Source organism: Pleurodeles waltl, chromosome 1_2 (assembly GCF_031143425.1).
Source record: "Pleurodeles waltl isolate 20211129_DDA chromosome 1_2, aPleWal1.hap1.20221129, whole genome shotgun sequence".
NCBI lineage: Eukaryota > Metazoa > Chordata > Amphibia > Caudata > Salamandridae > Pleurodeles > Pleurodeles waltl.
In genome coordinates, this window is record NC_090437.1 from 624,974,000 (window position 1) to 625,118,178 (window position 144,179).

Sequence of the window (144,179 nt, forward strand, 5' to 3'; positions counted from 1 at the left end):
AGCCCCCTTTGTGTCACTCTCTAGAGGAGAGGTGTAAACGGCCCAACTGTCAAACTGACCCAGACAGGGAATCCACAAACAGGCAGAGTCACAGAATGGATTAAGCAAGAAAATGCCTACTTTCTAAAAGTGGCATTTTCAAACTAACAATCTAAAAACCAACTTCACTAAATATGTATTTTTAAATTGTGAGCTCAGAAACCCTAAACTCCATATTTTTATCTGCTCTCAAAGAGAATCTGCGCTTTAAGGATATTTAAAGGCAGCCCCATGTTAACCTATGGGAGAGATAGGCCTTGCACAGTGAAAACCGAATTTGGCAGTATTTCACTGTTAGGACATATAAAGCACACTAGTATATGTCCTACCCTAAACATGCACTGCACCCTGCCCATAGGGATACCTAGGGTCTGACTTAGGGGTGCCTTACATGTAGTAAAAGTGAAGGTTGAGGCCTGGCAAGTGGGTACACTTGCCAAGTTGAACTGGCAGTTTAGTTTAAAACTGCACACACAGACACTGCAATGGCAGGTCTGAGTCATGTTTACAGGTGGGTGGCACAACCAGTGCTGCAGGCACTAGGGACTAATTAGTAAATCAAATATGGATAAACCAATCCAAAGTACAATTTATATGGGGAGCACTTGCACTTTAGCACTGATTAACAGTGGTAAAGTGCGCAGAGACAATAAACCAACAAAAACAGAGTCCAAAACCAGAAGGTCAGAAGGCAAAAAGACTGGGGAGACACGCTAAAAATCTGCCCGGTCTAACAATAATACATTGTAGAGCGTGTAAGTAAATTCTTCTAGGCATATGGGCATTGTGCTCCTAGCCCTTAGCCAAAATTGTCCCAGTTTGACATCTGCCACAGTGGATCATAACACCAGAAAAGGATGAGAGATTGTCAAACATTTTTTTGGCTAATTTACTTTTCAACTAAAGTTAAACGTGGAGTTGTTAACTGTGTCCTAGTACTGTGGTCTGAACTACATTATTTTGCTCCTACCAGGGGCTATAATTTTATTATTTTTATTGTTACCTGTATTTTGTAGATAGATGCTTTATTCATGTTTAACATGCCTGCACACTATATGGCTTAACTGAAATATTCTAAAACTAAATAATGGAGGATAACAGTCCTAGAGCTGACAGCTATATTACTAAAGGACACAAAAGTACATTTTATATGCGATTTCAACTTTTCAAAATTCTAGACAACAGCTTAAAAGCAGCACAAAATGAAAACATTCTTTCAAAATTCTGCATTCAAAATATTTGACTGACAAATATTATAGATGCTGACATTCATTTGAATTCATAAGCTGCGTTTGTGTAAAAGAACCTGTTAAAATTTCATGATCTGTTTGAACTACAAGTAAAACCAAATCTAGAGCTCTGCGCCAGGCTTCCTCCTTTGCTAATACATTATCATAAACGTGCCGACTACCCTTGGGATTGCAGAGATAATCCAAATCAAAAATACTGTTCTGCTCTTTAGCAATCTCTGCACATATGTATGCAAATGGGGAGCAGCAGTCAGCTAGATTATTAAGATAGTTTTGTATACAAGTCCTGCTTTCCATCGCAGATGCACCTTTGGTGGTGTTGCACATGACGGAAGACAAGTACTGGTACCAGCCTTCTGCCATAGCCCTGAGAACACATGGTTTATAAAATAAAGACGAAGTCGCCAACCAAGATGAAGCAATGTGAAACTGTCCAGTTGAGTTTTGGCCTTCCCTCTTTGAACACTGCTCTTCAAGCTTTCGGAGGTGACTTAAGCACAAAAGTTCTACAGCGCCACCACCCAAAAAAACATTTTGATCAACTATAGCATTTTGCAATCGACGAGCACAAGTCCAGAACTGATCTTCAATGGACTGCATTTTGGATACTGTAGGTGTAGTAAGTACAGCTGTTACCAGAGGAATATCACTGGTTTTAATATTGATGAGCATTCTGCGGCCCAAACCTACCGTTTTTAAGTTAACTGTTCTCAAGACACTCACACAGGCACCAGCCCCCACACAACACCTACTCATCTGTGTGAAATATGTCACAGAAACAGCTCCTGTGGCCTCACAAAAAGCTTGCAGCACATTTTGAGACACGTGACTGATAACTAGAATGTTAGCTGAAGTACAGTTCTGCATTAAATTTACAGACACAGTTCCTGTCACTAAAATTAAGTTTACATTTAATTGAGTGATTTGGTTGAATGCACTATCGGTCCACAAATCTTCAGAGCCACTTCCTAAAGTATAACTGCACTCAGTCACTGTGTTTACACAAGAAGAGTGAAATCCCAAATGACGATACGTTTCAGTCAGGTCACCTTCAACAACAAGGACCTTTAGAGGCTTATCATGAAGGTTAACAGCTACAGAAGCCTGTTCCATAGACACTACAGCCACATAGCCAGAATAAACACCAGAGTGATCCTCAGACAACCCAGGTAAGGAGCATAACACAATTTTGGATAAAGTGTATACTGAATCAGCTGAGAGGGCATCAATCACGTCGTCTGATGTATTACAAATGTGGTTAGCAGCATCCCTTACAAGTTTCATACAATGTATATAGCCGTGGCTCAGCCCCTCTGTGAGCTGCTCGAGGCCTCTCCAATCACAAGAAATGTCTGTAAATTCACTAGCACTTCCCTGAAAATTGCTCAACTTAGGTTCTTCACAAAACTGCTCTTCTTTTGTTTGAAAGTGTCTGCTGTGGGTTAATTTTACTCTGTGGCCAACAGTCTTCATGGTGAAACAATTTTTAGGGATCTGACACAAGGATTTGTCTAGTAACACTGTAGGTCCAGAGTTACCTTTAAAGTCTGAAGTGGGCGGGGGGCTTATACATTTGTTTTTACAAGAATCACATGTGACTTTCTGTTGGGAATTAACACTTTCGAACCCATTTTTTCTGGGAAAAGGCATCAGGGGTGTTTTTGAAGTACAATCGCTTGAATGCATGTTTTTAGGTCCTGGTGGTTTTAAAATATCAGCAAGCCTAATTTGCATGGATTTCACTTCCTTGATGCAAGAGGTAAGCCCTTCTGACATCACCGACACCACCACTGATACTGGAATACCCTGGGAAAGGCATTCCAATGCAGCCTTGCTCCAAGCACCAACCAGAAACATAAGGGTGCTTGTCCCAGTTCCATAGGTCTTATTCTGTATCTGCACTGTTTCGTTGAGAAGTTGTCCAACTGCACTTGTTAAATCCAAATTTTCCAGCAGCCGAAAGACCGAGGAAGTCAAAGAACATTCCAGAGTGCTTTCATCAATAATAAACTTCTGTGATTTAATTGGACCTAAAAGGGTTCGCCCTGAAGTCGCTAATGCTGAAAGCTGCTGAAGTCCAATGTGGCGTCGTGTGTTCATGACCTTCCCAACTTGACCTACAATTTATGTAAAAGAAAATGCATCATCATTCCATGAGCAATTATTGAACATTTTCTACATTAAACAAACATGTGTAGCAGACTTTACAAGTGTAAAATGAATTCTATACATATTTATATTTTTCGGTCAGCCATCTCCAAATAGGGCGTACTCTCACAATGAGATTACAGACAGGGGTTTTATACTGCTTGTTGCTCTAGGTTTTGCTATTTACCACGGTTTGTTTCCATCAACAAATTGGACTAACAGGAAACGAAGCTAAAGTTCAGAGAAATGCCAAAATGAAAAAGATCAACTACGTCAAGGAAGACCATATTGTTGTGCTGGTTAGTGCCAATACAAGGATACACATGTAATGATATTTACATCAGAGCCATGTTCAACATTTTGCATGCAGCCTGATTCGCCAGCAAGATTGCAGAGTTCAAGAGTCTTGTACATTGAACCTTTCGGGCCTCCTACAGTCCACTCTAATGGTTGTATACAGTACCATTGCCTTCTTAGCCATCTCCAGATATGAATTAAACCTTGATGTGTCAGACATCATGTCCCTCACCAAGTTGTGTACAGTTCTGCTGTAAGTGATCCCCTATCCAATATTTGGGAGTTCACTTCTCCAGACACGTTGACCCAGTGACTACCAAATCTTATCCACACTATTATTACATTTCTTGCTCCTAAGAGTATTTCCTGAGCGATAGCTAATAATCTTCCAGATTAGGCATTGGGCATACCAAATTCCAGATGTGTTTATTATAAGAAAGCAAATAATAAATGTAATATGCCCTATGACATGGAGTCACTGATGTGATAATCTAGACCGTGTCATATGATCAATTTGTTCATCCCCTTAACTAGCTAAATAGGAGCATTTTGAGCTTAATGAAGACATTAAAATAATCTCCCTTCCCTTCCTCCTCCCTTGGGGGACAACTAAAACGATGCATTTCTTCTGTCCAATTATCGGTTTTAGCTCTGCTCTAACCATGTTCCAAATGATCTTGTCGTAGTTTGACTCTTTCTCTAAGCAAGACTGCTGGTTTAAGGATGACAGTACTTACGTTTGTAGGCAACTATGCCTACAAGTCGCAATTTTCACCCCAATCCTCCAGACTCACAAGCAGCACCTTACCAAACACCCAAACAGTAAAAGGTGATTTGTGGCAGCCTTTTTACACATGGACTCAAAAGTGTGACATCTCAGGGAGTGCTGTGGTTAAACGGAGTTTACCCCTTTCTCACCTGAACAACATGTCACAATCAAACACAGGCAATGAAGGAGATGCAGTAAAGTTTTCAATGGTTTTTATTGATAAAACTGCAATCTACGATAAATTGCATAAGCTGCAATGATTAGGATAATGAATAATGAAAGGAACATAATTGTGAAAACGAGAGGCATTAATACAAATATCCCCACCATCTTGCAATAACATGAAATGATATGAGATGTGAAATATGTCCTAATACCCTAGCATGATGACACTAATCTTTAACCTAAAGAGAGCTAGGTGTGTTAAACCTAATCTGCCAATGCCATGTCCATGAAAAGAGCCCCCCAACCCTTGTTACCTTGGAATGAGGTCTCTAGCTCAGGCTCCGTAGGGACACGAAGACTAGGTCAGAGTCAAGTTGACATGCAGCATCGATAGCAGCGATGGCATCTGGTCGGAATCCCTCTGACTATCTGTCTAAGTGAGCTGCATTTATACAGATCTGCTCGGACCCCTGACGTAGGTCTGTTCCCAAACAATAGACAACAAGACATGCTTGGGACGGCAATTTATGTAAACTATTCCCTCGAAGGCGTGAAGAGGGAAAGTACCTAATGTGAACACCTACAGTTTGTTTATCTTTGTCGCTTGATATTGACGCCTTAGCGCGGTGGCACTGATAACGTGAAACTAAAACATTGGCCAACTAGAAACAATGCAGCCATCCTGGAAACATATAATTAAATAATTGTACTAAAACAGAGCAAGCTAAGCAGGGTAAAAGTCAGTAGGTGACAGGGGCACAGGTCCACAAGCCAGAAGGCTAAGCTAACTCCTGTTTCCCATTAAAACAAGATTTACTACAATCTCATACTTCTCAGCTGTTCAAGTATTGCAAATATGCAGACTGTCCTTTGGATTGCACAGAAAATTCTAATCTGCAATACAATTCTGCACTTTAACAATGTCTGCACATATGAATGCTGAGAGCAAGTTGAAGACTCATTTGATGGTACTGCATGACAGAAAACTTGCACTGGTACCATTCATTTGCAATATGGCTTGTAACAAAGAAGATGCAGTCAAAGATGACAGATTGCAAAACTGTCAAACAGAGATTCTGCATTCTGTCTTTAAAAACTGCTCTTCAAGCTTTTGCCAGTGATTTAGACACAAAAATTCTAATTCTACAGCTCCACAACCCAAAACACATTAGGTTCCATTTGATCATGGGCTCAATCCCATAGCTATACTGATAGGCCACCACTCACTACCTAGCATCACACTGAGCCATCATCTGTTTATCCTTCTCACCAAGGATTGGTCCCTATCCCATCTTTGTTGTGTTGGTCTTCTTCCTTAGTGGTTTTGCTGTATTTCTGAAAAAATGTATTTGAATATGAAACAAACAAGCAGTGGCACAGCCAATATGTCTCGCCTTTGAAAGTCATTGCCCGCGCGTGTGGCTTTGCAATGTTTGCTGCCAATGCTGAAAAGCATCTGCACAAGTACAAATATGTGTTGCCCATGCTGAACTGTATTGGCAAAAATAAAATAGACAAATTGGCAAGCCCCAGAATGATGATGTAGACGTATGCAAGCATCGCCATGCATGTATGCCATCATGACACTGCAGAGGCCTTTTCTTTTTTTACCTTTAATTTGTCATGCTTCGACGCCCATCTTGAAGCGGTGAAATAGAGATAAACGTGTGAAAAAGTGAACTAGAAAGAGAGGAGCAGCACAGCAGCAAACTGCAGGCATGCAGCTCTCCAAAAAAGAAAGAAAAACAAGGAGTTGCAATAAACAACTCCCCAGACCCATTAAAACACTTAAAATGCAGTTGGAACAAGACGTGGGAACTCTAGATGATGAGGAATGGGGAGAAGCACAGGCATCCCGAGGGAGATGGGGGGGGGGGATCTACTCCAGGTTTTGTTTGATACAACTAAAGGTCCTCCACAGGGCATACATGTCATGTACTGTCAGAGCCAAGATGGGCAAGGTGCCAGACAGCTTGTGCCTTAGGGGATGAGGACTGGAGGGCACCTATATACACATTCACTGGGAATGTCCGGAAACCAAGTACTACTGGTCCTCTGTGATTGCATGCTTAAATGTCCTCTGTGGAGAAGATTTGTATCCCTTGATTAAATGGTGTCTGCTAAATACACGGGAAGCCACAGATCTTAGGAGATCGGAGATTCTATTGATAACTTTGGGCATGGGCATGGTAGCTGCGAAGAGAAACATCGCCAGACTATGGGGGTCACCACAAGCACCACTACTAAGAGACTGAAAGCGATATATGGACTGGTGCATGGTGTCAGAGAGGGTAACTTATGAAAGCCGGGAGTGCCCACAGAAACATTAGAAAGTGTGGGGGAAATGGAACGAGAACAAGGGCAGACTATGCATGGCTCCCCCACAACATGTCCGCTCTAAGGACACTAAGCACACAGGTACTGACCTGAAAGAGCTCGAATTGGGCATGGCACTTCTACTGGGTGGTGGAGATTGTGGCTTAAGAACTTATATTTAAACCTAGACAGCATTTGAAATGTACCATGTATTCTTGCCAAGTTTCTAAAAAAAAAGAATTAAAAAAACAAAGAGTTGCTCACCACCAAGTGGAGTGGAGATGAGCAATACAATTTTGCTTGGTGCCAGAAAGCAGCGCAGCCTGATGGGTGCTGACCACACAAATCCAAGCAGGGAACGCTGAGGAAGTAACGGAGTGTAGAGAGCAAGAAAAAAAAAAAAAAAACTTATACTCCCATTGACTGCCAATAGGTTTGGCAAGGTCCACACATAACTAATTAGACTATTCCTGTTTTTATTAGAATTGTGGGGCTTGTAGCAATGGGTTGAAGTGTATTAAAATAAGAATTGGAACTGTAATGCTGCATGCAGTAGGTGCTGAGTCAGTGAGCATGGGGCTGGGGACAAAGGTGGGGTTAATTATATATATATATATATATATATATATATATATATATATATATATATATATATATATATATATATATATATATATATATATATATAGAGAGAGAGAGAGAGAGAGAGAGAGTTAGTTTTTTTTATAGCCTTTCACAGTCAGGTAGCTACATATAAAATAATGTGCAGCTACAATGAAAAATAGAATTTAAAAAGTTGTGGCTCCGTGAGAAATGCACTATAGTGCATTAAAACGCCTCTATTCACTGCAAAGGTCTTTGTGTTATCAGACAGCCACCAAATTAAATCTTGGTTGGCGCAGTGGAGAATAACGACTTGCATATTTTTAGTGCTACAAGATTGCAGCCTGTTACATTAGGCACTGAAAACATGTAAGTCATTATCTCAAACTTGCATTTCAAGCAGCACACAACAAACTGCTACAAAATGCACAAAAATATTTAAGATACAATGGTGCTTTCAAAAAATAGATTTTAGTAATACCCAGACAAAAAATTGAATGCATTTTTTTACATAACTGTCCCTTCAACACCTCGTCAGGGGTATTAAGCGCTATTCCTCCTTACCTGTCCGAATCCCCCAAAACCATCTGTGGCATCCCCCAGGGATCCTCCCTCAGCCCAACACTTTTCAACGTTTACATGGCCCCTCTCGCCAACATCGCACGATCCCACCACATCAACATAGTATCCTACACAAATGACACCCAGCTGATCATCTCCCTCACGAAAGACCCTACGACCGCAAGAAACAACCTCCACAATGGACTTCACGCCATCGCCAACTGGATGGAATCAAGCCGCCTCAAGTTAAACACAGACAAAACATCTTCGGCAGCAACCCCTCCACTTGGAACGACTCCTGGTGGCCTACCTCCCTAGAAGCCGCACCCACACCCCAAGTACGAAACCTGGGAATCATACAACACCCTTCGCATGCTCCGCAAGATTTTTAAGTGGATTCCCGTCAAAACCAGAAAGACAGTTACCCACGCCCTGGTCAGCAGTCGAAAGGACTATGACAACGCACTCTATGCAGCAGCCACGGGCAAACTACAAACGAAAATGCAACGTATACAAAACGCCTCCGCCTGACTCATCCGCGACGTCCCACGCCGCAACCACATATCTGCCCACCTCAGAGACCTACACTGGCTACCCGTATCGAAGAGGATTACCTTCGAACTACTCACCCACGCACACAAACCCCTCCACAACACAGGTCCGGCCTACCTCAACGACAGACTCACCTTTCACACTCCTGTCCGCCAGCCTCGCCTCCGTCCCCTGCATTCGCCGCCCCACCGCCGGAGGAAGATCCTTCTCGCCAAGACCTGGAACTCCCTACCGCTCCACCTACGCCAGACCCAGGACCGCCTGACTTTCATTTCAGGAAACTCCTCAAGACATGGCTTATCGACCAGTAGCTCCCCCACCCCCAGCGCCTTGAGACCCTGACGAGATTGATTGATTGATCAATTAACTCTGCATTTCCACTCAAAAAGAATAAATCTTTGTCATGACAAAGCTTTGAGTGATTCAATCAATTAAAGTTAGTACGGGCTCCCAAGCATCCTTTACATGTGCAGATTACGCTTTAGATTTGCAGATTAACTTGTTGCACACCTTTGCATTTCTTTCCTGCAAGCAGTCACCCTGGCAGGATGGCATGTCCCAACCCATCCCACGCAGATATTGGAACAAAATCCCCACGGAACAGCTTCTCTCCACTCTCAGCGACAACCAACCCACCTTCTCCACCGACCCCAACGACGCAGCCCTAAGCGTCACGCATTGGATCACCAACTGCACTGACAACCTCGCACCCCTCAGACGCCTCCCAAGACAGACCAACACCAGGAAACCTCTTTGGTTCACAGACACCCTCAAGGAATCTAAAAAAAACCTGCCGCACCCTTGAGAAAGCCTGGCGCAAGGACCACACCGCAGAAAACATGTCTGCCCTCAAAAACGCCACCCGCGACACCACCAACTGATCCGCGCCACCAAAAGTACTTCCTTCACAGACAGACTGGACAAGAACACTCAGAACAGCAAAGAACTCTTCAACATTGTTAAAGAGCTCTCCAATCCTAACGCCAACGCCATCACGCCCTCACAAGACCTCTGCAACTCCCTCGCCACCTTCTTCCATCGTAAGATCACCGACCTACATGACAGCTTCAGACACCAGACCCAGCCAACCACCACAGAACCTACAACCCCAGCCATCACCCTCAACGCCTGGACTCACATCAGCACGGAAGAGACCAAAGCTACCATGAACTCCATCCACTCCGGAGCCCCCTCGGACTCCTGCCCACACTTCATCTTCAACAAAGCCGACGACATCATCGCCCCACATCTCCAGACCATCATCAACAGCTCGTTTGCTGCTGCCACCTTCCCCGAGAGCTGGAAACAAGCAGAAGTCAACGCCCTACTGAAGAAACCTACGGTGGACCCCAGCGACCGGAAGAACTTCCGCCCCATCTCGCTCCTCCCCTTCCCTGCCAAAGTCATAGAGAAGACCGTCAACAAGCAACTTACCAACTTCCTTGAAGACAACAACCTACTCGACCCCTCTCAGTCCGGATTCCGAGCCAATCACAGCACAGAAACCGCCCTCATCTCAGTCACAGACGACATCAGAACTCTGATGGACAACGGAGAAACAGTTGCCCTCATCCTCCTCGACCTCTCGGCTGCCTTCGACACCGTCTGCCACTGAACCCTAATATCCCGCCTCCGCTCCATCGGTATCCAAGGACAGGCTCTGGACTGGATCACCTCTTTCCTCTCCAACCGCTCCCAAAGAGTCTACCTCCCACCGTTCCGCTCAGACCCCACCGAGATCATCTGCGGCGCCCCACAAGGCTCCTCGCTCAGCCCGACTCTCTTCAATGTCTACATGAGCCCCCTCGCCGACATCGTACGCAAACACAACATCAACATCACCTCCTACGCCGACGACACTCAGCTGATACTTTCCCTCACCAAGGACCCCACCAGCGCCAAGACCAACCTGCAAGATGGAATGAAAGACGTCGCAGAATGGATGAAACTCAGCCGTCTGAAAGTGAACTCAGACAAAATGGAAGTCCTCATCCTCGGAAACACCCTGTCCGCCTGGGACGACTCCTGGTGGCCCACGACCCTTGGCACCACACCAACCCCCTCAGACCACGCATGCAACCTCGGATTCATCCTGGACCCACTTCTCACCATGACCAAACAAGTTAACGCTGTATCATCTTCCTGCTTCCTCACCCTCCGCATGCTCCAAAAGTTCTTCCGTTGGATCCCCGCCAACACCAGAAAGACTGTGACCCACGCCCTCGTCACAAGCCGCCTGGACTACGGTAACACCCTATACGCAGGAACCACCGCTAAACTCCAGAAACGTCTGCAGCGAATACAAAACGCCTCCGCCCGCCTCGTCCTTGACATACCCTGCAACAGCCACATCTCTGCCCACCAGAGACACCTGAACTGGCTTCCCGTCAACAAAAAGGATCACCTTCCGGCTCCTCACCCACGCTCACAAAGCCCTCCACAACAAGGGACCCAAATACCTCAACCGTCGCCTCAGTTTCTACAAGCCCACCCGTCTACTTCGCTCCGCCAACCTCGCACTCGCCGCCGTCCCTCGCATCCGCCGCACCACGGCAGGTGGGAAATCCTTCTCCTACCTGGCGGCCAAGACATGGAATTCCCTCCTCACCAACCTCAGGACCACCCAGGACCACCTCGCATTCCGGAGGCAACTCAAGACCTGGCTCTTCGAGCAGCAGTAACCCCCTCCCCCTAGCGCCTTGAGACCCTCACGGGTGAGTAGCGCGCTTTATAAATGTTTTTGATTGGATTTGTCTGCCCAGCTTTGGTTTCACAGCACAGGAGACTCAGTGAATGACACTTCAGCTTAAGCATTGAAACTACGAGAAATAAACATCTCTGGAGGGTTGTTTTTTATGAAAAGTAGGGGAATGTTTTCATTAATCAAAAAAGTATGGCACATTGTGTTCCTCTAATCCCATCCAGAGCGACCTATGGTTTTATTTAACCCAGTATAAAACCAGGGTGAGGAGTCATTTCATTCTAAGAAAAAAACAGGACTGGATTACCAAATCACACATGGATTTAGGAAACTTGACAGGCCTGTTTTAACGTGCCAACACAACAGGTATGCAATTATACTATTTTCATTTGTTGGCATGTTGAAGCCACATCTATTGGCTTTGCCCATGCTTGTTACAACTGCGAACAAACTGATTCTCGGGCAGATCCATAGGGTGTTTTTTCCTCGTTTGCTGTTCCTGTTTTATTCACTAATTTGGAAAAAAACACAAAAATGCAAAAATCTTGCTTCCTCCATTGACATCTCAAGTGACAGTTCTTGATAAGCAGCCAATGGCTAACGTCAATGGACCATGTGGGTTGGTTTAATAATATGCCAATGGCGAAGCTTAGTCTTGAAAGTGGAGGTCTACTAAAACAAGCATTTGCAATGCACTGGGTCTCGCATTAGCTCGAGTTAGAGATATCAGCGTTGTAAATTCCTAACTGGAATTTTCTTGGCACACAAACTGAAAAAAAAGTTGACATAAGCAAGCCGATTTAAAGCGCTGCCGTGAGTGCGAAGGAGAGAGACAAAGGGGAAAGAAATTCTCTCGCAGTCAAAGTTATGCAATAAGTAAAATTATCCATGTAACAGGGCCGGCGGCCAAGGCGGTAACAAAAACCGCCCTAAAGGGGACAAAGGTAAAGCAGTTACCAAAGCAAACAGAGTTTTTTTTAAAAGGCAAGCCCACGAAGGAGTGACATAGATGGGCGTGCGGTGGGTGTGGTTAAAAGCCCAGATACCTACCAAAACGTCGGGAAAGCTGCTTTGCTCAACCTCAAAATAGGTCACCAGCAGGGGCTTACTCAGTTTCACGATTCACGCGATTTGGGATACAAATACATCCAAAACAACACAAGTGACAACGTAACGTGTAAATACAATTTTAACTACGTAACGTAAGCGTTGCTATTGGAGCTTGGATAAGTATCTATAAATCGTGAGGTCATACGTAGTCGCCACAACACAAAACATTCAGTAGCACAATGATGATGATGCACCTTGGGGTTCGGCGTGTTGATCTGAGAATAACCCTTGGGACAGGACCGCTTTATACAGACCTAATGTCTTCTGTCTTTTCTGTGTTTTCTCCGCCTAGTTTCCCAGCCGCCGTGCTCGTTCCTCCACCAACTAGGGACAACGCGCAAGCCGTAAACAGCGCGCGCCAGCTTGAGCGGGAGCGTTGCTAGGAGACTGAGAACCAGCGACAAACATGGCCTCCTGGCAGCAGTCCAAACCGCCGTTCTTTCTGGCTCCCTAGCAAGCACGGCTTTTGGTTGGGCAGTACGGAGGATGTAGGTGGGGCCAGTGACCTGCGCATGCGGTGATTGGGCGGCCTGCTACGGTTTATTGGCAACAGGAGAGGCTGGAAAGATCTTTAAGTTTTTCTATCTACTCTCGAATCCAAGCACTCAGGAGCAACTGCGTCTACACAGAGGCGTCTTAAACATCCGTTCGGAGTGACTGCATACTGCCATGGTAGGAGCGTAAAACCGCCTTTGTATGTCTGCCTTGCATGCGAGAGGTTGCGGGATATTGAAGGGGTGGGTGTTTCAAGTGAAAATATTTAAGTCCTCCTCGGCAGAAGTGTACAGTACTGTCTGTACTCCAGCAGAAGCTTTTTCTCTACCTACCGCTACATACAACTACCTATCTCGAACCTACAACAGCCCCACAGCGTAGGACACCACATTAAAATAGAAAAGAAAAACATACGTCCATTGTGAAAGGGCAACTTCGACCATGGGCGTAGGAAGTGTGGGGGATATATCCCCCCCAGATTTTGGAGGGTGGGGGACACGGGGGACGAAGGTGGGGAGGGACAAGGGGACAAAATAATTTCCCCTTTTACATCTATTATTCAGAGGGCCATTAGCGCACAAAAGCGCTACTTATAACAGCCCTGTACCGACCATCCTCCAATCTGAACAGATTGAAGGTGAGTCCGGAGGCCCCCTGCGCCCTCTGCTCTTTTGTTTGTCCTGTTCACAGCTGTGGGCATTAAGGGTGCTCATAAGGACAAAAGGCAGGAGGAGGAGAAAGGAGTTTTGGATGATTACTGTCTGCATCACCTGCTGCCGCCTTGAAGAGGAGCACTGTGGGACGCCTTCAAGAGGAGCTGCAAGACAACGAGGAAGATCTAAAGAGGAAACAGAGCCCCACTCACCCTGATGCCTGCAGGCTAGAAAGGAGACTCTGTGAAACACAATATTTGTATTTGCCTAAGATCACACCAGTTGGTGAAACAGTGAAGTTGAGATTGGGCCCAGATTTTACCTTTTCACACAACAATTTAGCTATTAGAAGGGTATATTTTTCTAACATTTATGTTTAATGTTTTGTTATCTATAGAAAAAACACCAAGGCACATCCCAAGAAGCTGTAATGTTCAGTTTTATTCCTCGTATTGTCTTTGAATAATAACAATGGCCTGTGGCCTAAACTGACATCTTGGAACCAGAATCAAAAATGGAAAAATGAATCCTTGTTCAAGTATACAAGTCCAAATAATATATAGCAGCCGTGGACAGCAGTCCAAATGGTATACAAACAGCCAAGTCCAAATAATATATAACCGCCGTGGACAGCAGTCCAAATGGTGTACAAACAGCCTAGGTATGTAGGTAATGAAGGGCTTGATTTTAGCGTGGCTAACAGGGAGAAGCCGTATTTCATTTTGGGCCGTTATGCCTAGCATTATTATTTATGTTGTTGTTATCGTTACATACTTAAGCACATTGAAGTATATTATCTTTTCTCTATCTTTTCTTCACTGTACTCTGAAACAATCTACCCTATGCCACTGCACCCTACGCCACTTTTCTCCACTCTGTGCTACTCTAAGCCACTGCAATCTATGCTTTACCACTCTACTCCACACTACTCTGCAGCACTCTACACTACACCACTGCAATCTATGCTATTCTACTCTAACCATTGTACACTACACCCCTGCACTCTTCACCACTTTACTCAAAACCAATGCACTCTATGCCAATCTACTCTGCACCACAGCACTCTATTCCACTGCTTTCAATGCCACTGTACTCTGCGCCACAGCACTCTAGGCGACTGCACTCTATGCCACTCCACAATACACCACTGTACTCTGCAACCCTCTAATCTGCAACATTGCACTCTGCCACTGAACTCCACGCCACTCTACTCTGCACCACTGCATTCAATGCCACTGTACTGTGTCCCACTCCACTCTTTTCTGCACCACTGCTCTCTAATCTACTCTACTCTACACCACTCCACTGTAGGCACTTTACTCTACTTTGAAATCATCTCCTCTATGCCACTGCAATCTACTCCACTCCACTCTGCTATGCCAGTCTAATCCACCCTGCACCACTCCAATGGACCCTGCGCCACTCCAATCTGCTCTGCATCGCACTATGCTACTGCACTCTACATCACTATGCTCCACTCTGCAACAATCTACTCTTCACCACTATACTGTACTCTGCAGCAATCTACTCTATGCCACGGCACTCTATGCAACTTTATTCTACTCTGCACCACTGTACTCTAAGCCACTCTTCTCTACTCTGTATCACTCTACATCACTGCGCTCTACACCAATGCATTTTATGCCACTCTACTCTACACCAGTGCCCTTTATGACACTCTACTCTGCAACACTGCACTCTGCCACTGAACTATACTCCTCTCTACTCTGCACCGCTCAACTATATGCCACTCTACTGCACTCTACACCAATGTACTATATGCCACTACCCTCTAAGCCACTCTACTCTGCATCACTGCACTCCGCCACTGCACTCTACACCAGTCTACTCTACCTTGCACCGCTCCACTCTACCATGCAACGCATCACTCTATGACACAGCACTCTGAACCACTTCAATCTATGCTGTGCCACTCCACTCTGCTCCCCTCTACTCTTCACCACTCTACGCTACTGCACTGTACGCTAAACCAGTGCAGTCTTCGTCAATGCACTCTACACCACTTCACTCAAAACCAATGCACTCTATACCACCACACTCTACACCAATCTTCTTTGCACCACTGTACTCTATGCCACTTCACTCTAGAACACCCAACTCCATTCTATAACACTTTACACTCTGATACTAGACTCAGACACTCTATTCCGTTAAACTCTAACACTTTCTCCACTCTGTAACTCCCTACACAACTCCCTATACGCCACTCCATTCCACTTTACTCCACTCTATGCCACTCCACACCACTCTATGCCACTTCAATCTACAATACTCTACTCAACGCCACTGCTCAACCCTCTATGCCACTCCACTATACAACAATGTACTATGCTCAACAACACTCTACCCAACTTTCTCTATGCTAGTTCATGTTACTATACTTCACTCTACTCCAGTTCACTCTTATTTATGCCTTTCCACTCTTTGACACTCTGCCACTCCACTCTCTGACACTCTATTACACTGTGACACTACTCCACTCTAGTACTACTTTATGGCATTGGTGCTTGATTAGAGATTCAGATCTCCATTGATTGCCTTGTCACTCATATGAGACGTGAGTCAGATTTATCTTTGCCGTTTTGGTTACAAGAACTCTGTAACCCTTTTAACTCAAGCTTAACGAAGGCTTAGGATGATCCTGATACTTGTCTAGGGGATCGAAATATCGTCGGCCAAAGTACCTTGACTTGAATTTGTGATGTTGTACATAAGTTGGCATAAGCATAGGTACTATGAGCTAATGACTTCTTGATTCACTATTTGAGTCATTCATGTAAAAGTGGGTGTATAAAAGCTTGTAACTCATTATTGTGGATGCTAACCTTGTAGGAAAGTAGCCTCTTTCTAGCTTGGTTACCTCCACATTTGGCCTGTTTGCCAGTATGTTTGAGTGTGTCTACTGGGATCCTACTAATCAGGACCCCAGTAGTTATGCTCTCTTCCTTAAATTATGGTTGTTGTATACTGGTAACCCAGTATTTCACCCAAGATTGGCATACTGGTGCCCCCTTATAAGTCCCTAGTATATGGTACTTACGTACCCAGGGCATTGGGGTTCCAGGAGATCCCTATGGGCTGCAGCATTTCTTTTGCCACCCATAGGGAGCCCATGCATAGGCTTCTGCAGAACTGCCATTGCAGCCTGCATGAAAAGGTGCATGCACCCTTTCACTGCCAGTTACACTGCACCAGGTCACTTATAAGTCACCCCTATAGCAGGCCCTCCAGCCCTGAGGGCAGGGTGCAGAGTACCTGTGTGTGAGGGCACCCCTGCACTAGCAGAGGTGCCCCCACGTGCTCCAGGACCATTTTCCCAGACTTCAGGAGTGTGGGGATGACATTTTACACGTGTACTGGAAATAGGTCACTACCTATTCCCAGCTACATAATGGTAACTCCAAACATAGGTATGTTTGGTATCAAACATGTTGGTACCATACCCCAAGGCTTTTGCAAGCATTGGTTGTATGATTTCATACACTCTGGGGGCTCCTTAGAGGACCCCCAGTATTGCCATTCCAGCCTTCTGAGGTTTTCCAGGCAGCCCCAGCTGCTGCCACCTCTCAGTCAGGTTTCTGCCCTCCTGTTGCTTGAGAAGCTCAAGCCCAGGAAGGCAGAACAAAGGATTTCCTTTGGGAGAGGGGAGTTACACCCTTTCCCTTTGGAAATAGGTTTGGAAGGGGTAGCTTCCTTCCCCAGGCCACTGGAAATTCTTTGAAGGGCACATTTGGTGTCCTCCTTACATAATCCAGTCTACACCGGTTCAGGTACCCCAGTCCCTGCTCTGGCACGAAACTGGACCACCACCCCAGGTGTGCTGCTCAGAGCTCCTCCAGAGGGTCCCTGGGTTTTGCCATCTTGGTTTCCAAGTTGGCAGCGAACTCTGGGAGCATCTGAGTGGCCAGTGCCAACAGGTGGTGTCAGAGCCGTCCCCTGATAGGTGCTTACCTGTTTAGCTGACCAATCCCCCTTTCAGGGCTATTTAGGGTCTCTCCTTTGGGAGGTTCTTCAGATTCAGATTGCAAGACTCCAGCAGGAATCCTATGCATCCTTTACTTCACTTTCTCACAGAATAAACTGCATCTGGACCATCCAGGAACTCCACAAACTGCAACAACGAAGCAAAGACGACTTCTGCAACATTGTATCTCTAGCTCTTGCCAGCAAATGCAACTGTTTCCCGGTCGTGCATCCTCAGAGGACAGCCTGTCTTCAGTCTGCACCAGAAGAATGAACAAATCTCCCTTGGAGTGAAGGAGTCACTCCCCTGCTTCAGCAGGCACCTCTCTGCAACGATGACCATCTGCATGGGTCCCCTCTCCTTCCGAGCTGCATGGATCCTGCATCACATGTGGTGGACTGAAGTGGTCCTGATGGTCCTGGCGTCCTACTGTCCAGCTTTGGTGGAGGTAAGAGCTTGCCTTCCCACGCAAGACAGTACCCCTGTGCACCACATGTTTTTCAGTTGCCAAGGCTTGTTGGCATCCTTCTATGAATTTTTTTTGTGCACAGTGTAGCTTGGGCCCCCAGCACTCCTTCCTGAGATGTACAGCTTCCTGAGTGGTTCTCTGGCGGCGTGGGATCCTTTCTTTTTGTGCTGCGTGGGCCTCCTTTTGCAACTCCTTTGTCCCCATGCTGGGGGACTCCTGTGTGCGCTGGCTGGTATTCTGTGGGCTCTCTGAGTTGCTGAGAGCCCCCTCTGACTCCTCCTCCTGGGTAGAGTCCACCAGGTCCCTCCTGGTCCCGGGCAGTGCCATTTTCCACCAACCATGAGCTCTGCCTGTGCCAAGGCTTGTTGGTGGAATCCAGCGATGCAAACCAGACTGCAATCATCCATCCTGTGTGAGATATCATCTGCACCAATCACGAACTCGCATCCATCTTCTTGGGTGCAGTACTGACTGTTGTTCTTCACCAGTGGTTTTTCTTTTGCACCTTAATTCGGGTTAGCAGGGGATCCTGTCCTCCCTGGACTCTTCTGTGCTTCTTGGACTTAGTCCCATTCTTCCACAGGTCTTTAGGTCCAGGAATCCACCCATTGTGTCTTGAAGTATCTTCTGGTTCTTGCATTATCTTCTTTCTAGTGTTCTTGTGTGTTCTAGGAAAGTTACTGTGATTTACTCCTGCTTTCCTGGGCTCTGAGGTGGGTTATATTACTTACCTTTGGTGTTTTCTAATACTCCCAGCACCCCTCTACACACCACACTTGCCTAGGTGGGAAACCGACATTCGCATTCCACTTTCTTAGTATATGGTTTGTGTTTCCCCTAGGTCCATTTCTAACCATTGTGATTTTCACTAATTGCACTGTTTTCTAACTGTTTTTATTGCTATTGGTGCATACTAGTGTATATAATTGGTGTATTACTTAGCTCCTAAGGGATTATAGTCTCTATGGTATTTTTGGCATTTGGGTCACTAAAATAAAGTATCTTTATTTTTGTAACACTGAGTATTTTCTTTCATGTGTGTGAGTACTGTGTGACTACAGTGGCATTGCATGAGCGTTGCATGTCTCCTAGATAAGCCTTGGCTACAGCTACCCCTAGAGAGCCTGGCGTCTAGACACTGCCTACATTTCACTAATAAGGGATAAATGGACGTGGTATAAGGTGTAAGTACCATAGGTACCCACTACAAACCAGGCCAGCCTCCTCCAAACCACTGTACTATATAGGTTACTTTTTACATTTTTCTTGTAATTGGTGACATTAGGTCATCCAGATAACTTGTGTAATGCCCGAATACCAGTCTTTCTCGATTTCCCCTGTTGATGTTTTCCCACTACATTTGATCTTTTATATTTTGATTGAATAAATGCATAAAACATTCCATTTGAATACTACTTTAATATCATTGTTTATGGGAGTGGTGTTGCATTTTATTCAAGGGACCCCTGTTCCTTTGAAGTTAGTTTACTGCTCCATTCTAGGACACTCTACTTACTTCATGATACTACGCCACACCAGTCGATGACACATCATTCTCCTTTATGCCATTAACTTTGAGCCATGCTGAATAGTAGTCGTGCTAGTGTACAGCATGGCTAAAACACATTGGCAAAGGCAATAGAACTTGCATAGGCGAGACCTATTGGCTATGCCAATGCTTGTTTATAAGGTATGAACTTTAAGGCGACTTGCAATATCCTTATGTACACAGGGGGTATTTTACCCCATATAATACATGGTCACACCACCAACTTTCCCACAAACCACTTAAAACCCTAGTGCATAGTTTGTCATTCCAAGCTATTAAAGTACAGCAGACGAAAGAAAAGCAACATTCCATTTTGTGCTTTAAACAGCTGCATTAATTATGCTCGGTGACCTGATCTGCCTTTTACCTTGGCTGCTAGCTCTGGCAGAAGGCATTGTAATGTCAGAATTCAACTGTAATAACCCTATCATAGTCATTTTCTGATGTCTTTTCTTTATAATCAGTGACTGTCTTTTCTGTACACGTAGTGACTTGGTGCATCACAAACAGCCATTTCTAAAGAAATTAGTGACTGCAGTTTATACAGAGATTAGAGAATCCATGTTTATGTAACCTGTAACTGCAAGAGCTTCTTCAGTGGAAATGCTTCTAGTTATGACTGATGTGGAGCTGAGCTTCCCAAGATCACACAAAGTAGTAGAAGTGTTATTAGAACTATGGTTTCAGAGCACAGTTTACAACTGTTGTACCTAATCGCTTTTGATCTCTCCAGTGCGGTTCCAATTGGCATGAGGCGAATGGCATGATGGGTGTGGGGAGCAAAGGGTATGTGCTTCCTTTTTACCCTCCTACTTTGATTTGCTTAGTGCATGAAGATGCAAGGTTAATCAACATGTTATTTTCACATTTGAGCTAATTACTTTCTGAATGTAAATAACAATAAAAGATACTTTTAGACTGTGAAAACATGCCTTCCTTTCTCCCTATTTCACTTCCAATATATATGATTGTGTATACTTATCGGAGCCTGCAGTTTGTAAACAACGAGTGATTTGTATAGGGTTGATTGAAAGTCCCCAAGGCTGTCCCTGTCCCCCCCAGAAATGTATTGTCTCCTACACCCCTGTGACCCACACGCCACCCCACCCCCCGTCACAAGCAAAATTTTGAGAATACTTTTTTTTTTTTTAAATATATTTTTATTAACATTTTGTTTTTACACAGTTACATATTTGTTCATTTTACATGCATTTTTCGCTTATATTGTTATATTCATTTTTGTGCTCATTGTTTGCACTCTTTATTATCGTTGGTCTTAATGATTTCTATTCCATAAAGTGTGCACATTTACTTTGTTAATGTATATTTCCTTTCTGTAATTCGCTGTGCTGTGTATTCAACAATCAACCAACAAACTTGGACCCCTTCTTCCTTGTAACTTGGGGGAGTGGTGCTCGGGGCTAGATACAGGAAGGTAAGGGTGGTGGGAGGAGAAGCGGAAGGTGAGGGGGAGGGAAACCCGAGATGTGCGATGTACAATTTCTGTTGACCCTCGTATTTAGCTAGTTGGAGGTAGGTAAAGGAGGAAGGGGAGAAAAAAGATAATCAAAGGACCACAAACGGTCAACTTTACGGCTACGTGCGAATGGCTTTTGTGGTTGCTAGCTTGAAGGTACTGTAATGTGCTCATTTTTGGGTGTGGGAAGATGGCAATCCAGTGCGCACCGGCGCACCGTGGAGGTGGCGGGTCACTCACGTTGCTTACTATTATTGTCAGTGGTTCAGGGATCCAACTATCCTCCCACCTTTACTCTTGGTGCGATCTATGTGTGGTTTGGGTCTGATTTTGGGTGCCTGTCTATGTGCTTCCATCATTTGGTTCCATCCTCGGTGTGGATTGAGTTGCACTGGTTTCTCCTACTGGGCTTGCCAGCCTCCTATTTATACTCTCCCAGTTCGTCATTAAATCCTCCCACCCGGGGGCTATAGGAACCTGGCGAATATTTCTGGCTTCTTCTGCTTTTAGGACCTGCAGTTCAGCTCTAGACCATGTTGATATATCCCTTTTCCAGTCAGACAGTGGAGGGTGATCCGTGGCCTTCCAGCCCCTCGAGATTAGTCTCTTATAAAGGGCCAAGGAAAGGTCCAAAAAGCGCCCCTCCACTTTTCCGCAGAGCGCAGCTGGTCTGAGGCCCAGCAGGCACAGTTCAGGGGTGGGTCTCAACTCAGTTTCAAACAATTCAGACAGGGTGGGCAATATTTCCCTCCAGCCCGTCTGGATCGCTGGGCAAGTCCAAACCATGTGGTCAAAATCTGCCCCTCCTCCTCCACATCTCGGGCAAAGCCCCTCCATATATACGGAACAGTCTGTGAGGCGTGAGGTAGGTTCTGTGCAAATAATTATACTGAATGTATCTTAGCCGTGTTTTACGTGATATTTTCCGGGGGTAGGCCAGTGTTCTCCTCCATTCTGAGTCAGTTAGTTCCCGCCCAATTGTGCCCTCCCACCTTCCTCTCAGCGACCGTAATGGGTCCAATGCTGCCTCAACTTGGGCCCGATATATTTTAGTGATCAGATGTGATTCCTCCCCTAGTGTCAACAGCAAGTGCAGGACCTCGTGTATGCTAGGCTCCGCGTTCACTGTGCCCCAGTGGGTCTTAAGAGTATGTATTAGCCTCCCATAAAGCAGGAACTGCCCCCCGGGAACCCCCTCTTCCGTTAATTCAGCAAATCCCCTCAGCACTCCCTCCTTGAAGAGTCCTCCCACTACTTCTATTCCAGTTGACAACCAGGGGCCAAGTCCGGTGTTTCCCGGCCCTCTCCCCCTGGGTTCTATGGCAAGCACCGCCAGTGGCAAAGCTGGGGAATACGGGGGGCCCACTCCCGCCCTCTTCATGCATCTTTTCCAGCATGCCAGCGCCACTTTTATCATTATATTGTTCCCAGGGGGGGGGGTTATCTTTCTGTTTGTCATGCATGTCACAATCCATGCCGTGTCTATTGCTCCTTGGGCTGTATATAAATCCAGTTGGCCCTGGCCCGCAAGCCAGCCGGGTATCCACTGTAATTGGGATGCCAAATAGTATGCCTCAAAGTCGGGGGCTCCCAGGCCACCCGCGTTGGGTGGTCTGCAGATAGTTGTAAGTGTAGTTCGCCTGCGCCCATTGTCCCATATTAGTTCTCTGAATATTGCGTTCAGGTCGCGGAACCATGTTCGGGGTATTGGCAGTGGCAAGTTGGCAAAGTAGTAGAGAAGTCGGGGGAGCATGATCATCTTGGAGAGCGCCACCCTGGCCATCACCGACAGCTTCAGAGAGCGCCAAAATTCTACCGAGGGTCTCAGGGATCAGAGCGCATTACCAAGGTTGTCCTCTCTTAAGTCTCCCACGTCATGATAGATCTGGATCCCCAGGTATCTAAATGTCCGTGGGGCCCATTTCAGGTCTGTTGGGCATGTTGCAGGACAACTATATCCAGGCACCAGGGGGAACACATATGTTTTATTACGGTTAAGTCGTAATCCTGACACTTCTCCAAACTCCTCCAGGGCGTTCAGGGCCCAGGGGAGACCACTCGCCCCATCTCTAAGATAGATCAAGATGTCATCTGCATATAGCAATATAATGTGATCGGTTGGTCCCCACTGAATCCCTCTGTCAGCTCCCTCCCATCGTACCCAGGCCACCAGGGGCTCCATCGCCAGAGCGAACAACAATGGGGATAGGGGGCATCCCTGTCTGGTTCCTCGGTGCACTGGGTAGGCACCAGAGATTGTCCTACCTGTCTTGACCCTTGCCAGCGGGGATGAGTATAACCGGTCCACCCATTCGACCCAGCCCTCACCCAGACCCATCTTTAACATTGTCGCCCTCAGGTAGTCCCACCTAATTGAGTCTAAGGCCTTTTCAAAGTCCACTGCTAGCAGGGTCCCGGTTGGCGGCTTCGAAAGCAGAACACTTGGAAAAGGCTTAAATAGTTGACAACTAACTTGTCCGACAGCCTGGACGGCAAAGGCACTGATCAGAGAGAGTATGTCTTTATTTGGATATTCTTGTCGCTGTTTTACCTTTAAAAAAAAAAACAAAAAAAAAATTGGTATTATTAGCCATGTACATTACAAGCTACAAAGTGTAAACACTCAAACCTTTTGGTCGGTGTCTATAAATATAAACCCACCACAGCCACTGTGTCATATTTACAGATGTATTGGTTTTGTGGCTGCCACCCATCACCTATCTTGGCAACTTCTTTCAGCAAAGTAACCTTGCTGAAGACCACCATCTGCTTATTTTCAAAATCACTGCCACTTCCAGGTAAATCAAAGAAAGGAATGCAAAGTGAGCACAGTCTTGTTCTCCTACCTTGTTACCTAATGCATTATATCTAGAACCTATCTGTAACTATGCATCACCCACATCGGTCCATTTTAAGTATATATGCTATTACTGCTCTACGGGTGATTTGTGTTCACATATGTAAGTTTGATCTTTTCCCCAGTTAGATTGTCAGGAAGAAAGATCTTTACCATTTATTTCCATGTCCCACCTCCTTCATCACTACATCTTCACTCTTATTATGGTTGTTGTAGCTCGGTCGTTGTTCTTTCGTGCTTCAATATCTAAAATCAAATTCCACCCGCCAATGCTGTTGTGCCACTTATAACCTTAAACATCTTTCTAAGTATAGGATAAACCTTGTTGAGTGGAGTGTTTACTGAATGCTACAATTTTGTTGAGGAATTGAAGTTTGTTGTGCTTGTGTTCCGCTCAAATGGTTAGCAATGTTTAGAGGGGCACACAACTTCAGCCAGGTGTATATACTTCTGCAATACATACCCCAGGGATCGTGCACATTCTACAGGACTTGCTTCAACAAACACTTGGAGCTTTTTACCATCCGTATTTTACCAGTGTCTTTTTTGCTTTGCTTACATATTTGTTCCCGTAGGGGTACCTTGACTTGTTTTCTACTCTAGAGCTATCTTCCCATTTCCCCCGTAGTAGATGAGTTAATGAGTCACATTCAGTGGTATTTCCAGTTATGAATGACCCAGTGCCCCATTAGCCATGTTGTCTTCACTTGCCGTTAGAGGAGTATGTCTACGACAGAGCTGGAGTAGGCCCCACTGTCGACATGATGCCGGTCTCCCCACCTCTAAAAGGGATGTGAGGACCATGATTTTGCTGTTGCAAGAGTACTGTCTCTGCCCAAACAGTAAATAGGCCCCAAATTCACCATACTTCTTTCTTCCTTTTTTAAAAATTTTATTTTTTCTTTCTCGTCGGAGAATATATAAATTGCCTACTGACAGTCGCCAGCAGGTAGCTATAGTTAGGACCTAGTTTCCATAGAAAAAAGCAGATTATTAATAATAATAATAATAATAATAATACGTATATCTTTGGCACCGTTTGACAAATCTTCATGAAATTTTCCTAAAAAAGTATGCCCAGGAATCTTGTTGTGCAGAGGACACTTCACACCAGGAAGTGTTGGCAGCCATTTTGAGCAAACGCAGGTTTCCTTACCCGTGCCACACCAGGAAAGGGAACCGCAATCGAGTGGGCTCCCCATGACATAACTTGTAAGCCGGTCCCAAAGGCCAAAAGTGGCATGGGGAGGGAGGTAGTGTGCCCTTTCCCCATCCAAAACACGCCAGGATCTAAAAGATGTGTTCCCCGGTGGCCGAAAACGGCCTTGGGAGGGTGGTGGCATGCCTCTCTCCCCACTCAAAAATACATCAGGCCCCGGGCGATGGGGTCCAAGGGACAAAAGTTGTCCAGAGAGGTGGGCAGCGTGCCCTCCTCTCCCTCCAAAACGTGTCTGGTGCTGGGGGGTGGGTTCCATGGAGCAGAAAACAGCCCAGTGAGGGGGTAGTCCTGTGCTCCCTCCCCTTGAAGAATGCGCTGAGGGATCTGGTCCCTGGGGCCAAAATCGGCCCTGGCAAAAGGGGCAACCATGGCTCACCCCAAGGTTTTTTTTTTTCTTCTTCTTTTTTTTTTTTGTAATTTTGCTGCGGACCCTCCTCAAATTTGCAGGAGAAAAAAAAACATTTTTGGCCTGAGTCGGGATCTGGGACTCCACCACCTGGCCTAGGTTCAGGGTATTCCTATCCTGCCACCTTGTGCCTTTTTTTGTGTTTGTTTTTTTGTTTTAGGACTCTGGATAGAGTCAGTCCCAAGTCCTAAGATGGGTGCCACCTCTTCCTTGTTGAGGTGTTGGCAGCCAGTGAGATCTCCACTTGAGATATGTCTGGATCTGCGAAGGCCTCTACGTCCCTAGATATACAACCTTATTTAGGATTCATTGCTCAAAAACTATTTAATGGATTTACACCAAACTACTAAAAGCTCTCTTTCTGGACCTAGATCTGGCTTTCTGCCAAATTTGGTGTAAACCTGTTCAGTAGTTCAGGCTGTGGCTGTCTAAAGTTCCTATGGGAAAATGAACAGAGAAATTGGGGACCCCCTCCCATTTTTTCTCAGACTCACTTAATGAATCACTCTGAAGCGCAACCTAGTCTAACAGTAGCACTTGTTTTAAAAGTTTCATTGAGATTCTTCAAATGGCACCAAAGTTTTATATTTGAAGAATTTGTGGCCATGTGCAAGAAGTTGGGAGGGATTCAATGTGACCATATTGCCTAGGTGCTATGAATTGCTAGAGCCACAATGTGATCAAGCAAAATGAATTGTTTGTAATTGCATGTGGAAAAGATTGGGTAGAAGTAGTGCTTTGATACATTACAAGGGTATGATTAGACAGCCATGTCTTCCATCCATTTCTTGTGTGTTTGCTGCTCTCGGAAAAGGTGTTGCAAGTCCATGGTTGTGATGTAGCTTTTGGGTTTCAAGTCTCTATTTCTTATGTAGCATATACATAAATAAATGCTGTTTTTATAAGGGCAATTTCAAAAACAACAAAATGGTGGAAGGAATACTTGAATTAATCTCAACCACTGCCAATCACTTGGGTTGCGTACTTGACCTTTATTTTTCACCATTGTGCCATTGTAGAGAAAGACCTACCTTATGCACATCAATTTCGGTCCTGCTCCAAAAGGAAGAGTGCAGGTGGGAACACAAGCCCATCCAGACAGGTTTTATCCCATTTAGGTCTTGTCAGTGAGGTTTAGCTTGAGTCCTATGGTGCAATCAGCATGGGACCAACATCATGGCACACCCGTCACAATTGGGGCATTTACTGCTAAAACAACAAGGTGATGGTAGTGGGTTCCTATTCAGAGAGGACCCGGCTTGGTAGTTTCTTTGCTGGACTGTTCTGACTGGAGCACAATCCGTGTTGATTTGCAAGCTGCTTGGCCTAATCTGAGGAGATATGGTGGGCAAATAAAATGATGAACTGGAGTGCGGTCCGAGTAATTACAAGACTGAGATTAATTGAAGCATTCCATCCATCACTTTTTATTTTGTATTTTCATTTTATAAAAGCAAAGCTCTTGCTAGCCTTGAAATGTACCTCTCAATGTTTTCTTTTTTACACTCAAGGCTACCGGCTTTCGAAAAGGTGGTGGTCTAGGTGCAGCTCAGCGCAAAAAAACTGGAGCAAAACCAGAACTAACTGAAGAGCAGAAGCAAGAGATCCGGGAAGCTTTCGATTTGTTTGATACTGATGGTTCCGGAAACATTGATGTGAAAGAACTGAAGGTTAGCAACAAGTTTTCATGATCCTATTTTTTTAATGATATATAATTTTTCTTAGGCTTTTAATTGATCATCTTAAATTTGCAATCCGGATTTTAATTGTTTTGCTTTGTTTTAAATAGTGGAGGGGTAGTTAGTATGCCGGATGATTTTTGTCTATTTCACAAAAGCACAATTGGATTTGGAGAACGTGAAGTAGAGGCTAAGAACAGTCATGATTAGTATTCTGCTGAGCCAGAGCTGTGTGTGTGGTGCGGGTCCCTCCAGGTGCAAGACACAACAGTAGTTAAAAGCTGATGCTGAAACTGATTTATAGGGGCCCTATTTTCTGCCATTAGCTATACATTGAACACTTTCTGAATGCCTATACAAACTGTTAAGAAATACATGGCAGCAAAGTAGCTCCTCTTTACTTTTCACATGTTTAACTTGCTTTAATTTCCCAAAAGTATTTGCTTTTTCCAGGATGTTGTTTTTCTTTAGTTTTATTTCTCAAGCAGCATATTAGTCTTTAATAGCGTATCCTGTGAACTGGAACACCTGTAGGTGCCTGTTCGAGGATGATTGTGGGTGAGTGCTTATAATGCTGTTTTATTTGTAAAATTTCCTGATACTATAGTGTTTTGAAGACGTCTGTCTTCCATTAAGATTGTACTCCATTCTATAACGGTTAGAGTTTTCTATAAACCCTAATCGTTTTCGGTGAATGGTTAGATCATTGCCATGAATTTAACAAAAACGGTGAAATATTTTTCTGCCATAGCTACATACTCCGATACAGTGACAGGAGAGACTTTCCTGGTCATGTTTGAGAGCAGTGGAGTTGAGGCTCAAGTCACTGCAAATTTCTTACAGTGCCCGTCCGTGAGGGCACAGAGGTGTCCAGAATACATGCTTAACCAATTCTTGGTCTCTCTGCAGAGCGCATAGTCATTACAGAGCTGTAGTCACAAATGCCAACTGTGACTCAAGGCAAAAGTGTGTGAAGGATGTAAATAGCTGTCGAATTCTTTATAGTGTGAAAGCAAATTAAAATGCAGTGCTTACAGGTGAGCAGTAAGTGGGGGATGGTGAAGTAAAAGATGCAAGGAAGTGCATGCAGGGGGGAGAGTGAAAGAGGGTGCTGAAGTAGATGAAGTTTGAAATATGCAGATGGAGGATTTCAGAAAGATGTGGGGAGGACAGCGTGTATCTCACAGACCGAATACATCGGAAGTTGATTTGAAGGTAAGAACTGGAGTGATGCCAAAAATCTGAAGGCCAGTACCTTTTCCACAGACCTCGGTAACCTTTAACTCATAGCCCCATATTTTCAGAAGTGAAACATTTTCAATTCTAAATATTCACCACAATATCAATGTTGTTACTCATTTAGCTGGCTTATTTTAGGTACATGCATGTTATTGTACTAGATGGATGGATGCAATTACAGACAGCAAATAGAGGGGAACTAAAATACTGGTCACATGATAACTATGCAAAGCGAATTATTTTATTTACAAGATTTAATGCTACGCTGATAACTATATAGGTCATGTCTCTTAGAAAGTATTTCTAACTATGCTTTGTAGGCCACTCCCTTTTTAGAGACTCGCCCGTGACAGTTTCCCACTCTCTCGCTTGCTCTCTGTCTCTTTCATCCTACTTTAGGTCGTGATTGTGCCACCTTTTCCTCCATATTATCCTCCAACATAATTTAATTTGCCTGACTTGATTTCGAGCTGTTTAGTGACTAATTGATCCCATGGCCTGTCGCCATGGAGAGTGTGCATGTGAACTTTTAAATCAATCTTCTTAATAGCCTTTTTTTAGCATGCTGTTTTCTCTCTGTGGACTCGCTATCCGTTTTTGACTGGTAATAACAGCCCTATTTACCAATGATGGTGCGGTCAACTCCAACTCCTGTTGCGACTGATCAAGCACCAAAGTATTACTAAATTGATTTTCAGTGGAAACCGGAAAACTCTAAATTGTACTGCACTTATACTGTTTTAACACTAGATGGCAACAAAGTAGCATAAGTCTGCAGCCCCTACCGCAAAGCGCTCGAGTGATAGATGATCTATTATACCCCACTTGGTAAGCCACTTAATATGTCCTTTCGACCACCTGCAGAGTGCCTGGATCCGCAGGACTTAGTTTATTATTTTTTTTTTTTTTTACGGAGAATGGCTCACCTTTTGGCACCTGCTCAATACTCTGCACATTGCTGACATGGTGGCCAGCAAGTCTGCAGTTAAACTCTGATCCGAGTACCAGCCCTGAGCAAGTAGCACCACCATTATCTTATCCTGTTATATTGACTTCAGGCCGGAGCTTCGCCTTCTGATACCTCCGGTATCAGGATTGTTGCAACAGAGATCACCGTGCATAACAATGCTTCCAGAAGTCATGCCCTCCCTTAAAAAGCTGCACTCAACACTCCTGTTCTTACCTTTAAATCATGAGGACCTGAAAAGCATATCCTCAACATAATAAGCGCCCATTGCAGATTTTGCTGGGAGTGTGCTTCACACAGTGCATACTTTAACTCAAAATCTGCAAGTTGATGTATGAGCTGTACACAGAAGAGCTCAGGATGATGAAGAGGCTTCCACTACTTTGTTGCCAAGTTGTGCTACCTGTAGTTTATGTACTAACATTTTCATATACCACGCTGATGTATGTATCAGTTAAATTTTATCAAAAAGATTGTATGAGGCCCTTCAGAGCGTATGCATTAGCGCAGAATGCATTTAAGCTCACCAAAATAAACTTTCATTCCTACTGCTTCCTGCATCAAAATGAAGCTTGGAACTTATGGTCCAAGAGCAAAGCTTGACCCTTGGCACTATCACCTGTACAAAACAATACACAACATTTAATGAAAGCTTATTGAGCTGTGCTCGTTCTTTTCCACAATACAGAAAACGCACAAGAAAAGTGAAGTGGAACCGTAGCTCAGAACAGAAAGGTAAAGTGCACTGCGCATCTCTCACACGTGCCTATCTGGAGCCCAGTTCCTGCTCTTCTTCTAAAATATAAGTCCACATGCTTGGCAGAAATCATATTTTAGTAGTCTCAGGTTTAGACTGATTTCTGAATAAACAGAAAAGTATGGAGACATCGCTCAATAACTTAAAATAATGAGCCCCTAGCTCATCTCTAACCATGCCCAGTAGCCTCATCTCCCTTTTTCTATTGCTGGGAAGTGCAGCCAAGCTCCTCCCAGTCCCTACCACCCTCAACAGAAGAAATGAACCAGGGGGTGGGGATTGGAATGGGATACATTAGGATTGGTCCCAGTTTATCCCCTTCCGCTCTTACCAATTCAATTTAACACAGCTCCTTAGTTTCAGAAGGTATTTCTGTCCAAGAAAAGCATTGTGAAGTAAAAGAGCTGGGTGTCAGTGCCCCAGCAAAGTGTTTGAATTTTTTCGTAGCCTGAGGAAGAACCTAAACAGCCTTTGGCTCGTTGATAAGCAGTTTAACGTTTTTTAATTTGGCTAATAAAAAGAACTGTGTGTCTGTGCCCCTGAAAAGATACATAATCAGGCTGTGTTTGTGGCCCAGCAAGGAACCAGAAGCGGTTTAGATTTTTTTTTCTTGACCTAATCAGAATTTGTTCTTCTCTTTATTAAGTTTTGTGACTACATACAACAGAAAATATTTTGTATCCTTCGAAATTTCGGTGACTACACCAGAAGTCTCCCATCACAGTCAGTGATCTTGTGATATACAATAAATGTGATAGTACTCCACTGCAAGTAGGGACGTAACATATACAAGTTGTTCATGCAGGTATGCAGTATTTATGATGACTTTGGAAAGGTATCGCCACCATTCTCTTTGCAGTCTATAGGAACATTGCCATCAGGCAATGGTTGCCGGCTGAAATATCCTTAACGTATCCTAGTAAGGCCATGAGCGGTTTCTGGGACGCAGGATTCGCTTTCATCATATCTTTGCAATTAAGAACCGCACCCAACACTCAGCTATTCTAGTGCATCCCCATGCAAGGCACAGACTCAGCTGCCGCAGCGTGAGCATCACACTTCTGAGGGCAAGACCCATTTTCTGTAGGCCTGTGGATGTGCGATAAATACGGTGCAGGAATTTAATGCGTTTTAGCCTCAGCCTGTAGTTTGGCAACAGCATGCTAGTTTGGGAGCAGGAATACCTAATTTTTCTCTTTTAAGTCATTGCCCATTTGGATCTGCCATCTCAGCAGCCCTTTGTGCGTGAGCACAGGGGCCTTGACTTGCATGGTGGTGGACAGGCGGCTAATCAGTTGTCTGGGAGGAGAGTTGCTCAGCACGCTGTCCAAAGCCTGCAGGCATGTGGGTTTGGTGGGAAATGTGCTGTCTGCTGCCATGCAGGTGCTGCACAATTTATAATATAGGAGTATTTGCAGCGGGTGAGCGCCAGCAGGTCCTGCATGGATGTAAATTGGCCTGCTGGATAAAGGCTGCTCAAAGTCTCCAGGCCCAGCTTGCGCAGCTGACGTTTAGCAGAGCATCCCTAGTATGGGACAGTGCCCGGTTATTGGCGGGTGGCAGGCTTGCTGAATTACTGCAGTGCATGCACACACAGTACAACGGACTGTGGTGACTTCCTCGAGCAGTTGCTGAACAGGGATGCATGTGTCAGTGTTGTTGGCCCCTACAGCAGTACGAGGCAGAAATTGGCCCAGATATATCCAGTAGAATGCATAGTGTCATGGTCAGTGTCACCGGCATATAGACCAAAAGCGTGCAGGCTATCTGATGTTTGTGATGCATCCACAAATGTCTCTGGTAGTGAGCCAATACTTTAATATGAACTAAGCTCCTCAGGCAGTGGTCATGCAGGTACCCTCATTCGCTCAACGATGTCTTGCAAGCTAGATGTCTGTCAAGCCATGATCAGCCATGATTGAGTGTATCTGAGCTGGAGTGTGGGGGATGTGGGTGCGAGCCGGAGTGTGATCTGTCTATCTGAAGGTCAAGGATAACATTGAAGTCTCCTCCCCTTATCACTGTCAAGTGACCAAGAGCAACTATCTTGTCCCACATGCCCGGGGAGTCAACATTAGGGTCATATATGCAGGCAATCTTGATGCGCTGTCCCAAGAGGGCTCCATATGGTATTGTACATCTGCCCTGTGCATCAATCAAGGCCTCCATCATCTTTCACTAGAGTCCCTTCCAAACAATCATAGCCACCCTATGTGCATATGCTAAGTATGTGGAAATGTGTGCCTCCCCAATCCACCGGAGCGCAACCACTCTAGTATATTTTGTAAGATGAACCTCTTGTATTGTAATGTCTGCTCTGTGCCGCGGGAGGATTGCAGTTGTCTACCTCACCTTCGAAAATTCCATGTCAGCAGCATGACTTTAGTCATGATGTCCAGAGAGTCAATGAGGCAACCCTGACTAGCCCAGGCAACTGCATTTCTATTATTGTGTCCCTGGGATGAATCTGAGCGCCTATGAGAAGTGTACATGTGATGCGGATGATACCAGATGGGGAAGCATTGGAATTTCTAAGAGGTCCATATCCCAACATTGCTAATGCCACCTACTTTAACATCCACAGTGTCTCTATGAGGAACAGGCTCCTAGAGGCACCCTACTCCATGTCTTTCGGTGTGCGCTGCTTGTCAAAGAGCAGCTTGGCCTGATGCTTGTCTGGCTTCCCCATCATTAGGCCCATTGAGAGCACGGAGGTTGTTGAAATTTATATAAGCATGGGAATGAATATAGAACAGTGCCAGACCTCATGATTGTGTGCCGCTGATCGCTGCTCTCTAGCAGTGCTTAACCGTGCTTCTGGAGTTATGTAGGAGAGGGCAGCTCGTAGAAGAGGAGCAGCTCTGCATCACAGGTTTAGGTGAGCTACAGTTGAGGCCCTATTTCTTCCTGGGTGACGCAGGAAGCACAAGCGTGGCTTGCTGTATCAACCAGCAAGGAAGGCCCCTTCTCCCGGCAATCCCAACGCGACCCAGGATATTCTTGGTGCCTGATGTAGGGCAATCAGAACCTTGTTTCGTCCTCAGTCCTCCGGGGGAACAAGAAGGCCACAAAGCAGTGAGGCAGTGGCAGGCTCTGGCTCACTCTCCTCCCCTGTGTTACAGTAGGGACGGTAGGGGGGATGTAGCTCTCCTCGCCCAGAAGTCCAGCCGTGGGGGGTTGTGAGAAGGTAGCCTCTTTCTAGCCTTGTTACCCCCACTTTTGGCCTGTTTGTGAGTGTATGTCAGGGTGTTTGTCACTGTTTTCACTGTCTCACTGGGATCCTGATAGCCAGGCCTCAGTGCTCATAGTGAAAACACTATGGTTTCAGTATGTTTGTTATGTGTCACTGGGATCCTGCTGGTCAGGACCCCAGTGCTCATAGGTTTGTGGCCTATATGTATGTGTCACTGGGACCCTGTCACACAGGGCCCCAGTGCTCATAGGTGTGCATGTATATGTTCCCTGTGTGGTGCCTAACTGTCTCACTGAGGCTCTGCTAACCAGAACCTCAGTGGTTATGCTCTCTCATTACTTTCAAATTGTCACTAACAGGCTAGTGACCAATTTTACCAATTTACATTGGCTTACTGGAACACCCTTATAATTCCCTAGTATATGGTACTGAGGTACCCAGGGTATTGGGGTTCCAGGAGATCCCTATGGGCTGCAGCATTTCTTTTGCCACCCATAGGGAGCTCTGACAATTCTTACACAGGCCTGCCACTGTAGCCTGAGTGAAATAACGTCCACGTTATTTCACAGCCATTTTACACTGCACTTAAGTAACTTATAAGTCACCTATATGTCTAACCTTTACCTGGTAAAGGTTAGGTGCAAAGTTACTTAGTGTGAGGGCACCCTGGCACTAGCCAAGGTGCCCCCACATTGTTCAGAGCCAATTCCCTGAACTTTGTGAGTGCGGGGACACCATTACACGCGTGCACTACATATAGGTCACTACCTATATGTAGCTTCACAATGGTAACTCCGAATATGGCCATGTAACATGTCTATGATCATGGAATTGCCCCCTCTATGCCATCCTGGCATAGTTGGCACAATCCCATGATCCCAGTGGTCTGTAGCACAGACCCTGGTACTGCCAAACTGCCCTTCCTGGGGTTTCACTGCAGCTGCTGCTGCTGCCAACCCCTCAGACAGGCATCTGCCCTCCTGGGGTCCAGCCAGGCCTGGCCCAGGATGGCAGAACAAAGAACTTCCTCTGAGAGAGGGTGCGACACCCTCTCCCTTTGGAAAATGGTGTGAAGGCAGGGGAGGAGTAGCCTCCCCCAGCCTCTGGAAATGCTTTGTTGGGCACAGATGTGCCCAATTCTGCATAAGCCAGTCTACACCGGTTCAGGGACCCCTTAGCCCCTGCTCTGGTGCGAAACTGGACAAAGGAAAGGGGAGTGACCACTCCCCTGACCTGCACCTCCCCTGGGAGGTGTCCAGAGCTCCTCCAGTGTGCTCCAGACCTCTGCCATCTTGGAAACAGAGGTGCTGCTGGCACACTGGACTGCTCTGAGTGGCCAGTGCCACCAGGTGACGTCAGAGACTCCTGCTGATAGGCTCCTTCAGGTGTTAGTAGCCTTTCCTCTCTCCTAGGTAGCCAAACCCTCTTTTCTGGCTATTTAGGGTCTCTGTCTCTGGGGAAACTTTAGATAACGAATGCATGAGCTCAGCCGAGTTCCTCTGCATCTCCCTCTTCACCTTCTGATAAGGAATCGACCGCTGACCGCGCTGGAAGCCTGCAAACCTGCAACATAGTAGCAAAGACGACTACTGCAACTCTGTAACGCTGATCCTGCCGCCTTCTCGACTGTTTTCCTGCTTGTGCATGCTGTGGGGGTAGTCTGCCTCCTCTCTGCACCAGAAGCTCCGAAGAAATCTCCCGTGGGTCGACGGAATCTTCCCCCTGCAACCGCAGGCACCAAAAAGCTGCATTACCGGTCCCTTGGGTCTCCTCTCAGCACGACGAGCGAGGTCCCTCGAATCCAGCGACGCTGTCCAAGTGACCCCCACAGTCCAGTGACTCTTCAGCCCAAGTTTGGTGGAGGTAAGTCCTTGCCTCACCTCGCTGGGCTGCATTGCTGGGAACCGCGACTTTGCAGCTACTCCGGCCCCTGTGCACTTCCGGCGGAAATCCTTTGTGCACAGCCAAGCCTGGGTCCACGGCACTCTAACCTGCATTGCACGACTTTCTAAGTTGGTCTCCGGCGACGTGGGACTCCTTTGTGCAACTTCGGCGAGCACCGTTTCACGCATCCTCGTAGTGCCTGTTTCTGGCACTTCTCCGGGTGCTACCTGCTTCAGTGAGGGCTCTTTGTCTTGCTCGACGTCCCCTCTCTCTGCAGGTCCAATTTGCGACCTCCTGGTCCCTCCTGGGCCCCAGCAGCGTCCAAAAACGCCAAACACACGATTTGCGTGTAGCAAGGCTTGTTGGCGTCCTTCCGGCGGGAAAACACTTCTGCACGACTCTCCAAGGCGAGAGGGATCCGTCCACCAAAGGGGAAGTCTCTAGCCCTTTTCGTTCCTGCAGAAACCTCAGCTTCTTCTGTCCAGTCGAAGCTTCTTTGCACCCGCAGCTGGCATTTCCTGGGCATCTGCCCATCTCCGACTTACTTGTGACTTTTGGACTTGGTCCCCTTGTTCCACAGGTACCCTAGATTGGAAATCCACAGTTGTTGCATTGCTGGTTTGTGTCTTTCCTGCATTATTCCTCTAACACGACTCTTTTGTCCTTAGGGGAACTTTAGTGCACTTTGCACTCACTTTTCAGGGTCTTGGGGAGGGTTATTTTCCTAACTCTCACTATTTTCTAATAGTCCCAGCGACCCTCTACAAGGTCACATAGGTTTGGGGTCCATTCGTGGTTCGCATTCCACTTCTGGAGTATATGGTTTGTGTTGCCCCTATCCCTATGTTTCCCCATTGCATCCTATTGTAACTATACATTGTTTGCACTGTTTTCTAAGACTATACTGCATATTTTTGCTATTGTGTATATATATCTTGTGTATATTTCCTATTCTCTCACTGAGGGTACACTCTAAGATACTTTGGCATATTGTCATAAAAATAAAGTACCTTTATTTTTAGTATAACTGTGTATTGTGTTTTCTTATGATATTGTGCATATGACACTAAGTGGTACTGTAGTAGCTTCACACGTCTCCTAGTTCAGCCTAAGCTGCTCTGCTAAGCTACCATTATCTATCAGCCTAAGCTGCTAGACACCCTATACACTAATAAGGGATACCTGGGCCTGGTGCAAGGTGCAAGTACCCCTTGGTACCCACTACAAGCCAGTCCAGCCTCCTACATTGGTTGTGCAGTGGTGGGATAAGTGCTTGAGACTACTTACCACTCTTGTCATTGTACTTTTCATAAGAGAAAAATATACAAAACAAGGTCAGTGTATATACACATAGCCAAAAGGTTTTGCAGTTCCTCTTTTCACTCTTTTCTAAGTGCTGAAAAGTACTTCTAAAACTTTCAAAAAGTTCTTAAAAGTTTAAAAAGTTTTTTTCTGTCTTTCCAAAAAGTTCTGAAAACTTTTTTCTCTTTTTCTATCACTTTAACTCTCTCTAAAAATGTCTGGCACAGGCTAAAATGTTGAACTGTCCAAACTTGCATATGATCACCTTAGCTGGAAAGGAGCAAGGAGTCTCTGCATAGAGAGAGGTTTGAGTGTAGGGAAGAATCCTTCCTTAGAACTGTTAATTAACATGCTTAGAGTACAGGATAAGGCCATAAGTGCCCAATCTGGTGAAAAAGTAGCTAATGGTTCTCAATCTGATCCAGGGACTCCCCCAGGAAAAGATTCAGGAAAGAAACTTCTCAGCCTGCCCATTACTAGACAGTCTAGCATAGTTGGTACAGAGGTTGAATCACACCATACTGATGGTGTGCTCTCGCATTATACTGTTAGCCAAGCTGTTAGGGTGCCCTCTGTAAGGGACAGGTCTCCTTCTGTTCATTCCCATCATACCTCTGTATCTAGAAATGTCCCTCCCACCCACCCTGATGACAGATTGTTAGAAAGGGAGCTCAATAGATTGAGAGTGGAACAAACCAGACTGAAGCTCAAGAAGCAACAGCTGGATTTGGATAGACAGTCTTTAGAATTAGAGAAGGAAAGACAGAAGTTGGGTTTAGATACCCATGGTGGCAGCAGCAGTATTCCCCATAGTCATCCTGCAAAAGAGCATGATTCCAGGAATCTGCACAAGATAGTTCCCCCTTATAAGGAGGGGGATGACATTAACAAGTGGTTTGCTGCACTTGAGAGGGCCTGTGCTGTACAGGATGTCCCTCAAAGGCAGTGGGCTGCTATCCTATGGCTATCATTTAGTGGAAAAGGTAGGGATAGGCTCCTTACTGTGAAAGAAAATGATGCCAATAATTTTACAGTTCTTAAGAATGCACTCCTGGATGGTTATGGCTTAACCACTGAACAGTACAGGATAAAGTTCAGAGAGACCAAAAAGGAGTCTTCACAAGACAGGGTTGATTTTATTGACCATTCAGTGAAGGCCTTGGAGGGGTGGTTACATGGCAGTAAAGTTACTGATTATGAAAGCCTGTATAACACAATCCTGAGAGAGCATATACTTAATAATTGTGTGTCTGATTTGTTGCACCAGTACCTGGTAGACTCTGATCTGACCTCTCCCCAAGAATTGGGAAAGAAGGCAGAAAAATGGGTCAGAACAAGGGTGAACAGACAAGTTCATACAGGGGGTGACAAAGATGGCAATAAGAAGAAAGATGGTGAAAAATCTCAAGATAAGCATGGGGATAAGGGTAAAACCAAAGATCCCACTTCAAATCTTAAACACTCTTCAGAGGGTGGGGATAAAACAAATTCTTCCTCTTCTTCCCAACCTGCACACATTAAAAAGCCTTGGTGCTTTGTGTGTAAAAACAGAGGCCATAGGCCAGGGGATAAGTCCTGTCCAGGTAAACCCCCTGAGCCTACCACCACTAATACATCAAGCTCTAGTGCCCCTAGCAGTAGTGGTACTAGTGGTGGGACTGCTGGCAACAGTCAAGCAAAGGGTGTAGTTGGGTTCACTTATGGGTCCATAGTGGAAACTGATGTAATCAGTCCCAAGACAGTTTCTGTCACACCTAGTGGCATTGGCCTTGCCACACTGGCTGCTTGTCCCCTTACAATGGATAAGTACAGGCAGACAGTTTCAATAAATGGTGTTGAGGCCTTGGCCTACAGGGACACAGGTGCCAGTTTCACTTTGGTGACTGAAAACCTAGTGCCTCCTGAACAACACATCATTGGACAACAGTATAAGATTATTGATGTCCATAACTCCACTAAGTTTCTTCCCTTAGCTATAATTCAGTTTAGTTGGGGTGGAGTTACTGGCCCTAAGCAGGTGGTGGTATCACCTAGCTTACCTGTAGACTGTCTCTTAGGTAATGACCTAGAGGCCTCAGGTTGGGCTGATGTAGAGTTTTATGCCCATGCAGCCATGCTGGGCATCCCTGAGGAATTGTTACCTCTCATTTCAAGTGAAATGAAAAAGCAAAGGAGAGAAGGCCTGAAAACTCAGGATCCCTCTCCATCAACAGGTAAAAAGGGTATCACAGTATCCCCTAACCACCCTACCATTCAGGATACTATTCCTGTGGTGGGAGAAACCTCTCCTGGGGTGGCACCTGTTCCAAGGGAATCATCAGTTGGCAAAACTGTACTCCCTGGGGTGGAAGTACCTCTCTGTGGGATAACTAACATTGGTGAGAAAAAGAGCACCATTTTAGTTAACATGGAGCATCCCTCCAACCCTCCCAGAGAAACTTTAGTGCAGAAACCCTGCACTGCCTCACAACACTTAGGACAGCATCCCTGCCCTAGTGTGGAGCTGATAGGACAGCATCCCTGCCCTGCTCCAACCCAAGAGAAACAGCATCCCTGTTCTCTCTTCCAGCCATATGGACAAAGTTTTTGCCCAGCTATGGCTTTACTGAGACAGCATCCCTGTCTGGCATTTCCATCACTACAAATAGGTTCAGTGGACAATTCCCACTGCTCTAAACTAAAACTTACTGATAGAAACTCTGAAAATACATCTTCACATTGTTGCCTAGCTAAAAAACTTCAAACAGGGTGGTTTACATCCCCACAGGGAAGTAACCATATAGTGGATGATAAAGGGAGTAACCAGTCTATTGCAGAGCTACTCTCTACTTATCACCACTTAGACAATAAAGTCTCAACTGGCCAAGGTTAGCCTTATTGTCCTTCGTTTGGGGGGGGGGTTGTGTGAGAAGGTAGCCTCTTTCTAGCCTTGTTACCCCCACTTTTGGCCTGTTTGTGAGTGTATGTCAGGGTGTTTGTCACTGTTTTCACTGTCTCACTGGGATCCTGATAGCCAGGCCTCAGTGCTCATAGTGAAAACACTATGGTTTCAGTATGTTTGTTATGTGTCACTGGGATCCTGCCGGTCAGGACCCCAGTGCTCATAGGTTTGTGGCCTATATGTATGTGTCACTGGGACCCTGTCACACAGGGCCCCAGTGCTCATAGGTGTGCATGTATATGTTCCCTGTGTGGTGCCTAACTGTCTCACTGAGGCTCTGCTAACCAGAACCTCAGTGGTTATGCTCTCTCATTACTTTCAAATTGTCACTAACAGGCTAGTGACCAATTTTACCAATTTACATTGGCTTACTGGAACACCCTTATAATTCCCTAGTATATGGTACTGAGGTACCCAGGGTATTGGGGTTCCAGGAGATCCCTATGGGCTGCAGCATTTCTTTTGCCACCCATAGGGAGCTCTGACAATTCTTACACAGGCCTGCCACTGTAGCCTGAGTGAAATAACGTCCACGTTATTTCACAGCCATTTTACACTGCACTTAAGTAACTTATAAGTCACCTATATGTCTAACCTTTACCTGGTAAAGGTTAGGTGCAAAGTTACTTAGTGTGAGGGCACCCTGGCACTAGCCAAGGTGCCCCCACATTGTTCAGAGCCAATTCCCTGAACTTTGTGAGTGCGGGGACACCATTACACGCGTGCACTACATATAGGTCACTACCTATATGTAGCTTCACAATGGTAACTCCGAATATGGCCATGTAACATGTCTATGATCATGGAATTGCCCCCTCTATGCCATCCTGGCATAGTTGGCACAATCCCATGATCCCAGTGGTCTGTAGCACAGACCCTGGTACTGCCAAACTGCCCTTCCTGGGGTTTCACTGCAGCTGCTGCTGCTGCCAACCCCTCAGACAGGCATCTGCCCTCCTGGGGTCCAGCCAGGCCTGGCCCAGGATGGCAGAACAAAGAACTTCCTCTGAGAGAGGGTGTGACACCCTCTCCCTTTGGAAAATGGTGTGAAGGCAGGGGAGGAGTAGCCTCCCCCAGCCTCTGGAAATGCTTTGTTGGGCACAGATGTGCCCAATTCTGCATAAGCCAGTCTACACTGGTTCAGGGACCCCTTAGCCCCTGCTCTGGCGCGAAACTGGACAAAGGAAAGGGGAGTGACCACTCCCCTGACCTGCACCTCCCCTGGGAGGTGTCCAGAGCTCCTCCAGTGTGCTCCAGACCTCTGCCATCTTGGAAACAGAGGTGCTGCTGGCACACTGGACTGCTCGGAGTGGCCAGTGCCACCAGGTGACGTCGGAGACTCCTGCTGATAGGCTCCTTCAGGTGTTAGTAGCCTTTCCTCTCTCCTAGGTAGCCAAACCCTCTTTTCTGGCTATTTAGGGTCTCTGTCTCTGGGGAAACTTTAGATAACGAATGCATGAGCTCAGCCGAGTTCCTCTGCATCTCCCTCTTCACCTTCTGATAAGGAATCGACCGCTGACCGCGCTGGAAGCATGCAAACCTGCAACATAGTAGCAAAGACGACTACTGCAACTCTGTAACGCTGATCCTGCCGCCTTCTCGACTGTTTTCCTGCTTGTGCATGCTGTGGGGGTAGTCTGCCTCCTCTCTGCACCAGAAGCTCCGAAGAAATCTCCCGTGGGTCGACGGAATCTTCCCCCTGCAACCGCAGGCACCAAAAAGCTGCATTACCGGTCCCTTGGGTCTCCTCTCAGCACGACGAGCGAGGTCCCTCGAATCCAGCGACGCTGTCCAAGTGACCCCCACAGTCCAGTGACTCTTCAGCCCAAGTTTGGTGGAGGTAAGTCCTTGCCTCACCTCGCTGGGCTGCATTGCTGGGAACCGCGACTTTGCAGCTACTCCGGCCCCTGTGCACTTCCGGCGGAAATCCTTTGTGCACAGCCAAGCCTGGGTCCACGGCACTCTAACCTGCATTGCACGACTTTCTAAGTTGGTCTCCGGCGACGTGGGACTCCTTTGTGCAACTTCGGCGAGCACCGTTTCACGCATCCTCGTAGTGCCTGTTTCTGGCACTTCTCCGGGTGCTACCTGCTTCAGTGAGGGCTCTTTGTCTTGCTCGACGTCCCCTCTCTCTGCAGGTCCAATTTGCGACCTCCTGGTCCCTCCTGGGCCCCAGCAGCGTCCAAAAACGCCAAACGCACGATTTGCGTGTAGCAAGGCTTGTTGGCGTCCTTCCGGCGGGAAAACACTTCTGCACGACTCTCCAAGGCGAGAGGGATCCGTCCACCAAAGGGGAAGTCTCTAGCCCTTTTCGTTCCTGCAGAAACCTCAGCTTCTTCTGTCCAGTCGAAGCTTCTTTGCACCCGCAGCTGGCATTTCCTGGGCATCTGCCCATCTCCGACTTACTTGTGACTTTTGGACTTGGTCCCCTTGTTCCACAGGTACCCTAGATTGGAAATCCACAGTTGTTGCATTGCTGGTTTGTGTCTTTCCTGCATTATTCCTCTAACACGACTCTTTTGTCCTTAGGGGAACTTTAGTGCACTTTGCACTCACTTTTCAGGGTCTTGGGGAGGGTTGTTTTCCTAACTCTCACTATTTTCTAATAGTCCCAGCGACCCTCTACAAGGTCACATAGGTTTGGGGTCCATTCGTGGTTCGCATTCCACTTCTGGAGTATATGGTTTGTGTTGCCCCTATCCCTATGTTTCCCCATTGCATCCTATTGTAACTATACATTGTTTGTACTGTTTTCTAAGACTATACTGCATATTTTTGCTATTGTGTATATATATCTTGTGTATATTTCCTATTCTCTCACTGAGGGTACACTCTAAGATACTTTGGCATATTGTCATAAAAATAAAGTACCTTTATTTTTAGTATAACTGTGTATTGTGTTTTCTTATGATATTGTGCATATGACACTAAGTGGTACTGTAGTAGCTTCACACGTCTCCTAGTTCAGCCTAAGCTGCTCTGCTAAGCTACCATTATCTATCGGCCTAAGCTGCTAGACACCCTATACACTAATAAGGGATACCTGGGCCTGGTGCAAGGTGCAAGTACCCCTTGGTACCCACTACAAGCCAGTCCAGCCTCCTACAGGGGTCCGCACACTTCTCTCCGTGTCTTTCCCCTGCCCTTGCAAAGATGGTGGGGAAGTAGGAGCTATTTCGGGAGCTCCCAGGGCCTTCCCTTGCGTCACCGAAGTCGCCTCTGCCATTATGGCCAAAGAGAAGAGAGTCCCGCAGTACGAGCCTTCCGAGAGCCTGCGCTTGGCCGCTCAGCTGTCTCCAACGTGGGCCAGGGAGCACAACCGCAGGCCTCAGCAGTGATGTCCATGGCACCAGGCCTCTCGCCCAGCGCCGTACTGCAGAACTGACTCTGGCGGCTCAACTGACACAGGTCAACATGGAGAGCTCTTTGGCCTGCAGACCATATCCTGTTGTCAGCTGAGGCAGTTTCTCAGCTTGAGGCCCCCAAAAATGTCAACTGTCAAGCAGCCAGTCTGGCTGTGTGAGGAAGAAAACTCTGCAAGACATCTACCCTTGACCAGGGGCTAGTGGCCAAGGCCTGCCAGTCTCCCAGCTGGGTAACGGAACATCATCCAGGAACGCCAAGACCATGTGCCTCTACAGCCTGGAGCATCAGCCTGGGAAGCCTGTTTCTTTGCCAAGATAATGGTGTTCTGTGAGAAAAAGGAGAGCTAGAGGGAGAGAGGTCCAGCGAGGGATCCTGGTAACTGGATCCCTGTAGCAAGGCATAGAGAGGTGGTTGCTGCACCTATGGTGTCATCGTCCGTGTGCAGGTTGGAAGTTGACGACCCTGTATGCCAGGTGGGGCCGCCGGGACGATTGCTGCTATGTCGAGTGGACCATAGCCTGTGTATAGAGTGAGGACAGTCAGTGACCCTGTATCAGGGTGGCACCAGGACAAGGCAAGGAGTGTGGTCTAGTTGACTGTCCCCTTCCTCTCCACCCCTTGCCTGTGGGGAGGATCTGAAGAAACATACCAGCATCATAGGACCATTGATGCTGGCAGTGAGTTAAGCTTTTACCCTCTTCAATCAAGTCTTTATGCAGTACAGACCTCTATCTATCCATGTACATCCTGAACATGGGGTGGCAGTGGACTGCTGCAGTTTAAATAACGGGAAATCAGGCAGACAAGGACATGAGAGGAATAATGAGAAGTTACTTGAGCACACATTTAAGGAAAGAGTGGACTGAAGGGAGTGGGGAGCAGGAAGAAAGAATTGACAATAGGTACTAACAAATGGAGGTCAGAAATAAAAGTAGTTTAGAAACACTGCAAAAATACTGCTAAGAATTGAATGTTACTGTCTTTTTTTTTAATACTGAAAAGCATTGAATTAGCAATGAAATAAACTGAAAACTAGAAAGTCTTGTCATGATCTATAAGAGCCACGCCGGACGGGTGATCACAACAAAAGCTTTAAAATGAGATTTTGGGGGTCCAAGTCATTGAGTATAGATAAAGTCTTCCGATAACAGGTTTTTGTAAGATCAGTAATTGTATGTTATCATTCGAGATGAAGGCATTGATGACGCACCAGGGAAATCCCACAGTACAAATAAGTCTATCACAGTTTCTCATGGCAGTCAGAACTCTGAATATCCCGTCCTCTCACCGAGATCCTTCTTTGGGTAAACTCGCATTTGGACAAAAGTCTGCCCACAAGAACCTGAAATGGAAAAATGCCAAGGAATTTCTGAATGTTACACTTCAGCAACGTAAGAATGAATGAGTTCACTGTAGTAGCTGTGTGCGGTGTCAGAGATGCAGGGTGTTATCACTGATCTTCACAAACTGGTTATGAAAATAAATCTATTTATGTTGTTTTATTTTGCATATAAATGTGTGTTTTTTTTTTTTTTTTGGTGAAGCCACGTGATATTTACTTATTCACGCAAAGTAGTAATTCAGCCCTGCCAAGTTTTCCAGGGCCAGGCGGAATGCGGTGCTCCGGTCCAGATTTTTTCTTTGAATTCTGGGACATGTAGGCCCGCTTGCCCAATATAAAAGTGGTCTACCAGTCCTAGAATTCAAAGGGGAAAAACCCGGGACTGGAGCAGCACATCACTCATGAACCCGGGAAACCTGGCAGCTAAGAAATAGTGTTGACATATTTCAACAAAACTTTAAATGAGTATTTTCAGTGTTAGGTTAAGGGCAACTCTTAAGGTGCACTGACGTTTGTATTATCATGCATTCTCAGTAAAGGGTGATGTCTAAATGCTAATGTTGAAATGGTTTAATCTAATTTGTTTATCGTTCAGATTCTTTCATAAGTTAGTTATATTGAATTTTGCAGAATTATATTGCTTGCAATTGTAGTAAATTATCAGTGTGAATATAATGGCATGCAGCACCACCTCTAACTGTCCTAAAATAACACACAAGGAAATGTAACTGTCCTATAATAGGAAATGGGAAATATTTAATGCTACTTTTTATAGATAAAAATGTTCCAGCCAGGGCTATGACCAGGTATGTTAATGTGACAGTTTTTTTTTTTTTTTTTTTTTACATTAGTTGTTTTCAGTTTTGCCTGAACATCTGGTCACATGCTAGATTTATTTTTTAACCCTCTGTGTCCAAAATATGTTACTTATCCAGAAGGCCATACCTACTGCCATAAACTCCTTTTAGGCGTTTTGCCCCTTAATATTCTGTCAACTGACCACTGGTTAACCTGTCTTGTAATGTTGTATAGCAGCTCCTGCAATCTCACCACCTTCACACCATTTAATCTGTTAGCGCGTCGGTCCTTAATAAGTAAACTTATAAGGGGACGAGTGTAGGTCGATGAACCTTTTGACTCGTTTAGGATGTTCTTACCATGGTTCCAGAGCAGAAACACAATGATCAATGCACAGTAATCAATAATCATTATTCAGATCAATAATTAATAGTCATTAAATTCCACACACTACGACTTTACAGCCATGAATAACCACAGTTTTAATTAAAAGTTTAGTAAGTTTATTTCCCTATTATTACAATGCTAAAGTCATGTAGTTTAATCTCTAATTCAGATCAATCGCAATTAATAATAATTGTTAACCAAAAGACGCAAGGAGTATGATCTAATTATAGCTTGAATCGCAATGCATTTTAAAGCATCGGCACAAATCATTAGTAAAAATCAATTTCAACAAGACTATAATATTCATAAAGTTCAGCAAAATAGGTCGTCAACCATTTGTCCCTGCAAATTGTCAGTCGGCATGTGAATAGCCTTAACTAACTCAGATTAGCATCAGCATGTGGGGCTTCATGCAAAACAATTTAGAATACAAATTTAGAAAACATCTAGCTAAAGGAAAATATTGAGACAGCACAGTTGGTACCTAGAAAGGAAAGGGATAAACATGCAATTCAGTCACATTGTCATATCTACCTATCCACGGTATGGGTCAGCAAGCAGAATCTGTCTTCGTCATCAGTCAATCAGCAAAGCATCAGGCTCTCAGTCAGAGAATATGAGCCCAGTGACAGACTCTCAAATCTCTCCTTCTTTCAAATTTCGCCTCACAAAATCAAAATAAAGTCTTGCTCTTTTCCCTCTGTCAAGATTTTATATCAAAGTCACCCAAACTATCCCCCAGTTTCCAATTGGTCAATTAATCGTACGTTATTACTCTGTCCAATGATTTTCATTTACCAAATCCATGACTTTTAATATTTCACACTTCACATGTCGTTGATTGGTCCGTTTTACAATGTTCTCATCATCCGGCTCGTCAGGTATCGAATTTATTGCATCTTCGTTTCCAGTCAGTATCTTCATTGTTCGCGTCCTTGGAAAGAACCTCTTGCACATTTTACACACGTTTTGTTACTTTACTAGAGACATCATCTCCTGTCCGTCGGTTGCCATAGAAAGTTTCTGCTAAGCATTTTAACAGGACAATGAGCATTTCAGTTAGTTCACTCTGTCAGCATTTTTTCATTAATCACTAAGAAATACAGCTTCTGCATGAGTCCTGGCAAACTAGGCCAGGACACTCGCTAAGGTAAGGCCTACAATTAATAAGCAATAACATAATTAATAACCCTTAATATGACATATTACTACATTAATCTAATGCATTTTCAGTATTCCATGTGGATTAATAATTATTTAGTACATTCGTGAACACTGGTGGCCATTCTTCGAGGTCACATTTTCAAACGTGCACATTATTTTTCTACTTTATTCTACATAAGTCATTATTCAAAATACGTAAACATTCATTAATAATTTCTAATTAAGACATCTGCTTCAGCAAATCCATCCTCGTTCCTAACTCTTACATAAAACAATTACTGTCATCTCAGCACTCTGTAGGAGTGAGAGCATTGTTTGTCATTTTACTTTTCTGCCTTACAAAAGTGCTGGCTTTAATTGCACTTTCCAAGTACCTTTTAAAGCTCTGTAGTACATCTTGGGTTGGGGCAGACTTTCTTTGAGCCAAATTACTTGGTAGCTGTGTTCTCACCAAAGGCAATGCACATCAGTCCCACCTCCCTGGCTAATTCTTGTACTGCCTTGGCTTGGTAGAGATCTTCCTTTCAGTTGTTCCGCCTCATTCAGCAACTCGGACGCAAGATATTGAGGTTCTGGTATCCCATGAGAATGCTCCGCTGCTGCAGGCACCTCACAGGACGCTTTTTCTCCCCGCCGCCTTTGCAGTAGAATTCTCTCCGGTCATTTGAAGCACTTTGTGGTCGTCTTTGTCAGCCAGCACCCCCGCAGTGAGCACTGGATGTTCTGGAGTCAGAGGTGGTCACCATAACTGCTGCTCAAGGTTTCAACCTACATTAACATTGTATTTTGCATTAAAATACACTGGGAAGCGCAACCTACTTTAAGGCAACATGCAAAGTGTAAAAAAATAAAAAATAAAATAATAACTTTTGATCTTGAAGTGGGGCTATAAAAGTGAGGGACTCAAAGCAGTTCAAATGTAGCAGAAATATTTTTATTTTAATTGGTTAAAAGCACTGATTTTTTTTAATAGTTAAAACCACAATCTGAGAACTCTACTTCTAGGATATTTCAGTCCAATAACTTTTCCAAGTACATTCTGTCCTGGAGTTTACACAAGTACTTCCAGTGAATGTTTTCAAACACTGTTCTGTCATTAAGGCTGAGTATAGAGTCTGAGAAAATGGACTAGTTGATTAGTATTGTCCCCATGTGTCATCCTAAGGAACCCCATGTTTCATCCTGAGGAACCCTATGTGTTTTTTCCACACTAAAGATGTAGTTCCTTATCTCTGAATCATGATCAAATCTTTTTTTTTTTTTTTTTTAATTGAGTTCCTGGGGTGTGGTGGCAAATCATTGCTTCTGAGTGCATGATACTTAACTTGAAGGGGTGGGGGGGCTGAGTGGGGAGGGGTAAATTGCTCATGTAAATGGGCCTTCTGTTTTGAATAGGGTGGCAGGACGGATATGGAAATGGGGATGGCCGGGCAACATCTACCTCAAAGTGTATTCCACTTTTTCTGAGGGTTGATCTCTTAAAAAGAATGATGTGAGGGAAGGGGAAGGTATATGCATATGAAGATGGGCAGGTTGGGGATACGCCTGTTGTGGGTTGGGGGGGGAGGCGAGGCATGTTCAGCAAGTTTCCAGTTGGGCTTGTTTGGTTTCTGCGGAAGCGGTTGATACACTGTAGGAACAAAATGGTTGCAGACTATTGTGCACTATATGACACATAACCGACCACACACCGAGACCATTAGTCTGGCAGGTGCCATTACTCTGAAGGTGACATGGAACGTTAGAGGATTGAATGATTACAGGAAAGTGCGGAAGGTAGTGGCCTACGTTTAGTGCCACAATGTCAACATGGCTATACTTCAAGAAACACACCTGGCCCCTTACACCGCTGTTCTTACCTCCGGGAGATTGCAGGGTTAGTTTTTAGCAGCTGGGTTTACCTTTCTTGCCCGGGTAATCATGAAATGGGCAGCTTAACATTCAGGCGTATACCTACAAGAACTTGCGAAAGATCTGATTGGTAGATATATCATAGACTGCTGCAGCAGAGGTGATCATGCTTTTCTGGTAGTGGGGCTTTATGGCCCCAAATATGATGATCTCTAGTTCTACCTGGACTTATCCGCGAGAGTGGCAGTGTGGGATAACCCTCCTCAAATTTGGGGAGGCGACTTAAATTATGCACTAGATCCAGTGATTGATCGATCAGGGGGCCCACACAGACGGCCAGCTGCTGTGGCAAGGGCGTTGACTGCTATTGCAACAGTCGCTGGTATAGTGGTCATTTGGAGACACAGACATACTGATAGAGGGAGTACACTTACTGTTGAACAGTGCACGATCTGCATACACGTATTGCCTACTGGGGGGTGTCCAGGAGCCTCATCCCTAGGACACATACGCAAGACCTCTGGCCCAGAACGTAATCCGATAACTCGCTGGGCCCCCTGACTCTAGAGTTCAGGCCGTACCTCATCACCCCATTCATGTGGCAGTTTCCACCATATTTCTTACTAGATGCGGCATTCAGTGATGACCTGGCCAAGGCCATCAAATAATTCTTCCATGAGAATATTGGTTCGGTCTCTAGCTTTAGCACGGTGTGGGAAACATTCAAAGTTCACATCTGCAGGATTACAGTTGCTAAGCAGGCAGGTGTCCTGAAATCCCTGCGCGGTCGTTCGGCTCTGTTAGAAAAAGAGAGAGCGCAGCTGGAGAGGGAATACTTGATAATGGCAGAAAAACAACTGTTGGGCTGCATTCATGAGAAGTTAGCGGAATTACAACAAACAGCGCATTATGAGGTCCAACACATAGGGAAGTATGTGGCAGCCCGGGCATACAGAGAGGGGGAATGCCCTGGGGTGACACTGGCAGGCATGATGTGCCACAATAGGGAGAGGGACACAATCCTAGTGGGACAGGGCGAGAATGGTCGTCTGATCAATGATGCGGTAGAGATCGTGAACCGGTTCCGCTACTATTATGCTGCACTCTAAGCAACTAAAATCACCCCCTATGTAGATGCAATATCTGGCTACTTGACACACATTGCCTTGCCGTGTTTGATGAATACTGACAGAGAATATCTAATGACACCACTGCAACCAGTGGAGATACGTCGGGCCCTCAAAAATATGGCTGAAGGCAAGGCCCCGGGCCTGGATGGGTTCACAGTGACTTTCTACAAAACTGATATGCTAATCCCACACCTGATGACCCTCTATGAGGAAATGGCGGGAGCCAAGGAGATGCCGCTCTCCTTGAGAGAAGCACTAATTATCACATTGCTTAAACCAGGTAAATCCCCATTACTGTGTTCCTCCTATAGGCCATTATCCCTAATCAACCTGGATACAAAAATGTATGCCAAAATCCTCGCTGATAGATTAGCTGTGTTGCTCCAGAGCGTGGTAGCAATCGGGATTTGTCCCGGGTTGTAGCCTAACGGCAAACCTTAGAATGGTGTTGTTTGGTGCCATACAACACATAAAACCCGGGGCGCGTGCTGTTGCAGTTGTTCACGATGCCAAAAAGGCATTCGATCCCGTGGAATGGCCTTTCATGTTGGCAGTGTTACGCTGCACAGGGGTGGGCATAGTTTTTTTTTTTCTACAATTAGGGCAAACTCTTTACACAGCACCCTTGGCACAAGTTAGAATTAATGGAATTGTGTCTGAATTGATATATACCGCTAAAGGCACTTGGCAGGGATGTCCACTATTGCCCTTGATATATATGATGGTTGCGGAGCCGCTGGCGTGTGCCCTGCATGAATATCATGGACACAGAGGCATCCGTTTCTCGGAATATAACTTAATAGTCTCTGCAAATACAGATGATACTTTTATTTTTACTTTGTGACCCAATGCACAATCTTGCGCCTGCGCTCCGGGAGATCGTGAGATTTGGTGCTCTCTCTGGCTTGCTGATTAATTGGTATAAATCTATAGTGTTCCCCCCCCTAACACCAATCACGACTCTAATAGAAATGGATTTCCCTCTTAAGTGGGAAACAGGCTTGGTTCGCTACCTAGGAGTCCAAATTCACACGGACCCTAAGATAGTCATATCAGATAATTATAGTAAAGCCATACAAAAGATGACAGAAAAATGTGGAGAGGTGGATTAGGCTGCCATTGTCACCAATAGGACACACAGATCTCATGAAAATGGTGATACTCCCGTGGTTTCTATTCCTTTTTCGGAATATCCCTACCCTGCTGCCGAAATCATTCTTCTCCACTTTGAGGTCTCTTCTAATCAGGCTTGCATGGACAGGAAAACAGCCAAGAGTGCAGTGGCGGGTTCTAACTGCCATACAATATGGGTGGACTCCACATCCCGACTTGGAGACATATTACAGAGCGACACAATCCATGTCCGCACACTTGTGGATTCGCGGTCCCCCCTGACTTGCCTCACCTGTATATAGAGCGGGACATGTCAGCACCCCACTCCCTGCATATCGGATATTTCAGCCTCCCGCCCGATATCACGGGCTCTTTATTCTCTAAATACGACCACTCACACGTAGCACAGCCTTATGACCGGGCAGGCACTCTCCCACCTATATTCTCCTCATATACTGATTAAATGGTGTGCTTGGTTCCCGTTGGGGCGGGATGAGACTGCGGTTGCTACACTTTGAAAACTGGGCATTAAGACAATGGGAGACTTCTTTTTCGAAGGTGCAATGCGCCCCTGGTAATAAATCATTGAACAGGTGCACACATCGACCCCACTCATGCAATACCAGTATTCTAGGGCCTCTCGCACTATGCATGCCCTCCTGGGGGATGACCTATTAGAACCTCCTGAAATGGAGGCCCTCTCCATGGTTATTGAGGATGCCCACCCTCAAAAATTGGTGACCAGACTTTACACCCATACTCAGGAGACACATGGGAAAGGGCTGATGAAAACCAGGGTTGAATGGCAAAGGGACTTAGGTCTACTCATAACAGATACACAATGGAGATATTGCTGCTCCTTGACTAGTCACATATCTCTTAACGGAAGACATCGCCTGATTCACTTTAAGTACATCAATAGGATTTATTACACAACCCTTAGTCTATTAAAATATGGGTTGAGCGACACAGCAGACTGTCCTAGATGTGGGGAGGGAGAGGTGGGCTTTCTCCACATGACATGGACTTGCCTGGGCATACAGTGTTTCTGGGGAAGTGTGCTTGCCAAGTTGGAAGGCATTGTGGTGAGCCGGCTAGAGAGCACGCCTCTTTTGGCTCTTCTGGGCTATGACAGAAATGTGGCAAAGGGAGTTCAGCGCCTGGTGGCTATGGGTGTGCTACTAGCAAAACGCAGTGTAGCTACGAGATGAGATTGAGGCCCTAGAGAATGGCACTCAGATATGATATATGGTAATACTCAGGCAGATACATATAGTGATTTTAATTCCTCAGAAAAATTGACCCAAGAATTACTGGGGACCCTATCAAACATTTAATTGTAAAGGAGACGGGAGAGCCTGAGGGCGAATAAGTGAGTGGCATTGCTGTGAGTATCTTGTACAGGTCAACTGCGTGTTCTCTAATGTGTTACAGGTCTTATAGCAATGTGATCAAGTGACACACAATATTGTACTGGTGTGATTGGGATGCAATCCAGATGCCAACATTGTACCGTATTGACATATCTAAGCCAGCTGATGGAATATGGACTACCTTTATGGGACTGATCTAAAGCCATGTGTGTACTTTAAACCTGTAATAATTAGATGTGTAACTGTCACACGTTTGTGTTGTTATAATTGCAAAAAGCATAAATAAATAAAAATCAAGTTCCTGAGTAATCTTGTAGCTGGTACTGAGACGCCTTCTTTTCTACCTTTTGAATCTTGTTTATGTGTGAGTGATTAAAGACAGAGGGTAAAAAGCCGGGGTGAATATTTTGATTAGACATACTACAATAGTAACATGTATGTAGCAAATTGTCTGTCAGTAGAGTTCATTTAGAAAATCCATGAAGCTCAAGAGCCTTGCTTGAGCATAAAGACATAATATGTAGAGCTAAATCTGTAACCTATTTTTCGAGGTCCTGTTTGCAGTATTAACCTCTTAAAGATGCTAAAACGGAACATCGTGCAGTGCAAGTGGAACATACCGATTTTTTTATTTTAGGACAAGATAATCTCCATGAAAATAGTAATTTTACGAAGGTTTCTGCATGTGTTGGACAACGTGCCTCTCAAATGGTCCAGTTCTTGTTATGTGAAAGAGGACTTGCTTTACAAAGTCTTGGTTACTCTTGGTTGGCGCTTTTTTGCCAATTAGACACTCAATCGGGTGGAAAATGAGCAAGCATTTTGTGATGCATTTCCATTGCAACTAGAAATATGTTTTTGCAAACTGTGAAATGGAAATTCAGTCTTTGAAATTATGAATACAGCCGATATTCATTGGGAAGATAGTGAGAGAAAAGGTATGCTTGTGTTCAGCAAATCCTGGTCATTTCGACCCATCCCTAGGAGATACTGAACAATAAGCATCCATTATGGAAGGTCCGAAATGGCATTGGAGTATGCCCTTGGTTGGAGTGTGAAAAGCGAAAATGATTTAGGATAATGTACTTCTTAAATAAAGGATTTCTTCTTGTTGATAAGCTCTTGAGTGCATATGGGTTAACTCAAATGCTTGATTCTTCTAATGATGTAAAATACATCTGACAAGAAAATTACAATGCACAATCACTATAAAAGGAGACTGCAAAAATACCCGACACCTATGTTCACGTCTATACAGGGCAAGTGTATTGGACTCTTGTTAGAATGTACAGGCTAAGCATGAATACAATCAATACCACTGGAATTATGAATAAGTGTTGTACCAAAGTGAGGCAGGATTAACTACATTATTTTGAACATTCTGTCGGCATATCTCACTAATATATCCTTTTAACATATTTTGATTTTGACTAAACTTTGTAGGACTGTTAATTTTGCACATTCTTGTCCAGTCCTAGGCCTCTTCCCTACAGCTTTTCCCACCTATCCCTATGCACCCCACCCCTTACCTAAAACACGTTTATACCTTTGCAGTTCATGTTTAGCCTACTGTTCAGACGTGACTGTTGGACGAGTGATTAACAATATAAGGGTGTATGCTTATTGCTCTAAAAAATAAAAAATACTTTTCACCAACATAACGGATAGAACTCCTTCGTACAAACAAAACATTTTTTGGACGACTAATGACACAAATAAGTCTTCCAAATGTACTATGCATGGAGAACAGCAGAGATACACGGCAAAATAAGAACCCTTGTAAGTTTAACCCCTTATTGAGTGGAAGAGTTTGCTCATTTATGTGAGTTATGTAATACAGAGTTGTTCTCCATTGCAAGTAATCTGATCTGTGTTTGCACACTGATCTTTCTTTTCAATAAAATTCAACCTCCAAACACTGCAAAAATACAAAGGTTTTTTTATTTTTATTATTTTTTTATTGTCTTCTATTGATGCTCAGAAACACCATCTTAAACGGGTGTATAACCATCCGTTCTAAATCAGAGGGACATGGTGTGTGTTAAAAGTGAATGCATGTAGTGTTAGATGTAGTATTTACTAGTTGCAAAATACTGTTCACAATTTGCAACTAGTCTTTTTTGCAGCCAGGGAAGAGTTTTAAGAACCAGCATATGCTCTTATAGGTCGGTTCTTAAAATTCCAAGCTGTAGTGGGTTGAAATCTGACCTACCATCATCCATATTGATGAGGTAGGTCGTAAATTCTATTTTTCTAGGATTGGAGGCCATCACAGTGATGGAGGCCTGCTGGGTTCAGCAGACCACCATGTCTGTAATTGCATTTTTTTTTTACCATTCACTCTTTTGTGACTGGGTCACCGCCTTTTTTTGAGCTGACAGTAAAAAAGAAAGTTTTGTGACTGGATTTTGGTTGGAAAACATTGATACATTAGATACTGATTTGATATTTGGAAGGGATGTCTACAACCTGCCTTTTTTCAGACACTGAATCCATATCCGCTCAGAATCACATTATAGGCATCTGAAAATGTTTTCCGACTTCTAAAATTGGATTACTGAGTAAGAAAAAGCATTTAACGGCAGCAAACGCTGAATAAGTTAAAATGCTTATTATATCTGACCCTTAGTTTTGTTTTATTCTGAATGCAACATTGTTGAAACACTCAGCAAAACACATACACTATATGTTCAAAAGCTATTCCTTTTTTATTTGCTCAGTCCCAGTTATTATTTGGAACCGGTCCTTAGTTTGTGAATACTCTGTGTCCACACTCTATACCTCTAGAAGCACCTCTTTCCATCAGTGAAGAGCCTTTCAAAACCGTATTATACTTTGTATGCTTAATATATGTATCTCTTTAGAAGACAACTAAATTCGAGACATCGGACCAAACAAAGAGAAGTCAACTGTTGGAGCTTTTTCTGTAAACTGAGTGCCCCGTGAAATAATTCCTCCTTTGAGAAGTGTATGTGTGGTATATTGTGTTCTATTTTCTGAATTATGAAACAAATAATTTTAATTACAAAGGAGAGGTTATCATTTCCAGTCTGTTTTAATTACATTTAAATGTGTAGGACATTTTCAATTCTGGAGACAAAACCTTTTTCCTAGTCAATCGACTTTGTTCGGTAATTTTGCCTGGGTAACAGTTTCACTATATTAATACCCATTTGACACATAAATACTAGAAGTTGAAAGCTGGACAATTCATTTTAAGTATCTGCCAATACATTGCAGCACTAGTGACTAGTTTCATTTAGTAACATTTGATCCTTTTAATCTAGAAACAGGTGTTTTTGTTGTAATATAGTAATACATATGTATATTTAGAATGGTAAATTCGGCTCAGGACACTTCAGCTTCATTATCTCATACTTTTAGTGGCCCTGTATAAAATCACAGCTGCTAGAGGTGCCGTGATCTGACTGGGAACTACAGGCATACAGATTGGGCATTTCTTACTGTGGTAGCTAGTTCCCTATCTTTACATGGAATCTGTCATGATGGAATATGACAAAAGGTCTCATTGCTGTTGAAGGGAAATGTGGTTTTAATAATTTGTTGCTGTAATTTAAACTTCAGTTTATTGTGTACATAAAAAGAAGGCAAAAATGTATAACACTTAATAAATAACATTTTACGCAGAGGTTTAAAACTGCTGCTGCTAAGTGCCGCCTTTGCTTTGATAAGCAATGAAAGGATATTATTTGATACTGAATAATTACTTAAATATTGTTCATAGATAACTGGCCCAATAATCTCAGAAGTTAAGAGTGTTAGTCCCTGCAACTCCGTGAAGGTGAATAGTCCTGAAAAGCATATTTTAGTGTTTAGTTGACAGGTCTTGAAAAAACATAAAAATGTTACTGGACCTGCAGGTCGAGTAGATTGAATAATATGCTTGACCTAACTGTAATGTACTTGACCCAGAAATGGGTCTCAAATTGTGTGATCCTGGGCAAATATTGTATTTTACAGTCACTTTCTTCATTCTCACATATGAGTGCACCTTCAAATATGGGAGTTCAGCATTTCTGCTGTAAAACAAAAAAAATACTATTTTGTTTGATTAAATACACTAAACATTTGCTCCATGTATAATAAATCTAGCCCACATATAGGGTACACATGATCCATGCATGACTTGCCTCTTAGTTTACTAATAGCTTTGCCATCAGGGCAGGAGTGTTTCTCAGTTTTATGTTTAAACACTCACTTTTAAGCATGATGTGGTAGCGCACTGTCATTCACAGACACCACATTTCAAAGAAATGTCCAAAAACTTCTCACCAACTTGCAGCTTTACTGATACAACTATATAGTGTATTAACAATAATCTGTGAAAATTGGGTTTCAGAAAACATTTATCATTTGCACATCACCAAGTAAAGCGTTCGGACTTTTTTTTTTTTATCCTATTAAAACATTTTATTTTCATCACGCAGAAGTACAAAAACTGGTCTTTCACAGCTGCTGAAATATATTTTGAATTTTTTGTAAAGTTGACTTGGTTATTTAAATGTTGTGTGTTAGGAAAAACCTAATACCAAAAGCCTTTCATTTCATATAGGTCAAACAGTTCACATTACAACATCATGGAACTCTGCAGTCACAAGGAAAAGTATTTGCATTGCAAGAAGACAAACTGATTTTTGACCTCTGTCTCCAAACAAGAAGGAAATGTGACAAGAATAAGATTTAAAGGCATCTTAATTGATGATTCAGTTTCTGACTGAACAGAACACCTGTTCTTTGTCCACTCACCAGAAGGGGCGAGTAGGATCTAAAAATAGCTCGACCTCATAAAATAAAACTTGCCATAGTGAGTGGTCGAGTAGATTTTTCGAGCCCTGGTTGAGTAGGTGAAACTCTGTCAATTTGCATTTTGGGCAAATGCCTTTATCTGCAATAAAATATTAAAATTTTAAGCTGTCCATTTTATACTCTACAGTAAATGTCCCAGCTGTAGATTATTTGGGTTGTATTATCTGCAAGCAAAGAGAAGTAGCTTTGAAGGGACAGGAAAGAGATTTTATGGAGTTTTTAAACACACACTTCACTCTGCTGTTATTCCTCTGGTATAACAGTTGTATTGTATGGTAGCAATTTTTTTCTCCCGGTGAATGATTCACTTTATAAATTCCAAAAATGAATAAAAAATGTTATTTGCAAAGAAGCAGCCCTGAGGTCACAATGGTGACCAGTGCAACTTTCCTCTTATAGTGCACTGACTGCAGAGTTCTACTTTGTTGATATGAAGCTGAGACTAGAACTCTAGGTAGTCAATTGTGCTCTTTAGTGTCTCCTACAACGTTTTTAAAAAATCGTGAGTACTGTGAATAAAATATATAAAAACTTACCTGCACTTATGTGTTTCATCAGGTGCTTCTGCTCTTCTATGTAAAAGGATGCCTGAGTGTTCTCCTTAATGCCCATCATTAATCTGTATAGTCTGGGATAGTGAGAACAACAACAGTTATTTACTGTTCAAACCACTGTAAACCTGGGTATGGGTGTTTCAGAACATCAAAATCTTGCTTGGTAGATTAATTCCCTGTTGTGCACCAACATTCACCTCTATTGTCCTCAAGTCCCTGTTTTCTTTAAAATTCTATGTAAAGAAATGGGTAGCTCATGACCTGAAGTATCACGATTGCTAAAGATTAAATATTTACTCTATTGGCTCTAACATCTACTCCAATTTCAATTATTGTTTGCCAGGGTGTAGGGATATGGAGGCGTTAAGGGTGGTGGGGCATAGAGGTGTGTCAGTTCACTCACGTAGGCAAAAAAATAAAATTGATCATCTTATGTGATACAGAAAAAATAGATATCCCTTCATTTCGGATCCCTGACCATTCAAGGCAAATAATGAGATTGACATAGTTTTCTATATTTGGAACTTTGTTACAAATATGTTTGCTGTAAATTCAGATTTTTTTAATTGCAGGTCGCTATGCGTGCTCTTGGCTTTGAGCCAAAAAAGGAGGAATTGAAGAAAATGATAGCCGATATTGACAAGGAGGGATCAGGCACAATTGACTTTGAGGATTTCCTGGCGATGATGTCTCTTAAAATGGTAATTTGTAACCTTTTCTTGTATTATTATAAATGTTTTAATGGGCCAAGTATTTTAATAAAGCGATTTCTGATAGAACAAAGATTTTCAATAAGTTGAATGGGGTTGCTTTTACAGAGTGAAAAGGATTCAAAAGAAGAAATTATGAAAGCTTTTCGGCTGTTTGATGATGACGGGACTGGAAAGATTTCCTTCAAAAATCTAAAGCGGGTTGCGAAAGAGCTTGGAGAAAATCTGACAGATGAAGAACTCCAGGTATTTAAAAAAAAAACGTTGCATCGTTTGCCTGTTGCATGAGGTATTTAGCAACTAGTTCTGTATAGTGCAAAAACTGAGGGGTTTTTATATTTCGGTATCTTTGCAAGGTAACTGCAACCGAAAAGCAAGTTTAAAATACAAACACTACTCTCTCCTTTTGTAAACTAAACTTCAGTTACAAACACCCCATATACTTAAAGTGTGGATATCCAATAATTTAAGAGGCTTCCCTTTATTTTTTTTAATAATGATAATGGCATGGTAGGATTTGGGACTCCATTCAGATGGTGCCTTTGGGGTTGAGCTCGAGAAGGGGTTGTCAGGATTTGTAAAAAAGTATAACTGATGCTCAAAATGGATCTCACTGCCTGCCCTTAATTTCTGCATATAGCTCAAAGTCTCAAAACACAGATAGTGTTAATGGTTAAGACACACGACTTTTCAGTTGAAAACCAAATCCTGTAATTTTCATAAATGGGTCCACAAAGGTGCAGAGTGTGAAAGACTGGGTTTATGCTCAGAGTAACAAAAACTGGAAAGAAGGTGTTTGGTAATGGGAACCTTTATACAGTTGATGGCCAAATTGGGCATTCCAGTGCCTAAGCATGTCATCTAGGTTGCCACACTTGCTCAGGTAAGTCATATCAGCATTGAGGCTGAAGTACTCTGTTTGAAGACATTATGCACTTGTGTAAGTCGTTTGTTGTTCCATTAAGCTTGTGTTTGCTGCAGCTGATTACCACCATAATCCCTGCTCTAAAGTCAGATGCCATAGCCCACATCTAAAAATCGAAGTAGATTGGTGTGGTGTCTTATGAAATTGGGGACTTGGCAGCCAAGCCCTCATTTCAGACTAATCTATTTTTCTTACTAGTATTTATCAAGCAAGAGTTCACTAGTGTTGTATTTGTTTTCTCTAAGCCCCAGGAGAAGATGGGGACACCCCTCCACCCCCCATCTCTGGGCATCAGGCCACCCGCCCACAACTTCAAAAATGTATTACTCCTAGATTAATGGCCCTATTATCTCAAAAGTAAAAAGTGCATTACTCCCTGCAGCCCCTTTCCTGCGAAGATGGGGGTTGCAATCCTGATGTCTTACCATAGTAAGCCTTCACAGCAAAATTATATGTTTGCCCATCCTTCAAACTGTTAGCACATCTTTTCTTTCTTTTCATAGAATCTTATCAAAAAGTACAAAGAATCAGGGAGTAACATTCTTTTGTGCCCAAAAGGAACTGAGGCATTTGGCCCCTCTCAAAGGCTTTGTAGACTTTTTCTATAATAAGGGCTACTGCTTATGTTCAATGAAAACCATCCTGAGAAACTCGTATTATGAAAATTGGTTGAGTGACAATATCAGACAAGATTACGCTATTTGCCCCCTTATAGAAGGTACCAGTAGTTGTGACTTAAGTGCATACGGCACGGTTCCCAACAGACATGTGAAAAATGAGTTGTGGAATGTCTGTGCATGGGTAATACATAAAAGCCACAGCTGCACTGCCCTGGCACCGATTCAATCATAAATCATGAAGTGTTGGAGAGGCTTATGACTCCAATATCCGCTTTAAATGCATTTTGGAAAATCGACCATTTTCACACATTTTCATCTTGAATACAGTTTTTCAGCATACTTGTAAACACAGTTTTAAATGGGAATATAGAAGTGCTGGTACTTCTGACACAGAGCACCTGTTTGCTAGTGAGAAGTGCTTGTACTCTCCTATTAAATGTATTGCAGCAAAGGTGAAAAGTGCAAGTACTCTCACTTTCAAAGTATTGCTTATAGATATATTCATTCAACCTAACAAAAGCTTATAATTAGCGATCCTGGTTTTATAGTTTTTATTTTTGACATTCCTGGCTCTAATCATGTTTATTTTGTGCACATTTTATACATATTTATCTGTATTTATTTTGTGTTTGGAGTATACATCACGCTGCAATGGGTATATTGCCACATTTATTTAACAAGTAAAAGTATACTCCGGTTTGAATGTCCAACGTGTTCTAGAAATTGAGTGCAATGCAATGCTCTGAAAACACTTATATTGTAGAAACGGATAAAAAATTTGTATATCTACAATTATTCAAACTGCATTAGGAAATCTTTTTTTTTTAATTTTTATTAAGTCCCCTCCCTGTCAATCTGTATAGCTATTGACCTGCCACTCATGATTAACAGTATTGAGAATCGTTTAAAAGAAGCCTTTTTTTCATATTTAAAAATAAATACAGACAGGGAAATAAATGTTTTCTTTCTGTATTTATCTGTAAAAATGGAAAGCTAGGAGCCCTACTTATACTTTAGTGCGCTGGGATGCACACACGAGGGCTACTTACAGGCAGGTGAAGCGCTGCAAGTAACTCGCGAGCTACTCTATATAAAAGGAGCAAATGCAGAACGGACCATAAAAGCCAGACAAAATCTATGTTTTGTATTGTAAGTAGACATCTGACTATACTGCCACAGCACCATACCCAAAGTATTCTCTACATAAAGAAAAATTACAATAGGAGTAAAACTTACGTTCATGTAATCCTAATTTTCATGATAGGTGTTAGATCTGATTTCATAAATTGTAGACTAACTTCACATATGCAAGTACATGGGACACATTTTTGAAACATGTTTGTGAATACTCTGGCCAATCCTCACTGCTCATGGCCTATGGCTGCGAGCAGCAGTAGTAGGCCGCCTGATGCAGCCAACCCACACTGCAGCTGCAGTTATTATAAGGTTATGGAAGTGAAGTTTAGAAGCCTGCCGGTCCTAGAAATGACTAAAGGAAACACTTTTATTTATTTATTTGTAAGACTTATTGATTTTCTCAAACCAAAATACACAGAATTACACCATTCATATCTGCACAGCACATGAAAAATCCACATAACTCATTTTCACTGAGATAATAGATAAGGCATCAAATAGTGCAAATAGTGCTAGACTGGTATTGTTAAGAGCATGGCAGACACTAGAAGTAGAATTTGGCTGTGCTTTGGGCACAGCTTTTTAGCTCGAATGGCATTATTTCAGTTCCTTCAGGATTAAATTAGGGGTGGTTTGCTGTCATCCAGTATTTTGTGCTGCTTTTTGAACTTTGCCAAGTACAACATTTTATAAGGCTAATGGGTTGGCCAGATGTAGGTGAATCTGCACTCAGAGACCTGATTTTTGGCCAGCAGTCGAAAGCACATGTTGAAAAGGGGGTGATACTGTAGGTGTTCATTGAGGCAGTTGCTATGTAGTGGACCATTTTGACTGCCTAGAAGGATAGTCATGATGTAAGGGTGCTGTGGCTTTTGTTCAAGTGACATGTTACATTGCAGCTAAGTACATTTGCTGCTTTAGTAACAAAGGGTGCTAACCGATTTATAAGTATGCTGACTTTCGGCGTGATTATGAGTTTGGCAATCTAACCGTCTGACCGCCAGTATGGTGGTCTGGAGGCTGCCTCCAAGCCACCGGCCGCCAGATCACCATATTATGATGTTCCCCCGGGGCTGGCGGGACAGTCAGTGCGGCGCCATTGGCTTCAGCTCTGAAATGGAACTGAGGCCAATGCCAGCTGCAATAACTGTGCTGACAGGAGGGCCTCTGCACTGCCCACGACATCGGTCATCGTGCTTGAGCACGGCTTTCACCACTGCTAACACATCAGTATCCACAATCCTGGCAGTGGTGGCGGTCTTGTGGTGGTCGGACTGCCAGCATCGTAATCTGGTGGTCGGAAAGTCACAGTGGGTACGGCGGTCTTAGGACCGCTGTACTCTTATTCAGGCCCTTAGTCTTTGCTAGGTTCTTTAGAGTGCACTTTTACAGCTTATGTAGTCCACCTAGTTGCTATTCAGTATATCTTGGGGCCCAGATTATGCTAAATGGGGACTTGATTCTCCATTGCGGTAATAAATGTTATGTTTAATATCTTTCTTAACCTTTGAGTGCACTGTGTGTTGATTAACCCGTTCTTGAGGGGGTCCAATGTTAAAAAAAATTGAGAGGAGAGGTACTGTTCTTTGTCTGAGGTTGGTGGTACGATGGTGTTATAGTGACTTCTAGATGTCATTGTTGCGTTAGGTCAGCTAGGCACTGGTTCAGTTACAAGTTGGAGGTTTTGATGGCCATATCATTGGCTTTGAGACTGACACCCTAAATGCATTGCATATGGTCGGAGACAGTGGCTACTATTTTGTAGATGTGAAGTGTGTTTTAGAGTGTGTCTACTGGCACTAACACCTGTGCTGTTCGACTGTGATGAAGGACCCTAGCATTATATAGGTCACAGTTGAATAATTAAGTTGCACTGCTGTGAAACATTCAACAAAATCTAAGATGCATTCAACAAAATAGTTAAACTGTACTGATTCACGTGGGTATCGAATCTCCTGATTCAAAATAATCTAGAGCAGCGATTTCCATTTTACGATCTTTTCACTGTACTATTTTACTTCTGAATGTTGCAGCAATAAAACCTTGCTTTCCAGATAACTTTATTTATGTTTTTTAGGAAATGATTGATGAAGCTGATCGTGATGGTGATGGAGAGATCAATGAACAAGAGTTTTTGCGAATCATGAAAAAGACTAGTCTGTACTAGCATTCTCAAAGAGTCACCCAACTTGTCGTTTATTTTAGCTCCCCCTCCTTTGTTTACTAGCCCTTGCTCACCCATGTCTCCAATTTTGTAATGTTTTATATGTATATGTAAAATTATTTTGTAATAAAATAAACTTTATTCTTCTTAAACTTCCTGCACTAAACGTGTCTTTAGTTTAAATCTTTATTTGCCTAATTCTCCTAGTACTAGAATTGTGACCAATCATCCTAAAAGCGGAATGTCTTCCATTTATTTTTATTTTCAATTGAACTAACAATGCTAGACAGTAAAACAATAAAATTCCCTAATATGTTGCAGGCGAGTTCTTTGCTTGAGTGGCCCAACAAGGTAATTTTCGCTGCTAATTTGCTTCTAAATGAGTACCTGATCTGTAAAGTTGTTGTCTCCGTTAAGATTCCCTTCACTTAATGTTCAGTAAACAAAAATATAGGAGGTAAATTAAACTATACTTATTTTTACACTTGTAAATATAAGGTATAGGTTCTCTGTGTAAGTAAATATTGAGACCCTGCTATATAATTTAAATATCTTGGAGTATAGTTCACCAGGATTCGGTTTGCCACACATGTATACATGGGTAGTTTGGTGAATCCTGGCCCTGGATTTCATAATTTAACAGGGTTTAGATAAGAAGATGTACTTCAGAGGTGCATCATGAGTATCCTTAGACCACTTACAGGATCAGAATCTCAAAATGGCCTGTTTGAAGAAATCTGTCTGCTTGGCACTTCAGGGCTCTTGCTTCAGTTGCCATCGTGTATTCCATCATAACTTTCTGGTGTTCTGTTGTTGGTAACAAGGCATAACAAAACGGATCACAGATAATAATGAGAACTATAAGAGAGTACAATAGGAACAACCCACAAAATATTTCATGAAAGAATCTGTGAAGCTACAAAGTTGCCATACCCTCCTGCCCCTATTTTAGAGTGTTGCAGCGATTTCTATTGTTCTGGGGTGTTCAGTACTTGGTGTGAAATGTTTAGGGTGTTGTGAAAGAAGTGCTGTAAGTAAGAGAATTCCTTCAAAACGATTCACTGCTCCTGTAAATTGTACTGTGGCCTTTGTGTTGGTTTGTTTAACTTAAATTGGCACACAGTCTACGTAATATTTTTAGGTAATGTACACATTATTTTTCACTTGTTTTTCAATATTAACCTCGTTCTGAGTGCCATGTTAAATCTGAATTTGGTAGGAAAATGTGTCTGTGGCTGATTTCATATTATAAATCTGGCTCGTGTTTTGCTCAATCCAGGTTTTGTCTACAAAGGTTCTTCCAGGATTTTCACAGAGCAATCCGCACAGCCATAACTTGCTCAAAGTGTAATGCTATGTGTTAACATTCGGAAAGATCAGTGCTACACATTATATTGCATTCTTGTCTATTTAAATGCAGAATTAAGTGCAGAAAACTACTGAAAAATATTGTTACCATAAGGTAACAGTCCTATACCCCAGGTTGGTTTTGCTCCACATTTTAAAGGGGCACATTGTTTCACTTGTTAAGTGTGTGTTTTTTTTTTTTTTTTTTTTTTTTTTTCGTCAAATCTGTTTTTATTATTTGCTAATACAACATAACCAACAATTACATAACACTGGGTGTGAATGCCACATTTGAAGTCAAAGAAGAAGAAAAGCAAGGAATAAGGCTGTGGGAGGGAGTCCTAGGACCCAAGGAACATGAAGGCAGTGTTTGGCAATAAACAATGTCATTAACATGGACAGGTACATGTGGTCATACTTTCTACCAGGTCAGCTTCATAATTAGAAGGGATGTGTATAGTGCCACAAGAGGTCTGCAATAGTATAAAATGGAAGTACAATGATGTGTTACCATCCCGGAATTACCTTTGTGTCCGGGTGTAGGGGTACTAGCTATTCGGAGAATCCAACCCTAGGGAAACCGCCATGGCATAAGGTGGCAGGTCATGCCACAATGCAAGGTAGGGGGCTCCTGCGGGGAGGCCACAAGTGTGAGGCTTTACAGTAATATGTGTGATCTACTGCACAGTGCTCACGGGCTATGCACTGCTGAAGCACCAAGGACTGCTTGTGCTAACGCTTATTGTCATTGTTCATGGAGGTCGGGTGTCATTTTTGGCTTCGGCCCTGACTATGAAGGCGTCCCAGATCCCTTATCCCGCCAAAGCTAGACCCCTGTCACTCATGGAGCGGAGTGCCTGTGTCTCTGCCCTAGCACACTGCAGTAGCTCACCTAGCCACTTGTTGCCATCCGGTATAGAAGGTGCCTTCGTTTGCATTGCTATGTGGCGTTTGAATAAGACAAAGGCCTGATTTGTGAACCTCTGTTGTTGTTTGTCCCCTTTAGCCTTAACACCGATGCTAAGTAGGCAGGACTCGGAGTAGGGGAGAGCACATGGTCGGGCAATTCCCCTGTCATTGTAATGATTTTGTGCCAATTACGTTGTATGGACAGAAAGGTCCACACTATATGGTAGAAAGTGGTTTCCCTCTCTCCACAGTGTGGGCATTCATGTGTTGTGTGGGGGAACCTACGCAGGAGTCGGTGGGGGTGGATAGATATGTCTTGTGGAGATAAACTGAGCAAAGCGGAATCATGGGTTGTGGGAGACACACTTTACCAGTTGGAGCACCTTGATCCGGGCAATTGGGGATAATGGAGTAGGGAGAACCGCATCCCATCTAGTCTGTGCTCCCGTCTGTACTGTGTCTGCATTTAAGAAAGGTACTGTACAGCAGAGATATACCTTTTATAGGACCCGGGACTGATAATTTGTGAAGAATAGGCAATGTTGAAGGTTCCGTATCTCCCTCCTGCCAGGTATTATGTATGAGCTGTTTCATGGCGCAGTATGTTTAGAACCATCCAGGGCCAATGTTGTAAGTATCCTCTATACCAGTGTATGTCATGAGAGAGCCGTCCCTGAAGAGATCCCCGACCGTAGTTAGTCTCGCTGCCAACCACGGTGTTGGAGTATGGTATGTGTTCAATTTCCTTCTGCCCTGCATACTGATCAATGGGATCCTGGGAGAGTAGGGTAGTGTTGGTCCCCTGTTCCGTACGAATCTGCGCCAACCAATTCGGGCTGTGTCTGTCAAGTTATTGACATGTAGGGGAGGACATGTGTGGTCTGTTAACCATGTCAACACGTCTAACTGACCCAGTCTGTCAAGTACCATTGCCCTCTCCGCTGTGAGGGAGGGCAGGAGCCAGCAAAGCAGCCATTGTAATTGTGTTGCCACATAATATAACTCGAAGTTGGGCATATCCATTCTCCCTTCCTCGAGTGGATGATATGTGGTAGCTAAGGCAACCCGGCGCCGAGTGTTCCCCCACAGTAGTTCTAACATTAGGCCATGTAGTGAGCAAAGAATGATAGGGGAAGCGCCAGCGGTAGCACAGTGAAATAATATAGCAGTCTGGGGAGTATTAACTTTCTTTGCAATCGCCACACGTCCCAGGGGCGACAGAGGTAAGGACCTCCAGAAGGGCAGTGATCCACGAATCGAGGGAATTGCTCAACCCAGATTGCCGTCCCTGAGGTCTATAATGGTGTGGTAAATTTGTATGCCAATATATTTGAAGGTAACAGGACACCATGGCAAGGGATGTACCGGGAGAGGGGGCCAGAAAGGCTCTGGAATAGAGGTCAACAGAAATAAGCAGGACTTTGTCCAGTTCACGCGTAAGCCAGATAAGTCCCTGAAAACATCCAATAACTGCATGACCTCCCGACAAAGAATACATCTTATCAAAACGTGAGCTATTCTGGATAGAGAAATGTGTCACTATCAGAGAGGGATTAAACACTATTGAAGATTGGCGCCACTCTTCTCTTTGAGATATATGAGTAATGGATAAACATACACAAGGCATGTGTGTAGTGACAACCTTTTGCCTTCAGGACAATCAGGGCCCTTCTCGCTCCTTCCACTTTTTCATCCTGTCATTACCAGAGTCCTACACTAAGAGCCCGGACACTTAGGATACAGGTCTTTCTACTGCATTGTCACCTCATAACTGCCAGGTGGAAACATCGCACACTAGACGCAGACATTTGTATGCCTTACTATGACCCTTATTTTCAGACCATCCTCTGGCCGCTCCGTGGGTTGATACGCAACTATATTAAGCATACCCACATCACATTCTGCGTGACTGCACTGTGCCAATATGACCACTTTTGGCCCACATTTTTGTAAATCGCACACACCACACACGGTGCGATCCCCTCATTCATATATGAATAACTTGAATTGTACAGACACATACTGAACACATAGTGTCCTGTGCGATGGCCGCCACTTATGATAACATACATCAATATATACATGTATATTGATACATGCATTCCCATACTACATTATGTGCATCCGCAATTGACTGTTACGACCACCTGTGGTCTGTTCCATTAATTTTAAACTTTTAAATCGCATATTATATACTGTGCGATTTCCTCAATAATCTATTCATGCTAAATTGAACGAACACATAATGCTTTGCGCGTTTTGGACACTTATGAAGCGCACCCACGCTACATTCATTGGGACCACACTTGACCGACATGATCATCAGTGGGCTAGAATTAGCACACATCTCTTCATTAGTGGTACAGATAGACACTGAATAGACTGTGTTTCCCCTTTCCATGCATAGTCTACACGGCCCATAAGCATATATGCATACGCGCATAGCGGACCGGAAAGGGAAGCTTCCCTTCTGGGTCCGCCGCCTGGCGGCCGTGCGATTCCATAGCCGCTTGACATCCTAAGCCCCAGCACGCTGATTGGTCAAATCCTAGACCAAACCCTAGCGCGAATGCTCTCTCCAAGATGGTAGTGAAGCATTCTTAAGCCAGCACGTCGCTATTACGTGCGGCTTGCTTCTGAATAACACACGATCCATCGTGCACAGCCAGGAGTTCCATGACGGTTTGCCCTGGCCCGTTGAAAGTATATCATCAGATTCAATCTGACTAGTAAGTGTTCAATACCCATATATAATAATATATTTATAATTCTTCTTTCTTTGATTAGTACACCCTTAAAACACTGGCTAGTTCACACATCCTTTATTAATTTTAGATAACGTGAGCCCTGGATTTCATCGATGCACGGCGCTCTAAAGGTATTTGACCTGGAATACAAATACCTACCACTGGATAATTACTTGACCACCAGACCTCGGGACACAGTGAAGCAATTACATGTAAGTGTTCATTAGCTAATAGATGAGTACACTCCATACACTTATCATATAAATAGAATACCACATCTATTGCCATTTCCCTACCAGGAAGATGTCCCTGACAACCAGATTGTATTCCCACACTGGATTTTAGGTGAGTGCTTAATCCCTGCCCTTAAATAATCTTTGACTCAGAGTACTTAGACCTTTAGTAACCTAGATATTTATACTACCCGTAGGTGCTACCGACTTGAATTTCCCTGTCCTAATGATGACCCAAATTTGATTTGTTTCTGCAACTGAGTCGACACATCTTTGAGTGTGGAATATAGAAATATAAAGGACTTTTATGTGTCTTCAGGGCTTCCTGGACTGACGGAGCCACTAGAAGTCCATAATATTCTTAAAACCACCCTTTGTACATACTGTGCATAGATCACCTTCACTTCTTTGCACTTTTTTTCACCTTCACTGCTTTGACTAGGAGCACCTATTCAGACAAATGCTAACTTTATGTCTAGAATAACATGTTAAAAGAAATATACACCTTAAGTCTGGAATAACATGTCTAAAGAAATACACAATGTAATACATTTCTATTCATGTCACATTGTTTGTAAGCATAGAATTACTTTAGTCATAGGATTACTGTGAAAGTCTAGGTTACTTTCCCCTTGCATTGACCATTATTCTATTTGCATTTACTACCCTGGTCATAAGGGTTAGAGGGTTTTTGCCTCATTGTTTGTTATGTAGTTTAGAGAATGGATTGAAATTCATCCACCCCCTGCCACTGGCGGCTGCTGACATTTGAAAGTGGTGGGGCGTAAAAGTTGGGTATGACTTTTATGTAGCGAGTGAAGCGTGCAAGCTTAATGGACTAACGCGGTGTCCAAGGTGGGTCCTCCTCCCCCTGCAAAAAAAAAAAAATAATGAAAAAATATTGACAAATGGTGCATTTGAAAGCAAATGAATTTAGTAAGGTAGCAAAGTTTTGTACAGCAGTGGAAACGTATAGTCTGCCCCATATCTTACTGCATTAATATGTTCAACAGTTACTGTAATGTGCAAATTGTACAGCTCAACAACTTCAAGCCATTTAATGTGTGTTCTTGCCCAGTGTCTTGCACTCATGCCGCATCAACTTTGGAAGAAAATGCTCTAACCAGGCATCCGGAAGCACCCACAGCTGCTGGCTGCAATCAATCATACAGAAATATGTGCAGACAGGTCTTAAAGTGGGGGCTCTCTAAAAGGGAACATGTAAAATAAATTTATGTGATTCCCATAGTGCGCCACCTGGCCTGTATTATGGTTTCTCTCTGAGATGTTATTGCATCCAGAAATATAACACTACAACTGACATACACCTAAAACCTGTCTGTACTATTGGCTTTGTCGATGGTTGTTAGCTTTTATGATAAATGAGTAGCAACAATGATTAGTTATAAGTAATTAGCATTGGAAATGTTTCAATTGTGAGACTGAATTAAATATTATTGAGGCCTCTGGAAGGAGTATGGCCTTCAGATATGTCTGCTTTACGTTGGATATGTTTTCCCTTTTTCTCTTCACATCTCATCCATCTGCACATTTTCAACCTCCTCTCTTTCCTCTTCAGCACCCTCTTTTCACTCTCTTGAATGCACTCCCTTGCAGCTCCTTCGTTTTACCACCCCAAACATACACTGCACTTATTCACATTTGAGCACTTCATTTAATTTTGCTTTAGCCTTCTAAATATTTTGACCCCTGCGCACCCCTTCACATATTTACAATAAATGTCATTTGCATCTGCAATACATGACCATTGTTGTGTGTGCTCTGCAGAGAGGCTGACCGACTGACAGGCAGTTTACTTTACCTTCAACCTCGGCACCAGCGTTCTTAATCAAAGTCCCTTATAAACACCTGGCACGAGTCAAAGTATGCACTGTGCAAGAGTAATACAATGCACAAAAGCACAGCATGATGAAACAGCTAACTCTTGGGGAATGCAACATTAAGTAAAACATGTCAAATAAGAGGAACTAAAATCCCTGACACACATTGTAAGAAGCTGGCCTGGTATGTGGTGACCACCTATGGTGTTATCACCTTATACCAGGTCAAGGTATCCCCTATTAGTGAAGTGTAGGCAGTGTCTATGAAGCTAGGGCTCTCTAGAGGTAGCTGTGGATGAGCAGCCAAGACTTATCTAGGAGACATGCAAAGCTTATGCAATACCACTATAGTCACACAGCACTTACACACATGAAAGAACTACTCAGTATAATAAAGTACCTTTATTTTTGTAACACTAACACAAATACTAAAATACTGTATAGGCAATACCCCAACTGCAGGTAAGTAAACACACTATTATTGCATAGAAAGCAAACAGCATTGGTAAAAGCAATAGCAAATAGTGAGGGCCCTAGGCGAGGGCCAAACCATATGCTAAAAAAGTTGAATGTGAAAGGCAGTCCCCCACCCAAGGATGTGGAATCGGGAGAAGGGAGCTGGAGGAACTAGGAACCCCCAGAGATGAGTACCAGAGTGACCCTTGCGACCAGGAGAGCAGAGGTAAGTACCTGGTTTTCCCCAAACCCAACAGGAGGACTTTGGAAAAGGATTGTGCAAGACCCAGATCAGACTGGAGGACCCCAAAGGTGGATCCTGACAGAAGAGGACCTACAAAGAAAGGGGACCAAGTCCAGTTCGTTATGGAGTGTCCGGCTGTGGCTGGAGCCACTACCACCTTTGGACCAGGTTGACGGTGGAAGAAGAAAGCCGTGCAGCGCAGCACAGCACAGCACAGGAAAAGAAGAGTAGTTCCATAAGTGATGCCCCATGTCAGTGGGCATGATGCAGTTAGTCAGTGGTGCTGGAAAACCACCAACAAGCCTTGGCAAATGTAACAGTTGAAGGTGGTTTTGCAACGCTAAAGAGGACCAGCAAGGTCCAGGAGATGTGACCCAGGGAGGGGAGTCTAGGGTGACCCTCAGCAGCTGGGAGAATCTCAAGAAGAGAAGGCAGCCCCATGGGCAGCAGGCACGGGAGTCACAGTGAAGCCCACTCAGCAGACCTGAAGAGGAGTCCCACGTTGCTGGAGCAGTGGGCAGGACTTTTCTTTGCAGGAAAGAGTCCTGGGGGCCAGGGGATACCCACAGCCTTAAGATCCCTTGGAGGAGGAACAAACAAGCCTTGGTAGCTGCAAGAGTCGTGGAGCATAGGGGTACTGCCCTGCAAGGAGAGGCGCGGGCTTACTGCCTCTCAAGTTGGACAGCTGTTAGAGAGGACCAAGGGGACCACTCCATACCCACCACCATCTGTGATGCAGGATCCACACAGTTCCAGAGCAGATGAGATCCACGCCACCGGTCGACGTTGCAGTTGGTGCCTGCGGATGCGGGGGAGTGACTCCTTCACTCCAAGGGAGATTCATTCTTACTTCTTGTGCAGGCTGAAGACTCTGCGCCCTCGGAGGATGCAGAGCCAGGGGAATGTTGCAGTTGGTGGAAGGAGCCGGAGAAACAATGTTGCAGAGCAGAGTTGTCACTGAAGTTGCAGATTGTCAGTTCCTGGAGGGTCCATTTGCAGTCCAGGTGGCCGGAAGATGAAGTAAACGATGCAGAGGAGTCCTGCTGGAATCTTGCACGTCAAATCTGAGGATCCACCCAAGAGGGAGGCCCTAAATAGCCCTGGAAGGGTGAATGGTCATGTAGCAGGGTGACCACCTATCGGGGTGGGGTGGCCACGTGCATGGCCTGGTCACTCAGATGCTCCCAGGGTCCCCTGCCCACCTTAGATTCAAGATGGCAGAATCAAGTGGCCACCTGAAAGAGAGGCTGCTCCCTTTTCCATTATCCAGTTTCGTGGCAGAGCAGGGACCGGGGGTCCCTGGACTGGTGCAAACCGGTTTATGCAAGGAGGACACCAAATGTGCCCTTCAAAGCTTACCGGTGGCTTGGGGAGGCTACCCCTCCCAAGCCATGCAGCACCTATTTCCAAGGGTGAAGTTGTAACCACCCTCTCCCAGAGGAACTCCTTTGCTCTGCCTTCCTCTGCCTGAGCTGGTCAAGCAGCAGGAGGGCAGAAACCTGTCTGAGGGGTGGAAGCAGCCCGGGCTGCCCGGAAAACCCCAGAAGACTAGTAACTCTAAGGAGCTCCCAGAGTGCCTAGAATCATACAACCAATACTGGCAACAGTATTGGGGTATGATTCCGACATGTTGGATACCAAACATGCCCAGGTTCAGAGTTACCGTTATGTAGCTGGACGCAGGTAGTGGTTACCTGTGTCCAGTACACTGGTAAAATGGCTTTCCCACACTTACAAAGTCCAGTGCAATGGAGCTGGAGTTCGTAGGGGCACCTCTGCTCATGAAGGGGTGCCCTCACACACTGGTACCTGCACCCTGCCCTCTGGACTAGGAGGGCCTACCATCGGGTTGACTTACACTGATCTTGTGCAGTGACCTGTAGCGGAAAGGGTGTATGCACCTTTTCGTGCAGGCTGCAATGGCAGGCCTGCAGACAAATTTTGCATGGGCCCCCATGGGTGGCACAATACATGCTGCAGCCCATGGGGAACCCTTCGTGCCCTAATGCCCTGGGTACCTAAGTACCATATACTGGGAACTTATATGGGAGCACCAGTATGCCAATTGTGGGGTGAAAAGTGCTAAGCAACCAAATTTAGAAGGAGAGAGCACAATCACTGGGGTCCTGGTTAGCAGGACCCAGTAAAACAGTCAAAACACACTGACAGCAGGCAAAAAGTGGGGATAACCATACCAAAATGAGGGTACTTTCCTATACACATTTTAACATTCATTTTTCGCATATTAATCCATGTTTTTGGCATTAATGTTAAGGGTATGAAGATGGGGGCAGTTTTAGCACTATACAGCAGATAACTGCCTTTTCTGTAAGTACGTATTTCTCCCCTTGCTTGCACTTGACTCAGATATTTGGATCAATTTTGCAAGGGAACAACAAGAACCATACTCCTCTTTTGGAACAATTTTGTGATGAACAGAAACAGCAGTTTCACTTCTGAAGGGGCCAGCGATCTGCAGCCAGGGCCTGAGGTGTCACATGGGGGAGGTTAGCGTGACAAGGGGTCTCAGTACAATTTAAAAAACAAAACAAAAAAAACACAAGATTATCATTATAACACTTACCGAAGACAAGGAACTAAATCACACTCCACTCCTCCTACGTGACGAGTAGGCAAAGGGTGGGATCTATGTTTGTGAATAACAGATGGCTGCCCTCACGCAGGAATGAAGACTCCAACGCCCAAAATCATGACGCTAAAAGTGTCACTGGCCTATAGTGTATACTGCCCTAGACCACAATGGAAATGAAGGACTTAAGACCAGTGGTTCCCAACCTGTGGTCCGCGTACCCCAGGGGTCCGTGACACATTCCCAGGGGGTCTGCAGGGCTGGGCTGGGAGGAAGGCACTTCTCCAGCTGGGGCCTCTGACAAACAGTTGCGTGCGTGTTTTCATATTTATTACTTCCTTTGTTGAGCAGATTTTAATGCATGGCAAAGCTCCTTGTACTGCAAAATTAAAAGCCTCTAGCTAACTCAAGTGATTAATGTATCTGCTGGAGAGAGATGGGAGTTTAGTGCAGTGGCAGTTTTGACTCAGAGGTAGCACAGATGGTTAATATTCCTGCTGCAAAGAACGTGTATCATGCAAAGAACAGTATTTTATGTGCATGGCACAGTGGGTTACTGCTTTGTCACAGAGATTCTTTTGTTACTGTGCAGTCATGTACAGTGAGCTGTGAACTGCCATTAAAGAGCTGCATGCAAACTGCATGGCACGAATTAGAAAGTTGTTTTTTCCTAGACTTTCATTTTCCTTATGCCGCTAAAAAAGGTTTGCTTGTGTAGAAACACATTCTTATTGCTAACATCATCGCTAATCACTGTGCTGTGTTCTGAATCCTAAGTTTGTGCTTTTCCGGACCAAGCACTCTTAGAAAATGCCTACCAGTGTGGATGACATGTGAATACTACACCTTATAGTCCCCTGTAAAGTGCCCTGACACCCTACAGTGGTATATGAGGTGCTATAAAACAAATTAAGTACATGTGACAGAGAGGCTAGGGAGAGGCCCTTATGGTTTACTTCCTTTCCCCTTCACTTATTTATGTGAAAAAGCTTTCTCCGATCTTGCATACCTAAAAGATAAAAACAGAAATCATTCCAGAAATGTAGAATCTGACCTAAGGATTCACCTTTCCTAAATAAAACCAAACATTGAAAAGGTAGTTGCCGAGATGCAGCACCAACCTTCCCAATAAAATGTTTTGATTTTTGCATATTTTTTCAATATAAACGAATTTTATCTTTAGTAATCTGAATATTTGTTTGGTGTGCACTTATTATATTTTTTGCGAATTACTGTTTTAATATTTGAAAATTAAATCGTACATATTGATGGGGGTCCCCGGCTTCCAGTAATGATTCATTGGGGGGTCCTCAGGAGTCAAAAGGTTGGGAGCCACTGCTTTAGACCTGTCAGCCCTGCCTGTGTCACAGTGTAGAAAGTTGATTTACTGCCTGGCTTCTGTCTTGTGCTTCAAAGCGAGGCAGGGCAGGCAGCCTGGGACAGACAGTCCAAACTTAAATGCATCGATTTTGTTTAGAGATACGATTGTATCTCTAAACAAATCGATGTATTTAATATTTTCATATAAATTTGGAGGAACTACGCAGGGGCACAGCCCTAAAAGAGAAACCACCCTGCCCCCTGCTCCATCTTCTTTTCCAAGCAGCACCTCAATGTGTCAAAATCTAAAGTGAAGAACCTTACACGCTTCATAAGAATGTACCTCTGATGGTGCGGAGAGTTTAATATAGAGGTTTAAACTGGGACCGGATACTGCCCCACCTTTGCTCACTGTCTGCTGCTCTTCCACGTGGACAGCTCGCATTAAGCTGTCTGGAGTTTTTTTTTTAAATCGCAGCGTGAAACAAGTATATAATATATGGGTTTACAATTTTTCGACCCTGGATGATCGATATCCAGCGCTGTCGGTGGCGCACCTCTACGAACCCAAGGCACAGTAAGGGCCGTATTTATACTCTGGTTGCGCCGAATTTGCGTCGTTTTTTTCGACGCAAATTCGACGCTAAACTAACGCCAACTAACGCCATATTTATACTATGGCGTTAGACGCTTCGGGCGCCAAAGTGCCCGGAGTGTGCGTCATTTTTTAGCGTGAACCCCTTCCTTGCGTTAATGATATGCAAGGGAGGCGTTCCCGTCTTAAAAAATGACTCCCAGGCCTTTACGTGGTATTTATACTCCCGGGCAAAAATGACGCCCGGGAGTGGGCGTGGCCAAAAACGGCGCATTTGCGCCGCTTTTTAACGCCTGGGTCAGGCATGGCGTTAAGGGACAAGTGGGCTCAAAATGAGCCCAGAGTGCCCTCCCCTGCCCCCAGGGAACCCCCCCTGACACCCTTGCCCACCCCAGGAGGACACCCAAGGACGGAGGGACCCATCCCATGGACATTAAGGTAAGTTCAGGTAAGTTTTTTTTTTTTTTTGTGGCATAGGGGGGCCTGATTTGTGCCCCCCTACATGCCACTATGCCCAATGACCATGCCCAGGGGACAGAAGTCCCCTGGGCATGGCCATTGGGCAAGGGGGCATGACTCCTATCTTTACAATGATAGGAGTCATGTTGATGGGGGATGGGCGTCGTTAAAAAATGGCGCAAGTCGGGTTAAGACGATTTTTTTCGACGCAACCTGACTTGCCCCATTTTAAGACGCCCATACGCCATTTTCCCCCTACGCCGGCGCTGTCTGGTGTACGTGGTTTTTTTCCACGCACACCAGGCAGCGCCGGCTAACGCCATTCAATAAATACGGCGCCCGCATGGCGCTTCAGAATGGCGTTAGACGGCGCTAAATTTTTTGACGCTAAACTGCGTTAGCGCAGTTTTGCGTCAAAAAGTATAAATATGGCCCCCATTGTACTACATACAGAGTCAACAAGGGAAGCACTCAAAACACTGAAACATCTAATTCCAATCATGAATATCTCCCATCTCCATGTCAGCGCAGCAGGATTGGTAAAAAGACAGTCACTTATTTTGCAGGAACCAACAACTTTTTCAAAGTCGAAAATAGTAAGAAATTAACAGCGAACTCTCACAGATAAAGCACATTTCTAAAACAAATCTGGAAAACATTACATATAATTAATAAATATATGATTCGCAATAAAGTATGTACATTCAACAACAGTGACTACTCACTACAATATGTTAATTGAAGGAAATCTAAGAGTGCAATATAACCTCAATTCAGAGTATGAGAGTAAAAAAATCTAGCTAAATTTGTGTTTCATATAGTCACTTGGTGGATGTCTGTACAATGATTTTTCATACATTGAGTGTGAAGTTTTAGTTCTCCTTATGAGAACTTGAGATTGGTGTTACTTGTTTGGTAGTGTTGTATAGTTAGTCATTTTGTCACGTATTTTCACAGACCATATGAATGTATATTTTTCTATTTGGCAATAATAGTTGAGGCGGGTAGCTGCTGGTACTGAGTGACAGTAATTGTAAATGAGGATTGTTGTTAAATAGCTTACTGTTTTCCTTTCTCTTTGCGAACCTTCCTGGATGTTTTTCTATGTGCATGGATGCTTATTTCTATGGTATCTCTGTACGTCAGTGTGTTTGGTAGACTGTGTGGCTATCTATGGTTGCCTGTGTGCATGAGTGTCTACTTGCACGTGAATGAAGAACTAGACGTGTTGTGAATATCTGCATGTCTGTGCACGTGTGCTTCGTTTTGTTTTTCTATATGCACTACACACAACTCTATAAGAGAAACCACTGCCGCATCCACGTATAATCAATGCCAAAGCAACTTGAAATCGCTGTATTAAAACTGTACTATTGGCATGCACAACGAACGCCTCAATTCAAAATGGAAGCTTAGCATTGTCCTGTTTATGTGGACATGTAACTTAACAGATGCAGGGGTGGTAATAGATAATAATGTTCATGGTGGTCTCTTTCATCCTGCCAGAATGTCAGTGGTGGTGGTGGAATTAGAGGGAAGAAATCTACCGCATAGTCTCAACCACATAGGTGCAGCCCTTGAGGAATATCCTTCACTCTTCATTGCGTGAGAATTAGTGAGACATCACTGACCGGGGCAAAGGTCAAACTTCCTGGTAACAGTCCAGGTGTTCAGAAGGCTGTTATTTGTATATGTATGCTCTTATAGGGCGTTAGTGCGACCGGAAGAAACTACAGAGCGCCTGCATTAAACGTGATGGCGGCAAGTTGTAGTTTGAGTATTTGTTAGGATGTCACCACTTGTCAGAAGAGGTGGGATTTTAGGTGACTGCTAAATGGTAAAATGGGTTCCTGGCGCAGGGTGGGAGTTCGAGGGAGGAGCCTTGTTGGTGCACAGACCTCACTCTACACCATTTTAATTTTTAAATGGAATCAGACACTACTGGGAGGCCAGAGATGGGCTTTCTAATCAGACTGTTTGGAGTCAGAAATTTGAGATAATCCCTGGTTAGGCCTGCAGGGCTTTAAATACTATGAAAATACTTTTACAATAAACTCTTTGTTATATAGAAAGCCAGTGATGTGATTTTTAAAACTGGTGTAATCCGACCATGACTGTTTTATACAGAGTGAGGCAACCAGTATACTTTTGTGTTGTGTGCAATTTGATCAAGGTTCGGATAGTCCTAGATCCCTCACATCTCTGCCGAGCGGCGTCAGTTACAAAAGTGAAATTCCAGTTGTATGGGGGAGGCAACAGCCTTTCTTTAGATTTGGCCTAAATGATGCGTTGTTTGTGGTAGAGGTGAATAGTTGATAGGGTTGGGATATTTATTTTGTGAAAAACAGCAATCCGATCCGAAACCGTGATTATAGAGAGATTGGAAATCTGCCACTGGTGAGGTTTCATATCTAAAAATAACAAAACAGACCAGAGGTGGCAGACTGTGAGAAAGTGAATATGTACACTACACTTTCTACTCGCATGGGAACATTTCAGGTTCCTACCAGTGTCCGAGGGGAATCCCAACCCCTGCAACAGCATTATTTATAGATTTTTAAAATTTGCTACAGGAAAATGCTGATGACGTCTGTTTACCTGTAGCAATCTGTATCATTTCCCATAATGGCCACATTACTCATAACCAAGCAGACTCGATTAGGGTTGGAAAAACACACCGCTCTACCGAATAGAGCGGTTACGATAGACCTAATGCGGTAGGCTGCGCTTGAACGAGAAAGGGATTAATTTCTGTTTGCACTTTGAGTGATAAAACTCAAGTACCGAACGCTTGCTTAATGGGGAAGCCTCGATTTATTTCCAGATGTATGTACTAACCTGTTTTTTTATTTTCGATGTTTTAGTCTTCGCTTTAAAAGTTGCCTTCCCCTTTATAGCTACACATTCCTAGAGCCCAGACCACAGATAGTCATAAAGACATCACACCGCTTTGCAGCTGCACGACGTACAGACCTCCTAATGTACCGCTTCACAACAATTAGGTCTTGTTCGGAGATACATCGTTCCTGTACGTCGTTTTCAATGCGGGCTCGGTATTGACTCGTCCCTATTCCTTGGGCCAACGCTAGATGGGGCCTTTTGTTCAATCCTGGATTTAAAGGGAGTTAGTCACATTATGTCACGTTCTTTTTAACCTCTTAGCTGCTGGGCCTCCCCCCCCCCGTGCTGAGCCATTTTTTGGCTATTTGGGGTAGTTCGCGCTTAGGCCTTCATAACTTTTTGTCCACTTAAGCTATCCACGCCAAATTTGCGTCCTTTTTTTCCAACATCCTAGGGATTCTAAAGGTACCCAGAGTTTCTGGGTTCCCCTGGAGGAGACCATGAAATTAGCCAAAATACACCTAAAATGTTGTTGTTTTTTCAAAAAAATGGGAAAAAAGGGCTGCAGAAGAAGGCTTGTGGTTTTTACCCTGAAAATGGCATCAACAAAGGGTTTGCGGTGCTAAAATCACCATCTTCCCAGCTTTCAGGAACAGGCAGAGTTGAATCAGAAAACCATATTTTTCAACACAATTTTGGCATTTTACTGGGACATACTTCATTTTTTACTATTTTTGGTGTTTTCATCCTCCTTCCAGTTAGTGACAGGAATGGTTGTGAAAACAACACTGGATCCCGGAAAGCTACCTATTTCTGAAAAGTAGACAAAATTCTGAATTCAGCAAGGGGTCATTTGTGTACATCCTACAAGGTTTTCCTATAGAAAATAACAGCTGAAAATTAAATAAATATTGAAATTGAGCTTAAAAACAACCATTTTTCTCAGCGTTTTATTCTGTAACTTTTTCCTTCAATGTCAGATTTTTTAAAGCAATATACCGTTACGTGTGCTGGACTCTCCTGGTTGCAGGGATATGTAGGGCTTGTAGGTTCATCAAGATCCCTAGGTACCCAGAGCCAATAAATGAGCTGCACCTTGCAATGGGTTTTCATTCTGTACCGGGTATACAGCAATTCATTTGCTGAAATATAAAGAGTGAAAAATAGGTATCAAGAACACCTTTGTATTTCCAAAATGGGCATAAGATAAGGTATTGAGAAGCAGTGGTTTTTTGCCCATCTCTGAATTCCGGGGGTGTCCATACTAGCATGTGAATTACAGGCCATTTCTCAAATAGATGTCTTTTTTACACACTCTTACATTTGGAAGGAAAAAATGTAGAGAAAGACAAGGGGCAATAACACTTTTTTTTTTTAAAAGTATTTTTATTAACAATTTGCTGTTCTACAAATACAGAATAATTTGGCGTGGCAGTTGAGTTTATACATGTAGTTCAAGGTATTACATATTTGGTCAAATATCATGTATTTTCTTTTACACCACTTTGAATAGCTAATTGTCTAATTCTGAAGCCTCATACATTTGCCTGTGCACCACCTGAGAGTTATGCCATCGATTTGATTGTAATACATCTAGAACAGTCTTTAACTAAAGTTAAACAGGTTAATGGTGTGATGGACCTCGTGTGGGCAGGTGGTTCCATTGTCCGGATTCAACCTCCTCTCCATTACCCTGGAGCGGGGTTGGCACCTTTCATGCTGTTCATCCCTATTTTAATCCCAAGACGGTAACTCCCTCAAATAATGCCCGTCTCCTCTAACCCCACTCGGTCATTTCTGTGCCCTCGGCCGTACATTCCATGTCTGTTTTTGTTTCTCTTCTAGTGTCTTCTAGGTTCTGAACCCTGGATTTATCCTTCCCTACCCCATGAGTTGTGTCATTGCCGGTCTCTATCGTGGGTCTTCATTTTAATCTTTATGTCAGTCCCTCTGTGGCTGTGTCCGTACCCCTCAGCATCCCTTCCCACTTTGTCAGTATCTCCTCCCATTCTGGGGCGACAGGGGTCTGGCGGAGTCCACGCTCCACCTCTCTCTTCAGTATCTGCAGTTCTGCCCTGGCCCACTTCACTACTTCCCGTCTCCATTCCATCAGTGATGGGCATCTGGGGGATTTCCACCCCAAGGTGATCAGTCTCCGCTATAAAACCAGAGCGAGGTTCAGAAAACAACCCCTCACTTTCCCACGTGGGAGTCCGGTTCCAAGACCCACTAGGCACACACTGGGTGATAGGGCCAAGTGCCTTTCAAGCAGTCTAGAGAGGTCCGTCAACACCCTGCCCCAGCCCTGACGCAGGTCTGGACAGCTCCACACCATGTGGTCAAAGTCTGCATTCACATCACCGCACCTGGGGCATGCCCTGGGAACCCCCCGTACATTAAGGATAGATGGTGTGGGGTGAGGTATGTGTAATTATATTGAGTATATCTCAGTCTTGTGTTTCTCGATACTTCCTTTGGGTACGCTAGTACTCTACTCCACTTTGAGTCTGTTATTTCATTCTCCAAGGATCTCTCCCACCTGTCCCATAAGGATTGCATTGGGTCAAGGGCTCCTTCCTGTTGAGCTCGATACAGTCTTGTGATGCGGTGTGCATCATCCCCGAATGTTAGGAGGAGGTGTAATATCTGATGGGTGGTGGGCTCTGCGTTCACTGTTTCCCAGTGTTCCCGTAGATTATGCATTAACTTTTGAAATTGAAGGAATTGTCCCGGATGGATTCCTCTGTCATTCACTAAATCAGTAAAGGGCCTCAACACCCGTCCCAGAATAAGTCCCCTACTGTCTCTACTCCCGCCCTTTTCCAAATCCCGAGCCCTGTACCCATCAAGCCCTCCTCCCCTTGATCTAGTATTAATGCGGTCAGTGGCAGGGCCGGAGAATAAGGGGATCCCACCCCCACTCGTCTTGCGCACCTCTTCCAGCAAAGAATGGCTACTTTCGTCATCAGACTGTCCACTTGGCGTGTCACCTTATTAATCAATTGCGCTATGACTCGGTCCGTACCTCTATCTCCCACTGTAATCCATCTGTCCAGGCATCCCTTTCCAGCGAACCAACTGGCGATCCATTGCAGTTGGCATGACAGATAGTAGGCCTCAAAATCTGGAACCACTAGGCCCCCTGCTAAACTTGGTCTACACAGAGTCGGGAGTGCTGTACGTCTGTGGCCATCATCCCAGATAAGCTCCCTAAGTAGGGTATTTAACTCTCAAAACCACGCTGAGGGAATCAATAATGGTAGGTTGGCAAAATAATAGAGGAGGTGGGGAAGCATGATCATTTTAGATAAAGAAATTCTGGCCATGATGGATAGTTTTAATGAGCGCCAGAAACCTACTGAGACTCTCAGGGTGCGAAGTGCCCTTCCAATGTTTCCATCTCTCAGATCCCCAGTCTCGTGGTATACCTGTATACCCAAATACTTAAAAGTGCGTGGATCCCAAACTATATCCCCAGGGCAGGAGGAGGGTCGCCCATAAGATTGTGTTAGGGGAAAAACAAATGTCTTGCTCCTGTTGAGGCAGAGACCTGAGAGTGCACCGAAATGGTCCAGCGTCTGCAAGGCCCAAGGTAGACCCAACTCTCCATCATTGAAGTATATGAGTATATCATCAGCATATAGTGAAATGATATGTTCCGATTGACCCCATCTTAATCCCTTGCCAGTGCCCTTGCTACGCATTGCAACCGCCAGTGGCTCTATGGCCAGAGCAAATAAAAGCGGCGGTAGCGGGCACCCCTGTCGCGTCCCCCGATATATAGGGTAAGTATCCGATATCGTTCTGCCCGTTCTCACCCTCGCCAACGGTGACATATACAGTAAATCCACCCATTTTATACAGCCTTCTCCCATTCCCATCTGCCGCATCACTGTTCTCAAATAGTCCCATCTAACCGAGTCAAATGCTTTCTCAAAATCTACTGCAAGCAGCACTCCCGCCCCGGACATCTCGACTTCGTTTTGGGCAGAGGGACCACCAGTGCCTCCCTAAGTGAGTCCGGTAGCATTCCGCGTTGCAGTGCCTTCGTGTACAACTCCACCAACTGGGGGGCTAACAGTGCAGTATATTTTTTGTAAAAGTCCATGGGAAGTCCATCCGTCCCTGGGGTCTTACTGGAGGCCAGCTGTGCAATAGACTCCTGTACCTCGTCTACCGTCAGCGGGCCTCCTAAACTATCCTGTTCCTCAGGTGCTAGCGTGGTCAGAGGGAGTGGGCGCAAAAAATCATTGAGATCATCCACTCTAAGCTCTCCCGGGGCCCCATAGAGGTGGGAGTAGTACTCTTTGAAGGCGTCATTTATGGGTCCCGGCATACACTGACGTTTCCCCTCTTTGTCATAGACACTGGTGATGGGTCCACTGTCCCCTTCAGCCCCCACTAACCACGCCAGCATTCTACCTGATCGTCCCTCCTCAACCTGGAGTGATGCCAGATATTCCCGGAGACTGTGACAGCAAAGCTGCTCTTCCACCTGGGCATATGACTTCCGTGCCTGGACATATCTTTGCTGTGCTATATCCCCGTTCTCACCACCTCGTTCCCCTTCGTGTATTATCCTCTCTAAACTTTTCAGTTCGCATTCTAGAGTGCGTCTCACTCCAACCGTCTGACCAAGGCAAAAACCTCTAGTTGTCACCTTGAGAGCCTCCCATTCCAAGGATCTTGAAGAGGCCGATCCCTTATTGGTTTTAATATTGTCTGAGAGGTGTAGGTGAAGGGATTCTCTGTATGCCTGGTCCTCTAACGAGCCAGGGGTCAGTCTCCATGTCGGGACAGGAGGCCTATCCACTGTCGCTTTCCAAGTGACCAGTAGGGGGTTATGGTCCGATAATGTGCGAGCAAGGTATTCTGCGCGGGTCATTCCCTGTGCAATATCTGCTGTACACACCACCCTATCTATTCTGGTATGTACTTGGTGAAGTCCCGAATAGAATGAATAATCCCTTTCAGTGGGGTGTTGGACCCGTCATACATCCACTAGGCCCCACGCATTCATCCATTCTCTCAATTTTTTTGCCACTCTGTGTCGCTGCCCCTGTAACCGGTGGAGAGGATCAGTCCACGTCTAATATTCCGTTAAAGTCTCCCCCGATTAAGATACCCCCGGTTTGTTGGCGTGTGAGATGACTCGACAATTGTGTTATAAAGGGGACCTGATCTTGATTATGGGCGTAGACACTGCCCAGGACAATTGGAGTTCCATGAAGTCTCCCCTCCACTATCACAAACCTACCCTCACGGTCTATGTCCTTAGATATGACTTCAAAGGGAACCCCCGCTGGTATCCAAATCAAGGCGCCCCTCGCATACGCTGAATAGCCAGTGGCAAACACCTGTCCTCTCCATCTACACCTCAATCTGTCCACATCTCCTGCGGTTAAGTGGGTCTCCTGCAGCATTGCCACCTGCACACCCCTTCTTTTAAAAAAGGACAGTATTGTGTGACGTTTGGATGGGGACCCCATACCGCGTACATTCCATGTTAGTATATTATATTCCGCCATAGGGTTATCTTATTAGCATTCCAGGTTGCCCACCCCTGCCCTGGGTACAGTCTCCCAGTGTTACAGAATGTATACATAAGTATTTCTCTCCACCCTGCCCATCGCACCTGCAAAAGTTGTAACTGTAAAACCCAACTCCCTAACCCCAGGGCGCCTTGCAAACAGTAAGTTGCCCAATAAACTGTGCAACAGAGCAACATGTTCAACAGAGTATCTGAAATTCTCGCCAGTCTGATTGGTTGGACGAGAACTCGTGTGGAGGGGAATAGTACGGAGGGGTCACGTGTGCATACTATTCACTTTGCCCCAGGGTCGTGGTATCACATCCGTTACACAAGTTTGTCTGATGTCTGGGGAGTCACCTTCGGAGCCCGTGGCGAGGACTCCGAGCATCCTATGGAGGACCCGTCCGTGCCATCTGAGTCTACCCGGGAGCCTCCAGGGGGGATTCCTCTCGGGTCAAGGACGCCACCGCCTCAAGGGCCGCTCGCTTTCCAAGTTCCTTCTGTGTCTGCGTTGGCATCCCACGTGAGCGGTCCCTGTTCCTCCGCCTTCCTAGGACTCTGCGCTTTCCAGTCTCTTTTACGTTAACTTTTGCACTCTGGGCCGACTGGCCTCCGTAGGCTTAAAACCATTCCCAGGCTTTCTCAGGGTTCTGGAAAAACAAAGATTTACCCTTGTGTGTCACTCTCAAGCGAGCCGGGAAGAGGAGTGAATACTGGATTCCTTCCGCTCTTAGGGCCTTTTTGACTGCCATGTACGAGTTTCTCCTGATCTGGACCTCAAAGGTGAAATCTGGGAATAACGTCACCTCTCCGTTCTCAACTCTGAAGGGGCCTGCCTCCCTGGCCCTCTGGATTAGGGCATCCCTGTCTCTGTACTGCAGGACTCTGGCTATCACCGCTCTGGGTGGTCTGCCCGGGGGAAGGGGTCTTGAGGGCACTCGGTGTGCTCGTTCAAGCGTAAAAAACGGAGTCAGGTTGTCTGCTGCTACAGCCGTGCGCAACCAATTTTCCAGAAATGCCACCATATTCGTCCCTTCTGCTCCATCCGGCAGGCCTACCACTCGTATATTATTCCTTCGGTTCCTCCCTTCTGCGTCCTCAGCTCTCTGTTCCAGCCGCTTCACTCTGTCGTTGAGATTCTCCACCATAATTGTTGTGTCTCTTTGTTTAGGAGTGATATCCGCCAATGCAGTCTCAGCCTCTTTAACTCTGTCAGTTAATTTTTGATGGTCTGCCCTCAGAAGCCCCACCTCTACAGCCACTTGATTGATATTGTGCTGTAGCGTAGCTTTGGTGTCTTCGATCGCCCCCAGGATATTGTCCAGGGTATCCTGCACTCTAGCTTGCGAGACGTTCCGAGACTCCCCCTCTTTAGGATCAGTGTGTGTTGGACGGTCCATAGCTTTGGTCCTGTGCCGACTTTTGGATGACATTGAGCTTGCAGTGCTTCACTTCAGTGTTAACGGGAAGGTAAGCTGGACTGTTATATTGCACTCATTCACATAAGCTCAAAGGCTTATATTGTGCCAATCAGTTGCATCCAGTAGCCCAATTCAGCTCTTCCACACAGTAGTATTGTGGTTCTCTTAGGGTGTTCCCCCTCTTTCACCTGGTTCTCTCATTCCTAGGGGCCTAGCAGCCCCTTCTTATTATTGCCCTAAGCACCGGGTCCAGGTCTCTGCTGCTCTCCACTTCCAGGGTTTCCTTTATCGGGGCAGCAGCGATTATTGCAGGCCTCGGTAGGACTCACCCCCTCACTTCTGCTTTACATCCTTATGGGAAGCTGGGCTCACTCCTGGTGTCCAAGGTTCGTGCGTAGTGTGAGATTGTTCTACTCACCAAGGCATTTCACTTACTTTCGGTTCTCGTTCCCCAGCGTCCCTTCCCTGTTGTGGGCGCTAAGTTCTCACCGACACGGCCGGCTGACCACGTGCTCCATCACACCCTCAGTGTTTACGGGTGCTTTATCCAATGTATTGCAACATATTCTCTGCTGGGCAAATGCGGGACCGCCCCCCTCGTCCACTTTCAGTCCCGTGGGGTTATGCTCAGCACCTCTGTCCTTGTTGTCCAGCGTTACTTCCTCACCATGGGTGTCAGGCCTGCACCAACACCGCCGATGGCCCGCACACTCCGTCGCGCCCTCGAGCGACCCATCCGGCGCCCCGCAGCGTACCCTCCGTTAGACTGGGGCGAAACCACCCTTCAACGTCCTCTGCAAGTCTCCAGGGGGCGCATTTCCTGCTTCGCTCCTTGTTCCCCAGTGGTACATCCTCATTGTGGGTGACGGGCCCGCATCGACCCCACCAGCGGATTGTGCTCTCTTCCGCGTCCTCAGCGCACTTGGGCGCTTTTATCCGATGCACTGCAGGGTGTTCTCCGCCAAGCCGATGGGAGGCCGCCCTTCCACGTCCTCTACAATTCCCCTAGGGCCCTGCTGCGTACCTCGTTCCTCATTCCCCAGCGTTACTTCCTCGATGTGGATGCCGGTCCTTTCGGCACCGCCAGAGTCCCGCTCACTCCATCGCGCCCGTAGCACGCACAGGTGTACTGTTGTGTGTTCTCTATTAGGCCAAGTCAAGGCCACTCCTCGGTGTCCTGTACAAGTCCCCTGGGGCTATGCTCCGTACCTCAGTCCTTGCTTGCCAGCGTTGCTTCCTCACCGTGGGTGCCAGGCCCGCGTCAACACCGCCGGCGGACATCGTACTCCGCCGCGCCCCCAGTGCACACGGGCGCTTTATCCAATGCACTGCAGCGTGTTCTCTGCCCGTCCGGGGGAGACCACCCCTCAACGACCTCTACAATTCCCCTGGTAGTGCGCTCCATACCTCGATCCTCATTGTAGGCAGTAGGCCGGCACCGACACTGCCTGCGGATCGCGCACTCCGTCGCACCTTCAGTGCACTTGGGCGCCTTGTCCAATGTGCTGTAGTGTGTCTTCTGCCAGGCCGAGTGGGGATCGCTCTTCAACGTCCCCTACAAGCCCCCTGGGGGTCTGTTCCATGCCTCGTTCCTCACTCCTCGGTGTTACTTCCTCGTTATGGGTGCCTGGCCCTCACCGTCACCGCGGGCAGACCGTGCCCCCAGCGCACACGGGCGCTTTATCCAATGCACTGCAGCGTGTTCTCTGCTAAGTCGGGATGAGTCCGCCCTTCAATGTGCTCCTCTGGCAAGCGCCGAAGCCGCCGGGGGGACCGCGTCACTACGGGAGTCCCCAGTCTCGGTCACAAGCCCGGCGGCCTGGCTTCAGTGGGGACCCCAATGTTCCAGGATCAGACTCCCCCTTGTTCCTCTGGACCCCCGGTACCTCCGGGTACCGACTCTACAAGTCGATGGTCCCCGAGAGTGGGCTATTTTCAAGGATTAATAGTAGGCCCCTCCGGAGCCACGTTCTCAAGCGTGCGCCATCTTGGCTGTTTGGCCATGCCCCGGGCAATAACACTTGTTGTGCTATTCTGTGTTCCCCCAAGTCTCCTGATAAAAAATTGTACCTCACTTGCGTGTGTAGGCCTAATGCTCGTGACAGGAAAGGCAACATGGACACATAAAATTTTTACATTGAAATCTGATGTGTTTTTTGCAAAGTGCCTAGCTGTGGATTTTGGCCTCTAGCTCAGGCTGCACCTAGGGAAACCTACCAAACTGCACATTTTTGAAAACTATACACCTAGGGGAATCCAGGATGGGCTGACTTGAGGGGCTCTGATCAGGTTCTGTTACCCAGAATCCTTTGCAAACCTCAAACTGTGGCCAAAAAAAACACTTTTTCCTCACATTTCGGTGACAAAGTTCTGGAATCTGAGAGGAGCCACACATTTCCTTCGACCCAGCGTTCCCCCAAGCCTCCCGATAAAAATTATACCTCACTTGTATGGGTAGGCCTAGTGCCCGCGACAGGAAATACCGCAAAACACAACGTGGACACATCACATTTTGACAAAGAAAACAGAGCTGTTTTTTGCAAAGTGCCTAGCTGTGGAGTTTGGCCTCTACCTCAGCCGGCAACTAGGGAAACCTAGCAAACCTGCACAGTTTTGAAAACTAGACACCTAGGGGAATCCAAGATGTGGTGACTTGTAGGGCTCTGATCAGGTTCTGTTACCCAGAATCCTTTGCTAACATCAATATTTGAAAAAAACAAACTTTTTCCTCACATTTCGATGATAGAAAGTTCTGGAATCTGCGAGGAGCCACAAATGTCCTTCCACCCAGCATTCCCCCAAGTCTCCCGATAAAAATGTTACCTCACTTGTGTGGGTAGGCCTAGTTCCCGCGACAGGAATAGATCACACAACGGTCAATGTTGGTACTTACATAAGGTAACTGTTCACCCTGGGGTGATCCATTCCTTATGCAGGCACTAGGTATAGTCACTCAAGTGGGGTAGTGTTTTTATCAGGACAGGTGAGGAATCGCTGGGTGGTAGGAATTTTGTGGATCGCATATTCCTGTAGTTTGTGTGACAGAAATTCAAGAAAAATAGAGTTTTTATTCAACATTTCAGCTTTGCAGGGTATTCTGGGTAAGAAAACTTTGAGGAATCCACACAAGTCACACCTCTGTGGACTCCCCCGGATGTCTAGTTTCCAGAAATGTTTGGGTTTAGTATGTTTCCCTAAATAGCCGCCGAACCCAGGACCAAAAACACAGGTGCCTGCCTTACAAAACCAGTTTGTTTTGTGATAGATAATTTTGATGTCTCCACAATACAATTTGTGCAGTGGAATTTGGGGCTGAACTAAATTGGGGAGCTCCCAAGAGAGCACCTTCTCTGTGCTTGCCCCCAAATTCACCTGCTCTCTGGGTTGGGGTAACCCACTATGACCCTGTTGCACAGACTGTGCTTGCGAAGGGACAACAGGACTGCCCTCATTACCGCCCTCACAATTTACTGGACGGAGTTATCCAATGGGACTCCTCCAACTGAAAAATCACTACCAGAGTCTGCACCATTGTCCTATCCCTCAGATGCTGTCTCAGTATCTGCTGTCTCAATCTCTGATCCTATGCCAGAGCTATCCTCTATAACCTCAGTGACGTCAGCAGCAGTCATCCATCAAGATGCCATCTCTGCTATTGGCTAAACTGTTGCTCTAAAACACTAGCCTACATAGACAGTCACAAAATTGCTGGTCTGTGATACGTGCAACAGTAGAGGCCACCTTACCTGCGCTTCTTCCCTCAATCAGCACGTTCTTTCAAGACACTCAAACACCTTGTCACATACCATTCATCACAGTCTTTAGCACCCCCTGCGCCCATTCCAACAATCATTATTGATGCTCCCACTCCCATGTCCTCCTCCTCGGATTCCCTCATTACCACCCAGCAAACGTGCTCTTCATCTCTCCATAGCCACCCAGCACATACATTTCATTTGTATTATAGTGCAGGTAGTGGCTGACTTTATTAATGTACTCAGCTATTTACATAAAATACAGATTTGCTCTTTGCAGTAGTCATATAAACCTTCTGTGCTTCTTTATGGCACTAAAACTGCCACTAGACAAAAGTCTGATACTTTTGTAGCAGAAACATAATCACAAGACTTATTTGACTTTTTTATTGCTGTCTAAAAGCTACAGTTGAAATGCGTCAGTTGGAGTATGTGCACTGCTTTGAAGGCGCAAGCTGCAACTGCAAGACAACTGGTGGCAAATATATATATATGCTTCATGATTTTTTTTTGAATAAATGAAGACCATCATATTTTTGTAAGGAGTGCCAGACTTTGATTTTTATATATTGTGTTTTTTGGAGAAATTTAAAATGGGTCCTGTGCCCATTAACTGAGCACCAACCTCGACAGGCGAGCCCTGGAAGGAACACAGGATTACCTTTGGCTGATATATATATATATATATATATGTATATATATATATATATATTTGTTTTGGTAGTTCTAGGGTTTCCTTGGAAATGGCCCCCAGGGAAACCCTACAACTACTAAAAAAAAAATAGTATTCTCCCACAGTGGGTCGCCCTGCCCACGGGCGATCCCCTGTCAATTTCTTTATTTAAAAAAAAATAATAAAATTGCCCCTGGGGGTGGCGCAATCGCACCCCTCCCCCCCCACCCCCCCAGGGGGCCCCAACCTTGAAATTAAAAAATATGGCCCGGGGGGGGGGGGGGGCATGGGTGGGGGGGGACAGCCTGTTTTCCAAGTAGGGCCGAAATCCCTGGTGTCTAGTGGCATTTCCTGGCCCTCGATCGCAGCTGTGCTGCGATCGAGGGCCAGGAAACATGTTCAGGAAGGCCTCGTATGAAAGGGGAGAGTCTCCCCTTTCATATGAGGCCTTCCTGAACGTGGGGAAGGCTGTTTGGGGCCGTTTTCCCCATCGGAGAAGGAAGCGGCCCTATGTCTGCTTCCTGCTCCGATGGGGAAAACAACACTGTGAGGTTAGCACGCGTCACAAATGGGTGGGTGGGGGGATACACAGAAGCCCTTCTGTGTCTCCCAGGGCTTTAAAAAAAAAAAGAAAATTCTCGGGTGCAATGCACCCGAGGATTTTCGAACCCCGTCCCTGGTGTCGGCCACTGGTCGTGACGCGCCAGGGAGGTAGTGCGTGTGCCTGTGGCCGACGCCCACACTAAAGGGGCTAAGGTTGTATCCCTTCAGTCATTTATCCTCTGTTGTCGCTAGGAGACTTCCTGCTGACACTGGATCTAAGATGCCTATTTCCACATTTCAACCATTAGTAGGTCTTAATTCTTTCCTTAGCCCTCTCAGCTATTCCATGGGTGTTGTTAAAGGTACTTTTTCAAGCTGCTCTTTAATTGGTGCCTGTTCTGATTCTCCCTATGTGACCTAGTGGTTAATGTGTGCTCCTTTTTTTTAAAATGAAATATTCAAAAAAGTGATGAGTGGAATTCCTAGATTAATCTCACTCACTGGTAATTACTCTGGCCACACTCAAGTCGATCATTATTTTGCACATAATTCCGCTTCAGTTTGTACCCACCTATATGCAAATCAATCTTGACCCTGCTCCAATAGAAACAGTCCAGCCTGAACTGCAAGGCAGGATCAAGGATAATTGGCTTATGGCTGGGTCAAATCTGCGGTGGCAATGTGAGGAAAAACACGATGGGCTTGGAGGTGGCCCTGAGTAATTACCAGTGGCTGAGATTAATTCAAGAATTCTAGCCATCCTTTTTATTTTTTGTGTACTTCAGGATGCCCGCTTAAGTGTAACAGGTATGCCTAAACATGGGTACTTTGCTCACTTTGCCTCTTGAATCAAGATTTATCCAACTGACAAGCCCCTAATAGGAATAAAGGTCTTGGGTTACATGTGTTCCGGTTCAGAGAGGACCTGGGTTACCATTTTGGGTGGACTGTGCCTATTGGAGCAGGATCATGGCTAATTTGCATATAGCTAGGTATAATCTGAGGTGGCATGGTGAGCAAAAAGACGATTGGCTGGGATACAGCCCAAGTAATTACAGTGAGTGAGATTAATTCATGCATCCCACCCTTCAAGTTTGTGCATACGTCAGTTTCCTTCTCCTTCCAAGCCAGGGTCTCCATTTGTCTGGTGGAGCTAGACTTTCTCCTGACTGTAGCAAAGTCCCTCATGGCGTTGGCTCAAACACTTTTTTAGGGCTTGTTAGACCTGGCATCCCTGGCATGGTTTCACCTAACTTTTTGCCCTCTGACCTCCTGTTTTGCTGACTTCATTCTTGTTAGTTTTAGGATTCTGTGCACTTTACCACTGCTGACCATTGCTAAAAGTACGGTTACTCTAAACATAGTAACATTGATCTACAATTGGCATATTTAATTTATTTGTAAGTCCCTAGTAATGTGCAGTAGCTGTGCTCAGGGCCTGTAAATTAAATGAATGCTACCAGTGGGCCTGCAGCACTGATTGTGCCACCCACTACAGTAGCCCTTGAAACATCACTCAGGCCTGCCACTGCAGACCCGGTGTGTGCAGTTTTAAACTGCTGTTTCGACCTGGTAAGTGTACCCACTTGCCAGGCCCCAAACTTCCTTTTTATTACACATAAGTCATCCCCAAGGTCGGCCTGGGCTAGCCCCAAGGGCGCATCTTGCAGTGTATTTACAAAGTTGGGCATCCACTTCTAAGTTTAACATGTCCTGGTAGTGAAAAACTGCTAAAGTCGTTACCAATGCAAGGCCTATCTCTACCATGGGTTAACATCAGAGTTACCTTGGAGCACCCTTTAAGTGTAACTACCAATTGGGAAAAAGTTAGAAATTTTGAGTTTTGTGTCCATGGACCCACAATTTAAAACCACAAATTTTGGTGCAGTCAGATTTTAAATTGTAAGTCTGAAAATGCCACTTCTAAACAGTTGGCATTTTCTTACTTTAACCATTCTGTCTACCTGCCTCTGAATACACATCTGAGGTAGATAACAGCGGGGCTTTGTGTACACCCTCTAGGCAGATACACACAAAGGAAGCTTGGGAGTGACTTTTGCATACTGATGGGTCCTCCTGGGCTAGATAGAAGGGAGGAGCAGAACTTGCACCTGAATAGAACTGTGCCTCTCCCCACACAACGGGCTGCATAACACCCTGTAGAGGTTCTGGAGCCAGGGAAGACAGGACAAGGAGGTTGTGCACTTCAAAGGCCTCTCTTTGAAGGGTCTCCCACTTCAAAGGCTCAACTTTGTATAAGTACAGGACGTAAAGCCTACCAAATCAGGACTCTACTGGAACCAAGGACATTCTGCCCAGAAGTAAAACTGCTATGTACCAGGATGGACTGGAGAGTTCCAACTGAACTGCAGTGTTGAACTAGTGCTTGCTGTGTGCTGTAGGAGGGACTGCCACTTTGCTATGTGGTTTGCTATGTTGTCCTGCTGCTTCTTGCTTGGAATGAGAGGAACTGGACCTGCTATCTACATCCTTGAACCCAAGATTCTCCAAAGGCTTGTTGGCTTGCCCTCTGTTTTTGCAGTCTCGGGGACATCAAAGACTGTCTGCAACTTTCCTGATGCTGCTGGACTCTGTCATTTGTGAGTCCTAACCTTTCCTGAGGTGCCCCCTCTCGAGTCCTGGGCCTCAGAAATGGGCTCTGCAGCTGATTTCTGCAAAAACTCGTTGCCTCAAGTGTGTGAGAAATTTGGCTGCATTGCTCATTTGATGCAGAGGCTGTTTGACAGCGGATTCACAGCCTGCACGGCCTGACGATAATGCATCGCAGTCACATTGGTGGAGCCCGACGCGACGCAGTAACCCGACTGCGTGGGAAATACCACCTCATCGAGCTCTCTGCAGACTGCCCCATCAAAGGTACTGTTTCAGCAGAACCTGCGTGGGTTCTGTAGCCGGCCTACCCTCCAACACAATCAGCCTGAATTTTGGATTTGCACTAGTCCCTTGCAACTTCAAGTAACCTTTTGACCTCCAGTGACTTCTAAGCACTGTTTTCACATTTAATCTTTAAAAATACTTTTCTTGACTTCTACTAATTGGATTTTTGTCGGCTTGGTCTTGTTTTACTCCGATAAATATCTATTTTTCAAAACTGGTGTGGAATCCTTTTGTGGTGTATTTCACTAGGTTACTGTAATTTGTGTTGCACAAATTCTTTGCACAGTGCCTCTTAAACCTGACTGCTCAATGCCAAGCTACCAGATGGTGAGCACAGATTAATTTAGGGAGTGTAAATGACTTACCCTGACTAGAATTGTGGTGCCTACTCGGACAGGGTGCATACCTCTGCCATCTAGAGACCGAAATTCTAACATGGCTTTTCAGGGTAGATCTTGGATCTGTTTTCTGGAAGACTGTAAACTGTTGTGTCTCGTTCTGTGTTTTGCTCTTTGTTTTGATTTGATACAAGACTATCTCAAACCACTCACCTATATAACTCTCCTTTCAAATGCCTATATTTTCAAATTGGGCTGAAAGATGTCTGACCAGCATTAAAACTCATTTATTTGAAGCTGAATGTAATTAAGTGCTGTGTTTGCAAGTTGAGATTGTTGTTGAGTCATCCGGTGGTGTCAGCATGCCAGTGATTGTAGGTACAGGAATTTATGACAGGCTGATGGCTGTAGTTTGATGGATATGATTTTGCATCAACCTCTTAGTGGCAAATCTTCTCATTTGTTTTAAGTGCTTAATTTGAGCCGGTGGTTGCCGGTGAGGGGCAACAGAACTTATTTTTGGGGGCCGGAACTTTTTTTTTCTGCATCAGCCAATTACTGCGAGCAGAAGACACATGCGAAAGATGGAAAGGTGTAACAAAGGCAGAAAGCACAAGAGTGAGCTGAAGGGGCAGGGAATGACTTAAATGGATTAAAGCGGCGAAGATGATTTTAGGATTATGCTGCCCTGGTATTCCGTGCTCGCACATTTAATTGGAGCAGCTGCACATTTCAGAGGAGAGCTTTGGGTACCAGCACATTTTTATTGACAAATTAAGCACTGAGTGCAACAGTACCGTTGCAGTTTCTTCAGTAGGTACTGAGGCACGGCAGCATCTGCAGAGGGGTTCCTTGGTCTCCTCCAACCCCTTTTGTTCTTATCATAGACCGCAAGCTTTAAAGTTAGGGTGCCGCGGAGGTGGGCCAGTTGTTGTGGCAGTGGTCATCGGTCGAGGAGACTGTAGTATTCGAGGGTGCACTCAACAGTTCTGTGGGCAATTTAAAGGTTGGCTTCTCACCTCCTGGGGAAGCCAGCAGTGATTTGTACAGACAGCCAATTGGCAAAGGCATATGCCAATAGCTGGGGTTGGCAGCGGAGAGGTAACGCAGTGGCCTGCTGTGGTTCAGGAGATCTTTTCTAGGCACATTCCTATCTTCCAAAGAAGGAGAAATTGGCAGAGGACTGACTCAGCAGAGCAGTGCTTAATTTGCGCTTGTCATTTCCGGTGCTGAGCACCGGCACTTATTTTTGAGGGCCGGGGCTTATTCTTCAGCCTCAAGCATTTGCTGAGAGCAAAAGCCATGTGGGAAAGACGGAGGAAGGGAAAACCGAAAAAGCGTCACAAAAGGAGAAAGTAGAAAGCTGCAAGAGTGAGCTGAAGGGGCAGGGAGTGGCTTTATATGGATTGAAGAGGCCCGAGATGTCTTCAGAATTACGCCACTCAGTATTCCCTGTTTCCACATTTAATTGCAGCAGCCGCGTGTTTAAGAGGAGGGCTTTGGGCACTGGCACCTTTTTGTTTACAAATTAAGCACTGCAGCAGAGTTTTACGTTCCTCAGTGTCTCACAAGTGTTTCAGATAGTAACACCTCAGTTAGGTCTCCCCTTGTATTTTTTGGCTCTCCAAAAACTACGCTGCTTCTTTAGAGATGTGAAAATTGCAGTCTAGCTACAGCCAGGTGATCAGCGAGACATCATCATGTGCACTTAACCTCCTCGCCCCATTCCTGATTCTTTGATTCAGGAATGGACCTTCATCCTCATAGATGTTTTTTGCACATTACATTTGGAGCAAGAGCTATCAGAATCGACCCCTAAATAGTTTGCTTTCATTTTTTTAATTGTGCTTTTTAAACTTATTTTCAGAAACACCTACTTCCGCTCCAGTAACGTTTTTAGTTCTTCGAAGTTTCCGTTTCAGTCAGGTTTTTTTTATTTTTTTTATGAATTTCTTTTGGTACTAAGAAGATAAACAATTATGCATTTTAAATGATGTTTTATAACAATCTTTAGAAATGACAACTCATGCGTCATGTTTTCCCCTTAATTACATTCGGCTTCAAACAAATGAGTTTTAATGCTGGTCAGACATCTTTCATCCCAATTTGAAAATATGGGCGTTTTAAAGGAGAGTTATATGGGTGAGTGGTTTGAGACAGCCTTGTATTGTCATAACAAAAAGCAAAACAGAACGAGACACAACCGTTTCCAGGCGGGGTCATTCTTTGTGTTTCGATTTGTGTAAACAGCATAGTGTGCTACAAATTCCTGTTCTGCTAACAAGAAAACAAATGGGCGTATGAAGAAGTTAACGTGTTGATGGCACATGTATTTACTTGTTAGCAGAAAATGGTGGCACTACAGTGACTGTGAATAAAGAATATATCTGTTTGGAGTATAAAGAAGAGGAATACGAGCCCACCGCAGTGATTAAGCTAACGAAAGAGATACTCCGCCCTGACCCACTCATAACCAGGGCGATAAATACATAATACACCTGTCACAATATAAGGAGAATATACCAGTGCCGTTAAATCGCTGTAGACACCCTTCGTGTATAAAACACGTGGACAATTGCCTCTTATCTCGTTCTTTTTTTCAAGGAAGGCATTTCCATTGAATCCAGTATTTAAAATAATTTCCATCAGCCCAAGGTTTAAACAGCAACGTTAAAAGAGATGTCTTTGCGTATGCAACATGGACAGTAATGTGGACATGTGTTTGGTCGGTTTTCTAAACGCAGTTGCCTGCATGCATCTTTTGCCAGGCAAACGCAGGTCTGCATTTGTCAGGCTGCTTCTGAGAGACAGCGATGGACTCTCCCGTGGAACCCTCGCTCCGCATTAGCATAATGTTTTCATACACCACGCGCCATTTAATCGGCATTCGTTTGAAGTAAGCATTCAAAAGGAATCTAATGAGCCTGATTCATAAAGAAATACTGCAGATTTACGTTTTTGAGTCTGACACATTATGGTTACTTCAAAACGTAAATTGCTTTCTTCAAATTAATTCGGATCCAAGGTATCCGTTTGCAGATGAGGTTTCACCACATGGCAACACTGTCTCCTGGCCCAAGCACAGAACAGACCCAGCAAGAATAAATGAAACAGTTTGTCGCTACACATAAACACATATATGCGAGCCACGCAAGGTTAGGCTCATAACGTGGAATGTCAGAATCCTTACTGCTCCAGTAAATGCTATAAAATATGGGATGAATTACTAACCAATTGCTCCAAACATAATCTTTCTTTAGAAGACCCATCTCCTTAATAATGACTCATAAGTATTGACCAATGAGAATTATTCGATACAGACACACACTTCCTACACCTGTGGCGTAGTAAAAGTCCATGCTGGAATTAGAGAAAAAATGACTTCCAGAACCCACAAATTGGTCGGTGAAAGGGGGTGGAATCACAAGGGGCGGAGCTTGAAAAACGGAGTTTGATATCTCATATATTTATTTAAAAAAATCTGCTGGACAAACGTTACAGTAAATCTGATCTAGATTACTTAATTGGTCATAAAGGCTGCAATTTAAACAAGCATTTGCAACGTAATGGGTCTCGCATTTGCTTCTGTTAGAGCTATTATCGCTGTAAACTCCTTACCGGACTTTTCTTGCCACATAAACTGAAAATTAAAAGTAAAACAGTTTCACATAAGCGAGCCTACTGCTTTTGACGGTGTGATCATTTTTTTTTTAGATTGCACAGTGATCTGTTTATCAGCATTTCGGACTGCAGGCAAACTAAGTAATTGGTTTATATTCTTATCGTTTTTTTTCTCAATCTGTTGTTATCCTAAGAGTACAAAGAAGGGTTACTTTGGGAAGTTATAAAGTCTTGTTTGTACAGACAACCACAATCACTGTATTACGTTTTACACTCTGACTCTGTATCTCCTGAACATTCACTTTTAACATATAGGCCCTCATTATAACTTTGTCGGTCTCTGAGCGAGACTGCCAAAACCACTATGCCAGAAGACCACCAGTATGGGTGGTCTCCCGCCCGCCATATAATGGGTACTACCAGATATCCGGCAGTAGCCATGCTGGTGGGCGGAGGCGCACTAGTGTTGCTACCACCTGCACCGCCCTGCCAGAAGGACGCCGCCAGCCGTATTCAGACCATTAATACGGCCTGGCAGTGTACTGCTGTTGTGGCAGCGCACCTTCCCTGCTAGACGACCTCCTAGACAAGGTAAGTCGGGCGTCCGACAGGGGAGGGAGGTGGGATTGTGGGGGGTGGCATGTGTGCGTGTCTGAGTGTGTGTATGCATGTGTGGGTGTGAATGAGACTGTGAGTGTTGTGGTGTATGCATGGTTGAATTGCGTGTATGAATGTTGAAGTGAATACGCCTGCATGTCAGTGAGTATGCATTTGAGGATGCGTTTGGATGTTTGTGTGTATGCGTGCCTGAATGTGTGTGAGCATGTGTACGTAAATGCGTGGATGGATGCGTTTGGATGCGTGTCTGGAAGTGTAGGTGGGTGTGTTGCGTGTGGGTGTCTGTGTGCATGTATGAGGGGACGGGGTGGGGGGTGCAATGCGAGTAGGGTGGTGGGGGGTGCTGTTACTGTAGTCAGGTGCTTGCTGGGGGCGGGGCTGAGCCGTCTACCGGTGACAGGGAAGGAATTCCTTGTCGCCGGTAGCCTTACCGCCATGGAAACCATGTCGGTGGGCCAGCTCCTAATACCCCCAGCGGTCTTCTGTGGACCGCCGGGTCGGAGATGAACATCTCTGGCCCGGCAGTTCATACCGCCATGGCGGTATGGGTGGAGATGTGGCGGGTCGGCTGCGGCCAACCCGCCACACACATAACGTGGCAGTCCTCACCGCTAGCCTGTTGGCAGTGATACTGCCACATTCACCCTTGTGGTCGTAAGACTGCCAGGGTCATAATTACCACCATAATGTCTACAAGTATGAATAATACTTGATTTCTACACCTTATAACCCTCATTCTCTTATGCAACATTTCCTATATATTGATTTACACACTTGTATGATTTATGGTGCCTCAGTGTGTGATGTAAAGCATTCTGACTCCCTACACTGGGATGAATAGCGCTATAAAGAAATAAAAAAAGTTGGTGCCATTTAAATCCGTATTTGTGTAATTACTTATACAGATGGATACATCATGCATTCTTACAGCACAAGCTCATCTTTTCCAGGAGTTGAACAAAGTTGAAGACTTGCACCTGATAGTTTCTCTTAAGAACTTGAGAAGTGATAACAAGCTATGCACCTTTATTTCCCTCCATTGCATTGACGTCTAGGTGTTCGGCTCCAGACAGCTCCCAGCCAGTATGAAATGACAGCAGAAGAAGGGCAGATGGCCCTTTAAACCAGGCCTTTGTTTTAGACCTAGCTGAAATCTAAAATCTGAAAGCATCCTCGACCCCTACACGTTGCTGCTCTGAACGGAATTTAGCCAATGTGCAGGCGCTACTGAATGTGTCAAGGTGTTGGAATAATGACACCAGGGCAAATTCAGCATGTTTCTCTTTGTCGGCCTGATCCAGATCTATATCAGAAATAGCTGCCAGAACCGGGATCCAGCGCGACCCCCCTACTTTCCTGCACTGGTAATAGTGATGCATAAAGAGCTTTAGATGGATTTCAGACACCTATTAGAGACAAAGAGAATGGGAAATACAACTGATATGTAAAATAAGAAACAAAGATATTATATTGGTAGTCTTATGCAGTCCAAAGTCAAACAAAGATACATTTCACCATAGACTTCAGTAATTAGTGAGGGACCAACAGCCGGGCGAAAGAGCATGGATCAGAGACTTAAACCAGATACAAACTAGAACTCTTTAGGTATCCACATATCTGATACTTAAGTTGAGGGGTGGGTGTCCAAAAATACACTGAAATTGCTTGCCGAAACCGGACTGCTGGATACACAGTAACAAACTGATTCCAAAGTCAGAATTGATTATTTTCAAATGTGCATGGATCCTACTGCTTCTGTGTTACATGAAAGACAATTCTCCTGCGCCCCAAACTGAAGTTTTCTCAGTTTGCTTACTTAACATCAAGACACACTGCAATGCAGTCCAAATGAGAAAAACGTTTGAGTGGTCCTGCGAGAATCAGGGAAGTACTGGGCTCTTCCGGGCCATGCATCAAAGGTTGTAGCCTCTGCACTAGGATTTTAGCAAAGATTTTATTTTCAATTTTTAATAGCAAAGGAGGCTTGTATGAACAGAATTGAATGTGATCTTGACCTGGTTTTAGAAATGTAGTGATTATGGTCTTCAGCAGCGGTGGAGACAATTTACCTTTAGCAACAGCTGTACTATCAATGGTATGCAGTCCTTACCCCCAGGTTCTTCACCACATAGGACATTACTATGCAGGTATGTACTATGCAGGCCCTTTTTTGGTACTTTACCCCACAGTGTTTTACCTCACATGTAAGTATTTTTTTTTAATGATGACTTGGGTATTATGTTATTTAAGAAAAAAGGAAAGGGAATCGTTGCAGAAGGGGTTCCGCCCATTTAATGTGCCAGGACTTTTTTGCTTTTTGGTTACCCTGGAGTTGGACTTTTACTGTGGGTGAGTCGCACTAGGTAAGCACACATGGTAAACAGACAGTGTGTGTTTACCACCAGTGTCCGACTTGTAAGGTAAGGCGCCTGCAACATAGCAAGTGTAACGGGCACTTGTCGGGTTACACTTGAACATGTGTGCGGGCTGTGGGTGACACTGCTGTTGTGCGCAGCCCAGTAACTGCACACAGGTAGTCTGGCGCAGAGCGGACTCTGCAAGGTTAGATACTGACCTGGGTAGCCCTTATTATATTAGTGGGCACTGGAGAGTCAGTATGATTTACTGTTTTGCTTGCAGTGACACTTAATTATAAAAATAGGGGGAAATCTGCCTCAGAGTGGAGTTTTGCTTTCCTTTGGCCTGCAAAGACGATGAAGATATCTAAATGAGGTTAAACGTGCACCAAGATGGATTATGCAAGTCCCAAGAAGCTCTGTGTACATCTTATGGGTCATCCAGAATTGCCATATTTCTCTGGCTCACATCAGAGCCCAGGCATTTAGTCACTCTGCTGGGCCAAGTTAATTACATTTCTCTCCAGCAGAGCGGACAAAGGCCACCACACACAAAAGGAGTAATGAACAGAGAAAAGCGTTGTTGGCCCCCATGCTGGCAGCAAACGAGGCTGCTTGCCAAGTGCGGTAGCTGGGTGTGGGTTTCCCACCTGCTACAACAAATGTGGGCATGCGCAGTGCCCAGGTGGGACCGGGCACACCACAAGCACAGAAACATAAAACAAGAAATAGGAAAGCCACGTGGTGCGCCAAAGAATAGCGACCAGAGCCACTTATTTAGTATTTATGCTCCTATGAGGGAGCGCTCCATAATGCCCTGCAGAGAGTGTGAGGGAGCTGCAGGAGTGCAGTAGTTATATCCCCTCCCACCCCTACCCCTGACCCCCAACAATGAAATGTAACAGATTTCAAATAGCTGACCCGAAGTTGACCGGGTCAAAGAAATGGTGTCCACCCTAAGCTTCAACCTCTGTTTCAAGCACTCCCAAGGGTGGAGCTTTTGCTCTACAGCTAGAAGTGCAGTGCATGCTGGAAGCTAGTTCAGCGGCTGCATTTTTTGTGGCCTGAAAGTGTATAAAGAAGACAGACACGGGTTATATTTAACCCCTTCGCTGCCAGGCCTTTTCCCCCTCCTGTGCCGGGCCTTTTTTTGCCTATTTGGGGCAGTTCGCGCTTAGGCCCTCATAACTTTTTGTCCACATAAGCTAACCAAGCCAAATTTGCGTCCTTTTTTTCCAACATCCTAGGGATTCTAGAGGTACCCAGACTTTGTGGGTTCCCTTGAAGGAGGCCAAGAAATTGGCCAAAATACAGTGAAAATTTCGTTTTTTTCAAAAAAATTGGAAAAAGTGGCTGCCGAAGAAGGCTTGTGGTTTTTCCCCTGAAAATGGCATCAACAAAGGGTTTGCGGTGCTAAACTCAGCAGCTTCCCAGCTTTCAGGAACAGGCAGACTTGAATCAGAAAACCCAATTTTTCAACACAATTTTGGCATTTTACTGGGGCATACCCCATTTGTGCAATTTTTTGTGCTTTCAGCCTCCTTCCAGTCAGTGACAGGAATGGTCATGAAACCAATGCTGGATCCCAGAAACCTAAACATTTCTGAAAAGTAGACAAAATTCTGAATTCAGCAAGGGGTCATTTGTGTAGATCCTACAAGGGTTTCCTACAGAAAATAACAGCTGAAAAAGAAAAATATTGAAATTGAGGTGAAAAAACCATCAATTTTTCTCTACGTTTTACTCAGTAACTTTTCCCTGCAATGTCAGATTATCGAAAGCAATATACCGTTACGTCTGCTGGACTCCTCTAGTTGCGAGGATATATAGGGTTTGTAGGTTCATCAAGAACCCGAGGAACCCAGAGCCAATAAATGAGCTGCACCCTGCAGTGCGTTTTCATTCTATACCGGGTATACAGCAATTCATTTGCTGAAATATAAGGAGTAAAAAATTGCTATCAAGAAAACCTTTGCATTTCCAAAAAGGGCACAAGATAAGGTGTTGAGGAGCAGTGGTTATTTGCACATCTCTGAATTCCGGGGTGACCATAGTAGCACGTGAATTACAGGGAATTTCTCAAATAGATGTCTTTTTTACACACACTCCTATATTTGGAAGGAAAAAATGTAGAGAAAGACAAGGGGCAATAGTACTTGTTTTGCTAATCTATGTTCCCCCAAGTCTCCCGATAAAAATGGTACCTCACTTGTGTGGGTAGGCCTAGCACCCGCGACAGGATATTCCCCAAAACACAACGTGGACACATCACAGAAAACAGAGCTGTTTTTAGCAAAGTGACTACCTGTAGATTTTGGCCTCTAGCTCAGCCGCCACCTAGGGAAACCTACCAAACCTGTGCATTTCTGAAAACTAGAGACCTAGGGGAATCCAAGGAGGGGTGACTTGTGTGGCTCGGACCAGGTTCTGTTACCCAGAATCCTTTGCAAACCTCAAAATTTGGCTAAAAAAACACATGTTCCTCACATTTCTGTGGCAGAAAGTTCTGGAATCTGAGAGGAGCCACAAATTTCCTTCCACCCAGCGTTCCCCTACGTCTCCCGATAAAAATTATACCTCACTTGTGTGGGTAGGCCTAGCACCCGCGACAGGATATGCCCCAAAACACAACGTGGACACATCACAGAAAACAGAGCTGTTTTTAGCAAAGTGACTACCTGTAGATTTTGGCCTCTAGCTCAGCCGCCACCTAGGGAAACCTACCAAACCTGTGCATTTCTGAAAACTAGAGACCTAGGGGAATCCAAGGAGGGGTGACTTGTGTGGCTCGGACCAGGTTCTGTTACCCAGAATCCTTTGCAAACCTCAAAATTTGGCTAAAAAAACACATGTTCCTCACATTTCTGTGGCAGAAAGTTCTGGAATCTGAGAGGAGCCACAAATTTCCTTCCACCCAGCGTTCCCCCACGTCTCCCGATAAAAATGATACCTCACTTGTGTGGGTAGGCCTAGCGCCCGCGACAGGATATGCCCCAAAACACAACGTGGACATATCACAGAAAACAGAGCTGTTTTTAGCAAAGTGACTACCTGTAGATTTTGGCCTCTAGCTCAGCCGCCACCTAGGGAAACCTACCAAACCTGTGCATTTCTGAAAACTAGAGACCTAGGGGAATCCAAGGAGGGGTGACTTGCGGGGCTCGGACCAGGTTCTGTTACCCAGAATCCTTTGCAAACCTCAAAATTTGGCTAAAAAAACACATGTTCCTCACATTTCTGTGGCAGAAAGTTCTGGAATCTGAGAGGAGCCACAAATTTCCTTCCACCCAGCGTTCCCCCACGTCTCCCGATAAAAATGATACCTCACTTGTGTGGGTAGGCCTAGCGCCCGCGACAGGATATGCCCCAAAACACAACGTGGACATATCACAGAAAACAGAGCTGTTTTTAGCAAAGTGACTACCTGTAGATTTTGGCCTCTAGCTCAGCCGCCACCTAGGGAAACCTACCAAACCTGTGCATTTCTGAAAACTAGAGACCTTTGGGAATCCAAGGAGGGGTGACTTGCGGGGCTCGGACCAGGTTCTGTTACCCAGAATCCTTTGCAAATCTCACAATTTGGCTAAAAAAACACATGTTCCTCACATTTCTGTGGCAGAAAGTTCTGGAATCTGAGAGGAGCCACAAATTTCCTTCCACCCAGCGTTCCCCCACGTCTCCCGATAAAAATGATACCTCACTTGTGTGGGTAGGCCTAGCGCCCGCGACAGGATATGCCCCAAAACACAACGTGGACATATCACAGAAAACAGAGCTGTTTTTAGCAAAGTGACTACCTGTAGATTTTGGCCTCTAGCTCAGCCGGCACCTAGGGAAACCTACCAAACCTGTGCATTTCTGAAAACTAGAGACCTAGGGGAATCCAAGGAGGGGTGACTTGTGTGGCTCGGACCAGGTTCTGTTACCCAGAATCCTTTGCAAACCTCAAAATTTGGCTAAAAAAACACATGTTCCTCACATTTCTGTGGCAGAAAGTTCTGGAATCTGAGAGGAGCCACAAATTTCCTTCCACCCAGCGTTCCCCCACGTCTCCCGATAAAAATGATACCTCACTTGTGTGGGTAGGCCTAGCGCCCGCGACAGGATATGCCCCAAAACACAACGTGGACATATCACAGAAAACAGAGCTGTTTTTAGCAAAGTGACTACCTGTAGATTTTGGCCTCTAGCTCAGCCGGCACCTAGGGAAACCTACCAAACCTGTGCATTTCTGAAAACTAGAGACCTAGGGGAATCCAAGGAGGGGTGACTTGCGGGGCTCGGACCAGGTTCTGTTACCCAGAATCCTTTGCAAACCTCAAAATTTGGCTAAAAATACACATGTTACTCACATTTCTGTGGCAGAAAGTTCTGGAATCTGAGAGGAGCCACAAATGTCCTTCTACCCAGCGTTCCCCCAAGTCTCCCGATAAAAATGATACCTCACTTGTGTGGGTAGGACTAGCGCCCACGAAAGGAAAGGGCCCAAAACACAACGTGGACACATCACATTTTTTTATAAAAAGCAGTGCCTACCTGTGGATTTTGGCCTGTAGCTCAGCCGACACCTGAGGAAACCTAGCAAACCAGTGCATTTTTGAAAACTAGAAACCCAGGGGAATCCAAGATGGGGTGACTTGCGGGGCTCTGACCAGGTTATGTTACCCAGAATCCTTTGCAAACATCAAAATTTGGCCCAAAAAACACTTTTTCCTCTCATTTCGGTGACAGAAAGTTCTGGAATCTGAGAGGAGCCACAAATTTCCTTCCACCCAGCGTTCCCCTAAGTCTCTCGATAAAAATGGTACATCACTTCTGTGGGTAGGCCTAGCGCCCACAAAAGGAAATGGCCCAAAACACAACGTGGACACAACATATTTTTTCACAGAAAACAGAGGTGTTTTTTGCAAGGTGCCTACCTGTGGTGTTTGGCCTGTAGCTCAGCCGGCCCCAGGGGGGGGGGGGCAGAAATGCCCTAAAATAAATTTGCCCCCCCAACCCCCACCCTCCCCCGCAGGGAGCGACCCTTGCCTACGGGGTCGCTCCCCCTGCGTGACATTGGCACCAAAAAACAAATCCCCGGTGCCTGGTGGTTTCTGCCCCCTTGGGGGCAGGTTGATCTAAACTCAGCCAATCTGCCCCCAAGGGGGGCAGAAATGGCCTAAATACAATTTGTCCCCCAGGGGAGCGACTTTTGCCTGATGGGTCGGTCCCCATCTCTAAAAAAAAAAAAACAAAGAAAAAAAAAAAGAAAAATTCCCCTGGCGCCTAGAGGTTTCTGCCCCCCCCCCCGGGGGCAGAAATGGCCTAAAATAAATTTGCCCCCCCAACACCCACCCACCCCCGGGAGCGACCCTTGCCTACGGGGTCGCTCCCCCTGCGTGACATTGGCGCCAAAAAACAAATCCCCGGTGCCTAGTGGTTTCTGCCCCCTTGGGGGCAGGTTGACCTAAACTCAGCCAATCTGCCCCCAAGGGGGGCAGAAATGGCCTAAATACAATTTGTCCCCCAGGGGAGCGACTTTTGCCTGATGGGTCGCTCCCCATCTCTAAAAAAAAAAAAAAAAAGAAAAAAAAGAAAAATTCCCCTGGCGCCTAGAGGTTTCTGCCCCCCAGGGGGGCAGAAATGGCCTAAAATAAATTTGCCCCCCCAACACCCACCCCCCCCGGGAGCGACCCTTGCCTACGGGGTCGCTCCCCCTGCATGACATTGGCGCCAAAAAACAAATCCCCGGTGCCTAGTGGTTTCTGCCCCCTTGGGGGCAGATTGACCTAAAATTGGCCAATCTGCCCCCAGGGGGGCAGAAATGGTCTAAATACAATTTGCCCCCCCAGGGGAGCGACCCTTGCCTGATGGGTCGCTCCCCATCTCTAAAAAAAGAAACAACAAAAAAAAAAACAGAAAAAAAAAATTGCCCTGGTGCCTAGAGTGTTCTGCCCCCCCCCCCCCGGGGGCAGTTCGGCCTAATAATAGGCCGATCTGTCCCCCGGGGGGGCAGAAATGGCCTAAAATAAATTTGCCCCCCCAACCCCCACCCCCCCCCGGGAGCGACCCTTGCCTACGGGGTCGCTCCCCCTGCGTGACATTGGCGCCAAAAAACAAATCCCCGGTGCCTAGTGGTTTCTGCCCCCTTGGGGGCAGATTGACCTAAAATTGGCCAATCTGCCCCCAGGGGGGCAGAAATGGTCTAAATACAATTTGCCCCCCCAGGGGAGCGACCCTTGCCTGATGGGTCGCTCCCCATCTCTAAAAAAAGAAACAACAAAAAAAAAAAACACAAAAAAAAAAATTGCCCTGGCGCCTAGAGTGTTCTGCCCCACCCCCGGGGGCAGTTCGGCCTAATAATAGGCCGATCTGTCCCCCGGGGGGGCAGAAATGGCCTAAAATAAATTTGCCCCCCCAACCCCCACCCCCCCCCCCGGGAGCGACCCTTGCCTACGGGGTCGCTCCCCCTGCGTGACATTGGCGCCAAAAAACAAATCCCCGGTGCCTAGTGGTTTCTGCCCCCTTGGGGGCAGATTGACCTAAAATTGGCCAATCTGCCCCCAGGGGGGCAGAAATGGTCTAAATACAATTTTCCCCCCCAGGGGAGCGACCCTTGCCTGATGGGTCGCTCCCCATCTCTAAAAAAAGAAACAACAACAAAAAAAAAAAAAAAAAAAAAATTGCCCTGGCGCCTAGAGTGTTCTGCCCCCCCCCCCCGGGGGCAGTTCGGCCTAATAATAGGCCGATCTGTCCCCCGGGGGGCAGAAATGGCCTAAAATAAATTTGCCCCCCCAACCCCCACCCCCTCCCCCCCCGGGAGCGACCCTTGCCTACGGGGTCGCTCCCCCTGCGTGACATTGGCGCCAAAAAACAAATCCCCGGTGCCTAGTGGTTTCTGCCCCCTTGGGGGCAGATTGACCTAAAATTGGCCAATCTGCCCCCAGGGGGGCAGAAATGGTCTAAATACAATTTGCCCCCCCAGGGGAGCGACCCTTGCCTGATGGGTCGCTCCCCATCTCTAAAAAAAGAAACAACAAAAAAAAAAACCACAAAAAAAAAAGTGCCCTGGCGCCTAGAGTGTTCTGCCCCCCCCCCCGGGGGCAGTTCGGCCTAATAATAGGCCGATCTGTCCCCCGGGGGGGCAGAAATGGCCTAAAATAAATTTGCCCCCCCAACCCCCACCACCCCCCCCCCCCCGGGAGCGACCCTTGCCTACGGGGTCGCTCCCCCTGCGTGACATTGGCGCCAAAAAACAAATCCCCGGTGCCTAGTGGTTTCTGCCCCCTTGGGGGCAGATTGACCTAAAATCGGCCAATCTGCCCCCAGGGGGGCAGAAATGGTCTAAATACAATTTATCCCCCAGGGGAGCGACCCTTGCCTGATGGGTCGCTCCCGATCTCTAAAAAAAAAAAAAGAAAAAAAAAAAAAAAACACAAAAAAAAAATTTGCCCTGGCGCCTAGAGGTTTCTTCCCCCCCTGGGGGCAGATCGGCCTAATAATAGGCCGATCTGCCCCCAGGGGGGGCAGAAAAGGCCTTCCCAAAAAATTGCCCCCCCTGGGAGCGACCCTTGCCAAAGGGGTCGCTTTGTTGCGTGACATTCGCGCGCAAAAACAAACTCCCTGGTGTCTAATGGTTTTTGCCCCCCTTGGGGGCAGATTGGCCTTATCAAAATAGGCCAATCTGCCCCCAAGGGGGGCAGAAATGGCCTAAATATATATTGCCCCGTAGGGGAGCGACCCTTGCCTAAGGGATCGCTCCCCACCTAAAAAAAAAGAATTCATCAAAAAAAAAAAAAAATGGTCCCTGGTGCCTAGAGGTTTCTCCCCCCCTGGGGGCAGATCGGCCTAATAATAGGCCAATCTGCCCCCAGGGGGGGCAGAAAAGGCCTTCCTAAAAAAATGCCCCCCTGGGAGCGACCCTTGCCCAAGGGGTCGCTCCCTTTTGCCAATTTCAAGAAAGAAAAAAAAATCCCTGGTGTCTAGTGGGGTTTCAAAAGCCGGATTGCAAGCAATACGGCTTTTGAAACCTGTGAGAGACTTCAAAGGGAAGGAAATACATTTCCTTCCCTTTGAAGCCTCTCGGGGCCTCCCCCATGGGATTGAAAAAGAAATGCAAAAGCATTTCTTTTTCAATGGGGGAGACCCTGTGACTAATCAGCGCGCGCTCGCGCGCTGACGTCACAGGGGGGGTCGGGGGGGTCGGGGGTGGGAGGGGAAGGGCTTCCCCTTCCATCCCTGACTTGGGGGGGAACCCCACAGAGGGAGCGAGAGCGCTCCCTCTGGGCTCTGTGCACAGGACGTAATGGTTACGTCCTGGGCACAGCAGCACTGTGCCTCAGGACGTAACCATTACGTCCTGGGCACAGAAGGGGTTAATGTCAATGCTTTATTTACGGTTTATGTTGATAGTCATTGTTCAGCAGAATTGAAAAGCCTTATTAACAATAATTACTGCATTTACACATGATCATTATTGATTACCTAGAATGATGGTGGTTTTAACATGTGGATTTGATTTTCTGTCTTTTAAGGTGAGGACCCTTGACAAAATTAATAGGCCTGGTTTATTTAAAGTGATAGCCCCTTTACTAGGATGTATTATTTGGTATAGGTAGTGGGGATACTATGATGTTGGGGGTCATGTCCCTTAGGGGTCAAATATGATTTCATGACATCATCTAAAGTATCTTCTATGTTCCTTATGTTTATATTTGTACAGTTATGCGTAGTATTTAGTGGTGTGTGGTTGTGTAATAAATGTACTTTCCTTTTCCTAAAGAAACAGTACAGACTGGCCAATCATTTATTGAGTGTTATTATTGTGTGCCTGTGAATGGTAATTACTAGCCAACATAACCTCCCTTGAGTAGGCCTTGGACTGCTCTACTTCACACCCTGAGAGAGTCAAGCGCTACAAAGAGATGCTTGGTTCCTAGCCAGGGGAATTTGTGGACTCATTACTTGCACAGGCCTCACATCCTATACAATTAACAGCCCAATTTCCTACTGGAAGTTAAGGGTTAAGAGTTATGGGATGGATAAGGGAAATATAGGTTAAAGGTAAAGGAAGGTAAGGTGTTAGGGTCTTGTGGGCAATAAAGGGAGGCAAGGATTTTTTAGGGTTCAGGTGTGAATAGCTGTATAGGGAGTTTTTTTTTTTTTTGTTTTTTTTTTAGGGTTCCAGGGCTGGTGAAGGTAAAGGGAGATAAATGTTTTTGGGGGATTTAGGGGTAGGTGGAGGGAGTTGATGGAATTTTAGGGTCAGGGGAGAGTAGAAGTAAAGGGGGGTAAGGGTGTTCTATGGTTCATGGGTACATAGAGGTGAAGGGAGATAAGGGGTTTTGCAGGGTTCAGGGAAGGGTACAGGTAAATGGAAGTTAGAGGATTAAGGGATATAGGGGTTACAAAGAAAAAAGAAAAACATATATATACACACATACAGCTATTTATATATATATATATATATATATATATATACATATATATATATATATATATATAAAAAACCTACTGGCAGATCGCCAGTAGATAGTTCTAGTTATGACCTAGTTTCCGTAGGAAAAGTGTTTTTTGACTTGGCTATATCTTTGGCACCGTTTGACAAATCTTCATGACATTTTACCAAACAAAGTATCAAGTTGGGTCTGGTTATATATGGAAAGTTTCGAGTGATCCGTGAAGCAGGTCAACAAAAGTCTGTTTCCCATGTTAATTCCCACAGGAATTTTGAACAGGACTATGACCCGAATCGCTGGACGGAATTACGCAAATTTGGCAGAAAGGTAGCTCTTGGTCCAGAAAGTGCAATTTTTGTTATTTGGCGTAAATTCGTTCAGTATTTTTGGAGCTATTAAAGGAAAACACATTTTTATATGTAGGTGCGTGAATACTTCGCGATTTCTCCTGGGAATCCCCACCTCTCCAGGGCTTACATTAGGAAAAAGGGGTGGCCATGCGGACCCCCCTCCTGGGGCTTAAATATACCCTGGGGACTACCATCTCCCCGGGGCTAACTAAATAATTATACCGGGGCTGCACGGACCAACACCTACTTGGGGCAAATAATTAAGATAGGAGTGGGGGTTTGCCTGGCCCCCCTCCTGGGCCACATATGACCAAGAGAACACCACCTCCCCAGGTTTGGCCCGTAGTCAAGAAAGGAGGGGGACTGCCATTGATGGCCCTGGGGACCGCCACTCCCCAAGGCTGCCTTCTGCTGTTTCCCGAAGTGCCCACCCTCAGGAGACAGCTGTTTACTTTCGCTTGACGGGAGCTGACAGCTCCCGCCAAGCAAGGGCAAACAGTAACTCTGCTTCCAGGAAGCGGGAGCTGTCAAACTGCTCGCACTTGCCGGAAGAAGAGTTTTCCTTTGTTTCCCTGCCCACTGCCATGCCTCGCCACAAGGGTTTGGGTGTTTTATAAGGGGTAAGACGCAGAGCCTGGGGCCTGCGTGGCTCGGAGTTTGGTGCTTATAGGAGATTGGCCAAACCCTGCTCGCGCCCTGTCCCTGCACTCACGCCCTCACCATGCACTACTAATTACCCCACATATTACATTACTCAAGATCTTTGATAACATCATTCATAATATCAATGTAACATTTGCAGTAAAATTATTGAAAACTGTGCAAAGCGGGGCACACTAGAGTTATAGTTACCTTAGAGTACAAGTAATAGTTACTTTAAATAACCCTAACTTCAAATGCTGAATTTCTGTGGTTTTGTGTGAGAAACGTCAGAACGTAACTATAACGTCCCTGTAACCTTTGGGTTTTTTAAGTGAATTTCTCTTTTTTTTATTCTGTTTCCTAACTGAAATCCATGTAACCTCTGTTTTTTCCATTGAATTTCTATGTTTTTTTAACATAAAGTAATTGAAACCCCCCCTATAAACACCAAATCCTGTGCCACGTATGTCCTTCAGCCCTGCGTCGTGGAGGTTGGCCGAAGGGCCTGGGTTGGGGGCCAGGCCCTATGTGCGACCACCTAAAAGCACCAAACCTCAGCAATTCTGTTGTTAAGTGTGTGTGTGTGTGTGTGTGTGTGTATATACACACACACATACTTGGTTGGCTCAAGTGACTCGCGCACTAAGGTAACTATAACTCGCACTGCTAATTACCCCACATATTACATCACTCATGAGATCTTTGATAAAATCATTCATAATAGCAATGTAACATTTGCAGTAAAATTATTGAAGAGAAAACTGTGCATGGTGGTGGCACAAGTTACAGTTACCTTAGGGTGCGAGTTATAACTACTTAAAATAACTAACTATAACTGCTGAATTTCTATGGTTTTTTGAGTAAAATATGAACTTAACTATAATGTCCCTGTAACCTTTGTTTTTTCAAGTGAAAATATATACGTATATATAAACCAGATTTAATTTTTTTTTTTGTGTGTCCTCATTCACCCTAGGCCTTATGTAAACCTCCTTTTCTTTTCAACCAAAACGAAAGAAGTTTTCCTCGGCCAGGGGTTGCCTATTCCTCTCAAACAATCCTCAGACTGTCCCAGTTCTATGAGGATTTCAGAGCAAGGTGTAAAATCATTGGACAGATATCAATACTTTTCCATTCCAGCATTACTTACACAAAACATCTATACATCAATATCCTGATTTCCAGTTCATTAATGACACCCAAAAATTCCCCCGCATCCTATCCTTTCCCCCCATCCTTTGATCCAATTCTGCTGTACAGAAAACATCCCTAAGCCATTCTGAGTGGCTTGGAGGGGTCTTTAAAGTCCATTTTCTGCATATTTCTCGCCTCCCCAACAATATTGCATAAAATACAAACTTCTTATCTGCAGTAGTATCCCGACCAGGCCGCCCCTGCTGATCTTGAAATTGCCCAAAAATTATTAACTGGAGAGAAGGTTCAATTCCCCGATTTAATATACTTGAGATTGTTTCACATACTCCTTCCCCAAAATGTTGAATATCAGGACATTCCCAAAACATGTGGATATCCGTTGCTTGAGTTAAAACACACTTTAGACATCTCATCTCCTGCCCTCCTTTCATTTTAGATAGCTTCTCAGGGGAAATATAAACTCTATGTATCGTAAAATAATGTTTTTTCCTAAGAGGGGCTGGTTTCACAATACAAAAAAGCATTTTTAATGACTCTTCCCACCACCTTTTAACTACCTCTTCTGGAAAAATTTCCTCCCACAAATCGCTGGGTAGTACGAACTTGCCATCCACCCCTTCCAGGATCCCCCAATACCAAGCAGACACTCCATGGGAACCTCCTAGTGGGCTCGGGGTGATCTTACTCAATGGGTTGAACATGCCAACACCTTCCTTAATCCCCTGAGCCCATTTTTTTATTTGTAAAAATTTCCACCTAGACAGAGAACCACCCATCTTCGACTGCAATTCCTCCCAAGAGAGAAAAATTCCTTCCGAAAACAAGTCTCCCCAATGATCTAATCCTGCTTGTCTTATCGGTAACGCCAAAACATCTCGAAAACATTCTGGGGTTCCCAGGGAGTCCCAGATAGGTGCTTCAAAGTTGTAATAGGTGAGATTTGCAGATTGCCTGATATGATACCAACTTTCTGCCAGCCCTCGCATAATTTTCAACCTTATCTTTCTGAAAAATTTAGGGTCCCCAAATTTAAACATAAAGTTAGTTGAAGCACCTTTGATACTAGAAGCCATTATCTTAAGCATTAAACCCGTTGTTGTGGAGTCTGAGGCAAGAGACAAGAGTCTAAAGTTTTTCAGAAGAAAGGCCCATGCATAATATTGCAGCTCTGGAAGTGCCAAACCGCCCTGAACCTTACGCCGACGTAACTTCTTCTGAGAAATTCTAACACCTTTAGATCTCCAGATAAAATCGCTTATAAGGCGCTGCATTTTTTCTCTATATATTTTCTGCATAGGGAGTGGGGAAGTAGAGAACAAAAAGTTCCACTTCGGAAGGATAGCCATTTTTACCAGATTTACTCTGCCAATTATCGTTAAGGGAAGATGGATCCAACCTTGTAGTAAACTCTTACATTCCGACAACAATTTTAACTGGTTCCTCTCCGCTAGCTGATTGATATTTTGAGGTATCAAAATTCCCAAATATCTAATTTCCTTTTTACAATAAACAGATTTATACTCCATATTCCAAGTCGTGATCTCTATTTTTTCCACATTCACTTGGTAGCTAGACACCTTACCAAACTCCTCGGCCAGTTTAAGAATCTCGGGAAATGCAGTTACTAAATTATCTGTATATAGCAAAAGATCATCAGCATACAGAGCAAGTTTCCTCTCCCAGCCCTGACAACTAAAAGGAGAGATCATCATATTCCGCTGAATTTTCCTCGCAAATGGTTCCATGTATAAGTTGAATAATAAAGGGGGTTAGCGGACAACCCTCTCTAGTGCCCCTAGCTATAGCTATCGGCCCAGTAAGGTTCCCAACACTGGAGAGAATCTTCTTTGGCGTTTTGGAGATGCTCCGAGGGGACATGGCAGGCTGCGTAGCGGGCGCAGCTCGCTAGACGCACCTCCCGCCGTTCCTGGGGGCGTGGCACGCGTATGCATCGTGATCGGCTGAATTTGCCTCTCGAACGCATGAATTTCGGAGACCCGGCTGTTCCAGGCTCCAGGTGAGGCATCCGGCGGGAGGCTCCGGCACTGGGGGCGTGCCGCGCTGGAGCTCTGCCGGGTGCAAAGAGGCTCAGCGAGGATCCCCCTCCGGGGGAATCCGGGCAGAGTCAGCACCCGCAAGGCTCCTGGGAAGGTGTCCCGGGAGCCTGACAGCGCGACAACGCGCCTCTCTCCATCTTCCCTGAACACAGGAAAAACAAGTAAGGTGGTGGGTGTTGCGGGGGCCAGGGGCACTGCCAGAGTCAGCACCGGCAAGGCTCCTGGGAAGGTGTCCCGGGACCCGGACAGTGCGATAACGCGCCTTTCTCCATTTTTGCTGAACACAGAAAAAATAAGTAAGGTGGTGGGTGTTGTGGGGGCCAGGGGCACTACCAGAGAAGAAGATAAGAGTTCTCCCTCACCTCTGCCCTCCGTTAATACCCTGCAGGTGGGGGGGCTGGGACTAGGGGAGGAAAAAAGAGATAACTGGCAGACAGGGTAAGACTAAAGGCAAAACGTCGGACCTAGCGAACTGTTTACTCAAAATAAAGAAAGAAGGAAGTGAGGGGAGACCAAAAAAAAATAAGCACAGATTTGCACCTTCATTAAGAGCCTATTTTAAGGCTAGGCCGGAAGACATTGTGCTGGTACCAGGACAAGGAAAAATGGATATCTACATGACTAAATACACCAGAAATAGTGCAGACTCCGGTGAGGGGAGTGTAAGTAACCCTCCCCCTTTAACTAACCATTTGGCTCATCAGGAGAATATACAAGCCGGTTTTGAGGCTTTTTTGAGTCAAGGTGGTAATTTACAGGAGGAAGGAGTTGCAGCAGAAGTAGTCACCAGCCCTCCCCTTCCATATAGGCCCTGGCCCCCGACCAAAGACATAGCCTTTCCATGGAAGAGATGATTCTCGCCATTTCAGAGGACATAAAAAAAGGCTTTGCAAGCTCGGAGAGCAATCAAGGGGAAATCAGAGAGGCCTGTGAGGTACTGGAAAGAAAGTTTGATAATTTAATGGAGAGGATCCAGTCATTGGAGGAGACGGTAGGAAGGATGAAGGAGGAGTTAAAACATCAGAAGGATGAGATTCGAGACTTAAACGAAAAAAAACAAGGATTACAAGTAAAAATTGAGCAATTGGAGAATTATTCGCGTAGAAATAACATAAAGCTGTTAAAGGTTCCAGAAGGAGCAAACCTGAAGTCATATGTGGTTTCTCTTATCAAATCTGTGTGTGAATTGGAAGAGAGTAGAGAAGAGATTGAAAAGGATATTAAGAGAGTCCACCGCAACCCTTTCATGAGGCGGCCAAACTGCACCAGACCAAGGAAAATCTTGGTTAATTTCCTAACTTATCATTTCAAGGAAATAAAATTGAGTAGTGCATTGAAACAGAAATCATTAAGAGTTGAAAATGTGACATTCGAGATTAGATCCGATTTATCTAAGATTACAATGGATAGGCAGTGGGAATTGGGGAAAAGGTTGGATGAATTAAAAAAGTTAGGAATTACGGCACAGTTGAAGTTTCCGGCATTTTTGCCGGTAATGTATAACAACAAAAGGTATAATATAAGGGAAACAGTCAGGGCGGATGAGTTGTTAGAACTTATAAAAAAAAGAACAGACCGATCATGCAAAATAAGTTTTCTTGAAATCTTAAAAAGCTCCCAGGTAGGCGGGGTACTCTAAAACAAGGCCCATGGTGGCCGATATAGTGGGGGGGGTCCCCCATGGGAGGGTGTTGGGAGGGGAAGATATTAGGTGGGGGGGGGGTTTCTTTGGGTTTTTTGATTTTGAGTTTTGCATGGAAATAATTCCTCATTCACCGAGGCAGAGGGAAGGCGGGTTTGGAATGGTCAGACTGGATAAAGGTCAGGGGGAGGGGAAGTCCACGATTAAATTACTTTCCTGGAATATTAACGGTTTAAGGATTAAATCAAGACAGAATAAAATCGTACAATACTTAAAAGATTCTCCGGCACAAATTTTTATTTTACAGGAAACACATTTGGCTGTAGATGAGTGTAAGGAGCTATTTAAGGCCCAAAAATGGGTGCAAATGTGTTTTTGCACCACCAACAATTTTCACACAAGGGGAGTAGTTATTTTGGTTAAACAGGGACTACAAGCTAGAGCGGAAATTTTAGAAATAAGGGCGGATCAAGCTAGTCGCTGGGTCATAGTAAGAATTCAGATTGGTGAGGTAACTCTGGTACTGGTTGGATTCTATGGCCCGAATTGTGATGATATTGAACCTCTTAAAAGGGTTTTTTCTCAGCTAATCGAATCCTCAGATTCGGTTATTATGACGGGGGATTTTAACGTGGTGCTGGATAATAGATTGGATAGAACGGATACTTGCAGATCCTTAGGCACGCCAAAATCACAACATTATTTAAGGAGAATGATGAAGGATTACGGCTTGTGTGATATTTGGCGGAAGAGGGAAGGGGGGGCTAGAGTCTTCTCCTTTTTTAACAAGAAACATAGCCATGCTTCACGGATTGATTATTTTTTAGTGGATGATAGGTTGTTGGAAAATGTTGATAGGATTGAATATTTACCCCCGCATTTATCAGATCATGCAGCGGTAATGTTGCATCTGATGCTCTCACAGAGAAGAATGTTTAAGAAGTGGACATTGGAGCGCGCACTATTGTTGGATGAGGATGTTTTGGTGCAACTACGCAGAGAGACGTAAGGTTTTTTCAAGGTCAATATAGGCTCAGCATCATTCTCAACGGTTTGGGACTCCTTTAAGGCTGTAATACGAGGGGAAATCAAGAGTATCTCATGTCATAAAGCGTAAAGTATCTAGAGATGAAATAAACATGTTAGAGCAGGAAATGTTAATAAAAAGCGAGAAGCTGGTTGGTAAAGGGGAAGGGGCCCAGGAGGAAGCAGGAAAAGCGGAACTGGCTGAGCTAAGAATACAAATAGCAAATATTTTACAGGCGCGAATGGTTAAGAGATGGGAGGTTAGCAAACTAAAACATTTTGAATATGGGGAGAGCTCAGGGAAATTGCTCACCTCGAAAGCTAAAACAGATCAAGTTAGGGGCCATATTAAGGAAATAGCGGCTGAAGATACTGGTGTTAAATTGTTCCGTAAGGAAGATATTGAACGGGGGTTTCAAGACTTTTTCACATCTTTGTATACGGAGCATGTAGAGGTACGAGAAGAAATGGTGGAGGATTAGCTAGCCCAGGATGTGTTACCAGAAATCTCGCAGCAGAATCAGGAATTTCTTAATGGCCATATTACGGTTGATGAAGTGCGGGCGGCCTTAGCTGGGGGTAAGGAAGGGAAAGCCCCGGGCCCTGATGGCATTTCGGTGGAGCTGTATAAAGCATTAGGTGATGTAATTACCCCGATTTTGGTCAAGTTATTTGGCAAGGTTTTTTTCAATGAGATAAGTGTGCCTGCTTCGTGGAATGATGCAGTCATTACACTGATTCTGAAACCCGGGAAAAATCCAACTTTTTGCTCTTCTTATAGACCTATCTCATTACTGAACAGTGATTATAAGCTGTTTACTGAAATAGTGGCGGATAGATTAAATAAGGTAGCACATAGTTTAATTCACCCAGACCAGAAGGGCTTTTCGAAGGGGAGGTATCTGCATGAGTTGACATACAAATTAATCGGGGCTATAGATATGGCAGTATCGTTTGATTCCCCTTTGGGGGTTATTACGGTCGATGCTGCAAAAGCCTTTGACCAGGTAAACTGGGTTTACTTGAAACTCTTGCTAAAAAAAGCTAAACTGGGAAACAACCTCTGTGGGGTAGTGAATCAGATATATAGGGCTCCTATAGCTAGAATATTAGTAAACAGATTTTACATTATTATTGCAGAGTAAAAGCATCCCTTGTAACACCCTGCTTTGTAATGTCTGTAGAGTAGAGGCATGTGGGCTAAACACCTATTGTGTAAAGTCTGACATTCTGGATCTTGGCCTGGCTTCAGAAGCATAATGATTATGGCTTCCAGCATCATTGGAGGTAGTCTACCTAACAACAGATGCACAATAGACATCCAGCAGTATGAGGGCCAGGACATCAGAGAACTCTGTAAAATTCCCCCAGCAGGCCATCACCACTAAAGGTTTTACTGTTAGCAAGGCTGGCTATTACACTTTTGACATATTCAATCGTTAGAGGAGAGTTGAGGATTTCCTGCATCTGTTCCTCAGTCCAAGGGAGAGAAACATTATTTACATAACCTTCTACTTCACATAAGGAGTGGCTCGAGCGGGAAACATAAATTGCTAATTTTATTGCTAAAGATGTGTAAAATATCAGGTGGTGGTGGTGTAATTGAGCCACCATCTGTGAAAACGCTCCATACCCGAGTAGTATCATTAAAGGCTTTCAATTCCTATGCAAATTTTTTGCCTGGATGATCGCCTATCCCCAATGCTCTGGCATGGGCATTGTTACCTAAATACACATTGGCTCTGATGCCTTCCGGAATTTTTATGGAGTGGATTATAATTTGTATAGTACAACTTTATCCTTACTTAATTCATAGTAATTCTCGAGGCATTTAAACTCCCTATCCCATAATCCCAACTGCATAGGCAGTGGTGCCAACCCCTTTGTGGATGTGCATGCCCTGAGTGAATGCTTTGAATACTTCTGACAGGGTCGACAGATCAGAGGCTGTGGCCTCAATAAGTGGAAAGTATTCCAGTATACCCGATCTAACCATATGCAGTAAGTCTCACATTTTCTTGAGTTAGAGTTATTGGCACTGTAAATTCATATCTGAACTTTCCTTGCACATAAATTGGTCATCCCTGCCTCATCTTTTCTTGCTATATAATTTCAGTGGGTCCTGAGTATAACTAAAACACTTCCATTTACCTTCTTCCTCTATCTGCAGCAAAAAATGAAAATGTTTCTTACCCATTTCTACCAGGTGAATTTGCACTTTTCTGCATAGGGGTTAGCATCCCCGAGGAATATGTTGAGTATGAAGAAAAATAACCGCGCTGGCCTCATGTGGAAGCAAATGCAGATTGTGTTAATGGTAATATGCGCGTCACTTGAAGTACAGCCATATTAATTTTATGATGATCAAGATAAGTAAGTACTTGTCAGGCCTTGCAAGGGAGGTTATCCCCAGGTATGTTCCACTAATTCTTATTTGTGTGGTGCCCATGCAGAATTGTATTCCATGCACCTGTGTAACCTAGAAGAATCCAGAAAAGGTGTGCGGGTGCATGCGTCATTCCCTATGTCATGCCAGTGTCAACTAAGTCTATGTTAAACAATTTAGAAAACCCTGCACCAGCTCCGAAAGCACACCTTATCCAAGCCAAGTCCAGTCCTTAGCGATCATCTTCTACAACTAAAGAAAAATAAATAACCATCACAGCGACCCACATCGTCGCTTGAGATATACTCCTCGCATGCGGGTGCCTAAGTACGAACATCTGGCCCAGGGCATTTGGTATTACCCATGACTGTAATATAGATAGACTTGCTAATCCATCCATTCAACATACAACTATAGCACTGAATAAAACATCAAAAAGTCTCTCACGAGAAGGTGAGAAACCTCTATCCAAGTTAAAAAAAATATATATATATGTATTTATAGCTTTCAACTTTAAAACTTCAAGTGAAGGGTGCAACAAGTAACTCTCCAAACACAACATACATATCAGTTTTAGGTACATTGGTTACATTACATATGGTACAGCGTCGCATTCAGGGTGTTCAGATAAAATACAACAGGGGTACAAACTATAGCAAGACATACCCTCGACCTCAATTCCACAAGCCACGATGTTTCCCCATTGGTCGACAAACACGGTTTGTGTCCACAGCACTCCAGCCACCCTCCAGGCAACCGCCCTATGAATCAGTAATAACAGGAGAAGCCGCTGACACTGGCAATCTCAGACCTTCTCACTCTGCCTCCCCAGTGTCCTTACCAATCAGATAAGTCTGGTACTGGCACCAGTAGTTCCCTGGACGGATTTGCAGAGGGGTCAGCTCACTGTATGTATCGGTCTGGGTGTTGCAATAAATCATGCCAGTGTGGCATTCTCTTAATGTAAACAAACACAAATGATGGACGGAATGCGGAACCAATCAAACACTCACCCCCAGTCATAGATCTGGATTTAATCCATCAATTCTTTTGCTCACCATGCCACCCCAGTTTGGTCCCAGCCGTATGCAAATCAGTCTTGACTGTGTTCACCATGGGAACAGTCCAGCCCAAACTGCCAGGCCAGGTCCTCCCTGGACCAGAAACAAGCATCTTGGGACCGGTTTCAGGGCATCACCTTTCATCAGCCAGGCTAGCTTTAATCCCATGGCACAGTGAGCCCAGGACCCACGTCTTGGCATTCCCGGCGCACTTATGGCGACAAAAGCAAACAAACATAAATGATGGACGGAATGCGGAACCAATCAAACATTCACCCCTAGATACAGATCTGGGTTTAATCCATCAGTTAATTTGTTCACCATGCCACCCCAGTTAGGACCCAGCCACTGGCAGTTCGGGCTGGGCTGCTCCTATTGGGAGCAGGGTTAAGACTGATTTGTATATAGCTGGGTCCGAACTGGGGTGACGTGGCAAGCAAAATAACAATGGATTAAACCTAGATTTGTGACTGGGGGGGAGGGTTTGAAAAGTTTCAACACTCCATCCATCATTTTATTTTGTGATATTCTCTTAATGTAGACAGTGGACCCCTCTCCCATCTTATCGCCACCTGATGCTTAGCCAACAACAGACCTATGGCCACCAGCTTCCCAGCTCCCTTCCCCAAGTGTTTCTCATAACCCAATACTGCTAACAATGGTGTGGCCTTGAGCGCAATACCCACTAGTTGCTCCAACTCTGTAAATATCGCCAACCAGAACTAATTGACTCCCAGATAGGTCCATGCCATGTAGAGGAAGTTGGCCTCCTCTGCCCCACATCTCTGGCAATTGCTGAGGCACGAAGCCCATGTTTCTGAAACCTACCAGGGGTGTAATAAACTCTACTGAGATATTGAAAGTGGATCCGCCTGTGTCTCCCATTTGATATGGATTGTTTCGTTGAGCAGTAGTATGCCAATCGGGTGTCCGTTAGTACAGTTCCAAAGTCCCTCTGCCAATCAAGTCTGGCATTTAGTAACCCAGGCCTATGTGCCTCCTGTGCAAATGCATATAATCTAGTAACCAATTTCTCCTACGCTGTTTCTTGAATCAATCATAAGAGGGCTTGCAGTTCAGATGGCTCAAGGAGATCATCACCGACCATCTCATGGAAATTATTCTGGGCTCTATTATATTGATATTTCATGAGTGGGAATCTAAAAGATCTCTAAGTCAGGGATGCCTAATCCTACCATTTCATATGGCAATGTGAGTACGTTCCATGGGACCCTTGGCTGTTTCCCTCCCAGGCAACCCTAACTAGCAGGGATTTCAATGTCCTAAATGTGCCATGGGAGTAATATGGGGACATTTTGGAATAAAAATAGGAATCTCTTAAGGACCACCATTTTCATGTGGGCAATATGCCCCATCAGAAAGAGGGGGAGCCTGATCCATCTATCCACCACTTCCAGTAATTTTTCTATTGCTCTGCCATAATTATCAAATGGGACAAATGTTTGGTCAGTATGTATCTGAAACCCCAAGTAGCGGACAGAGTCTGTTGTCCAAGTGAGGGGAAAGTCCAATGGCACCGGGGTTATGGCTGGAGTGAGGAGAAATATAATAGATTTGTTCCAGTTAATCTTTAAGCCAGAGTAGCGGCCAAATTGCATCACCTTGTGGAGCAATGGCGAAGGTTACGATCTGGGTCACAAACATACAACAAAGTGTCGCCAACATAGGTGGATATCGTCAAAGTGTACCCTGGGAAGTGGTTACCTCTATGCCTGTGGTATTCCCATCCCTGCGGCCCCACCCCCCAGCCTTCCCATTCGCCCAGCCCTCCCTCATCCCAGCTGCCACTCCCTCCCTCCTCCCCATTTATGGCAGCCACATCACTGTAACAAGGAGCAACCCTTGACTCTGCTTCCAGCAGGCAGTTCGCTCCTCGCGTGGCTGCCCCGCGCCACCTCCACTTGGCCGGCTGTATCCTCCCCAGCCTCCATCCGTTCTCCTCTCTAAAACTCCCGCCTCTGCGTCCCCACAGCCACTCCTGCCTGCCCCCTCCTCCTCACCGTCCGTTTTCCTTTTCTTAGTAAAGCCCCGCCGCTGCGTCTCCGCAGCCCCTCCCGCCTCCCACCTCCTCCTCACCGTCCGTTTTCCTTTTTTTAGTAAAGCTCCGCCTCTGCTACTCCGCAGCCCCTCCCGCCGCCCCCCTCCATCCTCACCATCCGTTTTCCTTTTTGTTTTTCCCGCCGCTGCTAATCCCTGCGGCCCCAGCCTTCCCATTCACCCAGCCCTCCCTCTTCCCAGCTGCCACTCCCTCCCTTCTCCCCATTTATGGCAGCTGCTCAACGGATGCATGACAAAGGCAAGCCCATCTGCACCCGTCTGAGCCAAGACCGCGCCCAACGCTAGTCCCCCTGGCCCCCTCAGACAAATCTACTCCCCCCTCACCCTCCACTCACTCAACCCAGACCCTCGCCCCACCTGCACACTTCTAAGCCCCACACACACCCATGGCCCCTTCACTTGCTACACCTGTCATTTCTCCTGCTCCTCATCCCACACACCAACCATAGCGACCCCCCAACAACAAACACAACACCCCCACCGCAATACTCACCTGCTCTGCCCCCACCCCCACCAACCAGCCCCACCGCACTCCACCCCACAACCAGAACACACCCCGCAACAACACCCTCATGCACCACACCAACACCACCCAGCACAACCACCTCAACTGCCTGCTCCTCAACACCCGCTCCCTTCACAAACATGCCATAGAACTCTGGGACCTCATCACATTACACTCACCAGACATTGCCTTCCTCACGGAAACCTGGACCAACCCCTCCTCGGAACCCGACATAGCCATCACCACCCCCCAGGGATACAAACTCCAACGCAAAGACCGCCTCAACAGGCCAGGAGGTGGCATCGCCATCCTACACAGGGACACCATCAAAGTCACCACCAGCTCCCAAGACACTATTGGCAACACAGAACACATGCACTTTCTAATCCACATTAACAACAACTCCACCCTCAGAGGTACACTAACCTACAGACCACCAGAACCACACCCCGCCTTCTGCGACACCATCGCCGACACCATCAGCTCGCACGCCCTCACCTCCACAGACTACATCCTCCTCAGTGATTTCAACTTTCACTTGGAGAACCTTCAAGACCACAACTCAACTTCCCTCATAGACAACCTCACCAACCTCGGCCTCAAACAACTGGTCACCGTACCCACGCACTCAGCAGGATACACGCTTGATGCAATTTTCACCTCAAGCCAACACATAGCCTACTCCCACACCACCAAACTCCACTGGACTGACCACCACTGCGTCCACTTCTCCTTCACCAAACCCCCCCACACAGCACTATCAACACACCACACCCTACCGCATGTGGGACAAGATCCCCACAGAACGCCTGAACTCCCAACTGGCTCACAACTTCCCCCCGCCCACCAACGACACCAATGCAGGAGCACACAACCTCTCTAAATGGATCACTACCTGCGCAGACACACTAGCACCCCTCAGAAAACACATCGCCACCCGCAACATCAAGAACGCCCCATGGTTCACCACCAAACTCCAAGACTCCAAGCGCAAATGCCGCCAAGCGGAGAAAAATATGGCGACAAGAACCCTCTACAACCAACTTCTCCACCCTCAAAACTACCATTCGCAACCATCACCAACTCATACGAACCACCAAAAGAGATCACTACAAGACACGCCTTGACAACAACTCCCAAAACAGCAAAGAACTCTTCACCATCATTAAAGAGCTAGCCAAACCCAGCAACATAGACCCCACACACGCCCCTATATGACGCCCTCTCCAACCACTTCCACCACAAAATCCTGGACATCCACAACAGCTTCATACCACACACACCCACCACGCACACCCTGCATTCACCCAACTCAACCCCCACTCATGACCCCCCACCACACTCACCACCTGGGCCCCCACCACGCACGAAGAAACCGAAAAAAACATGAATTCCATCCACTACGGATCCCCCTCTGACCCCTGTCCTCATTGCATCTAGAACAAAGCCAGCCCAACCATCGCCCCCATACTCCGCAACATAATCAACTCCTCTTTTGACCTCGCCACCTACCCAGACCCCTGGAAGCATGCAAGAATCACCGCTCCCCTAAAAAAAAGCCGACCCGGAGGCCCTCTCCAACTATCGCCCCATCTCTCTTTCCCCGCCAAAGTTGCCGAGAAACTAGTCAACGCCCGCCTATCCCACTTTCTCGAAGAAAACAACACTCTTGACCCCTGACAATCCGGGTTCCGCAAGAACCACAGCACGGAAACCGCCCTCATCGCATGCACTGACGACATCAGGACCAAAGTCGACAAAGGCGAGACCATCACACTCATCCTCCTAGACCTCTCCGCAGCCTTTGACACTGTCTGCCACCACACACTCTGCACACGCCTCCACAACACAGGAATTCGCCACAAAGCCTTAGACTGGCTCACCTCCTTCCTCACCGACCGGACCCAAAGAGTCCACCTTCCACCTTTCCACTCCACCGCTACCAAGATCATCTGCGGAGTCCCCCAAGGGTCCTCCCTCAGCCCTACACTCTTCAACATTTACATGATCCCCCTAGCCAACATCCTCCGACCACACGGAATCACTATCCTCTCCTACGCAGACGACACCCAAATCATCCTCTCCCTCACCCGCAAACCCACCACCTCCAAAACCAACCTACACGCTGCTCTCCTCGACACCGCCAACTGGATGACAACTAACCACCTCAAGCTTAACTCCAACAAAACCGAGATCATCATCTTCGGCCCCAACAAAACCATATGGGACGACTCCTGGTGGCCCACCGCCCTAGGCCCGCACCCACCCCCGCAAACCACGCACACAACCTTGGCATCACACTGGACCCCTCCCTCTCCATGACACAGCAAATCAATGTACTAACATCCTCCTTCTTCCACACACTCCACACTCTAAAAAAATCCTTCAAATGGATTCCCACAGAGACCAGGAAGACAGTCACCCATGCACTCATCAGCAGCAGACTAGACTACGGTAACGCCCTTTACGCCGGCACCACACTCAAACTCAAACGCAAACTCCTGAGAATCCAGAACACAGCCGCACGCCTAGTCCTTGGCCTCCCCGCCACGAACGAATCTCACCACACCTCAAATCCCTTCACTGGCTCCCCATAGACAAGAGAATCACTGTCAAGATCCTCATCCACGCACACAAATCTCTCCACAACACCGGCCCGACCTACCTCAACGAAAAAGTGAACTTCCACACTCCCACCCGCAACCTCCGATCAGCCGACCTCGCACTAGCTACAGTCCCCTGCATCCAACGAACCACCACAGGAGGCATGGCCTTCTCTTACCTCGCCCCCACAACCTGGAACTCCCTCCCTACCAACCTCCGCAAAACCAAAGACCTCCTACTCTTCAGAAAAAAAACCTCAAGACATGGCTGTTCGAACAGTAACCCCTCCCTCACCCCCCCCCCATAAGCGCCTTGAGACCCTCACGGGTGAGTAGCGCGCTCTACACATTTTTTTGATTGATTGATTGATTGAACCCCAGACGAAGCTGCCACTTCACCAGCGACCTTCGCCACGCCACCCCCCCCAGCTGACCCCTACCTGGAGCAACTAAGCTGCATACTGATCGACTCCAGATCACCCTGCAAACACGCCATGGAATTCTGGGACACCATCTCCACTCTTGCACCTGACGTAGCCTTCATAACTGAGACCTGGCTAACCCTCGCCTCCTCCCCGAATATTGCCACCATCACACCCAGTGGCTACAAGATGAAGCACCACAACCACACCAACAAACACGGAGGCGGCATAACTATCATTCATAAAGAATCTATCATCTGCACCTACACAGAAGACAAGATCACGATATTCATGGAACAAATAAACTTCCAGCTCTGCCAGATGACAAAACAACTATCAAAGGCATACTTGCCTACGGACCCCCAGGACACTCATCTGGCATCAGCGATCCCACAGCTGAATTAATCATCCCACTCGCCATCGAATGTGAACACTACCTCTTCCTTGGAGATCTCAAGTTCCACCTCAACGACCCCACTGACAACTCTATAGACCTCCTCGAATGAATGAACAACTCAGGCCTCAAACAACTGGTCACAGAGCCCAAGCACAAAGCAGGGCACACTTTGGACCCCATTTTCACATCCAGCAACAGAATAAACTATAGCCACACCACAAAGCTCCCCTGGTCAGGCCACTCCATGTGCATTTCACCATTGCCAGACCTCACCATACAACCCCGATTAACCACAGCGCCCCCCACCACAGCTGGACTAAGTTCACCCAACACAAATGGGAGCACTCCCTCTGCACCACCCTACCCAACAACACTGCAGACTTGAACCTAGCAGTAGAGAAATTCAACACCTAGAACACCTGCGTTGCAGACCAAGTGGCACCCACCAAACAGGCTAGACCGCAAAGACCCAATAGAGAGGACAGTTGGTACACCCCAGAACTCAGCGCAGCAAAACAGTATGCAAACAACTGGAAAGAAAGTGGTGGACTACCAGAAACAACCTAGAGCAGGCCACCTTCAAAACAGCCCTCTACAACTATCCCCACCAGCTCAGTGGCTACAAGATGAAGCACCACAACCGCACCAACAAACACGGAAGCGGCATAACTATCATTCATAAAGAATCCATCATCTGCACCTACACAGAAGACAAGATCACGATATTCATGGAACAAATAAACTTCCAGCTCTGCCAGATGACAAAACAACCATCAAAAGGCACACTCGCCTACGGACCCCCAGGACACTCATCTGGCATCAGCGATGCCACAGCTGAATTCATCACCCCACTCGCCATCAAATGTGAACACTTCCTCTTCCTTGGAGATCTCAAGTTCCACCTCAACGACCCCACTGACAACTCTATAGACCTCCTCGATTGAATGGACAACTCAGGCCTCAAACAACTGGTCACAGAGCCCAAGCACAAAGCAGGGCACATGTTGGACCCCATTTTCATATCCAGCAACAGAATAAGCTATAGCCACACCACAAAGCTCCCCTGGTCAGGCCACTCCATGTGCATTTCACCATTGCCAAACCTCACCATACAACCCCCAATAACCACAGCGCCCCCCACCATAGCTGGACTAAGTTCACCCAACACAAATGGGAGCACTCCCTCTGCAAAACCCTACCCAACAACACTGCAGACTTGAACCTAGCAGTAGAGAAATTCAACACCTAGAACACCTGTGTTGCAGACCAAGTGGCACCCACCAAACTGGCTAGACCGCAAAGACCCAATAGAGAGGACAGTTGGTACACCCCAGAACTCAGCGCAGCAAAACAGTATGCAAACAACTGGAAAGAAAGTGGTGGACTACCAGAAACAACCTAGAGCAGGTCACCTTCAAAACAGCCCTCTACAACTACCCCCACCAGCTCAAGGCCCCGCAAGAAAGAGGCCCTTCCACATAGGATCGAGACCAGCTCCAACCACACCAAAGAACTCTTTTCTATAGTCAACGAGTTCACCCGCCAGTCCCAGAAAACGCCACCCTCTCCTCTGAGGAACTTTGTGATGCCCCCACTAATCCCTTCCACAACACGATTGAGACCATTTTCAGAAACTTGGATCCCCTTCCTGATGACCGCCCAAAACCACACCACCATGGCTGCCGTCCACCCACTCACCGCATGGGAACTGCGCACCACACCGAACACAAACAGCCTCATGAACTCCATCCATTCAGGGCACCCACCGACCCTCCCCTCACCGACTCTTCAACCTAGCAAGCAACATGATCAGCCTCAAGCTTACCGCCATCCTCAACACCTCCATCACCATAGCCACCTTCCCAGAGGCCTGGAAACATGCAAATGTAAGAGCTCTCCTCAAGAAACCATCAGTAGATCCCAGCGAACTCCAGAACTACACTCCCATCACTCTGATCCCATTCCCAGCCAAAGTCCTGGAGAAGGCCATCAACCTCCAACACATGCAGCACCGGATTCAGAGCCAACCACAGCATGGAGAGAGTCCCCATCACTGCTACAGACGACTTCCGCACCCTGCTCAACAAAGGAGAACCAGCCGCCCTAATCCTGCTGGACCACTCTGCAGCCTTTGACACCATCTCCCACTACACACTCATCCATCGACTGAGTCAGATCACAGATGACGCACTTAAATGGATTGCATCCTTTCTCTCAGTACACACCCAGAGAGCCTGGCTCTCTCCATTCACTTCGCAACCGAAGCACACCATCTGTGGTGTCTCTCAGGGCTCCTCCCTCAGTCCCACTCTATTCAACATCTACATGACTCCTCTCGCAGACATTGTCAGAACCCACAACATTCACATAGTCTCCTATGCCGACAACACATAGCTCATCCTCTCGCTCTCAGCAGACACCACCACTACAAAAACTAACTTCCACATCTGCATGAAGAGGGTCTCCATCTGGATGAAGAACCACTGCCTGAAGCTCAACATGGACAAAGCAGAAGTTCTGATCTTTGGAAGACACACCTCCACCTGAGATGACTCCTGGTGGCCAGCAGAACCTGGCACCACCCCTTCTCCCAAAGATCATACCCGCAACCTCGGTATCATTGTGGACAGTGAACTTTCTATGAAATGTCAGATCAACACAGTCGCCACATCCCGTTTCCACACCCTCTGCAAGCTCCGCAAAGTCTTCAAGTGGCTCCCAGTCAGCACAAGAAAAACAGTGACGCAAGCTCTCATCACAAGCATTTTGGACTACGGCAACACACTCTATGTGGGTACCAACACTGCACTCATGAAAAGACTCTAGACAGTCCAGAACTCAGCAGCAAGGCTGATCCTCAGCCTGCCCAAAAGGCCCCACATCCATTGCAGCAACTGAGAGACCTCCACTGGCTCCCCACCCAGGCAAGATGTCAATTCAAATTCCTTACCCATGCCTACAAGTCCCTCCACGACCTAGGATCTGCCTACCTGAACCACCGCCTGAGCTTCCAAAGACCGCCCAGAAACCTCCACTCACCGAGCCCTTAGGTGGGTACTACATACCAGACAATGCCACACCGGAAGTCGCTCCTTCTCCTACTTAGCCGCCAAGACCTGAAACGACCTTGCCCCTCCCCCTGCGCACCTTTCCCTCCCTAACCCACTTCAGGAAGGGGCTCAAAACCTGGCTTTTTGACCAACGCAGCAGCAAGGCGCCTGGATACCCGCCCGTGTGACAAGCAGCGCTCTAGAAATGCAGATTGATTGACTGAACAATAGCTTTTCAATTTCACATCTTGACTCAACTTGGTATGTTAAATTACAAAACAGAGTGAAGAGGGCAGAACATTGTAAAAGATTGAACCAATTAATGCAAATAAAAGATGGTACTCTAGAGTTACCACACAGGTAGAATTGTTTTTCAGAAAATTAAAGCCAATTAAAATGGACACTGATTTTAGATTGCTTTTGTTTTTAATGTAAAGTAGACATTTGTTTAAAGTGGGATTGCTTGCTAAATAGTCTAAACCTTTAATTCCACATCTAACAGGCTGTGATTTATTGTTAAATTGGAAACTTTTAGAATGAAGGGGTTGTTTGTTTGCTGGGGGTTTTGGGTCCAATGGTGTTTTTATGCTGGTGTGTGCTCGAGATGTAGTAGTAGTTATGAGGGGAAGCGCTTTTAGTATATAGTTAGAATGGCTAGCCTAAGTTTCAAAATTGTTCAATAAAGTTGTTACCTGCTTTGCACCAGCAACGGAAGTTATGTTATGCCATAATATGTTGTAAGCATTTGTATGGCCTTCTTGTAATGTCTTGTTCCACTTTGTGAGATTTCGCACTTACAGGAGTCATAGTAACTTGGCGTCTTTGTGTTTTAGTCAGTGAGGAGTTACTTGTTCATTCATTGTTTAGTAATGGTATGTTTGTCAGAGACATCAGTACATTTTGTTCAACACTATCATGAATCATTTTATATAATTTGTGTTGGGGTGCACATAACCTTTGCACTTTATTGCTTGTTCATTCCACAACAGTAAACTGTATAGAATGGAGTGCCTGAGCTTTGGACATCATCATTTGCCAATTATATTGCTTCAGAGCCTTCTTCAACATGTGGTGGTATAGTGAGGGATAATCAATATGTTCTGCAAGGTATGTTTATGTGGAGACTTTCTGTTTGGATGGTAACATGTATGTAATGATTTCACTTTGGTGCAGGGTTGTATGCACGAATCCTAATTGCACAGATTATATTGCAGCTTGCTGTAACTCTTTCCTCTCTGGTTATGTACTTTGACAGAGATTCAGTAAAGACCAACAAAAACAATGGAGAGAGAGGGCGCCCTGTCTACTGTCCTATTCATTCTTAATTTTACCTTGGCAGGCGCCCTCTTGAATAAGAACAGCCTGAGAGCTTTGATACAAGGAACACAATAACCTGATAAACTGGTTTGGGTGGCTCATCCCTTCTTAAACCATCCCCAGTTATTCAGAGTTCTACAAGTCTTCTAATCTCAGTATTAACAGCAATTTATCTTGCAATGTAGTTATCTTCTTCAAAGGTTTTTGAAATACCGTTTAGTCATTTGCTAATTTTTAGTTCAAACTTTCAATATTTCTTCTCTCATTGGCGATTAATATTTTTGGGGGAGTTTATTCTGGCCAGGATGTTTTGAACGTTCAGGAATGATCTCTTTGGCAGGGCTCCTCACTAGCCCTGCTTTTTATGCTTGCACTTTATGCTAATAAACTCTCTCAGAAGATAAGCTCTGAAGGCCACCGAAGCCACAGCAGGCAGTATGGTACATCTGTAAGAAATACTACCTAAAATATTGGGTTCGGCAAGCATCCACCTTGCCCAGCAGCACATTAAAGAGGGGCTTTGGAATGAGAACAGCCGCGAATCAAGAAAGAACATGGCAGGCAGTTGCCTTACCTACAACGGCTGAAAGAAATACTGTCTTGAAAATAGTTTTGCCTTGTACCAAGGAACTTCAAAGCTTTGAATGCCGGAATGCGAGCGGCTGTACAGCCAGCATGCTTATGCCTAAGAATTATCCAAGATGCGTGTCTTATCTATTTAATAGCATTAATAGTAATGTATGTCCTTCGGGTGTTCTTTGCAGCTTTAACAACAAACCAGGCTCTGGTTTCTAACAAATCTGTAAAGAATATCTAAAGTTTCTATAGTAACATAACGTAGCTAACGCTTATTTCGTAACGATAACACCAGTAAATAAGTCAAATGTGCGGCTGACGTGCGTGGGGCCTGCAGCCCCTAAATTCCTAAGGGTGCAGGGCCAACTTCAGCCTTTCACCTTCATATGTCGATATGCTGACTGTGTGTCATTCGATAGGGTTACACTATTAACTGTCTTGATTGTGTTTGAAACGGCAAAAAAACAGTCAAATTGGCATTTTCGTTTTGTCAGTCAAGACGATAGACAGCAATTTCTATAGTAGCGATCGCCACCAAGAAATCTCAAAACAAAAAACAGTAGCAAGTCTTGGTTCCCAGCAAGAGGCGAGGAGCACATGTGGATGTAATTCAGGCACTACTTGCTGAGCAGGAATATTACTGACCGCCTTTAAGCACTGGGGCGGCGAAGTCTTAAAACCTGTCCATGCATTCACATAGGTGTCAACAGTACATGAAGCAAAAGAGAACAAGCATTTGCAATGCAACGGGTCTCGCGTTTGCTCGTGTTAGAGCTGATAGTGTTGTAAACTCCTAACCCGACTCTTCACTCGTAATGAAACTATCAGCAAAAGTGCATTTATGTAAGTAACAGGAAAAAGTTCAATTAACTGTGCAACAGGGTCGATATTATGTAAAGCGCTTGACTTCTGCCAAGCGAGATCGCGCTGGGAAAATAGAGAAAAAGTAGTCCACGAGCCGGACGGAAGACAGCGAGCCTCGCATGTTTTCTGTACTTGGTCGATGCGCTCGAGGAGGGCTAGCCACCGGAAAAGGCATGACTTGTGCATGCCTTCCACTAATTAAATCAAGCAGATTCTAACAGGCAAGCCCACGAGCCAATGAAAGACACTGACGTGACGTGGACAGGGCTCCAAGCCCTTTTTAATTCCTAAAGCGTTTCGCTTAGCTAAACGCATGCGCAAGCGCATGCGATGCAGGCTCGACCCTAAAAAAAGATTATTGCAGGTAACAAACTCGCTGTGACTTGGCCATGAAAAGGAAAAGAGTCGTAAGACTGGGGTAGGGTAATGGGGGAAGACCTGGTGCAAAGCGAACAGGGAACAGTTCTAATGGGGTCTCCCAGGGATGAAGGGTGGGTGGCAAGGGCAGCTGAGCTTCACTAAGAATTTCCCATGGCACACTGCGGCAGCACCAGGGGGTGACATACTTTTCACTGACTTCTGAATGTATTATCCTAGCTATAGTATCTCCAGCTGCTTGCGTTGCATGGTTGTGTGTGGCATATCCTGTCTACATGTCGAAATTCGCACTGAAGTGACTACGCTTGGAATCTTTGCTGCAGCTAGACCCCGTCGATAAGTCCACAAGTCTCCAGGAGTCTCACTGTGAAACCAGGTGACACCCCTCCCCCAAAAAGTCTCCTCTCCACCCCTCCACCAAACAGCCTCCTCCCCTTCTCCCATAAAGAACAGTGTGCACTGATGCCATCATGCTAGTATTACTTTTGGAATTAGAAAGTAGTCAGCGTCACACGCAATAATGACAATGTCTTCAGTTCGTATGAATTAGGAAAATCCCACCCCAGTTCTCAAATAGCTATCTTGAAACCCATTTCCTGCTAGAAACAGGAAACACCACATTGGCACAGGAGCTGTCCCGATAGAACAACTGTTCACAGATACATGCAGATCAAGTTCGCGCTATGAGCGGTGTGGTCGGCACTGTTGCGGCTCACAGCAAGCAGAAGGGGCGGGGCGACGCGCAGAGGAGGAGAGGGAATAAATAAAAATTAAATGAAAGATAATTTTAAAAAACCCACTTACCTCCTCTGTTGCCGCCATGCCGCTCCTCTGTCCCTCGTAGCTCCTGGCTGCAAGCACAGGCTCCCAGCCTGCCCTGCGGCCAGTCCTGACGCTGCTCAAAGCAGCATCAGGAATGGCTGGGAGCACTCAGCCAAGGCACTCCCAGGCAGACTGTGAGCCTGTGCAGGCTCCCGCCAGCCTGGCAACTATGTTGCTGGGCTGGAGAGAGCGTACTACGCATGTGTGTTTGGTCAGCCCGAGATGGCCCGCCAAACACACATGAGCTCCGAGGGGGAGTGCTGTGGACTCCCTCTCATTGCATGTCACCCCGTGGTCCTGCCCCTTTTACCAAAAACAATAGTAAACACAGTTTATTATCGTTTTTTGGTTAATGGTTTGCAACTGCCACTGCTGGTAGGGGGGGGTGACGCTCCTCCACCCTAATGGAGGAGCCGCCACTGGCCCGGCATGCGCGAAGGGTGAGAGACAAAAAACCCCCAAAAAACAGCAGTTTACCCACAGTGAAGTACATCGGCTATCGTACACTGATCCATGTAACAGGTCAGTCTACAAGGCGGTAACAAAAACGGCCCAAGGTGGGACAAACGTAAAGCATTTACTAATGACATTCAAGGGGTTTTTGAACGGCAGGCCCAGGAATTAATGAAAGTGATGGTTGTGAGGTGGGCGTGATTAAAGCCCACAGAATAGATGACAACAGGTCAAAAAGTAGCACTTGTGTGCTGCTATTCTTGACCTAAAAAGGAGGACTAGAAGGAGGAGGGCAGGGGCCCCATGCCTAGCACATTATACAAACACTGTGTCATTACGACTACATTTTATAACGCAAAATATGTCTTTACCCTCCTTCCATTGCATGGCATTATCTTTTGTATTAAGTTTTATTAGGTAGCCTATACAAAATTCCTAAGCTTGGTCACTGTTTCATGCCTAATCACCAACAAATTTTCACTACAGTTTTTACTTAAGTCTTAATCATTTGAACTGATTTTTTTTTTAAAAGTCTGAACCTTGGTGACCTTCCCACATTCTAAACAGCCCCTGTTCACGAGAACTTTAAATCCATAAACTGGATTACCTGCCCCTGGGAATTTTTATCTTTGGAATCAAGCGGCTCATTCTTTTCCCTCTTTGTGCTGTTTTTAATGATAAGTCAGCAAATATCCTAAATGAATAGCTGACAGGGGCACTAAACGGTTAACAGTAGAGTCTTTTTTTAGGATCTGCTCTTTGGCCCTCCTAAACAGAATGTACAGACCCTGGAACTGGTTAGGTCCTATGGCTTTTTTTAGAGTGAGAGAACAGAGCATTTTATCATGTGTGACGTGTGAATGTGTGAATCGCAGATAATTACTCTAGTGTAAGGGATCAAATTATTGTATTATGAACTCTATAGCAGTGAAGTGTCAGTCCAGATTCTATGAAACAGAATGTAGGGAATTAGAGGTGCAGGTCAGCCGGGTGCGTGCCAAGGAGGTAGCCAGAGGTTGTGTTGGGGGGGAGGGGGGGGGGAGGTTTGGTTGAATCGACCCCCCAAAAAAGTACCTTTCTTGCCGAGCTGCTCCACTCGTCTGGCTCCAGTACTTGCAGGCACAAGCTCCCAGCCTGCCCTGCGGCCAATCCTAACGCTGCTTTCATGGTGCTGGCAGCATGAAAGCACTGTTAGGATTGGATGGAGCACTCAAGCTGGGCGCTCTGCGGCAGAGTGGGAGCCTCTGCCTGCTCTCTCTAACCCGGAAACACATTGCCGGGTTGGAGAGAGCTCTGTGTGCATGTGTGTTTTGCCCACCTGAGACGGCTGGCCAAACATACATGCGCACTAAGGAGGAGTGCTGTGCACTTCCCCTCCGTCCCTGTCATCGCCGGTGGCCCTGCCTCTTTTACTATAAAACTGTAATAAACACAGTTTATTATGGTTTTATTGTAAAAGGTTTGCAGCTACTGCTTCTAGCGGGGGAGGTGTTGACGCTCCTCTGCCATATCGGAGGAGCGGCCCCAGAATTATTTGGATCCTAAAGCATAGCTCGATGGGTGTAAAATAATCAAGCTAAAACATTGCATGGGTTCCAGAAGCAAGGCTGTATCATAACTGGCAAGGAAGTTAAGTATGGGCATGACCACTAGAATTATGCTATTGTGTGGCCACAGTGATTTTCGCATAATTATATATTTGCTGCATTTGCCACATAATCCATCATCTGCCGCATAATCTGCAGATTTTAAGTAAAAAACAAAATCTGGTTCAAACTGTTCAAAAGTTACTAAAAATGCAGTGACATGTGTTGCCACGCAGTGGAAGGCCCTTTGCAAAGCTGGACTAGTCACCTGTTGTACCAAGTTTAAAAATGACAAAATAATGAAGTAATACTAATACAAAACCTGCTGCATAATTTACTCAACCCTGCTGCGTAATTTGCCCCTCTCCTGCCACATAATTCCAGTGGTTGTGAGTATGGGATTAACCTACTGTAGATGCTTTTTAGACCGAAACCAAACATGTACACCTATGTTTAAGAGTTGTAACTGAGCTTCCAGCAGACTATTTGAGAAATCTTTAAATATTTAATGTGCAGAGAATGTAGCATTTAACCCAGTTATCAGGAAAATATTTAAGAGGCCACCCCTCCTGCAATGTGCCCATTTTATATGTATATGAGCACTGACATCCTCATGGCCCTCCTTAGCTAGAAGGGAATTATCCTTTTGTGTTGTTTTTCATTACCGTCTAATATGCTACCCCCTCTTTTCATTCTCCTTCGCGGAGTATAAACCAAAAACTATTCCGATTACTGTGTGAAGTTGCATAATTGTGAAAAGGCGTTTGCTTATCACATTTCTTCTTGATGTTGGGCTGTGGTGTAATCATAACATGTACTTTGGTGTTACGCTCTTATACCTTACCTGACGACAGTTTTACTACTTTCTTACTACTACAAACTATACACATACAAATATAAGACGTAAGGTGTTTATGCACTTGGAAAGCATTAGTAAAGGATTTCTTCACACTTTATCTTGAGGTGCCAGTAACACTGGCAGGAAACCTGAGCTGGTGAAAGCGAGGCTGGTGGTGGCAGGAGTATGACTGGTTGGAGTAACAGCCAGAAGGGATCCCGGGTATTCATCCAGCGACCACAGATCTACTGTTCCAGTGACCTCCCACTTGTGCTGTCCATTTTATCCACAGCACTAATACTGGTAAATACCCCTGGGAAACACCATGGCCCAGATTGGGGGTATTTCCTTTTCCTCCATCCTGTGGATTAGCCTGGGATTTGAACTTGAGGACAAAGAAAACATACGGAAATTGATTATGTCTTAATTTTTATATTAGACAAGGGTGTGGTTAAAGAAAGTCCCCCGAAAAGGAAAGCCTTGGTTAATAGGACTAGAAGAGTAGTATGATTTTTTTTTATTAACTAGAGATGGTAGGTTAAGCTAGAGACTACATTTAGTTTGCCCCCGCACGCTTCCAGGAGCAGGAGAGCAGGAACAGAGAGCAGGAGCTCTGTAGTAGTGACAGTGTCTGATGGTGGGACCCACAGAGGGGACTGAAGTGGTGTTCCCAATTCACTTCCATGTATTAGTCGTTTTATGGGTGCTTATTCCCCAAAAAGGTAATACACTTCAGGATCTAATTTCATAGATGGCTTTGGGATGACTTCTTCAGAAAAAGGAAACAAAAGAATACCCAGGAACCACAATTCTTTGATTTTAGCCTACTGTGCAGCAGAAGACAAGACTAGGAAAGGGCTGATGGTTTGGTGAGTAAAACATCCATTCACAAAGTGTGCCCCTGAGACATCTTTTGTAGGTCTTCTGTATAGAAAAAACAGCATCTAATTCAGAGCGCTACACAATCAGGGCTATTCACAAAGTTATATTCTAACTGTGAGCAATTTACATGTGTAACTCTACTCTTTACTCTTATCTTTGCTGTTACACTTTTGGTTAACTTTACGACTTTTCCGAGAGTAAAGTTACTCAAACGTGTATGTCTCCACGTCCTGAAAAAGAGGGGGGGGTCTTACTTATGAGTTTAAGGTGCAAGTTATTACTAAAAGAACTAGTAAATCTAACCCCACATATGGATGATCCCTGGCATTGTAATACCTGTCCACAGAAAATAAAGGAGATTGCCTTAAAAGTATACCCCCAGGAAATAACATTATTATATTTTTTTAAATAGTTAAAACTATAAACACATATAATTTAGTGGTTAAAAAAACGAAATAAAAATAGCACTTTTTAAATTACAAAATATTTTAATAACCTTTTGCATTTTACAATTAACATAAATATTACTAAATATACTTAAACTATGTTTAATTCTATAGGTCACCTTTAATAATTATTAATGCATAGTAAAAATGTTTACATAGGAATTCTTTTTTTATTTAAAACTTGGGAAGAATAGTTTTAATGTAATTTAATATATTTACACTAAGCAAAGATTTTTTTCAAAATGTAGTTATTAGGGCATTGTCTTCATTAGTTCTACATGAAAATAAATATATGAATTAATTTACATTAATATTTAACACAAACGTATTTTTATAAACTTTTTCCAAGCATAATAAACTTTTTTGCTTTTCCCTGTTCCTCACTATACAGAAATCTCTGCCCTGACTTTTTGGACTGAGACGGTGTTTTCTTAAATCTCACATCCTCTGGGAGTGAAGTCCACGATGAGGGAACAATAACAGAAAACGATTTTGTTGCAGCAGAGTGTGATATAATATTTTTTATTCAAGTTGCAGGATTTCTGGGTAGATTTTTGGTACCCCTGGATATGATTGGCATAATGTGGAGAGATGCTGGTTGATATGTCAGGGCTTTGAAGGTGAGGCAATGAGCTTCATTTTAATTCCACGCTAGCCAAAGAAAGAGTAATATAACAATTACATAGTCAAATTTTGTTTGGAGCCACAGGACAGTCGTGCTGATAAGAAGGGCATTTCTGTACTCAATTGCAGAAATTATGGTGGCCTAGATCACAGCTTGAAAATCTGTTTATTAGTGATTTGAGTGTTTTTTTGTGGCAAAGAGGGCTTCTGAATTCAGCATATACTTGATGTGTGTTTTCATAAAGATGTTTGAGTTGATCCAAAAGCCAGCACACTTGACTTTTTGGGATAGGATAGAAATAAAGCTGTCAGTATATAGCCTCTGTAATCAATTGTTGTTCTCCTGCAATAAAGATGGATTCCTTCTTACATTGGTTTAATATGAAGAAGTTTGAGGACATCCATTTTGTAATGTTTGAGCCCGTTTTTAAGAGTGATGATGATGGTGAATGGGCGATTTTTATGTTTTGGAACACAATAACAAAAAGACAATGTAACAAAAATAAATAAGTAAAATACAGAATTTGCAGTTTCCAAAAGACATAACTGACACAATCAAATACTGTAATAATATAACACCGGAAACAATGTAAGAACAACAAATAACACAATTTATCTACCTGAAAAATAACCAGCACCATGGAGATGGTAACATATCGCACCCATATCGATAGTTGCAACAATAAAGAGATCTAATCATTTGTCTGAGAATGCCATTGTCATACAGCACAAAAGAAACCTGTGACAACCTGAAATCTTTAGGATAGTTTTACCTACCTGGGCGGAAAGTAAGTTATATATTCTGTCCTAGCCATTGGGAGTTAGGTTCATTCACACCTGACCAGCCTAAGGTTCAAGGAAACTATCACAAATCAACTGTACATATCAGCGGTATTATTCTTAAAGGGACCGTCTGGTGAATGATGTGACAATACATGTTAAAACCCCAGGAGACACGTCAAAACAATATTCTGGAATGGCCATTGCTGGAGATTGCTAGTGATGCAAGACTGAGCTAAAAGAACTGTTCCTTCTATGTAATGTTTAACTCCTTTACATTTCTGGGCAGAGACATTGTCAAGCTTGCCGTCTCAGCGGCAAAGTGTTTACATTTTCTTACGTCGGTCATACGCAGGTTATAAACAGCGCAATGGCATGTACATTTTCTTTCCACTCAACCGAAGGAAATATTTTCATTAATTTTGCAAAGTTGTGTTCAGCTGTCGCTCGAATGTTACCGCACAAACATACTCAAATAGCAGACCTCTCCTGCACAGAAACCGCGGTAATTTAGCGAAGTCAGTGAAACCACAGATGTCAGCCTGGTGCCCCCGCTTTATGTCGGAAACTTACGCCGTTCACACACAGCCCTGGTCTTCGCTCTAAGTGCAGAAGCAATATCATGCGTCCTGAAATATTAAAAAGTAACCCCGTCATTTTTCTGTCTCACCCACCCCCATCATGATATTGAGTGTCTTTTGCTAGAAATGTTAATATACAAGTTCAGTTTTAAAGTCACGGTTTGGAGCTTGTCTTGCAAGCAGGGCCTTGTTTCCAGACTTCCTGCATCCGAGGGTGGAGTGTACCTGCTCGATGGCAGCCCAGGTTACAGAAAACATCAACTACACAACAACACCAAGACCACCAATGATTGCGAAGCCGGGTGGGTGAGGACAGGAAAAGAGAGCACTTAACTATCACGAAAAACAAGGGGCAAGAAGAGAGCGGTCATTATTGTGAGTGCCGGGTGGGAAACAATTAAAGGAGGAGGGCAAGAAAGTGCTCCTAAGCAAAGGAATTGGGTCCGCGGAGGAAGCTGCAACAGGAGGCAGGAGACGTGATAGGAAGATGGGAGATGCAGCGAAAGGGTGATGGGGAGTAGAACATGTAAGGTAGAGATGTCTAAAGTTACAGGTTGGTTTATGTACGATTGACACCTTTCAAACAAATTCCTTAGCAAAATAGATGCTACTGAGCCACGTTTCCACTCATTCTACCCCTCCCTGCAATTCATACACTGTCTCCCACCTGTAATTATTAGGCATCGAGTGTATTTGCCTCATGTTGCCTCCACTCCAAAAAAGAGTTCCCACTTTGTTGACAATGACACCAATGTATCGTTATGAACAGCGATAGTGGTTGTTATCATTTATTCTATATTCATTACAGTGGTAGCACTGGTACCATCAACAGCTCATCCCCAGATGCTGTGGCTATGTATATAGCAGCTCAACATAGGCAAGGAGCGAGCTAGGTAAGCCAATGTCTATTAATTTCCACACAGTATGTTGGTACATTCGTAGAGGTAAACAAATTGTCAAGACAGTATATTAATGGTTTCCAAACATTACAGCAACAGCACGTCACTTGTTAAGAACCCTACTGCTGGGTTTTAACAATAACGTAAGCAGTAGGCATTTTCTGTCAACGTGAGGTCAATAGACACCAATTACAACCATAATACTGTCATACAAGAATCATACTGGTTGGAAATTAGTTAGACATTCTTTTTGCATGTAATATATAAACAAATAGCACTGTAACTAAGAAACTTTGTTTTTCCAATTTACATAACTTGTGGAAAAATTGTTTACGATCTCCATAGACTGAGGCCTGCAGTTAGAACACAAGTTAAGTTTGTTGGTACAGCAAACCAGCTGTGATGGTGGGCATCATCAGGCTGATTCGAGGGAGGCAGAGGCTGAAAGAGCGGGTGTTTTGGAGTTCATGAGAAAAGATCGCAAAGGAGCCCACATATCCTTGGGCCTGGAAGCATGCGGAAGCATGGAATGAGGCACATCAGGCTGTTTGTTTCAGCATACTGTGTTGTTTCGCCATGCGTTATCAGTGGGAGACCGATGCCTTCCCCATGGGCTTGCCACCTTATGTTTTGCGAGAAGTAAGGCAATGGCTGCTAGTTTCTGGTTGTCTGGTGAAACTTCTTTGACATAAGCCACAAGAGCCACAAGGGGAGTAGGGAACATAGAATGGGAGGTTATGACAGATAAGTGGGTGAATAGTTCCTCCCAAAAAAATGCATATTTAGGTTCACGTCCAGTAGAGGTGGTGGAAGTCTGCAATGGGAGCATGTTATGATTTATTATACATTTTGACTGATTCTCAGACGAACCATGTTTTATCTTCTGTAATTAACTTTAATTATTTAATAAACCGTTATGTTTTTTTTTTTAGCTTATATCTTGCCCAAAGAAGGTGTACTTAATTTATTTTTGCTACTGGTTTTATTGAAAATATTGACTTTGTTAGGGGCAAATTACCGCATACATTCTTCAGGATAACACCACCCTGATCCTGCACTGGCACTTTATCTTATCTCTTGTTTATTTTATTTATTTTTTACTTATGTGGCTTTACATAGCACAAACATGTACCAAGAGCGTTACAGCACTGTACAGAAGAAGAAGAGCAAAGTCTTGCAAGGGATATATCAGATATGCAATCATCTGTTGAAGCAATATCAACATGTCATCATAGTGAGAAGACAAGGAAAATGTTGTAAACATTATTAGTGGAGATTAGCCATGAAGTAAGTGCTGAATTAATACAAGTACCAATAAAAACAGTCAGATAGGGGCAGAATGAACACACCCCAACACTAGTGAGGAAAAGATAAATGAAGTTACAGATCGGCAATGCCTCTGAAACAGGAGACCTTTCAGTTCCTTTCCGAATGCAGATAAACAATAGATAGTGCGCATGTCCAGAGGAAGCGAGTGCACAACCCGAGAAAGATGGAAACATAGCTTTTTCTTACTTGAATGTAGGGAGTTCAAATAGCAACGAATTAAAGCTGTGAAGGAGATGATGGGTATCTGAAAGTTTCTATTTACAGCCAGCTAGCTGGGGGCTGCTTTGTGTGTCATGCCATGTTACTTAAACTGAGCTCTGGCTTTGACAGGAAGTCACTGTAGTACAAAAAGTATCAGAGCAACATGGTCAAATGCGTTGCTTCCAGAGAAAACTTGAGCTGTCTCAGAAGGTCCCTTCATCTTCTCAGGTTAGAGCCAGGATTGAAAAGAGGATTGTCGATTGCAGTTTCCCAGAGGATGTTGTCAAAGTATGATTTCTCTTAACTTTTTTCCATGAAGAAAAACTTTCTGCTGTTGCTGTGATGAAGTTGCTTGTCTTTATAACACATTGGTAAACGTGGAACTGTGCAAATGAACTTCTTACAACTTCTAAAGCAAGTGCCTGCACCCATCATCTACTCCTGGTTGAACTCCTTTGCGAGATTGAAGATGTGCTTATATTAAATATTTTAGATTAACACAACATTAACGCTGAGCCACACTAATGCTAATGTAGAGTGATGGTATGTTTATTCGCACTTAGACTGACTATAACTAATGTAGGCCAAAATTTCAAAATGTCTAACCTTGGCTGCCGTCTTCGCTTTATGACACGGGAACATATTATTTGTAGGTATTTTCAGACCTAATTGTGGAACACGCTGTTCTTTTTCATTCTTTCCCAGGTGAAGATATGTTCTCTTTTGTTTGTGATTATCGTGGAATATTTGAATGAATACTGAATTCAAGAGACACCTGCAGTGTGCAGCTTAGTCCATGTATCTTTTCTAGATGCAAATATTTTAAATTTGAAAGATGCACATAGAAGCTCGTATAGTGAGAAACATTGAGAACCTAAGGAGTCTGTAACTGTTTCATCTTGCTTTAACCTAATTGGAAAGTCTTCTTGAGAATGGCGTGTAGGTGTGTAAAATGTTGGCATTTGTTCAGAATGGACAGCAGTTTAGACCAGAATAGAGCAGAGTAGGACATTTAGAGTGTTAGAGAAAGGACTGACTTTTTTGTGATTCTCTTTGAGGTGACCCCCAACCTAGACTGTCCTCTAAATTATAAGATGTTGATTAAATTATGAATTGCATATTAATTGATACACACATATTTTGATTATTAATTGATACTAGTTGTATTTTTGCCTTCGGCGAACCATTAACTTTAATAAACCTTCATTGTTTGACACTAAAATATTCTCTGTGTTTCTTGTGGAGGATAATGTGCTTCAGGTAATTTTGAGTATATTGATTTGTTGACCGGGCTCAGCTGTGGAGCACCAAAGCCCTTAGGGGATTAACACCACTCCAGGTCCATCGAGAGAAGCTTTTTATGGTTCTCGGATTTGCACAAAGAAATAGGATGCGCAGATTAATACCCTTAGAGCCGACAGAGGCTGCGTAAGAGAAAAAGTGAAAGAGGGAGCCTCAAGTTCTTGTGCTTTTTCAGTGGCTCAAACAGCTGTGTTCTCAGCTGTTAGGTTACACGTAGTGTACATACATAGCAGCAATTACACCCCAGTGAGAGCAGTAATGTACACAATTCAGCGTCACCCAACTATTTCCATGTCTCTCTCTGCCACTCTGACGCTAATATGTACTGATCAAATGAATGACATCCCTATATCCAAAGCTTTTACTAGTATGAAAATAAGTATTCAGCTCATGGCAACCACACACTTACAGGTTACACTAGTGTGCATTCACACTAGTCCCTCTCCCTGTGTGTATCTCATGGGCCATACTCACTATTGAAACTCTTGACCTGACATCTTCAACCAAGGAAGAGAGGAGACTCTCCTTTAGTTCCAGGGATCGACCTTCCAGCACTGATACCCTTAAATATGATGAGAAGATAAAAGAAGCCCATTGACAAACCATTAGCATCATGGAAGGAACCGCCTGGACATCAGCTGCTCTGAACATTACCCGCATATTGGGCCTTTAGTATAACGTGTAGTATTTATAATATGCTCACTGCTGCTTCCTAGAGCTTAAAAGCACAGCAAATGACAGTGATATTAGTGTCATCTCAAACAAATGAGACACATTTGTAAATCGTGTAAGCACTAAAAGCTTTGCTAGTGTAGCCAGGACCTAAATCTACGGTCCTCAGGTACCACTTGGACCCAGCAAATAGGTGCTACTCAGGTGTTGCTGCTGGGAAGCCCTCACTTGCGCATTTCACTGATCTCAGACAAGATGCTATATGAATTTGATGGCATCTTGTGAGAAAAAACTATTCATCACTCTCATACAATCCTGTCCTCGAAAATTCATTAAAGGGGCAGCCTAAACCTCAGAGCTGCAGCCCATTTGGAATAAGGACTCCTTAGAACATTGCACCTGCAACATCCATTCTGTCTGCGAATAAGTGT

General features: G+C 45.1%; 2 protein-coding genes across 4 annotated transcripts; one reads left to right on the forward strand and one right to left on the reverse strand.

Moving 5' to 3' along the window:
* Positions 1 to 1,143: 1,143 nt before the first annotated feature.
* On the reverse strand, positions 1,144 to 12,942 carry BBS12 (Bardet-Biedl syndrome 12). Of its 3 annotated transcripts, none has more exons than XM_069242413.1 (2): positions 12,766 to 12,942; positions 1,144 to 3,406 (listed from the first exon to the last, which is right to left on the reverse strand). In XM_069242413.1, exon 2 carries the CDS (start codon positions 3,387 to 3,389, stop codon positions 1,293 to 1,295), a length of 2,097 nt encoding a protein of 698 aa, XP_069098514.1. In that variant the 5' UTR covers positions 3,390 to 3,406; positions 12,766 to 12,942; the 3' UTR covers positions 1,144 to 1,292. The 3 variants fall into 3 exon arrangements, with proteins under 3 accessions (XP_069098514.1, XP_069098510.1, XP_069098516.1); XM_069242409.1 differs by having other exon boundaries at positions 12,706 to 12,942; XM_069242415.1 differs by lacking the exon at positions 12,766 to 12,942 and adding an exon at positions 12,452 to 12,551.
* Positions 12,943 to 13,024: 82 nt separating this feature from the next.
* LOC138301993 (uncharacterized) lies at positions 13,025 to 63,196 on the forward strand. The gene is made up of 5 exons (XM_069242424.1): positions 13,025 to 13,183; positions 27,133 to 27,291; positions 58,061 to 58,189; positions 58,307 to 58,444; positions 62,958 to 63,196. Exons 1-5 carry the CDS (start codon positions 13,181 to 13,183, stop codon positions 63,045 to 63,047), a joined length of 519 nt encoding a protein of 172 aa, XP_069098525.1. The 5' UTR covers positions 13,025 to 13,180; the 3' UTR covers positions 63,048 to 63,196.
* The last annotated feature ends 80,983 nt before the right edge of the window (positions 63,197 to 144,179 follow it).

Bases quoted from the DNA above. Each gene is read 5' to 3' on its own strand.
- BBS12 (XM_069242413.1), bottom strand. From the start codon at position 3,389: ATGAACACACGACGCCACATTGGACTTCAGCAGCTTTCAGCATTAGCG.
- LOC138301993 (XM_069242424.1), top strand. The intron at 27,292-58,060 runs GTTAGCAACAAG...TTTTAATTGCAG, and splicing joins TTGATGTGAAAGAACTGAAG to GTCGCTATGCGTGCTCTTGG. The intron at 58,445-62,957 runs GTATTTAAAAAA...TATGTTTTTTAG, and splicing joins TGACAGATGAAGAACTCCAG to GAAATGATTGATGAAGCTGA.